General features: G+C 48.6%; 5 protein-coding genes across 8 annotated transcripts in view; all 5 read right to left on the bottom strand.

Annotated features, from left to right (window-relative positions):
• Positions 1–21,887: 21,887 nt before the first annotated feature.
• On the bottom strand, positions 21,888–43,422 carry UNC119 (unc-119 lipid binding chaperone). Its single transcript, XM_070742967.1, has 5 exons — positions 43,161–43,422; positions 26,354–26,467; positions 24,065–24,167; positions 22,800–22,972; positions 21,888–22,703 (listed from the first exon to the last, which is right to left on the bottom strand). The coding sequence occupies exons 1-5, from the start codon at positions 43,306–43,308 to the stop codon at positions 22,591–22,593; spliced, it is 651 nt and encodes a 216-aa protein (XP_070599068.1). The 5' UTR covers positions 43,309–43,422; the 3' UTR covers positions 21,888–22,590.
• Positions 43,423–48,003: 4,581 nt separating this feature from the next.
• Positions 48,004–69,646, bottom strand: PIGS (phosphatidylinositol glycan anchor biosynthesis class S). Its single transcript, XM_070735497.1, has 12 exons — positions 69,434–69,646; positions 69,097–69,236; positions 67,739–67,850; positions 65,809–65,898; positions 64,965–65,056; positions 62,908–63,118; positions 61,266–61,408; positions 61,048–61,162; positions 53,503–53,648; positions 52,211–52,311; positions 48,804–49,014; positions 48,004–48,711 (listed from the first exon to the last, which is right to left on the bottom strand). Exons 1-12 carry the CDS (start codon positions 69,474–69,476, stop codon positions 48,436–48,438), a joined length of 1,680 nt encoding a protein of 559 aa, XP_070591598.1. The 5' UTR covers positions 69,477–69,646; the 3' UTR covers positions 48,004–48,435.
• Positions 69,647–78,598: 8,952 nt separating this feature from the next.
• ALDOC (aldolase, fructose-bisphosphate C) lies at positions 78,599–96,719 on the bottom strand. 3 transcript variants are annotated; one of them, XM_070735496.1, is made up of 9 exons: positions 96,658–96,719; positions 90,275–90,402; positions 88,306–88,517; positions 85,617–85,671; positions 84,925–85,085; positions 84,744–84,827; positions 83,185–83,359; positions 81,578–81,777; positions 78,599–79,455 (listed from the first exon to the last, which is right to left on the bottom strand). In XM_070735496.1, exons 2-9 carry the CDS (start codon positions 90,384–90,386, stop codon positions 79,360–79,362), a joined length of 1,095 nt encoding a protein of 364 aa, XP_070591597.1. In that variant the 5' UTR covers positions 90,387–90,402; positions 96,658–96,719; the 3' UTR covers positions 78,599–79,359. The 3 variants fall into 3 exon arrangements, with proteins under 3 accessions (XP_070591597.1, XP_070591595.1, XP_070591596.1); XM_070735494.1 differs by lacking the exon at positions 96,658–96,719 and adding an exon at positions 96,356–96,605; XM_070735495.1 differs by lacking the exon at positions 96,658–96,719 and adding an exon at positions 96,395–96,418.
• A 7,770-nt stretch (positions 96,720–104,489) lies between these two features.
• Positions 104,490–130,160, bottom strand: SPAG5 (sperm associated antigen 5). Of its 2 annotated transcripts, none has more exons than XM_070735493.1 (23): positions 130,036–130,160; positions 129,010–129,674; positions 125,804–125,996; positions 124,740–124,862; positions 123,248–123,340; positions 123,049–123,162; positions 121,326–121,445; positions 121,135–121,227; positions 120,932–121,033; positions 119,248–119,341; positions 115,680–115,815; positions 113,249–113,330; positions 113,026–113,159; positions 112,766–112,931; positions 112,570–112,678; positions 109,124–109,201; positions 107,450–107,561; positions 107,263–107,374; positions 106,385–106,465; positions 106,163–106,294; positions 105,022–105,096; positions 104,845–104,925; positions 104,490–104,663 (listed from the first exon to the last, which is right to left on the bottom strand). In XM_070735493.1, exons 1-23 carry the CDS (start codon positions 130,069–130,071, stop codon positions 104,583–104,585), a joined length of 3,012 nt encoding a protein of 1,003 aa, XP_070591594.1. In that variant the 5' UTR covers positions 130,072–130,160; the 3' UTR covers positions 104,490–104,582. The 2 variants fall into 2 exon arrangements, with proteins under 2 accessions (XP_070591594.1, XP_070591593.1); XM_070735492.1 differs by having other exon boundaries at positions 123,049–123,159; positions 130,036–130,159.
• A 7,651-nt stretch (positions 130,161–137,811) lies between these two features.
• Positions 137,812–141,380, bottom strand: part of RSKR (ribosomal protein S6 kinase related) — a 10,722-nt gene continuing 7,153 nt past the window's right edge. Inside the window, exons 9-12 of the mRNA XM_070735491.1 lie at positions 140,561–140,650; positions 140,390–140,478; positions 139,715–139,825; positions 137,812–139,250 (exon numbers count right to left, since the gene is read on the bottom strand). Coding sequence (XP_070591592.1) covers positions 139,047–139,250; positions 139,715–139,825; positions 140,390–140,478; positions 140,561–140,650 — 494 coding nt within the window. The 3' untranslated portion in view covers positions 137,812–139,046. The remainder of the gene's footprint in view (positions 139,251–139,714; positions 139,826–140,389; positions 140,479–140,560; positions 140,651–141,380) is intronic.

Here is a 141,380-nt window from a genome sequence, read left to right as displayed (position 1 = left end):
ACCCTGCGTGGAAAAAGAAATCCCTGGCCGCCCCTCCCTCCCCAGGGGTGGAACGCCCAGTTACCCGGCTGAGCCGTAGCCCTGCTCTGAGCCGCCCTGGAATAGACTCCACTGCCCTGGCCGGGGCTCCTCAATGGGCATGGGAAGGGTCAGGAAGGGGCCGGCTGAAGACGCCGCCTCTGGTTCACCCTGGCACAGGACAGAGCCCCCTCCCCCCCGCCAGAGGTTGGGAGCTCTAGCACAGCGGTCTGCAGCCTTGGCCACTTTCAGACTTGTGGACTTCGACTCCCAGGATTCTGCAGTTCACGTGGCTGAGGAATTCTGGGAGTTGAAGTTGAGAAGTCTTAAAAGTTGCCGAGGTTGGAAATGAGGCAAAACACAGCGGTCTCACTTAAAAATAGAAAATTGGGTTTTAATTGTGGTTGTAAATCGAGGACTACTTGTACAATATGATACTGTCAGAAATCACTACCCCTAAATCCTTCTCTTCTGAGGTTTTTGCTAACACAGAACTGCCAATACAAGACTCAGATGGAGGATTCCGTTTCCCCAAGTGCATTATTTGACATTTGGAAACATTAAACTGCAGTTTCCATTGCTTTGACCATTTATCTAGTAAAGCTAAATCGTTTGCCATATTCTGTGACCACTATTTGCAATCTTCCCAGCAGGCTTCCACTTAATGACTGCATGTTTCACATAATGACTGTATGTTTCACTTAATGACTGCATGATTCGCTTAACCACCTCAACGGGCATAAAAGGCCCTCGATTGACTCACTTAAAATGCCCGGCTCCGTTGCGGTTGCAAAGTCAAGGACTTCCTGTTCCTTATCCTAAGGATCAGGCCTCCTTCATCTTCCTAGCACCTTTTTCTGCAGACGAGGTTGTCTCTGCTGTGACTAATGGCCTGTGGGGTTGTGTCTAATCGTCCCGGTTCTGGAGGGGAGGGAGGGGGAGCCTTTCACCGGGAAGAAAACGGACTTTCAGCGGGAACGGCCACGGCAGCAGAGGTATAATTAGCACACCTTTTCTAGCCAGAAAACACCACCTCCTCTTCTCTGCCCTGGAGGTGAGCACAGGGCGGGCGGGCGGGCCCTCCACTCCCGGGACGATCCCTTGCCAGCCTTGGAGAGCCCTTGGCAGGCGGCAGGCGGAGGCCCCGAGCACATCTGGGCCTGGAAAAACTACTTGCTTAGCTCACCAAGCAGCAGCCTCTGGGTGGAGAAGCAGAGAGAAGCCCCATCCCCCGTTGGAAGGGCACAGGGCCTGGGCATCTCAGGGGCTGCAGGGGAGGGCACCAGCCCCCCCCACCTGCTCTGGAAGGAGCCAACATTCAGGCTCCCTGGGAAACACGCAAGCAGTTGTTGTTGTTGTTGTTGTTTTGAAATAAAATATAATCTTTATTGAAGATAAACGGGGAGGGGATACAGAAAGCAAAAGGACAATGCAAATATTGGTACAAATCTATATGAATTTAGAGCATGCAGTTGTAAGACAAAATACACACTTACACAAGGGAAGAAGATAAAGAGGAAAGAGAGAGAAAGGAAAAGAGAGAAAAGGAAAGAAAGAATAAATAAATTCATCTATGAGTTTATCAAATGTCGCAAATCGTGTCAACTTATCTGTTGACCCAATCACTCTACAGCATTTAAGATCTTTACTATCAGTATAGATGAAAGTTTTAAGTTTCTAAACTTGGGTTAAAGTTTAAGTTTTATGCTTTTGGATTTGTTCATCCGTTTATCAATGATTCCTAATGTTATTTTATAAGTTTGTGGGATGACGGTTTGGGTGGAGGGTAAAAAGATCGTGGTGGAATTTTGTTAATACCACTTTACAAGGCCTTGGTAAGGCCACACGTGGAATATTTGCATCCAGTTTTGGTCACCACGATGCAAAAAGGATGTGGAGACTCTAGAAAGAGGGCAGAGAAGAGCCACAAAGAGGATCAGGGGATAAATGGAGGCTAAAACATACGAAGAACGGTTGCAGGAACTGGACACGGCTGGTTTAATGAGAAAAAGGCCTCCCCGGTCCTTCTTTTCATCAAACTAGCCATGCCCAGTTCCTGCAACCAATATCTAAGAGGGATCGCCCCAAAGAAGAGTTGGGAGTCAAGCTATTCTCCAAAGAAAAAACAAAGGCAAAAGCAAAAGCAAGAAGGAAGAAAGGAAGGAGGGAAGGAAGGAAAGAAAGAAAGAAAGAAAGAAAGAAAGAAAGAAAGAGAAGGACCAGGGGAGACACAATAGCAGTGTTCCCACATCTCAAGGGTGGGCACAAACAAGAAGGAGTCAACCTATTCTCCAAAGCCCCTGAACAAGAAGCAATGGGTGGAAACTAGAACAGAAGATAGAATTCTTTCTTGGCCACGTGTGATTGGACACACAAGGAATTTGTCTTGGTGCAGATGCTCTAGAGGGTACATAATATACATTTGTCAAGAATCAGGAGGTACAACACTTAATGATTGTCATAGGGGTCAAATAAACAAGGAGAGAAGCAACTTAGAACTAAGGAGAAATTTCCAGACAGTCAGAACAATTAACCAGTGGAACTGCTTGCCTCCAGAAGTTGTGAATGCTCCAACACTGGAAGTTTTTAAGCAGATGTTGGACAACCACCTGTCTGAAGTAGTGTAGGGTTTCCTGCCTAAGCAGGACTAGAAGACCTCCAAGGTCCCTTCCAACTCTGTTGTTATTATATTATTATTATTATTATTATTATTATTATTATTATTATTATTATTTTCCCTGTTGGTGGGAGTATTGTTGGCGGTTTGTGGAGTGTGCTGTTGTGTATGTTTAACTTCTGAGTTGGCAGTTCCTTGATGGGGATTTTCTTCTTTGTTTCCATCTCTGCTTATCTGGGTGTCGATCGGAGGCGAGGGGGCGTTTTGGTTCTCTGGTTTCCTTCCTGTGTCTTTGGAATGACATGTAAATGTTGTTTATCTCTGCGTCCCCTTCGATGGCCAATTTGTCTGAGGGCTTCCAGGAATTCTCCAGTTGATCTGAGATGGTCACAATTCCCCGCCTGGAACTAGGGCTAAATCTGCTCGTGTGTTGTGAAATCAAGGAGTTTTTATCATGTCTTCAGAGCCCTAGTTTGTCTTCGTGGGTGTGATTTATAAAAGAATAAAAGAGTGGGAAGGGACCTTGGAGGTCTTCTAGTCTAACCCCTTGTTCAAGCAGGAGGTCCTATATCAGTGGTTCTCAAGCTGGGGGTCAGGACCCCTTTGGGGTTCGAAGGACTGCCTCACAGGGGTCGCCTAAGACCCTGGGGGGAAAAGACAAATTTCTCCTGGTATTTGGAACTAAAACTTCTATCCTGGCACCTTGGGACATGTTTTTACAATCCGACCAATCAGGCACTTACAGTGGGTGTGTCCCTCTGACCTTCCTGCAAATCAGCTTCAAGTTCTGTGGGGAGAATCAGTGCTAGGATTATTATTATTATTATTATTATTATTATTATTATTATTATTATTATTTAGATTTGTATGCTGCCCCTCTCCGCAGACTCGGGGTGGCTTATGGTTGGGGGTCACCACAACAGGAGGAACTGTATTCAATAAAGTTCAAGAGGGAAGTGTTTTTCATAGGAAAGTGAACCCAAGAACAAGGGGGCACAACCTGATCAGAAGCAACGTGAGAAAATATTATTTGAGGAGTAAATGCTTGGAACAAATTTCCAGCAGACGTGGTTGGTAAATCCACAGACACTGAATATAAACCTGCCTGGGATAAACATATATCCATTGTAAGATAAAACACAGGAAATAGTATCAGGGCAGACTAGATGGACCGTGGGGTCTTTTTCTGCCGCCAGTCTTCTATGTTTCTATGTTTCTAAGGGTTGAGAACCACTGATGCCATTTCAGAGAAAATGGCTCTCCAACCTCTTCTTCAAAAATCTTCATTGTTGTATAGTGTAGGTTGTAGATGTCTTACGTTTTTTTCCTTCTGGAATTACTGTTTTGGGTTATGGTGAGACCCAAAAATTATCACTACCAGTTCTGTGGTCATGGCTTGGTGGACATGGCAGGGGAAGGGGACTGCACCATCCCTACTCCCACCCCACTCGGGGAGCAGCCGGGGGGTGTATCTGCCGCTTCTCCGAACCACTCAAAATTTCTGCCCCCGGTTCTCCAGAACCTGTGAGACCCTGCTGGATTCCACCCCTGCTTAGGGTGTCATGGAGGGCTTCTCTTACTCCATGGTTGGTCCCTTGGTTGTTTCTGAGATAGTTGTGATGTATTTCAGTTTGTGTTGATTGGATGAGTAGCCAGGCACTTTCTGATCAAGCTTCAAGGGATCTCCACTTTGTTTTAGAGAATCAGAGTTGGAGCTGACCCTAGAGGTCATCTCGTCCATCTCCCCCATCTCAGATTGGACCATCTGTTCTAGGTTGTCGTCTTGTCCACCCAGGAGTCTTTGCTCGCTCGGTTTAAGAGTTGCGATTTCAGCCTCTGTGGCTCTTAAGGCACCAGTTGTTAACATCAAAAACAACAACAACAGAGTTGGAAGGGACCTTGGAGGTCTTCTAGTCCAACCCCCTGCTTAGGCAGGAACCCCTACACTATTTCAGACAGAAGGTGATCCAACATCTGCTTAAAAACTTCCCCTGTTGGAGCATCCACAACTTCTGGAGGCAACTTCTGTTCCACTGATCAACTGTTCTGACTGTTAGGAAATGTCTCCTTAGTCCTAAATTGCTTCTCTCCTTGTTTAGTTTCCACCCATTGCTTCTTGTTCTTTGATTCATCAGCAGGTGCTGCCGTGCCAGCTTCTATCTTGTCATCTGATGATGTTCTGTCTCAGAGTTCTTCAAATTATGACTCAGTTATTCCTTGTTATTGTGAGATAAAAGGAAGCCACAGTGATAATCTGTATTGACAACAATAACAACCTCGCCATCCTGAGTTCGACCTGGGCGAACATCTTCATGTCCCAAATGGTGCAGGCAGGTGTCTCCTTGGGAGGAGCAGAGGGTGCACCTGCTGGTTTTTAAAGAAGGAAGGAAAGAAGGGGAGGAAGGGAGGAAGGGGGGGAGGGGAGGGAGGAAAGGAAGGAAGGGGAGGAAGGAAGGAAGGAAAGAAGGGGAGGAAGGGAGGAAGGGAGGAAGGAAAGAAGGGGAGGAAGGGAGGAAGGAAAGAAGGGGAGGAAGGGAGGAAGGAAGGAGGAGGAGGAGGAGGATGAAGACTGTGGGGTCTTTAATGCTCTCAGACTTTGGTAGCTTCCTTGCAATCATTTCACAACCCAACTTGGAACATCTTCCCAATACCGAGTAGTGAAAAGTTTGCAAGAAAACCATCCCGTTGTACTGAATAGTAGGCACGTGTGTTGATTGGATCGTTTGAGTTGTGGGTTTTTTAATCTGGAGTTCATAGTTTTAAATATTTATATTTGACTTCTTTTATTGTACAGTGGTCCCTCTACCTACAAACGCTTCTACTTATGAACTTTTCTAGATAAGAACTTGGTGTTCAAGATTCTTTTGTCTCTTCTCAAGAACCATTTTCCAGTTACAAACCCGAGCCTCCAAAACTGTAACCGGAAAAGGTGGAGAGAAGCCTCCGTGGGGCCTCTCTAGGAATCTCCTGGGAGGAAACAGGCCCAGAAAAGGCAGGGAGAAGCCTCCGTGGGGCCTCTCTAGGAATCTCCTGGGAGGAAACAGGCCCAGAAAAGGCAGGGAGAAGCCTCCGTGGGGCCTCTCTAGGAATCTCCTGGGAGGAAACAGGGCCTCCACCCTCCCCGTGGTTTCCCCAATCTGACGCCTTATTTGCTTTTACACTGATTCCTATGAGAAAAATGGCTTCTTCTTACAAACTTTTCTACTTAGGAACCTGGTCATGGAATGAATTAAGTTCGTAAGTGGAGGTGCCCCTGTATTTGTATCTTTTTATATTGTTGTAAGCCGCCCTGAGTCCTTTGGGATTGAGCGGCATAGAAGTTGAATAAAAATAAATCAATAAAAATAAATCAATCAGTTCAGAAAGCACCAGGAACTCCACAGCCCCTCCTCCTCTTCCTCTCTGCAATCCCCTTCTAAGATCTTTTTAAATTATTTATTTATTATTAGAGTCAGAAGGGACCTTGTAGGTCATCTAATCCAACCCCCCGATGTCCAGCCCGGTGCCTTCACTCCAAGACCACTCGAGACCCCCTCCCCCTCCAATTGCAGCCGGCTGACCGCTGTGTTGCTCTCTGCTCTCTTGCTCCAGACGGCTCCGGACGGCTGGAAGAACTCGGTGCGCCACAACCTCTCTCTGAACAAATGCTTCGAGAAAGTGGAGCACAAGGCGGGGGGCAGCTCCTCCCGCAAGGGCTGCTTGTGGGCCCTCAACCCCGCCAAGGTGGACAAGATGCAGGAAGAGCTGCAGAAGTGGAGGAGGAAGGACCCCGGGGCCGTCCGGAAGAGCATGGCCAAGCCAGGTAGGGGCCCACAGGCAGAGCCGCCCCCCAAGGGCACCAGGCAATGAGGCAGGAGGGGAGGGGTGGGGGTCTTGGGAGGGGTCCATGTCAGTTCGGCCTGACGGGCCGACAAATTGGCTGAGAGCCACAATGACGGGTGGAAGAATGTCTGTTTGTGATCCAAAGGTCGGGGTCACCTGCCAAGCTGATAACGAATGTCTCAACCCCCCCAAGCTTTGCAAAGAAGCCCTCTAAACTGGGCTGCAGCCCCCCATCTCTATCATTCTGCAACAGTCTCCTGCATGAGAAGGGGGTCAGACTAGAACTGGTGTGTGTGTGTGTGTGTGTGTGTGTGTGTGTGTGTGTGTGTGTGTGTGAAAGAGCGAACTCTCCCATTCTTTCCTTCCCAAAGTAGCATTTTGTTAGGACCTTTCTGATTGGATGGTGGCGAAGTGTCCCTTGTGGCCAAGAGGCTGTGGCTGAATGTGGATTTTGGTGATGGCTGGGGCCAATAGCTAGGGGCCTTTTGGCCAGGGAGAGAAGGCAGCGGCCGGCCAGCTGCTGCGGAAGAAAGAGCTTCATCCAACTGGCGGAGGCAAAAAGTCCCATCCCCCGCCCTGTGGGCGGGGCTTATGCATTTTGTTTCAACATTTTTCAGTGCAAATTGAGTGCTCTGGGGTGGAGCTCCATGGAGACTGGGATAGATCTATTTCGGCCTTATTTTGGCCTCATCAGCTAGCCATACCCACTGGGACTTGAACCTGCAACCTTTGCCTTGTAAGGCAGAGAATTATCCTCTAGGTATCAGTATCCAATCCCTTCAGCTCTACACCAGGGAAGGGTTACATGTTTTTTTGTGTCGAATCACCCTGGTGTATTGAAGGAACATCACAGCTCCTTATTTGCCTCTTGGCCCAACCCAGGGCCATTTCCAAGGCAGTTAATTTTATTGATAGCTGACAATTCTATCTGTGATAGGAGCTGTGATGTTCCTTCAATACACCAGGGTGATTCGATACAAAAATATGTAACCCTTCCCTGGTGCAGAGCTGAAGGGATTGGATACTGTAGCCTAGAGGATAATTCTCTGCCTTACAAGGCAAAGGTTGCAGGTTCAAGTCCCAGTGGGTATGGCTAGCTGATGAGGCCAAAATAAAGCCGAAATAGATCTATCCTAGTCTCCCTTAATTTTAAAAATTCAGCAAAACATGTGACACATATATATGTCATATGTCGCATAGACATGCAAAATATTACACGGGGCAAAACCCGAACTCAGAACAATCTACATACATACATACATACATACATACATACATACATACATACATATATACTGTATATATATATCCCCTGGGCACCCCGAGGGGTCTCGGCCACTGGAGCAGGGGGCTTTGAGGGGGCAGAAGGGGAGAGATCCACCCTGAAAAGTCTCCCTGTGGTGACGTTTCCTTTCTGTCTTTTAGAAGAACTGGAGGTGCTGATCGGGGGCAAGTCAGAGAAACGCCTGTCCTGCAGTCCAGCCGCTCCATCCATCTCTGGCCAGATGCCCCTCCAGCCGCTGCCTCTCTGTGAGCCTCCGTCCCCCGGCCCTTCTGTCCATCACAGGGAATCCCACCCATCGTCTGGGGGAGTGGGAGAGCCAGGCGCAAAACAGGGGGCCCACCCCTCTTTCAGGGCAGCAGGGAGCCAGGGAGGGGGCCCAGACCCTAACCATTGCTGGACGCTGATGGTGCCCCCCTCTCCCTCCCCTCACTGCAGATGCCCAGAATGGGCAGGGGGCTCTTCCCTCCCCTCTGCCAGCCCAGAGCCCCCTGGCCTGCGGGATGAAGATGCCGGCGCCCTCCCAGCCAGAGCTGGTGCTGCTGGACAGCGACCTCAACATGGATGTGGACGCCTTGAACCCCTCCATCACCGGCTTCGACCTACAAGGTAGCCCTGGGCTCTCCCTGCCCCTAAGCCTGCCCCTCGGCCCCACATTACAGCCGTGGTAGCATAGTGGTTAGAGTGCAGCCCTGCAGGCTCCTTCGGCTGACTGCTAGCCGTAGTTCAGCGGTTCAAATCTCCCCACCGGCTCCAAGTTGACTCAGCCTTCCGTCCTTCCCAGGGGGTCAAATGAGGACCCAGATTATTGGGAGCAAATAGGCCAATTCTGTCAACCGCTTAGAGAGGCTGGAAAAACACTGTGAAACAGTAGACAAGTCTAAAGGCTATTGCTCCTTCCTTCCTTCCTTCCTTCCTTCCTTCCTTCCTTCCTTCCTTCCTTCCTTCCTTCCCTTTCTTTCTTGAGCAGGGGTGGCACAGTGGTTAGAGTTTAGGACTGGAAGCTGCTTCTGCTGGCTGCTATCTGTAGTTCAGCAGTTCAAATCTCACCACCGGCTCCAGGTTCACTCAGCCTTCCGTCCTTCCCAGTGGGTCAAATGGGGACCCAGATGGTTGGGGGCAAGTGGTTGATTCTATAAACCACGGAGAGAACTGGAAAAGCCCTGTGAAGCCGTATATGTCTAGGTGCTATAATGCTATTGCTAGATAGGTAGGTAGGTAGATAGAGAGGATAGATAATGATTTGATGAATAGGGAGGGAGGGAAAGAAAGAGAGAGAAAAAGAGAGAGAGAGGGAGGGAGAGAAAGAGAGGGGGGAGGGAGGGAGATCTATTTCAGACCCTTGGTGGCTCAGTGGTTAGAGTGCAGCCCTGCAGGCTCCTTCCGCTAACTGCTACCTGTACTTCAGCCGTTCAAATCTCACCACCGGCTCCAGGTGGACTCAGCCTTCCCTCCTTCCCAGGGGGGTCAAAGAAGGACCCAGATGGTTGGGGGCAAGAGGCTGACTCTGTAAACTGCTTAGAGGGGGCTGTGAAAGCACCAGGAAGTGGGATATAAGTCTATAAGACTATTGCTCTCTGCTCTCTTGTATCCCCCCCCTTTGCAGGGACCCTCTGGGAGGCGCTGAAGGATGACAGCCTGGCGGTGGAGCCACTGGGGCTCATCTCGGCCTCCCCAGCAGCTGCCCAGCCGGGCTTCCTGGCCCCCTGCCCGGCGGATGCCCACCCCAGCAGTGACAAGCTCCCCCAGCAGCACCACCACTTAGCTGATGTTCACCTGACCACGCTGTACTCTGCCTTCCTGGAGCTGGACACCGGACCAGCCCCCGCCTACCTGGACCCTCCGGCCTCCAAGCCCCTGGCTCTGGTTTAGACCCCCGGCCAGACCGAGTAAGGGAGGCTGCATGGCGTTCTCTGGCTGGAATCTTTCACCGGGTTTTGCAACACAAAAACCAGGCTTCCCAGCCCCCGGATCCTGCGATCGTAGCTGAGTCCCCTTGAAATGCCGCCTGCATCAGCCGACGGTTGCTGGGACCACGAAAGAGCTCAGCACGAGCCAGGGTCATCCGAAAGCCCTTTGGCCGAGACTCCAGACCAGGCCAGGCATGGGAAAAGCTCTCTGGCCCTTCGGCTGCCCCAGTCCGGCCGTGCACATTGCTTTTATGTTCAAAGGCAACTGCTATTTCCCCCCCCCAATTTACAGGTGTTCAGGCCTACACACTTTCCCAGCCCCCCAGAAGAGCCCCAGAGGCTCATGTGGCACCCTGGGAAAATTACCGTATTTTTCAGAGTATAAGAGGGAAGGAAAACAGGGAAAAGAATCTGCTTATCAGGTATTCATCTGGCCAGCGTCCTTAGTCTGCTCAGATTCAGCACATTATTTTATCCCCTGGTTAGGGCTTAAAAAAAAATATTCAAAGAAAGTAACAGTGAAAGAGCTTTCAAGCTGATAAGAGCTGGGAACATTGTTGGCACCTGGTTAGGGCTGGAAAGAAAGTTATTCAGAGCAAGTTAGAGCAATGGAAAAAGCCCTGCAAAGACTTAGGGCTTGGAAAACACTCTTTGCAGAGAGAAACCATGAAAGAGCCTGCAAGGTCAGAGCTGGGAACATCGTTGGCACCTGGTTAGGGCTGCGAAAAAAAGCTACATTCAGAATATAAGATACACCCAAATTATCAGCCTCTTTTAGGGAAGAAAAAGTATGTCCTATAATCTGAAAAATACGGTAATTCCCCCCCCCCTGGCCCAACACAGGACCGAGACCACCAGTGACTTTGGACCAAAGTATTCACCTCCTGGGCCATTTTAATCTTGCAAAGACCAAAGTAGGTTGAAAGGGGGCAAAGAAATGGGGCAGAAGCTTTGGGAAGAGCTCAAATGAATTGTATTTATGCAAGTTGCATCTCCAAGTGCCTTTAAGCCAGGGGTGGCAAACCTGGGCCACTGGAAGACCTGTGGACTTCAATTCTGGCTGGGGAATTCTGGGAGTCGAAGTCCACAAGCCTTAAAGTTGCCAGCATTGCACAACTTTGGTGTATTTCACTCGAGAATTCTGGGAGTTGAAGTCTTCAAGTGGCCCTTATTGGAGCCCCCCCCCCCCTTGTTTCCCACCCAAGTGATGCTTGATTAATGTTCAACAATCTCGGTGAAACCCTGCAAAGGTTTCATTCATTCTCACAGCTTGTTTTTCTTCCACTTTGGAGCATTCTGGATTTTATCCAAAAAACGCAGCACAATAAATTCTCTATTTGCCACCGTTCATTTTAAAGGGAAGTCTGCCCTCTGGTGGAGGTACTGACTGGTTATGTTGCTGTGTGTGTGTTCCTTTGGCGCCACCTAGTGGGCTCTGGAGGAAGCGCAACAGAGGACAGGATGGAGCTGAAATGGACCTTGGAGGTCATCTAGTCCAGAGGTCCCCAACCGCCGGTCCGCGGACCAGGACCGGGCCGTTGGGGGTTTTCAGCCGGTCCGCGGCGGCGCTGCCCTCCTGGCAGAGAACATTATGCAGGACGGGTGGGGCGTCGGGCGGTGACGCAGCCCTCCACACTTCTCCACAGGGCGGGGAGAATCAGGAGGCTCCTTTGGCGGCTGGGGGCTGCCTGGCTTTGTGATTTTGGCTGGTGGGGGAGTTAGGAAGGTCCTACTTCTCCCCCCCCAGCCAAAAATTCAAAGCCTATCTGCTGGATACGGGCGATGAGTGGGACAGAGCGGCGCGGAAGCCTCTTGCAGCAGCTGCCACAGCCACCGGCTTCAGCGCCGTTCGTCCCGCCCATCGCCCGTATCCAGCAGAAGCTGCTGCCCGAGTGCTCTTGGCCGGTGGGATTCAAAGTGCTGGGGTGGGGGTGTCCTGACAGCCCCCCCACCCCAGTGCTTCGCCTCCCGCTGGGACACCCCCCCACCCCAGCACTTTAAATCCCGCCGGCCAAGAGCACTCGGGCAGCAGCTTCTGCTGGATACGGGCGATGGGCGGGACGAACGGCGCCGAAGCCGGTGGCTGTGGCAGCTGCTGCAAGAGGCTTCCGCGCCGCTCTGTCCCACTCATCGCCCGTATCCAGCAGATAGGCTTTGAATTTTTGGCTGGGGGGGGAGAAGTAGGACCTTCCTAACTCCCCCCCCCAGCCAAAATCACAAAGCCAGGCAGCCCCCAGCCGCCAAAGGAGCCTCCTGATTCTCCCCGCCCTGTGGAGAAGTGTGGAGGGCTGCGTCACTAAGCTCCACCCCTCCATAACCTCACCCCCATATGACCAAAGCCCCCCCCCCACCGGGCCGTGGAAAACTCGTCTAACTTAAAGCCGGTCCCTGGTGCTAAAAAGGTTGGGGACCTCTGATCTAGTCCAACCCTCTGCTCAAGCAGGCCGCCCTGTACCATTTCAGAAAAATGGCTGTCCGATCTCATCCTGGACACCTCGAGTGCTGGAGAAGCCACAACTTCTGGAGGCAAGCAGTTCCACTGGTTATTTCATCTGTCATTACAGAATGACCAGAATTAGAGGTTTTCTAGCCCACCCCCTATGCAAGCAGGAGACCCTAGGCCACTCCAGACAAAGGCTCAATCTCATCTTCAAAGCTTCCAGTGATGGAGCAGACACAACTCCTGTAGTTCCACTGGCTAATTGTTCTCACTGTTAGGAAATTTTATCCTTCATTGCACGTTGCTTCACTCCTTGGTTACTTTTCATCCATTGCTTCTTGTCCTGCTCTCTGGAAACGGAGTTGACCACTTCTTCTTTGGGCAGCCCCCATTATTATTATTATTATTATTATTATTATTATTATTATTATTATTTTCACAGAAAACAGTAATACACAATAAATGGGATTGAAATGCTGGATTTTGTATCACAATATCCCAACTTCAACACTTCCCAAGCATCTAGGCCTGTGTGAGGTATTTTCGTAGGATGCACACAGATCCTAGTACAGTGAGTGGCCTTTTGCAACTGACAGGTCGTGATTGGGTCAAGGTTTATTGTTTCCAAATGCCGGCTGAGGTCTTGGGGCACAGCACCCAGAGTGCCGATGACCACTGGGACCCCCTGTGCTGGTTTATGACGGAGTCGTGGTGGTTCAATTTTAAGATCCTGATGTCGGCTAAGTTTTCTTGCTGTTTCTCACCAATTCGAATGTTACGTGGTTTTAGCCGCTGCTGGACATTGCTGGCTCCTATTGAGTTGGTTGTCCACCAATTAAATCCCCATATCTCAGTTTTAGTTTCCACATTTGCTTTTCTTGGGAGGAAGCAGAGGGGGAGGGGGCTTTTCCTCTGCAAGGAGCAAAGGCCCCGCCCAGATGTCCCCCCTCCTTTGACCAGGTCAGGACCTGCCTGGGACCCCTGCAGCCGCTACCCGAAAGAATCACGGCCAGACACACACAGGGCCAAGGCGCCAGGTTGTCTCGGTCAGCCCAGCACAGAGGAGCTTCTGGCTCAAGCCGAGAGAGCTGAGAGGGGGGACTCGGGGGGGGGGGGCTCAATCAGTGAAGGGCTGCAATTTTTTTTCTACCACAATGTGGGCGTGGCTTACTTTGTGGGTGTGACTTACTGACCATGTGACCATGTGGGAGTGGCTTAACGGTCATGTGACTAGGGTGGCTTAAAGGTCATGTGACTGGCTTAAAAGTGGCCAACTTGAGGTCACTCTGGTCAAGGGTTTGGATTAGGGTGCTTGGCTTCCCCTCGCCTCTATGACTGAACATTCAAAATATACAATTTAATTCTATGTATATAATATGTGTACATACGTATTACACACAGACACACACAAATATGCATTGCCTGCTATATAAACTGTAGGTGTATGTACACACACATAGAAACATAGAAACATAGAAGACTGACGGCAGAAAAAGACCTCCTGGTCCGTCTAGTCTGCCCTTATACTATTTTCTGTATTTTATCTTACAATGGATATATGTTTATCCCAGGCATGTTTACATTCAGTGACTGGATTTATCAACAACGTCTGCTGGAAGTTTGTTCCAAGCACCTACTACTCTTTCAGTCAAATCATATTTTTTCCTGTTGCTTCTGATCTTTCCCCCAACTCACCTCAGATTGTGCCCCCGTGTTCTTGTGTTCACTTTCCTATTAAAAACACTTCCCTCCTGAACCTTATTTAACCCTTTCACACATTTAAATGTTTCAATCGTGTCCCCCCTTTCCCTTCTGTCCTCCAGACTCTACAGATTGAGTTCATGAAGTCTTTCCTGGTCAGTTTGATGCTTAAGACCTTCCACTATTCTTGTAGCCCCTCTTTGGACCCGTTCAATTTCATCCATCTCTTTTTGTAGATGGGGTCTCCAGAACTGGACACAGTATTATTCCCAACTGGTGCTCTATACAGCGGGGTCACAATCTCCCTCTTCCTGCTTGTGATACCTCACACGCACGCACAGCTCTTCTGAAATTATATACATTCAACTCCATTTACTGCAATAGGAAAACACACCCAGAGCCCAGAAGGGAAAAAAGAGAAAAATATTCAAAAATTTTGAACTGGTTCTGTGTACCTGACTGTACCTGTATGGGCTCATCACTGGATCCACCCTGTGCTTTGCCCAGACAGTGAAGACAATTGACCGCACGAATCCCAGCGACTTAGGTCCCACAGAGTTGGCCTTCTCCGGGTCCTGTCGACAAAACAATGTTGTCTGGCAGGACCCAGGGGAAGAGCCTTCTTTGTGGCGGCCCCGACCCTCTGGAATCAACCCCCCACCAGAGATTAGGACTGCCCCCACCCTCCTTGCCTTTCGCAAACTCCTTAAGACACATCTCTGTCGTCAGGCTTGGGGAAATTGATTCCCTGGGCCGTTTTCGTTTTATGTATGGTTTGTATGAGACGTATGATTGTTTTTTATATTAAGGGTTTTAAACTGTTTTAATTATTGGATTTGTACTGTTTTGTTGTTGTGAGCCGCCCTGAGTCTTCAGAGAGGGGAGGCATGCAAATCTAATAAATAATAATAATAATAATAATAATAATAATAACAACAACAACAACAACAACAACAACAACAACAACAACTAGAGGAACTACTTGCCACCAGAAATCATGGGCGCTCTCCATCACTGGAAGTTTTTAAGAAGAGACCGGACAGTCCCTTGTCTGAAACGGTAGATGAATTCTCCTGCTTGAGCAGGGGGCTGGACTAGAAGACCTCCCAGGTCCCTCCCAGATCTATCTTATTTTATGCTAAGATTGGCTAACTCAGTGGCGCAGTGGTCAGAGTGCAGCCCTGCAAGCTCCTTCTGCTGCTCACCGGCTGCCTGCAGTTTGGCAGATGGAATCTCAGGAGGCTCCAGGTGGACTCAGCCCTCCGTCCTTCCCAGGGGGGTCGAATGAGGACCCAGACTGTAAAAGAGCCGGATTCTGTAGACTGCTTAGAGGGGGCTGGAAAAGCTCTGTGAAGCGCTATGTAAATCTAAAAAGGCTAAAGTGCTAACTGCCCCCCTCCAGAGCCCTCCCATCGTCCTGGCATCGAGACCCCTCAAGTGTCAGCCCAGCAGGCACCCCGATATCCCCCTTGGACTGCAGGCGTCCATCAAAGGCTCTGCAAGTCACACAGGGACAAGCAGGTCAGAGCTAGACACAAACACACACACACACACAATGTTAATCCTGTTAACTGGATTTACGCAATGCGTGAGGTCATTGCGGCACTGACCCACAAACTGGCCAGTCCCTAAGCAGCAGCAGCTTCTCCCCCCTGCCTGGACAGCTGCCCCACAGCACTCGGGGGGGGCATCCTGGTTGATTCCCAAACAAACCAGCACACACACACAGGGAAGGAAGGAAGGAAGGAGAGGAAAGAAAGAAGGAAGGAAGGAAGGAAAGAAGGGAAGGGAAGAAGGAAGGAAGAGAAGGAAGGGAGGGAGGAAGAAAAGAAGGAAGGAAGGAAGGAAAGAAGGGAAGGAAAGAAGGAAGGAAGAGAAGGAAGGGAGGGAGGAAAAAGGGAGTAGGAGGAGAGGAAGAACAGAAGGAAGGGAGGGAGGGAGGAAGAAATGAAAGAAGGAAGGAAAGAAGGACAGAAGAAAGAAAAGGAAAGAAAGAAGAGAAAGGAAGGAAGGAAGGAAGAAAGGAAGGAAGAAAAAGAAAGAAAGAAAGATAGATCCTTCTGTCAAGGATTCTTAAACTTTTGCTATTTGCCTTGAAATCCATGATGCTCTTCTCAAGGCGAGATGCCACCAGGGGGTCTCATGGCCCAAGCAAGCGTGTCCCACCCCAGACCCATAAGCCACAGCCAGCCCAGAGGTTGTGGGGGGTGGGGAGGAGAGCAGCTGATGGGGGTCACTTTGGGGGCACCCACCTGTTTCCTTCCTTAAAACCAAACTCCACGCACAGGCTACCTGGTTGACATACAGTACTGTACTTCTTTTTATTACAGCTTTAAACATATATTAATATTTTCCATAAGAAAAAGGTCTTTGCCCAAGTAACAGCCGCCTCGTTCCTGATCCGAAACACGATCCGTGGATGATCCCGGTTGTGCTTTTAAATACCTCTGCGGAGGGGCCGACTTTAAATCACCACCAGGGGTATTTGGGGGAGTGGGGTGTCCTAGGATGAAGAGGGGGCTCAGATTCCCATGCAGGTGTCAACCTCTGAGAGGTTTTAGATGTTGGACAACTGTGGGACCCCTGAATCCAGAGGCAAAAGTCCCAGGAAGGTGGCTGTTTTTGAGGAAAATGGTTTTTAAAAAAAAAAAATTAAATGATTTTTAACTTAATTTAGATCTGTTTACAAGATGTGTGGGAGACTTTCACGGATGCCTGTGCTGTGAATAATAATAACAATATCAACAGAGTTGGAAGGGACCTTAGAGGTCTTGTAGTCCAAGCCCCTCAACCCAAGCAGGGGACCCTGTGCCAGGAGTGTCCAACTTTGGGAGTTGAAGTCCACCAATCATAAAGTTAATAATAACTGTTATTGGAAGGGACCTTGGAGGTCTTCTAGTCCAACCCCCTGCTCAGGCAGGAAACCCTACACTACTTCAGACAGAGGGCTGTCCAACTTCTCCTTAAAAACTTTCAGTGTTGGAGCATTCACAACTTCTGGAGGCAGGCTGTTCCACTGGTTCTAACTGTCAGTAAATTCCTCCTTAGTTCTAAGTTGCTTCTCTCCTTGTTTACTTTCCACCCATTGCTTCTTGTTCTACCCCCAGGTGCTTGGGAAAATAGCCCGACTCCTTCTTTGTGGCGACCCCTGAGATATTGGAAGGCTGCTATCGTGTCTCCCCTGGTCCTTCTTTCCATTAAACCAGCCAGGCCCAGTTCCTGCAACCGTTCTTCATATAATTCTTGCTCCCAGTCCCTGAATCCTCTCTGTGGCTCTTCTCTGCGCTCTTTCCTGAGTCTCCACATCCTTTTTGCATCGTGGCGACCAATGCGGGATGCAGGGTCCAGTTTCGAATGCACAGCAACATGTTTTATAGTCGTGCTCTTAAACCTTGGGACCTTGGAGATGGGTGGACTGCAACTCCCAGAATCCCCCAGCCAGCGCCACCTTCCCAAGGTTCAAGAGCCCTGCTAGGCCTCTTTCCCATGACCTTCAGGCTACGGACGACCAAGACTGAGAGACCCCTGCAGAACAGCCGCCGTTGCTCCAAGAGCGAGGTCTGGGTTTGAAAGAGGTGGAATCTCTCTTTCATCTTTCCAAACGAAGCTTCCTCCTCCCATCCAGCTGGTGCTGCTGCTGTGGCCCCTTGAACCACACGACCAGGAGCAATAAAGCCCAGCGTGCACAGCCAGACCATGGGGGGGTTTCTCCCTGGCAGAATATTTACAATTCGGGGTCCTCTCTCTTGCAGGTGTTTTGTGACCCAACTCGGTAACATCATCAGTGCAAATGTTTGCCACAGCCTGGAGGGGCTGCTTCCTTATCTTGACCGTTTGAGGCTCTAAAGTGATGCTCTGTTCATGCAGGACACATTTGGGGAGGGGTGAAAAGCCCCCCCCCCATTACCCAAGAGTGGGAGGGCAGCCAGGGGTATTTTTAATAGGAGAGTGAACCCAAGAACAAGGGGCCACAATCTGAGGTGAGTTGGGGGAAAGATCAGAAGCAACAAGTGAGAAAATATTATTTTACTGAAAGAGTAGTAGATGCTTGGAACAAACTCCCAGCAGATGTGGTTGGTCAATCCACAGGGACTGAATTTAAACCTGCCTGGGATAAACATCGATCCATCCTAAGATAAAAGACAGGAAATAATAGAAGGGCAGACTAGATGGACCACGAGGTCTCTTTCTGCTGTCAATCTTCTATGTTTCTGTGTTTCTATGTTGCCTTGCACGCCTGGCAACCTTCTTGTATTTTTGGCTCTCTCACACCTTGCACAAACACACACACACACACACACCCTGCGAGGGAGGGGGCTGCCCATCATCAACGTTAATCCCAACTGAATTATCCTCCTGCGCTGGATTATCCGTGTGTCCAGCTGGCGGAGGTTGTCTGCTTTAGAGGGAGGTCAAGACAGGGCTGCCCTTGAAGCCAGCGGGGGCCAACTGACCAGCAGAGCTGAGGGTGGGGGGGCGTGGGCACCTCCTAAATCCAGGGCATCTCAGGGCCCCTCTGCTCAGAGGCCCCCTCCTCAGCCTCCCACTGGACGGTCCAAAACCCTCTGCAACCAACACATAGCAAATTCCCACCTCAGATAAATCACCCAGAGTGCAATTGGTCTTCTCTCACTGGAGGAGGATTTCCAAGAAGAGACCGGACAGCCATTGGTCCAGCATGGTAGAGGGCCTCCTGCTTGAGTATGGGGTTGGACTAGAAGACCTCCAAGGTCCCTTCCATTATTCTGCTGTCTTTCTTTCTTTCTTTCCTTCTTTCTTTCTTTCCCTCCCTTCTCCCCTTCCTTCCTTTCTCCCTTCCCTCTCCTCTTTGTCCTTCTGTTCCTTCCTTCCTTCATTTTCTCCTCCCTCCCTTCCACCCCTTCCCTCCTTCCTGCCTGCCTTCCTGCCTTCCCTCTGTCCTTTCCTTCCTTCCTTCCTTCCTCTTGCCCTCCCCTTCCTTCATCTGTGGAGGTTTTCAAGAAGAGCCACTTGTCTGGAATGGCATATAGGGTCTCCTGCTTGAGTATGGGGTTGGACTAGAAGACCTCCAAGGTCCCTTCCAACTCCAGTATTCTGTACTTTCTGCTGACGCAAAGTCTGATGGAGGTGGATGGGTGGTGGTGGTGTAGGAACATCCTCCAACAGCATCAAGGAGGACCTCAACCCCTCCCATGTCTACTGGCTTCCTCGTCCAAGGATCCGGAGACCCCTGAGCCCATCCCAGCTCTTAAGCAATGCCCAGGAACCCCCCCCCCGTGCCCTCCACACCTCCATGCCAGGCAGCCCATCTCTCAAGTAGGGAAACCTTGGACCAGGAGGGAGGCAGCTGGCTCCCCACCCTTGGGACATCAGCACCATCCCATGGCCAACTGGGCAGGGCGGACAACCAAAGACCAGGCGCCCCCTTTGCCCTTCAGTGCCACCCAGATGGAGGCTCCTTGTTCTCCTACCAAGGACTTTCTATTCCATCGGGGTTCCTTTGCAAGGCCTCTCTGGGTACCAAATAAGGCAGAGGTCTTCTAGGGGAGGGGGCCTCAAACTTGGCAACTTTAAGACTTGTGGACTTCAATGCTCAGAATTCTCCAGCCAGCTATTGATCAAATTGAATGGGTCCAAAGATGGGCTACAAGAATGGTGGAAGGTCTTAAGCATAAAACGTATCAGGAAAGACTCAATGAACTCAATCTGTAGAGTCTGGAGGACAGAAGGAAAAGGGGGGACATGATCAAAACATTTAAATATGTTAAAGGGTTAAATAGGGTCCAGGAGGGAAGTGTTTTTAATAGGAAAGTGAACCCAAGAACAAGGGGGCACAATCTGAGGTGAGTTGGGGGAAAGATCAGAAGCAACGGGAGAAAATATTATTTTACTGAAAGAGTAGTAGATCCTTGGAACAAACTTCCAGCAGATGGTGGTTGGTAAATCCACAGTAACTGAATGTAAACCTGCCTGGGATAAACATAGATCCATCCTAAGATAAAATACGGGAAGTAGTATAAGGGCAGACTAGATGGACCATGAGGTCTTTTTCTGCTGTCTAGATTTCTAAGTCTTAAAGTTGCCAAGTTTGGGGACCCCTGTTCTAGGGCTTTGCACTTCCCTTTCTGTCTCTGTCTCTCTCTCTTCCCCCCTGCAAAGGTTACTTCTAAGAAGCAGGGGGCAAGTGAGCCTCTCGGACTGTCTAGAGAGAGCCGACAAGCTGGGATCTGCAAGGCTGCACCTGGCACCTGCCTGGGTGACCACAACTGAGAGAGGGCTATTTTTAGTCCCTGCCTGCCTGAGCCTCTTAGCTGCCCCACAGAAGGGGATGGAATGTGCCAGGCGTAAATTCCTCCCAGCTCAGCCGGGGACAAAGAACTGGGCTACCTGCTCAGCCAACCTTCCAGGACACAAGCATTGCAGTTTAGCAGATCGAATCTCACCAGAGGCTCCAGGTGGACTCGGCCTTCCATCCTTCCTTCCGTCCTTCCCAGGGGGATCAAATGAGGACCCGGATTGTGGGGGCAAATATGTCAATTCTGTAAACCGCTCAGAGAGGGCTGGAAAAACAGTGTGAAGCGGCAGATAAGCCTAAGTGCTATTTCTGGTAACAAGCTTCTTCCACTGGTCAATTGTCCTCCTCACCATTAGGAAGTTTCTGTTTAATTCCCGGTTGCTTCTCTCATTAATTAGTTTCCCCCCACCGCCCTTCTTTGTCTTCTCAGAGAATCCTCGAGTTGGAAGGGACCCTGGAGGTCTTCTAGTCCAGCGCCCCCCCCCCCGTGCCCAAGCAGGAGACCCTAGACCAGGGGCATCAAACTCCCAGTCCTCAGGCCGGACGAATCACATGCTGATGGTGCCTGGTTTAGCGAAGGGGGGGGAGGTGTCACAATAGGTCAGGTGGTGTGAGTTCCTACAGCCATTCTTCTTCGCAGGGTTTGGCCATCTCTGCCCAGATGATTGAGAGCCTCCGTGGACTTAAGAGTTCCAACTGACCGACAGACAGGCTGTAACTTTAACCCCACAGAAGCCGAACACAGCACCCCCCAAATATTGACACAGGCCTGTGGGGGATGGGCTTCCTTGGCCCAACCAAGGGTCTCTTAGTTCCCCCTGCTACAGAAGCAAATAGCAGCTTCTCAGCTTCTGCCCCTTCTCACAGCCCCCTCCCCAATTTACAGGTTTGCCTCTGTCTAAGAACAAAGCTTAGATTTTATGGGTGATGGAAACCAGTACAGAAGTTGGTGATGAATCCATGGCTTCCCACACTACCTGTAGGAGGCCAGATGTGGATGGGGACTTGGGAGGGGGGATTTGCATGAGGGAGCAGATGCAGCCACAAAGCATCCTTTTGAGGGGTTCAAGGCCATCCTGTGCCCACCCACCTGGGCGGAAGTGGAAGGACAGGCCACACTGGCACAATCTGAGTGGGCAATGTGACAAGTTTGTGGTGGGGGACAAGGGATGTGAACTTTCAAGTGGATGGCAAACTCAGATTCTCCTTTAAACTCCATCCCCAGGTGTGCCTTGGGTGGGAAACTCAGATTCTCCTTTAAACTCTATCCCCAGGTGTGCCTTGGGTGGGAAACTCAGATTCTCCTTTAAACTCCATCCCCAGGTGTGCCTTGGGTGGGAAACTCAAGATTCAGGTTTCCTGGTGTAGGTGCCAGGATGGCTCAGCAATAAATTGGAACTTTGAGAACTTTGACTCGGACTCTGATTTGGATGCGACCTAGAACCATGACACAGATTGTGTTGGATGTAACACAACCACAGGGGTTGATCACGGGGTGTCTGCAGGGGAGGGAGAAATTCAAAGTTGGGTGTGGGTTTTGTGCCTATTGTGTTTGACTGCATTGTGGTGCCCACCAAATGGGACTTTTTAAATCACACCCAGAAAAAACCCAACCAGCACACACAGGAACACAATTACACTCCGAATGCAACAACCACAGCAGGGCACAAACTAAAGCAGCTGCAATTGCAAAGCTGCCCCTGGAAGACCCTTCCTCAAATGCAGGGCAAGAGAGGCTTAGGGAGGTGACCCAGGCCTTTCTCTAAAAGAAGACAGCCCCCCCCCAACCCTCCCCAGGAATGAGAGGAAGCAGAGCCAGATCCTTTCCGAAGGAGATGAAGGTCAGTTATTTGAGTGGGGGCCCCGAGGGGATTCGGGGCAGGAAAAGTCCAATGACACAAGGTTGGAGAAAGTCTTCTATTCACCCACCACATCATCCAACAGCCCTTTTGCATCAGCAGCAGAAGCCCCCTCCCCTTTATCCACCCAGAGGGCAAAGGGGGCCCACCAGGAGAGACCCTCCCAAGAGAGTCTTCAGCTGCCCCCCCACCCTCCCCTCGGTCACCCCTGCAGAAGGACGGAGCCAAAAAGGGCAAGCAGAAGAAATGGGTCTGGGGTCTTTTGCCCATGGAGCTGGGGATGGGGCGGGGGTCCTTCCCACAATTCCTGATGTTCAGCACCCCATTCCTGGGTGGGGGAGGGGGGAAATGACCCCCCAGGCATGAGGGGGCTTCGAGGAAGACCCTCCCCACCCATAGGGAGAGAAGGAGCTACTGGGAGGGCCTCCAGGCCCGGCAGCTACGGAGGGTGGGCTCATGGTGCCCCCCCCAAGGCAGGGGAGGAGGGGTGCTGCCTCCAATGTCCAGGTGGGGGGCTTCGGGGTGGGTGGGAGGGGAAGCTTCAGCTACTCAGTCTCAGAGGCCGGTCCCACGCAGAGTCCAGCCCGGCTGCCCCTCTTGCAGCCGGCTGATGAGTCGAGGCTCCCGGACCCCCATCGGGAGGGGAAGAGGGGGGGTCTGCGCCGGATCAGGCCCCCCCGCTGTAGGAGTAGTCGGCCTTGTTGTGCATCACCAGCTTGTTGTCCACAAAGTAGAAGCTGTCCGACTGCGTCTCGTACGGGTGGAGGATCATCTCCTGGACTGGGGGGGGGGGGAGCCAACAGGGGAGGGGGGGTGTCAGTCGTGGGTGGAGCGTTGAGGCCACAGCCCCACCCCCTCCCACCCGCGTCCACTCACTGAGGTCCTCGGAGAGCTGGGGGAACTCGTAGATGTGTTCGCAGCTGTTCTTGCTGGTGGGGATGCAGAAGCCAAACTGGAAGTCGAAGCTCTTGAGCAGCCGGTCGCGGAAGTAGTGGCGCTCGATCATGCGGAAGTTGGCGATGGGCTTCTCCCCCACCGTGAACTCCACCCTGCAGAGGGAGAGGGAGGAGGGAGGGGGAAAGACCAGTGGAAAAAGGGAGGGAGGGAGGAGGGGTGGGAAAGAAAAAGACCAGGAGAAAGGAAGGGAGGGAGGGAGGGAGGGAGGGAGGGAGGGAGGGAGGGAGGAAGGAAGGAAGGAAGGAAGGAAGGAAGGAAGGAAGGAAGGAAGGAAGGAAGGAAAAAATAGAGAGGGAGAGAGAGAGAAAGGAAAGAAGAAAGAAAAAGAAAAAAGAAAGAAAAAAGAGGGAGGGGGCAGGAAGGAAAAAGGGAAAAACACAAGAAAGAAAGAAAAAGGAAGGGCAGATGGATGGAAGGAAGGAAGGAAGGAAGGAAGGAAGGAAGGAAGTGGGTGGGAGGGAGGAATGGAAGGAGGGGCAGGAAAGAAAAAGACCAGTTGAAAAGAAGGAAGGAAGGAAGGAAGGAAGGAAGGAGGGAGGTGGAAGGAAAAAGAAAAAGGGAGAGATGGAGAGAGAGAGAGAAAGAAAGAAAAAGAGGAAAAACTAAGAGGCTGGAATTCCTCCCCACATTTGCCCCACTTTGCACCCCCCAATCCCAAGAGCTCAGAGCAGATCGTCCAGCCTGCAAGTGGGCCCAATCCCTGGGAGAGCTTTGCTGCGCGACCCTCGCACTCAGAGCTGGAGTGGCCCTCCTGCTGTCATGAACAGGGCGGGTGGGGGGAGGTCTCTACGTGACTCGGGCAAATTCCCAGCGATTCTTCTGAAATGTTGCCAGCCGGCCAAACAACATTGGCCCAGAATCCTTGGAGCAGACAACGGGGCCAACACATGGAGGGTGCTCACAGAGATCCTGTCTGGGAATGATGGGAACTGTAGTCCAGTACTCTCGGAAGGAGCTCAAAGTGGCGGGTGCCCCCTCCGTGGAGGTTTCCAAGAAGAAACTGGACAGCCACTTGTCCAGGCTTTCCTGCTGGAGCAGGGGGTTGGGCTAGATGACCTCCGAGGTCCCTTCCCAGTGTGCAGTTGTGAAAGGCCGGCCTGGGGGTGGGTGGGGGGAACAAGAGCAAGGCCACCCCCCCCTCCCATGCCCAAAATGCTTCTCCGCACTCTCGGCCTGGCACTTACGTGGCTCCCACCTGCCGCAGCCGTAGGAATGCCGGGGTGAACTGGTAGCGCACAAATCGCCCGGCGTTGGGGTCGCCCTCCTTCTTTTCGCTGCGCTCGCGTTCTGTGGGAGACACCAAGAGAGAAGCCTGGTTGCCCCCGTGGATGGATGGGGCCTAGAACCCTGCAGTCCCCACCTGGGTCCTCCCTTGGAAAGCCCTCCTGGCCCTTGAAGCCCTTGTGGATCTCCCCCAACTGATCTGCAATGGATCCCGGGCTGCAAAATGGGATGCCCGGGGATGATGGGACTGGCGTGGCTTCTTCGTGGCACCAGAGATGGAGTCCAGCAGGGTGGAACAAGGGCCTAGATTTATAGGTTTTAATCTTTGTTGTGAGCCGCCCAGAGACCCTAGGGAGATGGATGGCATTCAAATTCAAAAATTGAAAAATTGAAAAATTCAAAAATTCAAAAAAATTTAAAAATTCAAAAAAAATCAAAAATTCAAAAATTCAAAAATAGTATAGAATATTTAATATTTAATATTATTACGGCAGCAAGAATTGCTTTTGCTCAATTTTGGAAAGATGATAAAGTTCCATTGGAAAATGTGTTAAGAGATAAAATATCCAGGTGTGCTGAAATGGCCACGTTGACAGTAGAACTAAAAGGACAAAACAACTCAGAATATTATGACGTGACGTGTGGACCAAGTGGTACAGCTGGACTTTAAAAACAAAAGGAAAAGCTGTGAGACAATGTGAGAAGATGATGTGTGATAATAATGTAGGAAGTTTGGGTGTAGATCTGTACTGAAATAATACGATGTTGAAAGACAAAAAACAATAAAGTTTAAAAACAAACAGACAAGACAAGGCTGTCTAACTTTGGGCACTTGGGAGTCTGCGGAGAGGGGCGGCATACAAATCTAATAAATGATGATGATGATGATTATTATTATTATTATTATCATTAACATTATTATCATTATTATTACTTTAAGACTTGTGGACTTTAACTCTGCAAGTCGATTACAGCCGGCTGGGGAATTCTGGGAGTTGTAGTCCACAGGTTTTAAAGGGCCGAAGGTCGGAGAGCCCTGGCCTGAGAGAAGCTACCGGCAGCTAAGGGTGGCACAGCTTTGCCAACCCTGGGCCCTGAGGGGGCACGGAAGACCCCCCCCAGTAACCAGGAACAGTCGCTCCCGCTACCAATGTCAGGTCCCAAATGCGAGGCTATTTCTCCCATCTACCGTATTGGACCCACTCTCTTTTATTTTGCAAAGGGTGTTTATAGGTTTCTAAAAAGAAAATCAGCCAGAAAAATAATGCTCACTTTATTATTAAATGAATAAAATTCAATGTTATTAAATAAATAAATAAATAAATAATAAAAACAAATATTGGTTGGTGGTTGGCAACGAGTCTTCGGAGAGGGGCGGCATACAAATCTAAGTAATAAAATAAAATAAATAAATAAATAAACTGGCATGTCCTGATGACTGTGGCTGACGTGATGGCTGTTTGCATCCTTCATAGAAACACAGAAAAGTCTTCGGAGAGGGGGGGCATACAAACCTAATAAACTATAAACTATAAGATTGACGGCAGAAAAAGACCTCCTGCTCCACCTATTCTACCATTACACTATTTCCTGTATTTTATCTTAGGATGGATCTATGTTTATCCCAGGCATGTTTAAATTCAGTTACTGTGGATTTATCTATCACGTCTGCTGGAAGTTAGTTCCAAGGATCTACTACTCTTTCAGTAAAATAATATTTTCTCATGTTGCTTTTGATCTTTCCCCCAACTCACCTCAGATTGTGCCCCCTTGTTCTTGTGTTCACTTTCCTATTAAAAACACTTCCCTCCTGGACCTCATTTAACCCTTGAACCCTTTAACACATTTAAATGTTTCCATCATGTCCCCCCTTTCCCTTCTGTCCTCCAGACTAGACAGATGGAGTTCACGAAACATCAGTTTGATGCTTAAGACCTTCCACCATTCTTGTCGCCCGTCTTTGGACCCGTTCAATTTGATCCATATCTCTTTTTGTGGGTGAGGTCTCAGAACTGGACACAGAATTATTCAAAATGTGGTCTCACCAGCGCTCTACACAGCGGGATCACAATCTCCCTCTTCCTGCTTGTGATACCTCTAGCTATGCACCCAAGCATCCTACTTGCTTTCCCTACCGCCTGACTGCACTGTCCACCCATTTTGAGACTGTCAGAAATCACGACCCCTAAATCCTTCTCTCCTGAAGTTCTTGCTAGCACAGAGCTGCCGTTTGCCCGCTGCCATCTCACCTGAAGCCGGAGGCTTGGTGATCTCGAAAAGCACCGTGCCGGATTCCATATCCCGGATCTTAAACCGGGTGAAGTCGATCTTGTAGACGTTCTCCTCCGGGGTGCAGAGGTAATCTGCAAGAGGGACGGAAAGAGATGCAGCTTTATGGCTGGTCCTCGCACTTAGGACAGTCCGAGCACCCTCATGACCACCACTGGGGCATCTACAAGGCTGCAGCGTTTGACTCCTGGTCAGGGAAACCCAAAATCCGAACCCAGATTAGTCGAGACATGGCTCAGAAGCAGCCACAGGGAGTGGGACGTTGGTCTCCTAGTCCAGTGTTTCCCAACCTTGGCCACTTGAAGAGATCTGGACTTCAACTCCCAGAATTCCCCAGCCAGCAAATGGGGAAACACTGCCCTAGTGGACAATCCCTCGAATAGGAGCCAGCTGTGTACATCAGCCACTGGCAAAAAAGCTAAGACAGACAGACGGACAAGATAAAAGAAGTGGTGGCCGTCACGATTTCTGGAATGTTTAAAATTTTATTTAAAACCTACTAAGCTTGGAAGAGATGTTTGCATTTATGCAATCAATGGGGATTTTATACTCTGACAAAGTCAGTAGGGACTGACGAAAGCTTAGTAGTTTTTAAATAAATTTTTAAATGTTCTGGAGATTATAAGCAAAATATGTTACATTTATAGATTATAGTTGTCAGTAGTGATGGGGGAACCGAACTCGCACAATTCGGGTCTGTGCCGAATTTTGCGGTGTTCGGTATGCCGAACACGAACCTGAAATGTTTTGAAACTTCAGACAAAGTTCAGGGTCACGTTCGGCATTCAGAGCTTTGATGTCACCAGCAGGTTGCTAATCACTTCCATGGAATCCAGGAAGTGATCACCTTGGCGTCCTTAGCAACCTGCCGATGACGTCAAAACTCCACCCTCGGAATCTCTTTGTGGGAGGGATTCCCCAGCTCCTTCAAAGGGAGGTCTTCACGTAAAAATAAACATTGTTATGTTTACGAAAAAGGAGGCCGCAGCAGCACTGCAAGCAAAGGGAGGTCCTTTCACGTAAAAATAAACACCTCCCTTTGCTTGCAGTGCCGCTGCGGCCTCCTTTTTCGTAAACATAAAAATAAATAAAAATTTAAAATCTGTAAAATTAAAAAACGATGGGATTCCGGGACCGGAGCTTTGATGTCATGCAGTGTTTGGAGTTCGAATTCGGGTTCGGTTCTGGTTCAGCTGAATTTTGCATAAAGTTCGTCCGAACTTGTCGAACCCAAACACCGTTGGTCAGCTATAAAAAGTTTATCTGCCTTGCTTGGCTGAGAGGCAAAAAGGAAGCTGTGATGCTCCTCCAATATACCAAGGTGACTCGACAAAAAATAATCTCTCCTATTATATATATAAAACAAAGGTGAAAATATTTAAACATAAAACAATAGCCATAATTAAGAAAACTAAGAAATAAATTCTGATGCTTGTAAAGCTATATTAGTGGAACTATATTTTATGTACGTGTGATTTATAAGTTTGTTTTTTCATGTTGTTTTGTTTTTAATTTGGAAAATTTCAATAATAATAATTATTATTTTAAAAAGAAAGAGGTATCAACATCAGATGAAGAATTAGTACTGCTTTATAAAATCCTAGCAAGGGGATACCTGGAATCATGCAACCAATTTTGGTCCCCACATTACAAAAAAGATGCTGAGACTTTGGAAAAAGTGCAGAGAGGAGCAACTAAGAGGATTAAAGGCCTGGAGGCTAAAACATACGAAGAACGGTTGCAGGAACTGGGGTTATGTCTAGTTGAATGGAAAGAAGGACCAGGGGAGACATGAGAGCAGCCTTCCAGTATCTCAGGGGTTGCCACAAAGAAGAAAGAGTCAGGCTATTCTCCAAAGCACCTGAGGGTGGAAACTAAACAAGGAGAGAAGCAACTAAAGAGAAATTTCCTGACAGTCAGAACAATTAATCCATGGAACTAATATTGTTATTATTATTATTATTATTATTATTACTACTACTATTATTATCATCATCATCATCATCATCATCATCATCATTAGATTTGCATGCCGCCTCTCCCCGGAGACTTGGAGTGGAGGGTCTCCTGCCTAAGTGGGGGGCTGGACTTGAAGACCTCCAGCTTTAGGATTCTATGTGCTGAGAGATTGGCTTGGCTAAGAGCAGCGGTGAAGTCCAGCAGGTTCTGGAGAACCGGTAGTAGTGGAAATTTTGAGTAGTTGGGAGAACTGGCAGTGACCACCGCTGTCTGGCCTCAGAGTGGGGAGTGAATGGAGATTTGTCCTGCCACACCCACAGAACCGGGAGGGGGAAAGAAATTTGAATTTCACCTTCTAGCGTTTGGAGAAGACAAAGGGAGCGTGGGAGAGTTGGGCTTCGGAGTGGAATAACCTCTCGAGACCTGTATTCCGACCCCCCCAGACTCTTCCGGGGGTCGCTTTGGGGGGGCTGCTTGAGAGCCCCCACCCCACAAGCGAGTGGAGTCAAGACAGACAAGCCTTGGGGGGGTGAGCCGGCTGAAAGGGCCCCGTGGGCAAAGCGGCAGAAGTCGGGCCCTCACACGCAGAGAGCCCACGTCTGCAGAGGGGCTGGGGCTGCCTGTCCTGGATGCCCGCTCTGGAGGGAGGGAGGGGCTGGGAGAACCCCCAAATCCCAGCCCAGTTTACACACACACCCACACCTGGTGGCCACAGCTGCCCCTCTCTGCTGCCCATCCCCCCCCCTCTCTGGCTGGGCAGGGCTGCCAACCGGCTGCTGGTGCCACCGCCTGCCCCTCCTCGCCCACTGCCATGGCAACGGTCCTCCCCTCTCTTGGCAGCAGCATTGCCATAGCAACCACGCGGAGCAGTGCCCAGGGGTGTCGGAGGGGAGGGGGGCTCAGGTGCCAGGGCAGGTTAGCCTCTCCCTGGCCCCCCAGGAGACCCTCGGCTCTTCCCCCAGGGACAGCCAGCAGCTACCCACCCCCCGGACTGAGGCCAGGGCAGGAGCCCCTTGGGCTGTGGAGGGGGGCTTCCATGGGGCAGGTGTGGACCCTCGCCCAGGTCCCCAGAGGCCATTGGGACCTTCCATGGGTCACGGCTGGCAGTGTGCAGGCTGGAGAATGAGGAGGGGGAGCCCCCAGGCCCCACACCTGGCAGGCACAGGGGACCCCAAGGCCGGGTCTGGGTCTCCCTGTCAGTTGGGCAGAAGGATGGAAGAGGAGCAGCAGGGAAGGGGGGAGGGACTGGAGGAAGGAAGGAAGGAGAAGGGGAAATAAGGAAAGATGGGAGGAATTTGGGAGGGGGTAAGCAGGACAGAAGGGGAGGGGAGGAAGAGAAGTCTGGAGGGAGGAATTATGGGAGGGAGGGAGGAATGGAGGAGAGAGGAGGGATTGTTAGGGTTACAACCCTCCCCTCTTCACTCCCCACCCAAGATTTCAAATGCCCCCCCATGTAAACCAAACTCTCCCAGGCTCCAGCCAATGGGGTGACTTCCTTATAAAGGGGGAATCTGTCCCTCAGCCCCCTCCTCCCTACACCCAGAATGCCCTGCAAGCAGCCCACCAGGCTGCCCAACCAACTGACCGCCAGCATTGGAGACAGCAGAGAGGCTCAGCCCCACCCTTCAGGGCAGAGACACGGGGGGGGGGGGGGTATCCAAGGGAGGCCTCATTGCCCAGGATGGAGCCCCCTGCCAGCCCTGAACAGCTGCAACCGCCTGGGAGGAAGACAGCTGCCCAGGGGTCTGGGTGCCTGGGGGGGGGTGCACTGCCCAGGTGAGCAGCTGAGCCCCACACACACACACTCATCCAGCCAGTCTGATGCAACCGAGAGCCCCTCCTACCCCAGAACTGCCCAACCCAGCCCTGACCCAGACTGCAGAGTGTCCAGTCAAAGCGCAGGGCAAAGACCCCCCCTCAACCCCAGGAATCCTCAAGACCACCCACAAGAGGCCTTTGAGGGCACCGACGAGTCCACCTTCAGGTTGAAGCAGCTTAAGGTTTTACCACCGTGGTCACTAAGGATGTGGACACATTAATTCCCAGAACCCCCTGACTGGGCAACTCTGGGAATTGAAGTCCCCAAGTCTTAAAGTGTCCCAGGATTGGGAACGTTGGATACATGGTTCAGCCAAAGGGAGCCGCCTGCCCTCACACACACACACACACAGAGAGAGAGAGAGAGAGCAGATCCTGAGCTCTTGAGACACCTCCTCTTGGCCCCCTTTCCTCAAGCTCCCCTCACCCAGTTCAGGACTTTGTCCCTGGTTATCCTGGATCCTTCTGACCGTGCAGAATGCGAGCCCACCCATGAATCCCAGCAGCCGATTAGGTCCCAGAGAGTCAGCCTTCTCGGTCCTGTCGACTAAACAATGTCGTCTGGCGGGGCCTAGGGGAAGAGCCTTCTCTGTGGTGGCCCCAGCCCTTTGGAACCAGTTCCCTCCGGAGATTCAAAGTGCCCCCACCCTTCTCACCTTCCACAAGACCCTGAAGACCTATCTATATCGCCAGGCCTGGCACAATTAATGTATCCCCTTCTCTGACCATTAAGAGTTATGTGTACACTTGGCTGGATACAAGAAATACTCAATGAATTTAATGATTATATTGTATATTATTTTGAAATTATACAGAACAGAAATATGAAATATGTTACTTTTCCTTTGACAGGATCTAATCAACAAATAGGTTTTTACTACAGACTCTGATCAAGAGCGGAGCGATTGAAGCTCTTCCTTTGGTGTTACAGGTCTTGTTTTGTCTTTGAAAATAATAATGGAAAAATTAAATGGAAAAAGCATTAAGTTATGTGTGGTTACGACTGTAAATAGTGTTCATTGTTTTTTAAGATAGTGGGTTTTTAGTTATAGTTTTAACCATTAGATTTGCATTGTACTGTTTTATGGCTGTTGTGAGCCGCCCTGAGTCTTCGGAGAGGGTTGGCATACAAGTCTAATAAATTATTATTATTATTATTATTATTATTATTATTATTATTATGATGATGATGATTATCCTTCCATTCTGCTCCGGATGCTCCTCCAGGGACACGATTTGGGGAGGGAGCAGGGTCTGTCCAAGGAAAAACCACAATTTTGATGTGTAAACACTGGAGGAGGGGTATTAGTGTATGGCTGGGCTCTCCAGATACGGCCCCTTTAATACGTGAGAACTTCAACTCCCAGAATTCCCCAGTCAGCACTGAAGTCCACAAGTCTTAAAGTGACCATGTCTGGGTGTACAGGAAGAAAAACCCCCATCTTTTCTAGAGAATGAATTTTATTAAAAGTATTTATTAATGTAATAACATTCATTAGCCCGGATCCTTTCTAAATTATGGCTGCTTCATCTCTGGAGGTTTTTAAGAAGAGGTTGGACGGCCATTTCTCGGGAATCGTCTGCTTGAGCAAGGGGCTGGAGTAGATGACCTCCAAGGTCCCAAGTCAGTTATTCTTAATGGACAATTCTTGGGTGGGCCTGGTGCCAATCCACACCGCCTGCCACAACCCTCATCGCCTCCCTGACACCCGCCAACCGCCCCTCCGACAGCTAGTTGCAAAACCTCCTCCTCCTCCGGGCAGCCCCCCCCCAGCCGCCTCCCTCTTCTCAGGCTGCCAGTCACTTCCTCCGCCCGAAGCCACAACCTCCAGGGCCTTGCAAGGGTGGGCGAGGGCCTGGCACCCAGGAAACGGGGAGGGGCAGGCCAAAGGAAATCCCAATGCAATTCAGAAGACAGACAGACAGAATTGGAAAGGAGGTTGTGAGGGTCTTCGTGTCTAATTGCTTTTCCCCCCTGCCTGCCTTTGCTGTTGGGGGGGGAGAAATTTATTTATTTACTTATTGGATTTGTATGCCGCCCTTCTCCGAGAACTCGGGCGACTCACGGCATATAGCAATATAGTACGATGGCAAATCTAATTACATTTAAAATTACAATCTAAAATTCCAATATTTCAAAACAATCATACCAGTTCAGTCATACAACATATATCTCATTTCGTTGGCCAGAGGCTGAGACCTAATTGCCCCAAGCCTGGCTACATAGGTTGAGTCTTAAGACCCTTGTGCAAGGTGAGGAGGGTGGGGGCAGAACGAATCTCCGGGGGGAGCTGATTCCAGAGGGCTGGGGCCCCCACGGAGAAGGCTCTTCCCCTAGGTCCTGCCAGGTGACATTGTCTAGTTGATGGGACCTGGAGAAGGCCGACTCTGGGAGAGCTGACCAGCCACTGGGGCTCATGCGGCATAATTCCCCCCTCGGAGAGGGCTCGCAACCTGGGGGTCCTCCTAGATCCACAGCTGAGGCTGGAGCAACATCGCTCAGCTGTGGCTCCGGGGGCTTTTGCCCAAGTCCGTCTTGTCCACCAGATGTAGCCATACCTTGACCAGGAGGCGCTCCACGCAGTCACTCAGGCCCTCATCACCTCTCGCCTTGACTATTGCAATGCGCTCTACATGGGGCGACCCTTGAAGAGTGTTCGGAGGCTTTAGCTGGTGCAAAATACAGCGGCACATACAATTACGGGTGTATCTAGGTAGGCCCGTATTACTCCAACTTTACGCGCGCTGCATTGGTTGCTAGTCAGTCTCCGAACACAATTCAAGGGGTTGGTTATCACCTTTAAAGCCCTAAATGGCTCAGGGCCAGGCTATTTACAAGACCCCCGCCTCCCTCCTCCCTCGCTGCGTGCAGTAAGGGCCCACAGAGTCGGCCTTATCCAGGTCCCCTCTGCCAAATAATATTAGATTTGTTTAATATTAGATTTGTTTACGTTGTCTTTTTACTGTTGTTAGCCGCGCCAAGTCTACGGAGAGGGGCAGCATACAAATCTAATAAATACATACAAATCTAATAAATACAGTTGGTGGGACCTTGGGGAAGGGCCTTCTCTGTGGTGGCTCCGACCCCTTGGAATCAAGTTCCCCCAGAGATCCACACTATCTCCTCCCAGAATCAATCTTCCAGAAAGCCATTAAATCCTGGTTTCCTGGCAGGCCTGGGATTTGGATTGACTGCAATGTATATATGGGGTGGTTTTTTATAAAAAGGATATTATTATTTTTATTGCATTGTTGATTTTATTGCTATATTTTTATTGTCATGGTGTTTACAATTACTGTTAGCTACTCAGTCCTTTTGAGTGGATGGCATATAAATAAAAAATAAATAAAATAAAATAAAATAAAATAAAATAAAATAAAATAAAATAAAATAAATAAAGTAAAGTAAAGTAAAGTAAAGTAAAATAAAATAAAAAAATAAAATAAAATAAAATAAAATAAAATAAATAAAATAAATAAAATAAATAAAATAAATAAAATAAATAAAATAAAATAATAAAATAAAATAAAGTAAAGTAAAATAAAATAAAATAAAATAAAATAAAATAAAATAAAATAAAATAAATAACCCCTCGCTCAAGCAGCAGAGAAGGAGTGTCAAACTTTGGAAGTTCCACTGACTTGTCGTCGTCAACAGTTGAAGTCCCCCAGTCACAAAGTTCCCACGGCTGGACCGTCCTCACTCTACTGCGCTCCAGAGAAATGGCGGCCTGAGAAGTTTCAGATTCAGTCGTGTGAATGAGATCACGACCGCGAGGGGCAGCTCTGCATCCCAGGCCAGAATTTTAACCATTCCGTTTTAATCTGGCCACAGTTTCCGCCGTTTGCACCTCTCCCTTTGCTCAGCTCCAACCAGCGACCGAGAGATTGTGCAAAACCCAGGAAGTGGCTCAGGGTTATTTCTGCTTCGAGACACAGGCGTCGTTTCCGGACAGAGGCGACCAAAAGTGGCTTCCTTCTGAAGAAATAAATTTCATCGTTTTGAAAAAAATTTAAATGGAGTAACAAATGGAAAATCATTGGAGAGAGATACAACCTAGAACTAAGGAGAAACTTCCTGACAGTGAGAACAATTAACCAGTGGAACTGCCTGCCTCCAGAAGTTGTGGGTGAACCAATACTGGAAGTTTTAAAGAAAAGACTGGACAAGCTGAAATGGAATAGAGTCTCCTGCCCGAGAAGGGGGATGGACTAGCAGACCTCCAAGGTCCCCTCCAACTCTGTTTCCTGTTCTGTTTTCCTTCAGTCCCAGATCAATTCACCAGTGGAACAGCCTGCCACCAGAGGTCGTGGGTGCTCCAACACTGGAAGTTTTTAAGAAGGGACTGGACAGTCCCTTGTCTGAGATGGCAAAAGACAGGTTCTCCTGCTGGAGTAGGGGGTTGGACTAGAAGACCTCCAGAGCCCCTCCCAGGAACGTTATTCGGTTATCAGAGTGCAGAATAGAATCATCTCACAACCACCACAAAGGCCTCTAGGTTTGTGCTCCTCAGAAAGCTGGACATACAATAAGGAGACAGAGAACTTAGAGGTGAATTCTTTGTCCTCCACCGGCTCCAGAAGATGCCCCCCTCCCAGGCCCTGGCCGTTGACCCCCACCTCACCAAGACAGGATTACGTCCTACCTCAAAGGGATTTGGGCAAGATAAGTTCATTAGCCCGGCTCAGGGAGCTTCAAATAGACAGCTGACCTGCCAAGGGAAAACAGCCGGGGGGGGGGGGGCACAGGAGCAGCCTCAGTGCCACCAGCCCAGCAATTCAGGGGGGCTGCAGCTTTGGTTGCCCACCTGCCCACCCAGGAACCAGGCCAAGCAGGCTGGAAAATGTGCAACCCCAACAAGCATTTTTTTAGTTCACACATTCTGGCTGGCTTTGATAGCAGATCTGGGCCACTTTACACTTCCAGGGCTACATAGCATTATAGCACTTAGACTTATCTACCACTTCACGGTGCTTTCCCAGCCTCTCTAAGTGGTTTACAGACTCAGCCTCTTGCCCCCCACCATCTGGGTCCTCATTTGACCCACCTGGGAAGGACGGAAGGCTGAGTCCACCTGGAGCTGGTGGTCAGATTTGAACTGCTCAAATACAGCTAGCAGTTAACTGAAGGAGCCTGCAGTGCTGCACTCTAACCACTGCACCACACTGGATAAATGATAGATGGATGGATGGATAAATGATAGATGATTGATAGATAGAAACATAGAAACATAGAAGACTGACGGCAGAAAAAGACCTCTTGGTCCATCTAGTCTGCCCTTTTACTATTTCCTGTATTTTATCTTAGGATGGATATATGTTTATCCCAGGCATGTTTAAATTCAGTTACTGTGGATTTCCCAACCACGTCTGCTGGAAGTTTGTTCCAAGGATCTACTACTCTTTCAGTAAAATAATATTTTCTCATGTTGCCTTTGATCTTTCCCCCAACTAACTTCAGATTGTGTCCCCTTGTTCTTGTGTTCACTTTCCTGTTAAAAACACTTCCCTCCTGAACCCTATTTAACCCTTTAACATATTTAAATGTTTCGATCATGTCCCCCCTTTTCCTTCTGTCTTCCAGACTATACAGATTGAGTTCATTCAGTCTTTCCTGATACGTTTTATACTTAAGACCTTCCACCATTCTTGTAGCCCGTCTTTGGACCCGTTCAATTTTGTCAATATCTTTTTGTAGGTGAGGTCTCCAGAACTGAACACAGTACTCCAAATGTGGTCTCACCAGCGCTCTATATAAGGGGATCACAATCTCCCTCTTCCTGCTTGTTATACCCCTAGCTATGCAGCCAAGCATCCTACTTGCCTTTCCTACCGCCCGACCACACTGTTCACCCATTTTGAGACTGTCAGAAATCACTACCCCTAAATCCTTCTCTTCTGAAGTTTTTGCTAACACAGAACTGCCAATGCAATACTCAGATTTAGGATTCCTTTTCCCCAAGTGCATTATTTTACATTTGGAAACATTAAACTGCAGTTTCCATTGCTTTGACCATTTATCTAGTAACGCTAAATCATTTACCATATTACAGACCCCTCCAGGAATATCAACCCTATTGCACACTTTAGAGTCATCGGCAAATAGGCAAACCTTTCCTACCAAACCTTCCCCTATGTCACTCACAAACATATTAAAAAGAATAGGACCCAGAACAGACCCTTGTGGCACACCGCTTGTAACCTGACTCTGCTCAGAATACTCGCCATTAACAATAACTCTCTGATGTCTATGCTTCAGCCAGCTTGAAATCCACTGAACTATCCAGGGATTAAGTCCAATCTTCACTAATTTATCTATCAGCTCTTTATGTGGAACCGTATCAAAGGCTTTGCTGAAGTCCAGATAGGCAATATCCATGGCACCACCTTGATCCAACACCTTTGTGACATAGTCAAAGAACTCAATGAGATTAGTCTGACACGATTTGCCTTCAGTAAAGCCATGCTGATTTGGGTCCAATAAGTTATTGTTTTTTAGATGCTGATTTATCCTCTTTTTGAGTAGAGTCTCCATCATTTTAACTACAACTGATGTCAAGCTAACTGGCCTGTAGTTACCAGCTTCTTCTCTACTGCCCTTCTTGTGGATAGGCACAACACTGGCCATTCTCCAATCCTCAGGAACATCTCCTGTTAACAGGGATTTGTTAAACAAATCAGTCAGGGGGGTAGCAATGACAGATCTGAGTTCTTTAAGAACTCTGGGGTGGATGCCATCTGGACCCATTGCCTTATTTATCTTTAATCTTTCAAGTTCTTCTAAGACATCGGCTTCTAAGATCACTGGAGCTGAATCCGTACAGCTGGAAGCAATGCTATATCCCTGTATAGTATTATTATTATTTTGTAAGGTGTCTTTTGAGAAAACTGAACAGAAGTAGCTATTGAAATGGTCAGCGATCTCCTTATTCCCATCAATGTATGTATTATTCCTGGTACTAAGCTTTGTGATGCTGCAGTTTTTCTTCTTCCTATCACTAATATATCTGAAGAAGGTTTTATCCCCCTTCTTTACAGATTTTGCTATTTCTTCCTCTTTTGAGGCTTTAGCAGCATATATTATCTGTTTCGCCTCCTTCTGTCTCATTTTATACACCTCTCTATCAGCTATACTTCCAGACTCTTTATACCTCCTATAGGCAGCCTTTTTTTCATTGACTATAGCCCTTACATCATTGCTAAACCATAGCGGTTTCTTCTTCCTTTTACCTTTAGTTACTTGCTTTACATAAAGTCTTGTGGCTTTTAAGATGGCCTTTTTTAATACAGTCCACTGGGTGCTTGCTCCTGCCATTTTATCCCTCCCCTTTAATTCATTATTTAAATATTCCCCCATTGCATTAAAATTTGTTTTTCTGAAATCCAATACTTTGGTTGCAGTATAGGATTGCTCACCATCAGTTTTTACATCAAACCACAAACATAGATGGTCACTGCAACCTAAATTTTCTCCCACCTTGACCTCTGAAACCCGATTCCCATTGGTAAAAACTAAATCTAGAATATTCTCCCCTCTAGTTGGTGTCTTAACTAGCTGTGCCATAGCTGCTCCTGTAAAGGCCTCTACTATATTCTTACTTTTGCATGTAAGGGCACTGGGGATATTCCAGTCAACATCAGGCATGTTGAAATCACCCATAACCACAATATCTCCCTTTACTGCCATTAGGGTAATCTCATCCACCATCTTGTTGTCATGTTCCTCAGATTGCCCTGGAGGCCTATAGATCACCCCAATTCTAATGACAGAACCGTCTTTATTTTGCATGCAAATCCAGAGGGTCTCCAGATCTTTACATGTATTTTGAATTAGTATTGTTTTTAGACTTTCTTTAACATAAATGGCTACTCCACCTCCCCTTCTCTCTATTCTATCCTTCCTATACAGTGTATATCCTGGTATGGATATTTCCCATTCATTAGAATCCCTAAACCATGTCTCAGTTATGGCAACCAGATCCAAATTATCTCTAGATATTATGGCCATTAACTCACAGAGTTTGTTGCTCAAGCTTCGAGCATTTGTGTACATTACCCGAAGAACATTATTTTCATTATTAGTTTGCCCTTTATCATCAGCAACTACATCTATTTTATTTACAGCTCCCTTTTCATAAGCTTCCAGAAACTGATTTATCCTCATTGGTCGGGGACAGAAATCCTCCACATCTGGTACATCTCTGTCCCCTTTACCTAGTTTAAATGCCTGTCCAAAAAAGTTCTGAATTCCTCACCGAGCACCTGGGCACCTCTGTATGATGGATGCAAACCATCCCTCTTAAACAACTCCCTATTGGACCACCTATTGACATCATGACTTACATAACCAAAACCTTCAGCTTTACACCACTGCCTTAACCACACATTAAACTGTCTGATACAACTTGTTTTACTCTCCTGGCCACAAACCGGTAACACCTCTGAGAAAGTCACTGAATCAGTTATTTTACCCAGCTCCACACTTAGACATTGAAAATCTCTATAGATACAGACAGACAGACAGTCAAAGATAGATAGAATGATAGAATGATAGAATGATAGAATGATAGAATGATAGAATGATAGAATGATAGAATGATAGAATGATAGATAGATAGATAGATAGATAGATAGATAGATAGATAGATAGATAGATAGATAGATAGATAGAAAGAAGATAGCAATAGCACTTAGACTTATGTACCACTTTGTGGTGTTTTGACTGCCCTCTCTAAGCGGTTTATAAAGAATCAGCCTCTTGCCCCAACAATCTAGGTGGGTGGGATCATCCAAGGACATGGGGTGAGGTATCATCAATATGCAGATGATACCCAGTTGTACATCTCCACCCCTTGTCCACTCAACGAAGCGGTGGAAGTGATGTGCCGGTGCCTGGAGGCTGTTGGGGCCTGGATGGGTGTCAACAAACTCAAACTCAACCCAGACAAGACGGAGTGGCTGTGGGTTTTGCCTCCCAAGAAGGACAATTCCATCTGTCTGTCCATTACCCTGGGGGTGGGGAATTACTGACACCCTCAGAGAGGGTCCACAACTTGGGCGTCCTCCTCAAGCCACAGCTAACATTGGAACACCATCTCTTGGCTGTGGCGAGGGGGGCGTTTGCCCAGGTTCGCCTGGTGCACCAGTTGCGGCCCTATCTGGACCAGGAGTCACTACTCACAGTCACTCATGCCCTCATCACCTTGAGGCTCAACTACTGTAACGCTCTCTACATGGGGCTGCCTTTGAAGAGTGGTCGGAAACTTCAGATCGTGCAGAATGCAGCTGGGAGAGCAATCATGGGCTTTCCCAAATATGCCCATGTTACTCCAACACTCCGCAGTCTGCATTGGTTGCCGATCAGTGTCCGGTCACAATTCAAAGTGTTGGTTATGACCTATAAAGCCCTTCATGGCATCGGACCATACTATCTCAGGGACCGCCTTCTGCTGCACGAATCCCAGCGACCAGTTAGGTCCCACAGAGTGGGTCTTCTCCGGGTCCCGTCAACCAAACAATGTCGCTTGGCGGGACCCAGAGGAAGAGCCTTCTCTGTGGCGGCCCCGACCCTCTGGAACCAACTCCCCCCAGAGATCAGAATTGCCCCACCCTCCTTGCCTTTCATAAACTGCTTAAAACCCACCTCTGCCGCCAGGCATGGGGGAATTGAAGTATCTTCCCCCCTAGGCCTTACAATTTTATGCATGGTATGTTTGTATGTATGTTTGGTTTTTATATAATAGGTTTTTAACTGTTTTTATTATTGGATTTCGTTATATACTGTTTTACTGCTGTTGTTAGCCGCCCCGAGTCTGCGGAGAGGGGCGGCATACAAATCCAATAAATAAATAAATAAATAATCTAGGTCCTCATTTGACCCCCTTCGGACGGACGGAAGGCTGAGTCAACCTTTCAGAAGTAAGGAAAGAAAGAAGGAAAGAAAGAGCAATATCCATACCATTCAGACATATATCCCACTTCCTGGTGCTTTTCCAGCCCTCACTAAGTGGTTGACAGAGTCAGCCTCTTGCCCCCAACCATCTGGGTCCTCCTTTGACCCCTCTCGGAAGGAAGACTGAGTCAACCTGGAGCTGGTGGGGAGATTTGAACTGCTGAACTACTAGCAGTCAGCTGAAGGAGCCTGCAGTGATGCACTCTAACCACTGCACCACCCTGGCTCTAAGTAAGTAAGTAAGTAAGTAAGTAAGTAAGTAAGTAGGTAGGTAGGTAGGTAGGTAGGTAGGTAGGGAGGGAAGGAAGGAAGGAAGGAAGGAAGGAAGGAAGGAAGGAAGGAAGGAAGGAAGGGCAATAGCATTTAGACTTATCTACCGCTTCACAAAGCTTCTCCAGCCCCCTCTAAGCAGTTGACAGAATCAGCCTCTTTTGCCCCCAACCAACTGGGTCCTCATTTGACCCACCTGGGAAGGACGGAAGGCTGAGTCCACCTTGGGATTTGAACTGCTGAAGGAGCCTGCAGTGCTGCCCTCTAACCACTGCACCATCCCGGCTCCAAAATATCCAGAAAGCTTTGGGCTCTTTTGTGGCCTTAAGTCCCGGACGGCCTCAATTGCTTTTATTTTGAAGGTGGCTGCTAGTATTGTTCCCCCTCCAATTGACGTAAGTGTGACTGTGTGTGCCTAGACACCTTCACAACCCTCCACAACAATCCCAGCGGTTTCTCAAGGGACCCTGTGTGGAAATCAGTGGCAGAGCCAGGCCACGGGGCCCAGCCACGCAGGCCACCAGCCACGGGGCCTTCGAGCAAGCGACCCCCTTTCTCCTCTGTGTCAAAGCGGAAGAAGCGACGCCACTTCCTCCCCCCAGGGAAGAGGAAGCCATGGACAGGGAGCTTTGCGCAGGAGGAAGCAATTAGAAAAAAAGGGAATATTCTGATTTAGGTGAAAATTGACTGTCAGGGTGCATCACACAGGCCTCCGACGGAGCCTCTGAGCTTCTCCCCACAATTATTGCAACCTTCCCCAACTTTGGCAGCTGTAAAAGAGAGGCGGGCTTCCAGAATTCTCCAGCCAGTAGGATTTAAGATGGGATGGGCTTTCAACTCAGCCTGCAGGCAGGGGGATTCTGGGAGATGAAGTTCCATCCCTCTTAAAGCTGTTGAAGTTGAAAAAACACCGTCCTGGAATAAAATAAGCAGCCAAAGACGCAGGGACCCTCCCTCGTGAACAGGGGTCTCCAACCTTGGCCGCTTTAAGACTTGTGGACTACAACTCGGCAAAGGAACTCTGGGAATTATAGTCCACAAGTCTTAAAGTGGCCATGGGTGGACACCCCTGTTCATGAAATATAATAACAACAACAGAGTTGGGAGGGACCTTGGAGGTCTTCTAGTCCAACCCCCTGCTTAGGCAGAAAACCTGACACTACTTCAGACAGATGGTCATCCAACAGCTGCTTAAAAACTTCCCATGTTGGGGCTTTCACAACTTCTGGAGACACTGTGGAAGCTGTTCCACTGATTCATTGTTCTAACTGTCAGGAAATTTCCCTTTAGTTCTAAGTTGCTTCTCTCCTTGTTTAGTTTCCACCCATTGCTTCTTGTTCTACCCTCAGGTGCTTTGGAAAATAGATTGACCCCCCAAATCTTCATTGTGGCAACCCCTGAGATCCTGGAAGACTGCTCTCCTGTCTCCCCTGGTCCTTCTTTTCATTCAACTAGGCATAAACCCAGTTCCTGCAAATGTTTTTCATATGTTTTAGCCTCCATTTATCCCCTGATCCCCTTTGTTGCTCTTCTCTGCACTCTTTCCAGAGTCTCCACATCCTTCTTGCATTGTGGTGACCAAAACTAGATGTAAATATTCCAAGTGTGGCCTCTACCAAGGCCTGATAAAGTGCTATTAACCCTTTCTGGGATTTTGATTCTCTCCCTCTGCTGATGCAGCCAAGAACCCTGTTGGCCCAAGCCTGGATAGCAACTGGCTTAATTTGGGGGGCCAAGTGGTGCCCGCTGGGTCTCCGTTGAGGCTGTCCAGCATCTCAAGGAAAGGCCTTTGCAACCAGGCGTTTGGGATTAAGGATTTGCTGAGATCTGCCAGGATGATTCTGAAGACACGGAAGAAGGTCTTTGGCTCCCTAACCTTCTCCTTGTGATTCAACACCCCCCCCCCCCCAGTAATCCTGGCTGATCCGACTGACCTCAAGGCCCAGAAAAGCTGCCCAGAGAGGGGGGCCTTCTGCGTCAAGGGCTGCAGCAAGGGGCAGGGGGCCATGCCGGGGCTTGGAGGGCAGAGGTGCCGGGCTCAGAGAAGCTCTCAATACATAGCAGGGGGGGGGGCAGCCACAGCTCCCCTCTGGCCCCCAAAGCTCATCTCTTGGGGCTTCCAGGGGGTGGGAGGGAGATGGGGTGGATGCTGTGGATTCTCCTTGTTGGTAACTGGGTCAATCTTTGCACCTGGGGGGGACAGAGGGGGCTCCCACCTTGACCCAACGCAAGAGTTCTTCTCCGGTTCACCCCAAGCCCAAACCGCGGCTTATTCCTGGCTAAGACTAAAGCGCTTAGCAAGGGGTCAAGGCGGCCTGAGAGCTCTGGGGAAGGGGAGGCCTGGGAGAATTGGGTGGGGGGGCTGCAGGGAGGGTCCGGCCTGGGAAGGGGAACCGACCCGGCCCCTCCAAAGACCCTGAAACGCCCCGCATTCCCCCTCCGGAGAGCAACCCGGGGGAGCCGCTTCCACGAGGCCCGGCTAGCAAGGTGCCCCCCTCGCCCTCCGGCCGAACCGCACCGCACCGCCCTTCCCCGGGCAGCCGAGCCCCTCCACTCCCCGGGAGCAACGTCGGGCTCCGGGCGAGGGCCGGCGGGGCCAAGCCCACCGCGGACGCCCCCTTGGGACCGGAGGGCTCGGGGTGGCGGGCGGCGGGCAGAGCATCCCCGGAGGCGTCGGGTCCCGGCGGGGCTCCAGCCTCCCCAGCCCCGCGCGCCCTCCCGCAGCCTGGGGGGTCCCGGTGCCTCCTCGCGCCGCCCCGCCGCCTCACCTGCCGTGATCTTGCCCAGCGCCAGCACGTCCTCGGGGCTGATGGCCGCCTTGCGCAGGAGCTCGTCCTCGCTGCCCAGGCCGGCGGGGGCGGCGGCCGCTCCTCCTGCCCCGTTGGCCGCGGCGGCGCTGCCTTTCTTCACCTTCATGGCCCCGGCGGTGGCGCTGCGGGTGGCGGTGGCGGTGCTGCTGCGGCCGCCGCGACTGGAGCCCCGGGAGCTGCGCGCACCCCGCCGCCGCTGCTGCTGCTGCTCCTCCTCCTCCGCCCCGCCGGTCCGTCCGGCCGCGCGCCCGAAGCCCTGGGCGGCTGCAAATCCCCAACCCGGCCCGGCCCCGCCCCGGAGGGAGGACCAGGGCGCCCCGGAGCACGTGCAGAGCGCCGCCCACCGGCTGAGACCAGGGAGGGGGAGCACGCCCACCGCCTCCGCTGCCCCGGGATGGAGGGCTAAGGCGGCCCCTGGGCAGGTGCAGAGAGCTCGGCTTCGGCCGGCCAGGGGCAGCAAGGGTGCTCTCTGGGGAGGTCGCAGGTGGACTGTCCCACGGGCTGGAGGCAGCACAAGCGCCGGCCTGGGATGGGACCTAGAGCCTAAGAAGAGCCCTGCTGAATGGGGCCCAAGCCCATCGAGTCCAACATTGTGTATCACACAGTGCCCTCCCCCAATTGTCTACGGGGATCTTGAGCAGAAGGCAAGACCCTCCCTTTCCCTGGACCCCCAACAAATACATAAGTGCACCAGAGTGCCTCTCGTCCCGTCCTATAGTCTCCCCTCTATCTTCTCTTCTATCCCTCTATCTTTTCCTGCTATTCTCTCATAGTTCTATTTCACTCCTTTATTTTCTCCTCACTTCCCCCTTTAATACATTCTACCTGATTATATTCTCTATAACCCTCATTATGTATTATTGTAATGTGGTGACCAAAACTGAATGCTGGACTCTAGGTTTGTTCTAACTAAGGCTTGATAGCCTGGTATGAAGAGCTCCCTACTCCGACATTGTCTCCTTCGGTTGATGCAACTCAGGGTCGTATCGGCCTTTTTGGCTGCCGCTGCCCATTGCTGGCTCCTGCTTAGCTGGTTGTCCACCAAGACTCCAAGACCCCTCTCGCAGTTGCTGTTATTGAGGGTGATTTTGCCGTTTATATGTATGTCCTTGGTTTCTCTTACCCAGGTGTAGGGTTTCGCTTTTCTCTGAATTGAATTATACTTGTTTGGAGCTGTGTTCAAGTCTGTCAAGATCCACCTGGACCCTGAGCCTGATCCTCTAGGGAATTATTGGCTGTGGGGTTGGGCGCCTCATTTCTCCATTGTTGGGGCCCAGAATCGCTGCTAGATTGTTTTTGTCATGAATGATGGCATTTACAGGACCACGAAATCTCTGGCTGGGATGGATCCATTGTTTCCCCCAAGGGAACCGTCTTGTGAGAGAGCCAGTTGGGTCCAGGGGGGGAGGCCCCAGGGTGGAGAGCAGGTGGTGGCGAGTTCTAGTCCTTCTTTAGCCAGGAAAGCCGGCTGAGTGACTCACTCTCTCAATGTTGCACTCAATGTGGTTATTTGTTGTGTCATTTGTCCCTGTGTGAAGGAAAAGAGCAGCAATCTCGGGGCCTAATTATTTCGGTGAGGTTCTCAGCCACATCCTTCAAGAGCCGGGGTGGCACAGTGGTTAGAGCGCAGCACTGCAGGCTCCTTCAGCTGACTGCTAGCTGTAGTTCAGCGGTTCAAATCTCACCACCGGCTCAAGGTGGACTCGGACTTCCGTCCTTCCCAGGTGGGTCAAATGGGGAGCCAGATGGTTGGGAGCAAATAGGCTAATTCTGTAAATTCTGCCGCACGAATCCCAGCAACCGATTAGGTCCCACAGAGTTGGTCTTCTCTGGATCCCGTCAACTAAACAATGTCATTTGGCAGGTCCCAGGGGAAGAGCCTTCTTTGTGGTGGCCCCGACTCTCTGGAACCAGCTCCCCCCGGAGATTAGAACTGCCCCCACCCGCCTTGCCTTCCATAAACTCCTTTAAACCCACCTTTGCCGCCAGGCATGGGGGAATTGAGATATCTCCCCCAGGCCTATACAATTTATGTATGGTATGTTTGTATATATGTCTGATTAATAATGGGGGTTTTAAAATGTTTTTAAATTATTAGATTTGTTATGAATTGTTCTATTGCTGTTGTTAGCTGCCCCGAATCTATGGAGAGCAGCGGCATACAAATCTAATAAATAAATAAAGAAACCGCTTACAGAGGTCTGGGAAAGCATGCTGAAGTGATAGATAAGGCTAAGTGCTATTCCAAAAGAGAGAGAGAGAGAGAGAGAGAAAGAAAGATGGAGATGGGGGAGAGGGGGAGGGAGGGAGGCGCAGTGGTTAGAGGGCAGCCCTGCAGGCTCCTTCAGCTAACTGCTACCTGTAGTGCAGCAGTTCAAATCTCACCACTGGCTCCAGGTGGACTCAGCCTTCCCTCCTTTGGGGGGGGGGCAAATGAGGACCCAGATTTTCAGGGGCAAAAGAGGCCGATTCTGTCAAGCGCTCAGAGAGGGCTGGGGAAGCGGTAGATAAGTCTACGTGCTGTTGCTACTACTATTGACTTTTGCTCTGGGTAGAGAACCTTAGATTGCACGTCCAGTCTGCAGATGGCTGTTCTGTCCCCCCCCCCTGAGAATAGAATAGATCCTCCTATCCCCCCCCTCACCTGGGGAGCTCTTCTGTGTCTGCCAGGTGTGCTTGAGGATGTGACCTTGCCCAGGCGTGAGCATGTTTTCTCGCAGGGGGGGGCGCCAGTCTGCGGGTTTTCATCGGGGGGGGGGGAGAGAAATTGATTGCTGGTCTGTAAAGTTGCTGTGTCAGGGTTGGGCCAAAGGGCTTCGCTGGATGGACGCGGCTTCTCTCTTGGACTGTCCCGCCTCCTTCGATGTGTGGCTGGCCTCCTCCCCTGGCCTCCCTCCACGTCCTCCTCTGGCGGCTCTTGGTCCTTTACCTGGTCCGATTTGGGTGGAGGCTCCTTGCGTCGGTCGGGGTCAGCAATAGCAGCAGCATTTAGAGTTCTCTCCGGCCTCCTTGGGCTTTTGCAGCCCCCACTAAGCGGTTGACAGAATCATCATCTTAGCCCCAAATAATCTGGGTCCTCATTTGACCCCCCCTCAGAAGGACGGAAGGCTGAGTCCACCTTGAACCCGTCAGGGTCAAACTGCTGGCAGTGAGCAGAGTCAGCCTGCAACTCTGCATTCCAAGCCGAAGGAAAAAAGGGAGGGAGGGAGCAAGAGCACTTCCTGTATCATATACCACTCAACAAAGCTTTGACAGCCCTCCCCAAGCAGTTGCAGTATCAGCCTCTTTCCCCCAACAATCTGGGTCCATAGTTGACCCACCTGGGAAGGAGGGAAGCAAGGGAGGAACAGCAACAGCATTTAGACTTTGCTCTGAGTGCTCAGAGAGGGGCGGCATACAAATCTAATAAATTATTATTGTTGTTGTTGTTGTTGTTGTTGTTCCTAGTGCTTTTCCATCCCTCTCTAAGCAATTTCCAGAATCAGCCTATTTGCCCCCCACAATCTGGGTCCACATTTGACCCACCTGGGAAGGATGGAAAGCTGAGTCCACCTGGAGCCTGGTGCAAGTCTAAGTGCTATTAGATAGATAGATAGATAGATAGATAGATAGATAGATAGATAGATAGATAGATAGATAGATAGATAGATAGATAGATAGATGATAAATAGATAGATAGATAGATAGATAGATAGATAGATAGATGATAAATAGATAGATAGATAGATAGATAGATAGATAGATGATAAATAGATAGATAGATAGATAGATAGATAGATAGATAGATAGATAGATAGATAGATAGATAGATGATAAATAGATAGATAGATGATAAATAGATAGATAGATAGATAGATAGATAGATGATAAATAGATAGATAGATATAGATAGATGATAGATAGATAGATAGATAGATAGATAGATAGATAGATAGATAGATAGATAGATAGATAGATAGAGAGAGAGAGAGAGACAGACAGACAGACATGGATGGATGGACTGACCAATGGATGAATGGGTAGTAGGAAGATACAGTAGATAAATGAATAAGATAATAGATGGATGAATAAAGAGATAGAATGGATGGAGGGATGGATAGATAATAGAGATGAGAGATAGAAGAAGAGAATTTTTATTGGCCAAGTGTGATTGGACACACAAGGAATTTGTCTTGGTGCATATGCTCTCAGCGTACATAGAGATGATAAATTGATGAATATTATTATTTTTATTATTATTATTTATTAGATTTGTATGCCGCCCCTCTCCGAAGACTCGGATAGATAGATAACAGATGGATGAATAGATAGATAGATAGATAGATAGATAGATAGATAGATAGATAGATAGATAGATAGATACTTACATACATACATACATACATACATACATACATACATACATACATACATACATACATACATACATAATAAACTGGCTCCAAGTGGACTCAGCCTTCCGTCCTTCCCAGGGGGGTCAAATGAGGACCCAGACTGTTGGGGGCAAATAGGCTGAAATATGCTAAACCGCTCAGAGAGGGCTGGTAAAGCCCCGTGAAGCGATAGGTAAGTCGAAGGTCGATGGCTATTCCATCCGTTGTCCTGCCTTCAGGGCCTTCTTTGGGACAGCCCCCCAGATATCAGAGCCCTGCTGTCACGTCTCCCCTGGTCCTTCTTTTCATTAAACTAGACATATTGTAGCTTTCCTTCTTTCCAGGCAGCCTCTTCACCCCCTCCCCACTGGCTGCACCCCCACCCACTCCGAAAAAAGCCCAGGGGAGCCGCCGAAACAGGCTCCGTGTTTCCACCGGTCAGCCAAACCACCTTTAATGGGAGATCGAACCAACACTTGCTCAGGAGACAAAGGGGAGGCCTCCCCGTTCTGCTTTTGGGGAGGGGGGAGGATTGGGCCCCCCAAGAGGCCTCACATGCATCAGCTGAGTGGGGAACCCCCCACCCCACCCCCCACCCCACCCTTGCAGCTGATTCTTCCCCTGGAGTTCCCTCCCCATCCGGCCTGGGTCCTCTGTCCATAGGGAGAGTTTCCAAAGTCCTTTGGGCTCGTCCGCAGCGGAAGGGACGGTCCTCTTTCAAAAGAGTAGCCAAGGGGAAACACCAGCTCTACTCCTCCACAGGGAGTCCACCACGCTGGCCGGACCTTCCACCGTTAGGGCAGGGGCCCAGCCAAGAGTCCGCCACCCGCCTGAGCGTCCAGAGACAACCCACCCCCCTCTCAGTCCACCTTGGTGGGCTCCTTGTGCCGTCGCTTCCCCTCCCAAACCATCTTGGCCAGAGAGAGGAGGATGGGCACGGCCATGGGCAGGAAGAGCGGGATGTAGATGGCAAACTTCTGGTCATCAGGGAAGTACAGCAGGTGCAGGAGGGAGGGATCGAAGAAGGCCCGCTCGGACGAAGTGGCCGCCGCCTTGCTGGCCTGGAACGCCGAGTCCAGACGGCCCAGGCTCAGCTCCGCCATCGCCTGCCGGGCAGACTCCACCGCACGGTAGACCTGCAGGGGGGGGGCAAAGGCACCGAGGTGGCATCCCGAGGGCGGCTGGGACCCCGGAGCCCCCACCCCGCCCCTCCTGCCCAGCCCTATACCTCCGAGGCCACGTCGTCCTTGATGACGATGTTGCTGATCTTGTCCAGCAGCTGGGCCAGCGAGGTCAGCGTGGTGGAGACGGTGGCCACGTTCTCCACCGTCCGGCTCCACAGCAGCCGGTCCAGCTCCCAGTCGGTCAGGCCCTCATTCCCAGGGGTCTCCAGCAGAGCCCCTTCCGGGGGAGGGCCGGAGGAGAGGCCAAACAGCAACCTGGGGGAGGGGTAAGAAGAACATAATAATAATAATAATAATAATAATAATAATAATAATAATAATAATAATAAAAAAAAAAATAGATTTGTATGCCGCCCCTCTCCCAGGACTCGGAGCAGCTCACAACAACAATAGCAATACAATACAAATCTAATGTAAAAAAAAACAAAGTGAAGAAACCCTCTCATTAAAAAACAGACAAGCTAAGCTACGTAATTGCCCCACACTCAAGTCCTACTAGCTAGAAGGGGGGGGCATCAATCTCCCCATACCTGGTGACATAAATGGGTCTCCAACATCTTGCAGGAGGAGGGGGGGGGCAGTTTGAATCTCTGGGGCGGAGAAGGCTCTTCCCCTGGGCCAACTGACATTGCTTAGTCGACGGGACCCAGAGAAGGCCGACTCTGTGGGTCCTGACCGGTCGCTGGGATTCGTGCGGCAGAAGACGGTCCCAGAGATATTCCGGTCCGATGCCATGAAGGGCTTTATAGGTCATAAGCAACACTTTGAATTGTGACCGGAAACTGATGGGCAGCCATGTAGCACACCTAGGAAAGCCCACGATGGCTCTCGCGGCCGCATTCTGCACGATATGAAGTTTACGAACACTCTTCAAAGGTCACCCCTTGTAGAGAGCGTTGCAGTAGTCGGACCTCGAGGTGATGAGGTCAGCTCCAACGTGTAGGTCTGTGCCGGCCAGGTGGTTTTTGGTTTGCACAGAGGCTCTGGGGGGATGGGGGAGGGCGTTTTTACCGTCTTCCGGCTCCAGAGAAGCCTTGGGAGCTTAGGGAGGGCAAAGCACAAGGCTACTGGGGCCACCCGGAGTTGGGGAACAGGCCCCTTCCGGGCTCCAGGAGGTCACCGGGGGAAGAAGCTGCCTTCACCCTCCTCCTCAGGCACTGAATCATGGCTGGGGGCATTGGCATATGTGCGATGCACTCACACAGGTTCTTTCAGCCCCCGGAGCCAGGATGAGGCTTTGACCGATGGCAGCTCCAGCGTGGATGTGCCTGCGGGAAAGGCCGTTTCGTCCCTGGAGCCTCGGAGGCAAAAAAATTCCCCCAATGGACAAACGGGAAGTTCGGAAGAGGCTACAGCCGGTTCGCCTGTTGTGCTGGTTCTCTTGCGCTCTGGAGGTTTGGACGAGGCCTCCCTGAACCCTCCGGGGGGCAAGGAACGGCGCGAGGGGCAAACCAGAGGGGCGTTTTCCCACCACGAGTTTCAGGCAGGGTTTTTTAAATTAGACCGGGGGTTTTTTTCTTGACTCCTTTCTATTGCTGTTTTTCAATATTGTCATTTTATATTGTGGTAAAATGCCCTGATTGTGCGGCATAGAAGTCCAATGAAATGAAATAAATGAAAAATAAAATAAATAAACCTCCGGTTCGACCATTTGGGTGTTTTATTCACCTACCAGTCTTCCGTACGCAAGGGCGGGGTGGGGGGTGGCAGTGGGGGCAGGGGAGGGGGCTGGGCACCTGCATCCGAGCACACACACACAAACACACACACATCCCTTTTGACCCCTACTGCATCTCAGACATTAGCACCCTCGAAAATGTCCAGAGATACTTCACCAGAAGAGCCCTTCACTCCTCCACTCGAAACAGAAGATCCTACAAGACTAGACTTTCAATCCTGGGCCTAGAAAGCTTAGAACTACGATGCCTTAAACACGATCTAAGTATTGCCCACAAGATCATATGCTGCAATGTCCTGCCTGTCGGCGACTACTTCAACTTCAACCACAACAACACAAGAGCACACAACAGATTCAAGCTCAATATTAACCGCTCCAAACTTGACTGTAAAAAATACGACTTTAGTAATAGAGTTGTTGAAGCGTGGAACTCATTGCCGGACTCCATAGTGTCATCCCCTAACCCCCAACATTTTACCCTAAGACTGTCCACAGTTGACCTCTCCAGATTCCTAAGAGGTCACTACGGGGCGTGCATAAGTGCACCAGCGTGCCTTCCAACCCTTGTCCTATTGTCTCTCCTATATCCCCTATATCTTCTCTTCTATCCCTATATCTTTCTTCTATTCTCTCTTTGATTATTTTATCCTATATTCTCTCTTCTATGCTTTCTCTAATTCTATTTCCTCGAAGGTGTCCTCTATTACCTTCATGGTGTATGATTGTGTATTGGACTAAGTAAGTAAGTAAGTAAATAAATAAAATAAATAAAATAAATAAAATAAATAAAATAAATAAAATAAATAAAATAAAATAAAATAAATAAAATAAAATAAATAAAATAAATAAAATAAATAAAATAAATAAAATAAATAAAATAACTAACTAACTAACTAACTAACTAACTAACTAACTAACTAACTAACTAACTAAATAAATAAATAAATAAAACCCAAAGGCTTGGCCATCCCTGTCCCAGGGGGAGTTAGCAATCATATTGGGGGAGGGGGGGGAGGGATGGGAGAAAATCTTGATGCACCCAACCAACCTACTGCAGGGACTCAACCTACGACCGCAACAGAGCCAAAACCTCTGTTGCTAAACAAGACGAGTCAACTGGATCTTTTGCCCCATTTTACGACATTTCCTGCGAAGGTTGTTAAACCTGGTTTCCCCAAGGCCTGTGCTTGTCAGAAGATTGGGCAAAGGGGGTGACACTTAACCCCGGGACACGTTTGGTCACGTGGCCACAGGGAGGCGGCACAACAGTCGTGACCTGTGAAAAAAGGGCCCTGAGTAACTTTTCCCCCCGTCCTGTTGTAACTTCAAACGGCCACTAAGTGAACAGTTGTAAGTTGAGGACTACTGCACTGGCCTCTATCCCCCAGTGGAAGCACAGGACTGGAGGGGGCAGGGAGCAGAGAGCCCCCCCAAGCCAGAATGAGTCTTCGGAGAGGGGGGGCACACAAATCTAATAATAAACAAACTACAGATGAAGAGTGATTTCCTCAGCCTTGAACCAGGCCCCCTGCATTCATCAGGGTTGGACTACATGCCCTCTAAGGCCCCACCCTCCAAGTGCCTTCAGTCCAACGGGAGAGGGCTGTGGTTTCAGGAATGGAATGGAATAAATAACTTCATTGTCACTTTGAACTCACCCAAATGAAGTGTCCTTGCAGAGAGACCTCAGAGGACCCCCCCCTTCTCCGCCCTGAACAGAGAGTTAACCCAGGCAGCACCCCCAGACTCACAACCCCCCCATGCCATGCTCACCGTAGCTGGGCCAGGAAGACCTCCATCGTGCGCACCATGTCCACCTCAACCCTCCTGGGCAGGGAGGTCTCGTTGGCGCCTTCGGGCTCAACATTGTAGACCTGGCAAAGAGGGGCAGGGGCTCAGAATGGAAGCAGAGTCTGTATCTCCCCCCCCCACACCCACCCCGGTGCCACCGAAGGACCAGTTAGTACTATGCATAAAACTGGTTGGGTTTGGCAATATATAAACAAGCTAACAATGAATGCTTGTATATATCGAAGCACTACAGCTTTAAGAGTCAGTGTTGCAGGTGGCCACAAGAGGGAGCCAGAGGCGTGGTTCCTTCTCTGCTATTTCTGTTTGGTATTGCCCATTCATTGTCAATGCCGTGTGTTCGATGATAGTTTACGTATTTGTAAGCAGCACAAATAAGGCTTATAGTATTGTTAATGTAGTTATTGACTGATTTGACTGTGTGTGACTGGTGTGTTTAACTCAGCTACATTTGCTAAAGTAAATATTATTTTATACACTTCAATGTATCTGGTTTTGTATGACTGAACCATTACTCAAATTTCCTGGCTATCTGCTGGACATCTACTAGCAGGGGGTCCAGGGGGGAAGCGTTTTGAAATTCCCTGATATTCCTCTGTAACTGGCAGTCTAGTTAAGATGCAGTCGTGGACGACGTGGAGAAATATCGGTCGCTGAGGAAGCAAGTTGTTGCCACAGTGATGCTCATTTTTGCTTGACTCCGCCAGGCAGCACGATCCATTTTTTACAAAAACATGATTTTCCCCTGATTTTTAAACATTTAATAGTTTGTTTTTTTCATGAATTGCCTGATATTTCCTGAACCGCCAATTTCCCTGATAATTCCCTGTTTTCCAGCTTTGCTGATTCATGGTGACTTGTGTAGTAAGAACTGTATGTTTGATGATGGTTTATGTATTTGTAAGCTATACAAGTAAGGCTTCTAGTACTGTTAATGTATTTAAAGATATTGACTGATTTGACTGTGTATCACTGGACTGTTTAACTCAACTACGACATTTGCTAAAGTAAATATTATTTTATACGCTCCAATGTATGAATGAACCATTATTCACATCTCCTGACTATCTGGCTGAACATCTGCTAGGGTTCCACATTTTCCTTTGCGCATCATGTGCCTCTTCCATAACTCAGAGGTCGCTCTGCACATTACTCCTTAACAGGGGCCCCTCGCTGCTGCCCTTTGCTGGGGCAGAAACCTGGTTCAACCCAGATCCCTCAATTCTGACGGGCCACACGCCCTGTTCTCTCCTCACCATGATGCCCCCCCAGCGGGGACTGTGGAAGGCATTGGTGGGCACCGGGGCACCGTCCTTCCCGCGGATGTAGAGGGGCGAGTGCAGCCGCTCGGGGACGTAAAGCAGGAAGTTGAGGACGGGATACAGCGAAGCAGCACTGGAACCTGTGAAAGAATAACAACAACAACAATAATAATAATAATAACAACAACAACAACTTATTAGATTTGTAAAATGGTGGGTTTGCGCATGCGTCGCTTCAGATAGACGCACCGAGAGAAAGCTCCCTCATGTGAAGGAGGAAAAGTAAAAGTTAACCCTCGACAACCCTCTCTAGCTTGGTGAAAAGTGGACCGAGAGGAAGCGAATTGAACAGAGCTGTTGAAAACTTTATAAGAAGGAGTTAAAAGAAGAAGCAAGTAACAGTTTTAAACGTGCGTAAGTGGAGAAGTGAGAACAAAGGAAAAGATGGCGTCTACTTCGGAGTTGGAAGGAAAGATGGATTCGTTGCTTAAGGCATTTGCCGACATGGGACAGCTGCTCCAAGATATGAAAAAGGAATTATCGGCTGTTGGTGCTGGAATGGCAGACTTGAAAGAACAATCCAAAACACAAGATCAAAGAATTGGGAAACTGGAGGTGAGGAAGTCTCGCCAGGAACTCCGCATAATTAACTTGGAGGACAGACAACGGAGGTCTAATCTTCGCCTGAGGGGTTTTCCTAAAGACTTTGCGGAGAGTAAACATCTTATTCAAGCAATTCATCAGCGGTTTAATGAAAACAAGGTTAAATGTGACTTAGAAGAATTTGAAAGAGCGCACTGGGCTTTTGGATCTCGGAATTGAGGTGATTCAAAAGATATTATTGTAAGGTTTGCCTCGGAAAGGAGAGCGGCAGAAATATTCAAAGATTGGAAGCAGATTCCAAACTTACGTTACAAGGCTATTCCAATACGCGTTTTAAAAGATTTGTCTGCTGAAACCCTCAAGATGAGAAATCAGATGAGAGAAGTGACCTCCCAACTTTATGAAAATGGAATTAGGTTTTCATGGCGTTATCCAGCTACAATATTTGTTTTTAAAGATTCCAAGGCTTTCCAGGCGAGATCGTTGGAGGAGGGAAGAAATTTGCTTCATCAGCTGGGGTTAAATCCGGAGGGAGCGTCCCAGGCACAGACATCGAAAAGCCGGCCAGAAGCAGGAGAGGATGAGTTGTTTATGCTCCGACCGACCCGTGTAGCAGAACAAAGCCAGGCCGAGAAAATCGCAGCTCTCCAGAAGGAACTGGATTTTCTCCAGGAGAAAGAGAAAAGAGACGAGCCAAGAGTTACGCGCCAGAAGAAGAAATAATAAACTGAACTGAGCTGACTTGCTAACATGGTACCATGATTTTCAACTAACTAATTTCTTTTTTGCGTACTTTCTTAGTTTTTTTCGCTAATTAATAAGGGGAGAAGAGGGAAGGAGGGGGGAATCTTTTGATATGCTATTAAATGGGGAGAAAGGGGGGAGCTTTCTGGTGGAACGCAAATCCAGGGGTGCCTCTCGATAACGAAAGGTTTTTTCGTTGCCTCCCCTTGGGGTGGGGGGTCAGGGAAGAGGCACTAGGGTGGGGATTCATGGTAATTAAAAAGCATTTTTCCGGTAGGCTCTGTTTTGCAGGAGGGGGAAATGTAATTAAAATTATGTAAATGGGTGATATAGGGTTATTGTCGCTGAATGTAAATGGTCTTTCATCACAGAAAAAACGTTTTAGAATCATGAAGCTGGCTAGGGACAGTAAAGCTGATGTTTTACTTTTATCAGAAACTCATAAAGGAAGGGAATAAACAGATAGATTAGTTTCAAATAGCGAGTGGCAACAAGTTTATGAGTCGAGAGGGACGACCAAATCAAGAGGAGTAGCCATCTTGTTTAACCGAAGAGTGTACTTTCAATGAATTAATATTAAAAGGGACAAAGATGGCAGAATGTTATTTATTAAGGGGAAAATAAAAAATAAGTTAGTAACCTTAGCGGTAATTTATGCTCCTAATGTAAATGCAAAACAATTTATAATACTGTAAATGTAAAACGGAAACTAGACAATTTTGCGGAAGGTATAGTGATTTTAGCAGGCGACTTCAACTTGGAATTAACAGCAGGGAGGGGGGGAAAGAAAAAGTTACACTTAAATAAAATCAATATGACGGATTTACATGAAAACATAGTAAACAGGGACACCTTTTATTCTGCAAGACATAATAAATTTAGTTGTGTTGATTACATGTTAATTAATAAGACAGATGAGGCAAAGCTTAAGAAAGTGGAAGTGAAAAGTATTTGGTTATCAGATCACGCCCCTCTCTTAGCAGTGATTGAGTTAGAGGCCCGTAGGAAACAAAGAATCTGGAGATATAACCCTCTGGTTTCAGCTAATTTGGAAAATAGAATTAAATTACAAAAGGAACTGAATGGATTCTTTTGTATTAATGCAACAGGTGAGATTAAGCAAACAATAGTGTGGGATACACATAAGGCTGTTATGAGGGGTAACTGTATCAGTACTGAAGCTTTTATTAGGAAATCCTGGGAAGCTAAAAGGAATAATTTATTAAGAGAAATAGATTTAATCCAAGAAACTTTAAAAATTACAAGAAATAGAGATTGGAATTCACTACTATTACTTAAGAAAAAGAAATTACAATTACTTGATGAAGAAAGATGGAATAAAATGAAGATGATTATAAAACATAGAATTAGGGGATGGGGGAACAAATCAATGAAGCAAATGGTACATTATCTGAAAAAAAGAAAAGAGAAATCCCATATCTCTGCTTTAAAGGATAAGGAAGGTGTAATTAAACGTAGTAATGCAGAAATGGAAAAAATAATGAGTGATTTTTATGGGAACTTATACAAAAAAGAGCACATTATTTCGCAAACTATAGAGGTCAAAAAGAAATTAACGGAAGAGGATAGACAAATGCTAAATGCAAAAATTACAAATGATGAGATATCTAGAGTTATTAAAGGGTTGAAACCTGCTAAAGCCCCAGGTCCAGACGGTTTTACTGCTGCATATTATAAAATGTATATGAATGAATTATTACCGCATATGGAAAAATTGTTTAACAATGTAATTAAGACTTTTGAAACTCCACAGACGTGGAAAAAGTCAGAAATTATAACTATCCCAAAACCAGATCGTGATTTAACCGATCCAAGTTCTTATCGCCCTATCAGCTTATTAAATCAGGATTATAAAATATTTATGAAAATATTGGCAAACAGGGTGGAGAATATTTTACCAAAAGTAATTGGAGAAGACCAATATGGATTTGTTAAAGGAAGGAAGATTTATGAACCAATAAGGAATGTGGTCAATGTTTTACACCATGCTACCAATACCAAAATAAAACTAAGTATTCTAAAATTAGATGTCTACAAAGCCTTTGATAAAGTTAACCATGATTACCTATTTCAACTATGTAAAGATTTAAATATGGGAGACTCATTCTGTAGAATTATAGAAACAATATATAAGGATAATATAGCTCAAATCAGAGTAAATGGTAACAGAACAGAAACGATTAAAATTCAGATTGGAACTAAGCAGGGTTGCCCACTGAATAATGATATTGCTCCAGGAATTTAAAGATCAATCTGGACTAATGGTTAATATAGAGAAATCAGAGATAATATGTTTAAATACTGGCCCTAAAGAGCAAATCGAGATACAAAAAATATCAGGATTGAAGTTAGGTTGTAAAAAAATGAAATATCTGGGAATTTGGTTGTTCAAGAATCCAATAAAAATAGTAATGGCCAACTATAATCTAATATGGAAAAAAATCCAGAAGCAGATAAAAAACTGGAAGGGTAAAAAGTTAGGAAGAATTGCCAAGATCAGGGCCCTTAAAATGATGATAATACCAAAAATGATGTATCTGTTTCAGGTTCTACCGGGTAGTTTTCCTGAGGCAAAACTAAGAGAATGGGACAGTAAATTAAATTTTTGGATTGAAGGAGACAAAAAACCCAGAATAAGGAAGCATTGGCAGTTTGCACAAGAGAAAGAGGGGGGTTGGGGCAGCCCGTGCCTAGTATTATATAGAAATGCATTTCAAATAGAAAGGTTAATGGAACTACAGTTATGGGGGGGAAAGAAATGGGTAGAGTTAGAAAAGGAAATTAATAACATAAATAATAAAGAGTTATTATTTAAAAATTGGAGTAGAACAGAAATTAGCAACTTAAGTGACCCTTTTAAAGCATGTTTAGAAATATGGTCTAAATGGCAGAGGAAAAGTGGAATAAGGGTATCCAGGCTATCAACGTTATATGTATTGAATATAGGGGATGATGATAACTTAAGTAGAATTATCAAAGTACAGTATTAAATAGTAAAGGGATAACGAGAATTGAACAATTATATGAGAAACATGGAAGAGTCAGTAGAACTCGATTGGAATGGTGGATTGGTAAACAGAAATGGTTGCAGATTAATGCAATAAGCACATATTTAAATAAAAGTGAGAATAAAGAAGCTTTCTTACGAGAAGAAAATTGCTTAGAAAAAATAATAAGAGAAAAGATAAATGAGAGTAAAGCACAAGCCAGTAGTATATATAGAATGCTATTGCAGATGGAAGAGGAAGTAACAAAAAGTTTGACAAGATGCTGGCAAGATGATTTACAAATAGATGAAAGGGAAATGAAAGAAATAATAGAAAATATATATAAGATTAAAAACACGAGAGTTAGAGAGATGAGAAGGAAAATTTTACATAAATGGTACTATACACCAGTACAAATTGCACACTTCCAGGGGAAAGAGAAGGGTAAATGTTGGCACGGGTGCCAAGAAAAGGGAATTTTTATGCATATGCTCTGGGAGTGTGCAGAAATTCAGAAATTTTGGAATGTAGTGCAGAATGAAATTAATAAAATGTTAAACATTAACTGGATAATTACAAAAGAAATAGCAATTTTAATTAAATATAGGGAACTAGGAGAATTCAAGGAAATTAAAGCCGCAGCATTGGAAAGTGCCCAAGCGGTGATGGTATTAGGTTGGAAAGACTCTACAAAATGGACATTACAAAATTGGTACTGGTACATGGTGGACCACATACATTTCGAAATCATGGAAATAAGATTAAACAATTTTGATGAGAACAAATTGGAGAAGCTGATGGTGCGATGGAATAAGGTAAAATATTATATGTTGAGTAGAATCTGTGATGTAAATATGAAAAATAAACTGCAATCACTCTTTTAGTAACACTCGATGCAAGATAGAGCCAAGGAATAATAGATAAACAAATTAATTTTTTTTTAATCCTTTTGTATGGGTGGTGGGGGTGATGGGGTGTGTGCTGTTGTTAGGTGATGGGCACATGCACCGTGCACCGTTATATGTTTGTTTTATGTAACCATTTATAAAATCAATAAAAAATTTATTAAAAAACCAAAACACAACTTATTAGATTTGTATGCCACCGCTCTCCGCAGACTCGGGGCGGCTCACAACAACAATAAAACAATACAGAAACAAATCCAATAATTAAAAGTGTAGCTAAAACCCATTTTCTTAAAACCAGTCGATGCTATACAACCACACCCACTCATAACTTTAATGGTCAGAAAGGAGGATACATTCGTTGCCCCATGCCTGGCGACATAGTCTTCGGAGAGGGGCGGCATACAAGTCCAAATAATAAAATAAATAAATAAATAAATAAATAAATAAATAAATAGTTAGGTCTTCAAGCTCTTGCGAAAGGCAAGGAGGGTGGGAGCAGTTCGAATCTCCGGGGGGGTTGATTCCAGAGGGCCGGGGCCGCCACAGAGAAGGCTCTTCCCCTAGGCCCCACCAGACAACATTGTTTGGTCAATGGGACCTGGAGAAGGTCAACTCTGTGGGACCTGATTGGCCGCTGGGATTTATGCGGAATAGCATTTAGACTTATATACCGCTTCATTGTGCTTGTACAGCCTTCTCTAAGCGTTGCCATTCAGACATCAGGGTGACCCATGTTTAAAACAAGTATGGGACACAGCAGTGTTTCTCAACCAGGGCTGGATTAAGACGGGTGGACGTCAGTGTCCAGAGACCCCACTGGCGGAAGCTTCACTGGCTGGGGGCATCCGGGCATTGAAGTCCACTTGTCTTAAACTTCCCCACATTGAGAAATAGTGGTTTATAAAATCAACCCAGGTTTATGGGTTCTCACAACCCACTCGAAGAACTGGAAAAGGTGCAAAAAAAAGGCAACAGGAATGACCAAGGGAATGGAGCCCCTCCCTTATGAAACCAGGTTGCAAGGCCTTGGTCTATTCAGCCTTGAAAGACGGCATTGAAGGGGGGGCTTGACCAAAGGGTATAAAATCCTGCACGGATAGAAAAGGTGGATGGAGAACGAGGGGCCCCTCCCTCAAGCTCACAGGTGAGAAAGTGGGGACAAATCAAGGGAAATATTTCTTCTTCCCCCAGAGGGTCCTTGGTTGATGGGATTCCCTTCCAGAAGAGGTCGTGACAGCTGTCAGCCTTAATAGCTTCAAGGCAGGATGAGGCAGATTCATGGATGCCGAGTGTATCACAGGTGGTGATTGAAATGGAGGTCCAAGTGCCGCCTCTATGTGGATTGAGGCAGGCAGGGTCCCCTTGGGTCCCATTGGTTGGGGGTCAAGAGAAAGGGACAATTGGGGTGGCCACTGTGGATACAGGATGCTGGACTCCAGGGGCTTTGGCCTGATTCAGCAGGGCTCTTCTTAGGTTCTTAAGAAGAATATAAGCCTGGGCTGAGTTTGAAGCAAAACTCATTCTACAGCAAAATTTCTTTTTAAAATAAATGTTTTTAACCGTTTATAGTTTCAGAATTGTAACCCAGCCAAAATAAACGTGGCTGGCATAGAGGGTTATAGAAACCAGGTGGATGGACAGCAATGGCAATTCCAGCCTCCTCTAAGCGGTTTATAGAGAATCCGCCTCTTGCCCCCCAACGGTCTGGGTCCTCCCTTGACCCCCCTCGGAAGGACGGAAGGCAGAGTCCCCCTTTAGCTGGTGGTGAGATTTGAACTGGTGAACTACAGCCAGCAGTGCTGCACTTTAACCTCTTTGCCCCCAGGGTTCATTACAATGATGGATGGAGGGATGGACGGACGGACCGACAGGCCCACCTCTGAAATCTTCTTGCAACTGTAGGCAAGAGGCCTTTCGTTCCTTCACTCCAGCTCTCCTGGTGGCCTCCTTTCCACGTGTCCTTGCTATTTTAAATTAAACTACGCTGCTCAAAAAAACCAAGGGAACCCTCAAAGGACACAGCCTGGATCCGAAGAAATGAAATATTCTCCTTGGACCCTTTGTTCTGCTTAAAGTTGAATGTGCTGACAACACGTGGGATGGACTGTCCATCAGTGTCGCTTCCTAAGTGGAGACTTTGATTTCGCAGACGTTGGATTGACTGGGAGTCGTATTGTGTTGTTTCTTTGAGCCGTGTAGAAGGACTCAATTCCTTGGGTGACCCAGCCGTGCCCTTCCCTCCCCAGGGCCGGCCCTCTGCCACGGCCTTTGCTCACCCAGCCTGGCCTCCACGGGGTTAATGACGTGCGGGAGGTTGTGCACGCTCAGGGTGTAGCTGGCGGAAGGCGGGTCAAAGCGGGGCGTGACTCCGAGGGCTGCGTAGTAGAGGATCTAGGGCAAAGGAGAAACAGGGCGTCCCATCAGCCTGGCCCCGGCCGAGGGTCCAGCTCCCTCCGCCCACCCACCCCCAGGGCCTCTCTCCGGCCTCACCCACCTGAGAGTCCACCGAGAATTCGGCCAGCGGACTGAGTTTCTGGAGCAGGGGCTTCACGAAGCGCTGGAGGGCCCCCTCGATGTCCCAGTGCACGTCGTGGGCTTTCGGGTCCGGGTTCAGCAGACTGAAGGTGATCTCGTATCCTGCGGAGGAAGCGAGAGGAGTCTCCCTGGGGCCACTCCGAAGGAGCCCCTGCTGCCTCTTTAGCCAGTCCCACTGCCCAGCAGCTGAGAAGGACCCACATCGCCTGGGAGGACTGGACCATGGCAGCACTGGTTTCCGGACGCAATTCAAAGTGTTGGTCATGGCAACTTGACATGTTCATGAAAATCACTTTTTATAGCCACAGCATTGTCTTTACTTTTGTCATGAGTTCCACCCGCAGTTCACATTTTGGAAATGTTCATTTAATGTTTCGTGATGTCTTATGTGTTACGTTTATTTGTTTTCTTTCTTTCTTATAATCAATAGAAATTATTAAAAAACAAAACGAAAGCAAAGTGTTGGTCATGACCTACAAAGCCCTACGTGGCATCGGGGCAGATTATTTATTTATTTGTTTGTTTGTTTATTATTTATTTATTTATTAGATTTGTATGCTGCCCCTTTCCTTAGACTCCTTGAGGGACAAGTCCCAGCGACTGGTTCAATCCCACAGTCGCCCTTCTCCAGGTCAACCAGACAATGTCGCTTGGCGGGGCCTAGGGGAAGAGCCTTACCTGTGGTGGCCCCGGCCCTTTGGAATCAGCTCCCTGCAGAGATTCACACTGCCCCCACCCTTCTCGCCTTCCACAAGAGTTTTAAGACTCACTTATGTCACCAGGCCTGGGCCCCTGGCCAATAAATGTGATCTATGGCTGTGATCTGAATTTGTTTGGTTGATCTTTAATATATGAGGTTTTTAGCTGATGTATTTTTTTAATTAATTAGATTTGTCTTGGTATTTTCTGTTTTATATTATATGCTGTGAGCTGCCCCGAGTCTTCGGAGAGGAGCGGCATACAAATCTAATAAGTCATCATCATCCACAGGTGCCCCCCTTCCAAAGCGCCTGTCCCCTCCTGCTCTAACCTCTGTGCCAGCCCAGCTCCCTCCCTCCCTCCCTTCTCATCTTCTTTCCTTCTGTCCTTCCTTCCTTCCATCCTGTCTCTTTCTTTCTTCCTTCCCTTCTTTCCTTCCTTTCTAGCATAGAACTCATCTACCGCTTCCTGGTGCTTTTCCAGCCCTCTCTAAGCAGTTGACAGAATCCGCCTCTTGCCCCCAACAATCTGGGTCCCCATTTGACCCCCCTCGGAAGGAGGGAAGGCTGAGTCCACCTGGAACCGGTGGTGAGATTTGAACTGCTGACCTACATCTAGCAGTCAGCAGAAGGAGCCTGCTGTGCTGTACTCTAACCACTGCGCCACCCCACCCCACAGTTTGGAAGGGCAGCACATGTGAATTCACTTAACAGGAAGAGAAGTGTTGGCCTCTGTTATGGTTGTTATCAATGGATGACTGCCTGTATTTTTATTTTTTATTTTATTTAACCCCCGGCATCTGCAAAGGTTGGGAGGGGGGAGAGGGAGGAGGAGGAGGACAGGGCAGTGGGGGCCGGCCTCCTCACTTCAGCTGCACCCCCCACCACAGGGTCTGGCCATACCGAAGCTGGACTTGAAGGGACGCTTCCACTCGGCTCCCAGCTGGCTCGGCGGGACCCGGTCGGCCAGGGCGTCCACGAGGGTCTCGGTGGTGAAGGACATGGCCTGGATCAGCTGCTGCAGCCGGTCACTCAGGGCCTCCAGGACACCCTTTGCCCCCGGGGGGGCCCTGAGGATGGCGCTCCGGTGCTTCCCGATGTACATGTCCGAGCCCTGTCGGAAGACGGCAGACGAACTCGCAAGCGGACTCTTCGGGCCCTCAGCTGGCCAGAGGGGGCCGAATGACCACCCGCCCCTCACCCAATCTGCACCAGCCCAACCCCAGCACGGAGGGCCGAGGGCTCCTAAGGCTCCGTTCCCACAAGGGCCCAGTGGCCCCTTCAGCAAGAGCTGGCTGGAGAATTCTGGGAGTTGAAGTCCACAAGTCTTCAAGTGGCCACGTTTGGGGACCCCTGCCCTACAGGCTTCTTTCAAAAGACCCCACCCCCAGGCAGTAAGACATGTCTATCTGTCATCTACCTTATCCATCTACCTATTTGTTATCTATCATCTATCAATATCTTTATCTATCTATCCAACTGTCATCTATCCCATCATCGATCGATTGATTGATTGATTTTATTTGACTTCTAAGTTCACCCAATCCCAAAGGACTCAGGGTGGCTGACAACAATATAAAAATACAAATACCATAAAAAAGAAGTCAAATATGGAAAATCTAAAACTGTAAATCCCAATTTTTTAGGAAAAAACATAACTCAATCAATCCATACAACACACATACTGGCCATAACAGACGTCAGTTTCATGGCCCCCAGGCCTGCTGGGGTTAGTTGGTCCCATATGCCTGCCTGCCTGTCCATCCGTCCAGCCTCCCGCAATTTAATTGGGTTCCCTCTTAAGCCACAAGGGGCCTCCTGTGGCTTAACAGGGGAATCCTACTAACCAGAGTATACAAAACATTCGCCAGGCCAATCCTTGAATACAGTTCATCTGTCTGGACCCCCCAACGCATTTTGGACATAGAAAACATCCAGAGATGCTTTACGAGAAGAGCCCCCCACTCCTCCACTCGCAACAGAATCCCCTACGCAACTGGACTCACAATCCTGGGTTTAAAAAGCTTAGAGCTACATCGCCTTAAACACGACCTAAGCATAGACCATAAAACCATCTGCTACGACGTCCTTCCTGTCAACTTCAGCTTCAACTTCAACCACAACAACACACGAGCACACAACAGATACAGACTCAAAGTGAACCGCTCCAAACTTGACTGTAGGAAATATGACTGAGTAATTAATGCCTGGAACTCACTACCTGACTCTGTAGTGTCATCACCAAAGCCCCTAAACGTGACCCTTAGACTCTCCACTGTTGACCTCTCCCGATTCCTAAGAGGTCAGTAAGGGGCCTGCATAAGTGAACCAGTGTGCCTTCTGTCCCCTGTCCTCAGGTTTCTCTCTTATTAGTATTATGTATATAAACATTGTTATATCTCTGTATACCACCAATATAGAAACATGGAAACATAGAAGACTGACAGCAGAAAAAGACCTCCTGGTCCATCTTGTCTGCCCTGACACTATTTCCTGTATTTTATCTTAGGATGGATCTATGTTTATCCCAGGCATGTTTACATTCAGTAACTATGGATTGACCAACCACGTCTGCTCGAAGTTTGTTCCAAGCATCTACGACTCTTTCAGTAAAATATGTACTTGATAAATAAACAAATAAATAAATAAATCTTTCTAAACTTTTTCTAGACACCCCCCCCCCCCCAGAAGCTGCAACTGAGCCAAAAGTGCCAGCCAAAGCAGGGGGTAGTGTCCAACCTTTGGCCAATATAAGACCTGTGAACATCAACTGCCAGAATTCTGGGAATGGAAGCCCCCCGGTCTTAAAGCCACCAAGGCTGCAGACCCCCCACTTCACTCTTCCGTCCCTTTGATGGCTGTGGGGGGAGTGTCCAGCTACATCCCCCCCCTCACCCCACCCCTCAGAAACAGGCTGCCCACCACCAGCGCTGGAGCCAGAAGGGCGCTGGACATCCTACCTGGGGCAGGAGAAGAGAGCCGGGGGGGATCACGTAGATGGTGAGGGAGCCCACCGGCAGCCCTTCCACCGGCTGCAACCCCTTGTCTGCCTCTGGAAGGAAAAGGAGAGGCCGTGACAGCTGTCAGTCTGGAGAGCTTCAAGTCATGGAAGAGGCCAAGGGTATCATAGGTGGTGATTGGAACGCATGTCCATGTGCCACCTCCATGTTGGTGGAGGCAGGCAGGGTTCCCTCGGGTCCCATTTGTTGGGGGTCAGGGGAAAGGGTGGGTTTGGCCTTCTCTTTCTGCTCAAGATCCCCATGGACAATTGGGGAGCCACTGTGGGACACAGAAGGATGGACTCGATTGCTTTGGCCCCATTCAGCAGGGCTCTTCTTAGGTTCTTAGGTTTTCTTTGTTTCTATCACTTTCCTCCCTCCCTTTCTCTCTCTGGATGTCCAAGTGCCGCCTCTATGTGGGTTGAGGCAGGCAGGGTTCTCTTGGGTCCCATTTGTTGGGTGTCAGGGGAAAGGGTGGGTTTGGCCTTCTCTCTCTGCTCAAGATCCCCATGGACAATTGGGGGCCACTGTGGGACACAGAAGGCTGGACTTGATGGGCTTTGGCCTGATTCAGCAGGGCCCTTCTTAGGTTCTTACCAGGAGGGGTGAGACCCAGCTACACAGGGGGGCCCAGCCCTGATGGGCCCCTTGCCTGGGCTCTGGGGAAGGCGGCCAGAGGGCCAAGAGGCTGCTCCGGTCCCTCGATGTGGCCACGCACGAGCCAGCCAGCCTCCCCCCACCCCCACCTGCCGCCCTCTGAATCAGAGCCATAACTGGACTCTGTCCCACCAACTTTGGCCTTTACCTTGGACCGAGGCCTGCGAGAGGAGGGCCTGCTCCTGGGAAGTGGCGTGGCGGAAGGAAAAGTCATAGCGAGAGATCACCCCTGTCTTGGCTGGAAGAGAAGGTGGACAAAAGGAGATGCCATCCGGACTTTCATGTCACAAATCCACCAAATATAATGACTTAAGATGGCTAAATTTTGCAATAGAACAGACCATAATACTTGGACAGAAGCTTTTGCTTAGAATGTTGAAACCAAGGAGAGGCCATTTAATAGACTATAACGCTGTGATAGATTTAGAATTTTAAATTCAAATTAAATAAGGCGATTACTATTTAAAACTTTAGTAAGCAGTAGAAATGTAACACGATCACACAGGCTGCAGGATCGGAGGGTCAACAGAGAAGCTGACAGGTCTTTGAAATAGATGTACACACGTATAGTTTTTTCTCCTTTATTTTTCCTTTTGTCTCAACATGTTCTTTCCCCCCATTTAAATTAGCTACCTACTATTTATCATGTAAGAGGTTTAATGCAGAAGACTTGTACTTGTTCTCATGTTTTTCTTCTTCAAACTATTTTTTGTTGTCTTTTTATGTTTATACATATATATGTGTGTGTCACATGTTTTTGCTGAATTTGAAAATTAAAATTGAAAATTTTCAATACATTGAAAAATAATGTGTGTAGATTGTTCTGAGTTCGGGTTTTGCCCCGTGTAATATTTTGAGTGTCTATGCGACGTTTCGGTGAAATCACATTCACCATCATCCGGCTGAAGTTGTTAGCTTCATGCTGCTGTAGATATAGATAGAAATAGATGTTTATATAAAATATATTTACAGCAGCAGGAAGCTTACAACTTCAGCCGGATGATGGTGAATGTGATTTCACCGAAACGTCGCATCAAAATATTACACGGGGCAAAACCCGAACTCAGAACAATCTACACACATATACCCGTGAAAATCTACGAAAACATATACATATATATACAGAGTTTGTTTTTTCCGCCCTAATGAAGATTTATATTTAAAGGAAAAAAGAGAAGGGTGGAAAGACTACGAACACCTGGCGAAGGAAGAGGACAGGGGCTGTGGAGTCCAAGTGAGGGGGGGGCTGCTCCATGTCAAAGGACCCTGTGTACATCTCCAGGTGAGACGAGGGCAACGGAAGGCAGAGGCCAGGGGGGGCTTCTCTGGGCTGCAATGGCCTAATAATCCATTCAAGGGGTGGGGGGTTTCACTGTCACAAAAACCGATGTTTTCTCTGCCCTCTGGCATCCCGGATGTCTGTGCCCGCATGGACTGATGCTGCCGTACCTGTTGGCAGGGAAAGCTCCACATGGCACAGGTGAGATGGAGGCAGCTAATCTAATCTGGGTCTTCTCTCTCTCTCTTTCCCCCTTATTTCTCTCTTTATTTCTCTCCTTTTTTTAGTCTGGCCTCTTTCTCTTTTTTCTTTCTTTTCATTTTCCTCCTTTTTTCCCTCTTTTCTCTTTGTGTCTTAATTTTTTTCTTCCTTTTCCTTCTCTTTTCTCTTCCTTCCTTCCTTCCTCTCATTTTCTCTCTTCCTTTTCTTTGTTTCTCTTCTCTCTCTCTTTTCCTGGATGGTTGACCCCAAATGTGAATGATGGTATTAGGGTTTTTAGGATTTTATTAATTTTACACAATTCTTTTTAAAGATAATTAGATTTCTCCATGCATACTGTTTGCATTTATAATGCTGTATGCTGCCCTCAGTCATTCCGAGAAGGGCAACATAGAAGTCTAAATAAATAAATGAATAAAATCTAAATCTCATGTGGCCCAGCCATTTCGTTCGTGCAGCAGAGTGGGGCAGGGGGGGCCTGGCCTCAAGGTATCGCTCAGCCCTGCAGCCCTGGCTGCTTGTGGGCCACACCAGCCCCAGCCCAGAAGCAGCGCCCCCTCCCCCACCCAGACCCCCTTACCATTCAAGGGGACCTCTGCCTCCTGCACCTGCTTGAAGGGGACCTTGTGCTCCTGGTCTTTCGGGAGGACCCCTTGGGCAAACACCACCGAGACCGGCACCGTCAGCTGGAACTGAATCAGCCAGAGAGAAGCGGTCAAGGTTCCAGGAAACAGCCAAGTTTAAATCAGAGTCCGAGTCCACCTGCTCCTCAAAGTTCCAATTTATTGCCAGAGCCATCCTGGCCCCTACCCTCTGAGTTTCCCACCCAGTTGAAAGTTCACATCCCTTGTCCCCCACCCCCAAACATGTCAGTGCCAGTGTGGCCAGTCCTCCTTCCGCTTCCCCCAGGTGGGTGGGCAGGGGATGTCCTTGAACCCCTCGAAAGAAGGTTTTGTGGCTGCATCGTGGAAATCCCCCCTCCCAAGTCCCCATCAACATCAGGCCTTCCTTGGATAGTGTGGCATGCCGTTGATTTATCACCAAGCTCTGCACCAGCTTGACAGAGGCACAGACCCATGCGAAAGGCCCCTGGGGTCCCTTCTCCTTAAACCAGGACCCTCCTCGGAGCTGCTGGCCAAGACAGTGTAGAGGAAACTAGGTTTAAACCCCAGCTCAGTCCTTCGTGGTCCAAGAGCAGGTTGTTCAGGGAGCAGAGTTCAAAAGCTGCACAGCCAGCAGCCCCAGGGGTTCCTGGACTACAACTCCCATCACAAAGGGTATGTGTGTCCCTTCTCAGGGTGGCAGGGCCGGGGTGGCGCAGGGGTTAGAGTGCAGCCCTGCAGGCTCCTTCAGCTGACTGCTAGCTATAGTTCAGCGGTTCAAATCTCACCACCAGCTCAAGGTTGACTCATCCTTCCTTCCTTCCCAGGTGGGTCAAATGAGAAACCAGATTGTTGGGGGCAAAAGAGGCTGATTCTGTCAACCGCTTAGAGGGGGCTGGAAAAGCACTAGGAAGCGGTATATGTCTAAATGCGATAGATAGATAGATAGATAGATAGATAGATAGATAGATAGATAGATAGATAGATAGATAGATTTATTTATTTTGTCCAATACACAATACATAGAAGAGAATAGACATGAGGTAATATATATAAAGAAAAATATAAAATAGAGGAGAAGATATATGAAAGGAAGAAAATATATATGATATATGAGATAAAGGAAAGACAATTGGACAGGGGATGAAAGGCACACTAGTGCACTTACGTACGCCCCTTAGTAGAGTAGTAGATAGTAGACATGATAGCTAATAAATTGATAGATCGATAGATAGATAATAAATCGATGAATAGATAGAGAGACAGAGAGAGACAATCAATTTACAGAAGCGGCCGAGGGGGCTGTGAAGCGGCTCAAGGCTGCGGCCACTCTCACCAGAAGCGCGTCCAGCTGGGCGATCTCGGGGTCCGGCAGCGCCGCCCGGTAGGTCTCGGTCGTCTTCCACCAGAGCGGCAGCCCCACCAGGACGGCGATGGCGGCGAAGGAGAGCGCGGCCTGCTTGCCCCGGGCCTTCTCTGCAGGGAGGAGAGCGGAGGCCTCCCTTCAGCCCCAGCCCGTCGCCGGCCGCTCCCGTGGCGGGCAGTTCCGCAGGGCGCCCAAGGGGAGGGGGGGCAAGGGGGGGAAAGAGCCCCCCCCTGAAAAAGGACCCCCAGCGCGAGGGGAGGGGTCAGCGGAGCCCCCTCGCCCGACTCCCGCCCGCCCCCGCCCGCACCTGCAGCATCCCGGGCCGCCGCGTCTCTCGCCTCGGCCGCCATCGCTCCGCGCCGAAGTCCCCTTCGAACCCGGCCGCCGCGGGGTCGAAGTTACCACCCTTGGAAGGCGTGTCAACCAATGGAAACGCGGTCCGCTTGATCGGCAGAGGGAGCGTCGAATGGAAAGCTCGTAAAGACAGGCACCGCGTGAAGGAGCGCTTGCCCGTCTTAAGATAGGGCACGGGACAGTAGCGCCGACCAATGAGCAAAAGAGGCCCCGCCTTCCGTACGGCAAGGGAGAAGGGATAAACCAAGCAGCCTCAAAAGTTGCGCGCTTTCTTTATTTAACCCTCTCCTGTCCGTGAGCGAGCGAAGACCAGTGTTTTCCCACGGGGGGGGAATTTACCGAGCGTCGCGTTAGTTTCTTCCTCGACTTTGCCAGATATTGTTCCCAGGTTGAAAAAACTTATGGCCCCAAGTTTTAGGGGTCTTCGAGTCTTCGGAGAGGGGCGGCATACTAATCTAACAAATTATTATTATTATTAAATTATTTTATGTTGCTACACGAGACAGTTAAGTGAGTTTTGCCCCATTTCCCCACGGCTGTTAAGTGAATCTCTGCCCGGGTTGAAGTGAGTCACAGGGTTGATAAGCGAATTGGGGCCGGGGTCTTTTCGTGGGGCAGCTCCTTCCTCTGGCCAGCAGCCCCCAAGTTGGGAAAGTCTTGCTCGTTGGTTCTTGCATTACCTGACCCCCCAAATCTTCCACCTTACATGATCTACTATCGACCTCTCCCCTTTTCTAAGAGGTCTGTAAGGGGCGCGCATAAGCACACTTATGTGCCTAATGTCCCTGTCCTACTGTCTTATTATCCTTTCTATTACTACGTTCTACTTATGTTAGGTTAGGTTAATATTGTACTACAATACTATACAGTACTTGTCTGATAAACAAACAAATAAATAAATAAATAGTGTCCAGCCTGAACTGCCCTGCCTTTGGTGCCCCTCCGTCCACCACACGCCCACGGGTTCTGCTCACACTTTCTGAGGCCACAAGAGAACAGATCTCTGAATCTTCCAGCTCACAACAGCTATCTCCCTTCTTTCAGGAATAGAAAGTATTTCATAACGCAGTTTAAAAATACACCTGGAAAATCAGATTTAAAGACATTCTTCCTAAAGAGTCCTATGGGATTGGCTGGCATACAAGTCAAACAAACACATCAATCAATCAATCAATCAATCAATCAATCAATCAATAAGTCATAAGAGATAGATAGATGGAGGGAGGGAGGGAGGGAGGGATAGAAAAATAGAAACATAGAAGACTGACGGCAGAAAAAGACCTCATGGTCCATCTAGTCTGCCCTTATACTATTTTCTGTATTTTATCTTAGAATGGATATATGTTTATCCCAGACATGTTTACATTCAGTTACTGTGGATTGACCAACCACGTCTGCTGGAAGTTTGTTCCAAGGATCTACTACTCTTTCAGTCAAATCATATTTTCTCATGTTCCTTTTGATCTTTCCCCCAACTAATTTCAGATGGTGCCCCCTTGTTCTTGTGTTCACTTTCCTATTAAAAACACTTCCCTCCTGAACCTTATTTAGCCCTTTAACATATTTAAACGTTTCGATCATGTCCCCCCTTTTCCTTCTGTCCTCCAGACCAGTGTTTTTCAACCAGTGTGCCGTGGCACACTAGTGTGCCGCGAGACATGGTCAGGTGTGCCGCGAAGCTCAGAGAGAGAAAGAAAACAAGAGAAAGAAAGAAAGAGAAAGAGAGAAAGAAAACAAGAGAGAAAGCATAGAAACATAGAAACATAGAAGACTGACGGCAGAAAAAGACCCCATGGTCCATCTAGTCTGCCCTTTTACTATTTCCTGTATTTTATCTTACAATGGATATATGTTTATCCCAGGCATGTTTAAATTCGGTTACTGTGGATTTACCAACCACGTCTGCTGGAAGTTTGTTCCAAGGATCTACTACTCTTTCAGTAAAATAATACTTTCTCATGTTGCCTTTGATCTTTCCCCCAACTAACTTCAGATTGTGTCCCCTTGTTCTTGTGTTCACTTTCCTGTTAAAAACACTTCCCTCCTGAACCCTATTTAACCCTTTAACATATTTAAATGTTTCGATCATGTCCCCCCTTTTCCTTCTGTCTTCCAGACTATACAGATTGAGTTCATTAAGTCTTTCCTGATACGTTTTATACTTCAGACCTTCCACCATTCTTGTAGCCCGTCTTTGGACCCGTTCAATTTTGTCAATATCTTTTTGTAGGTGAGGTCTCCAGAACTGAACACAGTACTCCAAATGTGGTCTCACCAGCGCTCTATATAAGGGGATCACAATCTCCCTCTTCCTGCTTGTTATACCTCTAGCTATGCAGCCAAGCATCCTACTTGCCTTTCCTACCGCCCGACCACACTGCTCACCCATTTTGAGACTGTCAGAAATCACTACCCCTAAATCCTTCTCTTCTGAAGTTTTTGATAACACAGAACTGCCAATGCAATACTCAGATTTAGGATTCCTTTTCCCCAAGTGCATTATTTTACATTTGGAAACATTAAACTGCAGTTTCCATTGCTTTGACCATTTATCTAGTAACGCTAAATCATTTACCATATTACAGACCCCTCCAGGAATATCAACCCTATTGCACACTTTAGAGTCATCGGCAAATAGGCAAACCTTCCCTACCAAACCTTCCCCTATGTCACTCACAAACATATTAAAAAGAATAGGACCCAGAACAGACCCTTGTGGCACACCGCTTGTAACCTGTCTCTGCTCAGAATACTCGCCATTAACAATAACTCTCTGATGTCTATGCTTCAGCCAGCTTGAAATCCACTGAACTATCCAGGGATTAAGTCCAATCTTCACTAATTTATCTATCAGCTCTTTATGTGGAACCGTATCAAAGGCTTTGCTGAAGTCCAGATAGGCAATATCCACGGCACCACCTTGATCCAACACCTTTGTGACATAGTCAAAGAACTCAATGAGATTAGTCTGACATGATTTGCCTTCAGTAAAGCCATGCTGATTTGGGTCCAATAAGTTATTGTTTTTTAGATGCTGATTTATCCTCTTTTTGAGTAGAGTCTCCATCATTTTAACTACAACTGATGTCAAGCTAACTGGCCTGTAGTTTCCAGCTTCTTCTCTACTGCCCTTCTTGTGGATAGGCACAACACTGGCCATTCTCCAATCCTCAGGAACATCTCCTGTTAACAGGGATTGGTTAAACAAATCAGTCAGGGGGGTAGCAATGACAGATCTGAGTTCTTTAAGAACTCTGGGATGGATGCCATCTGGACCCATTGCCTTATTTATCTTTAATCTTTCAAGTTCTTCGAAGACATCGGCTTCTAAGATCACTGGAGCTGAATCCGTACAGCTGGAAGCAATGCTATATCCCTCTATAGTATTATTTTGTAAGGTGTCTTTTGAGAAAACTGAACAGAAGTAGCTATTGAAATGGTCAGCGATCTCCTTATTCCCATCAATGCATGTATTATTCCCGGTACTAAGCTTTGTGATGCTGCAGTTTTTCTTCTTCCTATCACTAATATATCTGAAGAAGGTTTTATCCCCCTTCTTTACAGATTTTGCTATTTCTTCCTCTTTTGAGGCTTTAGCAGCATATATTATCTGTTTCGCCTCCTTCTGTCTCATTTTATACACCTCTCTATCAGCTATACTTCCAGACTCTCTATACCTCCTATAGGCAGCCTTTTTTTCATTGACTATAGCCCTTACATCATTGCTAAACCATAGCGGTTTCTTCTTCCTTTTACCTTTAGTTACTTGCTTTACATAAAGTCTTGTGGCTTTTAAGATGGCCTTTTTTAATACAGTCCACTGGGTGCTCGCTCCTGCCATTTTATCCCTCCCCTTTAATTCATTATTTAAATATTCCCCCATTGCATTAAAATTTGTTTTTCTGAAATCCAATACTTTGGTTGCAGTATAGGATTGCTCACAATCAGTTTTTACATCAAACCACAAACATAGATGGTCGCTGCAACCTAAATTTTCTCCCACCTTGACCTCTGAAACCCGATTCCCATTGGTAAAAACTAAATCTAGAATATTCTCCCCTCTAGTTGGTGTCTTAACTAGCTGTGCCATAGCTGCTCCTGTAAAGGCCTCTACTATATTCTTACTTTTGCATGTAAGGGCACTGGGGATATTCCAGTCAACATCAGGCATGTTGAAATCACCCATAACCACAATATCTCCCTTTACTGCCATTAGGGTAATCTCATCCACCATCTTGTTGTCATGTTCCTCAGATTGCCCTGGAGGCCTATAGATCACCCCAATTCTAATGACAGAACCGTCTTTATTTTGCATGCAAATCCAGAGAGTCTCTAGATCTTGACATGTATTTTGAATTAGTGTTGTTTTTAGACTTTCTTTAACATAAATGGCTACTCCACCTCCCCTTCTCTCTATTCTATCCTTCCTATACAGTGTATATCCTGGTAATGGATATTTCCCATTCATTGGAATCCTTAAACCATGTCTCAGTTATGGCAACCAGATCCAAATTATCTCTAGATATTATGGCCATTAACTCACAGAGCTTGTTGCTCAAGCTTCGAGCATTCGTGCACATTACCCGAAGAACATTATTTTCATTATTAGTTTGCCCCTTATCATCAACAACTACATCTATTTTATTTTCAGCTCCCTTTTCATAAGCTTCCAGAAACTGATGTATCCTCATTGGTCGGGGACAGAAATCCTCCACATCTGGTACATCTCTGTCCCCTTTACCTAGTTTAAATGCCTGTCCAAAAAAGCTCTGAATTCCTCACCGAGCACCTGGGTACCTCTGTATGATGGATGCAAACCATCCCTCTTAAACAACTCCCTATTAGACCATCTACTGACATCATGACTTACATAACCAAAACCTTCAGCTTTACACCACTGCCTTAACCACACATTAAACTCTCTGATACAACTTGTTTTACCCTCCTGGCCACAAACCGGTAACACCTCTGAGAAAGTCACTGAATCAGTTATTTTACCCAGATCCACACTTAGACTTTGAAAATCTCTTTTTACTACATTAACATTTCTCTGGGACAGATCGTTTGTGCCAAGATGCACCACCACATCAACTTTATTACCTTTACTCACAGCCCTGACAATGTTTGTAATCCGCCTCCTGTCCCTGTGGGCAGTGGCTCCTGGAAGACACCTCATCACCTTCACCACATCCTTCCTCTGTCCCAAATCAACACCTCTGACAATCGAGTCACCCACAAGAACATGTGTCCTCTCTTTATTTCTACAAACTGGACTTGGTTTGGTGACACTATGTTCCTCATTTACAACAACTTCTCCTTTGAACATCCCCTCATTCTCCGCCTGAGGGGCCTTGCTAATATCTACAACATCCTTACTATTTAAATCCGCAAGAACATTATAGGAATTGGATATAGAGAGACCAAAATTGTTATGTTTTTGTTCAACTGCACGTAATCTTCCTGAACCAACAGTTGTCCAAACAGCCCTCCTCCTCGGGGGGCGCTGTGGAAGTGGAGGCTGCACACATGGCTGCATTACAGCACGTGGCTGGGACAATCTTTCCACTTCTGCCTGCAAGCTACAAACTAAGGACTGCAATCTAGAGATCTCGCCATCTAACCTAGATGTCCTAATGCAAAGAGGGCAGTACCCCAAGTTCCACAAGGTACTACGGAACACAACAGCCAAACAAGTGTTACACTGCACCAAGCCAATCATCTTAACAATGTATTGAAATACAGGTACTTAGCAAGAAAATGAACCCCTATTGCTACCAAACTTTGCTGATTTTGGTTTATAGTTATATAATTTGCGCGCCGCCAGGCACGCGGGCCACTATTTTCCTCTCCTCTTCCTCTGTGTTCTGAAAGTGCAGTTTAAAATGGCTTTTCTGACCCTTTTATACTTCCCAATCTAGTCCCCTCCTCCCTGAATTCAATAACACAATCAGTCAATGAAATTTCCCCTTACAGCCAGCTATATCCCCTCCTCCTTGAATTCAATAACACTCAATAATAAGCAAGCAAGAGAGAGAGCAAGAAAGAAAGAAAGAAAGAGAAAGAAAGAAAGCAAGAGAGAAAGAGAACAAGAGAGAAAGAAAACAAGAGAAAGAAAGAAAGAGCAAGAGAGAAAGAGAACAAGAGAGAAAGAAAGCAAGAGAGAGAAAGAAAGCAAGAGAGAAAGAACAAGAGAGAAAGAAAGAGAGAGAGAGAGCAAGAAAGAAAGAGAGAGAGGGAGGGAGGGAGGTAAGATGGGAGAGAGAAAGACATAGAGGGAGGTAGGGAGGGAAAGAGAGCAAAAAAGAGGAAAGAAGGAAAAGAGAAAAAAGAGGAAGGGAGAGAAAGAGGGAGAGAGAAATAGAGCGAAAGGGAGGAAGAGAGAGAATTTTTTTGTCCAAGCTTTTTTTAGCCCCCCCCCTAACTGTGCCCCATGGTTTTGTAAATGTAAAAAATGTGCCGCAGCTCAAAAAAGGTTGAAAATCACTGCTCCAGACTATACAGATGGAGTTCATGCTTTCCTGATACGTTTTATGCTTAAGACCTTCCGCCATTCTTGTAGCCCGTCTTTGGACCCCTTCAATTCAATCCATCTCTTTTTGTAGGTGAGGTCTCCAGAACTGAACACAGTATTCCAAATGGGGTCTCATCAGCGCTCTATATAGCGGGATCACAATCTCCCTCATCTTGCTTGTTATACCTCTAGCTATGCAGCCAAGCATCCTACTTGCTTTTCCTACCGCCCAACCACACTGCTCACCCATTTTGAGACTGTCAGAAATCACGACCCCTAAATCCTTCTCTTCTGAAGTTTTTGCTACACAGAACTGCCAATGCAATACTCAGATTGAGGATTCCTTTTCCCCAAGTGCATTATTTTACATTTGGAAACATTAAACTGCAGTTTCCATTGCTTTGATCATTTATCTAGTAAAGCTAAATCATTTACCATATTACAGACGCCTCCAGGAATATCAACCCTATTGCACACTTTAGAGTCATCGGCAAATAGGCTGGCTGGATAGATGATAGATACATAGATAGATAAGTCAAATAAATAAATACATAAATAAAAAAGAAAGAGAGAGGAAGGAAGGAGGAAGGAAAGAAAGAAAGAAAGAAAGAAAGAAAGAAAGAAAGAAAGAAAGAAAGAAAAGATCACGGCCTCTTGGCTTGAATATTGGGTTTGGGACTGAGCTACCTGTGGTTTGTTCATTCATTCATTATCCCAAAAGTGCTTTTTTCAGCAGCCAACTGGATTTTTTTGTTTTTTCCTTGAAGACGTTTCACTTCTCATCCAAAAGCTTCCTCAGCTCTGACATTATGGTGGGGAAGGGAAGGATTTATATTCTTTGCTGACCGTTGGTCATTTATGTCCTTTTTAGAGACCCATTGAGGCCGTTTGGAGGTTTGTCAGTGTCCTCAGGGTCACTTGAGTGGTTCAAATGAGTGTGGAGCCTTTTGGGAACTGCTGAAAGTTGTTGGAACTATGGGCAACCAAAGACCAAGGTTTGGGAGAAGAGGAACACCAGGGACCATCCAAAGGGTGTCTCATCACTCCAACCTCCCTGAGCTTGATTGGAGGGGTCCCCATACCCCGGCAGCACCCCAAAACCCAGCCATGTTGCCCTGTGTAGAGGTCACCCCCTTCGCTGAGCTTGTTGGTGCTAGTTGGGTTTGGCAATATAAAACACAAACCAACAATGTATGCTTACATGTATTAGACCACTGTTGCTTTAAGGGCTAGTGTCACAGATGGCCACAAGAGGGAGCCAGAAGCCTGATTTTCTCTCTCAGCCATTCTCTGCCCCTTTGTCTTTGTGGCTATGCTGTAGTAAGAACTGTGTGCTCAAATGATGGTTTAATGTATTTGCAAGCTGAACAAGTAAGCTTGTAGTATTGTATATCTGTTGAGTGTTATTGACTGGTGTAATTGTGTATGACTAGGACTGTTCTTGACTAAGATATTTGCCAAAGTAAATAATAAACTGCTCAAAAAAATAAAAGGAACACTCAAAGAACCCATCCTAGGTCTGAAGGAATGAAATACGTATTCTCATTGAATATTTCATTTGCACAACTACTCCATTTGCACAACAGAAATTGTCAATCAGTGTTGCTTCCTAAGTGAACAGTTTAATTTCACAGAAGTTTACTTGGAGTTATATTGCGTTGTTTAAGTGTTCCCTTTGTTTTTTTGAGCAGTATATTTTATACACATAATATATGTGGATTGTATTACTGAATTATTACTCGTACCTCTGGTCTGTCAGCTGCATATCTGCACAACCTTCCAGGTTTCCTCTGTGTACGTGTATCTTTGACTACCCAGAGATCACTCTGCATACTCCTTAACACTAGTCCTCATGAAGACCTGGAAGGTTTTGCAGATATCCAGCTGACAGCCCAGAGATACGAGTAATAATTCCGTAATACAATCCAGATACATTAAGTGTATGAAATATACTGCTCAAAAAATAAAGGGAACAGAGCTATTTTGTGCCAGGAGAAGGAAAACCCAACATATCTAACATGTTACACCAACACTCCGCAGTCTGCATTGGTTGCCGATCAGTTTCTGGTCACAATTCAAAGTGTTGGTCATCACCTATAAAGCCCTTCATGGCATCGGGCCAGAATACCTCTGGGACCACCTTCTGCCGCACGAATCCCAGCGACCGATTAGGTCCCACAGAGTCGGCCTTCTCCGGGTCCCGTTGACTAAACAATGTTGTTTGGTGGGACCCAGGGGAAGAGCCTTCTCTGTGGCAGCCCCGGCCCTCTGGAACCAACTCCCCCCAGAGATCAGAATTGCCCCCACCCTCCTCGCCTTTCATAAGCTCCTTAAAACCCACCTCTCTCCTCAGGCATGTGGGAACTGAGATATTCCCTTCCTCCTAAGCCTATACAATTTATGCATGGTATGTCTGTATGTATCATTGGTTTCTTAAATTAGGGTTTTTAAATTAATTTCAATCTTAGATTTGTTATATGTTGTTTTACTACTGTTGTTAGCCGCCCCGAGTCTACAGAGAGGGGCGGCATACAAATCTAATAAATAATAATAATAATAATAATAATAATAATAATAATAATAATAAATAAAAACCCAGAGACCCAATTGTTGATGGCATCTCTATGGTTTATTAGTGACGAGGCTATTGGTACATCAAGTGCAGAGAGGTCTCGCCCCCTCCCCCCCCACGGGCCAGGCTGCTGCGGGGGAGGGGCATAAATGCTGCACCACAAAGCCACAATTCACAGTGTGCAGCCAAACAGGGTTGGTTATTGGTCCTCAGAGAAACGGAAGGCAAGGCAGTCGGAGGGGATGGATGGACGGACGGAGGGGGAGAGATAACCCCGCAGCAGGGGCCACCCTCTGCAATGGACTCATCCCCAGGTCTCCCTGCGTGGTGACCCCAAACCTTTCCCAGGGTCCCATCCTGAGAAACCTTTAAGACACGTGAACATCCCAGAAGTCCACAAGTCTTTAAGTTGACTATTTATTTATTAAATCTAATTTATTTATCTAATAAATTTATCTAATTTATTTCTGTGTGGAATTCTGGGAGCTGATGTCCCCGAGTCTTTAAAGCAGCCAAATTGGGAGACTTTTGTTCCATCCTTCAGCTTTGGATCTGTGCTGGGGCTTTCACGCTCACACCCCTGCGAGGCAGGCCTGGGCTCCCCCCACTCCCTCCGCTTGAAGGACTCGTGTGTCGTTCCCCCCACCAACACCACAGCACACAACTCTCTTCTGCCTACTTTGCGGCTGTTGCAGCTACGCTAGAAAAAGCTGGGAGTGACGGGGGCGGGGGCGGGATGGAAAGCAGTGGAGGAGCCGGGGGGCCGGTCATCGGGGCCCGAGACGTCCAGCTGGGGTTAGTAGGCATGGTTGGCCACATAGAGAGACTGTCCGGCTGCCCCTGAGCCACTGTCGGAGGCTTCATACTGGCCGAGAGCTGCTTGACCATTGACCTGCAAGACAGAGAAGGATGTTGGGGGATCACGCCTTTCCTTTGGGGCCCTCCCCACAAGGCCCCGCATTCGAGCTGGGCAAAACCAGAGGGGCCTTTTTGCAATTTGAAACCAGCCTGGTTTGTGCCTTGATGTTCCTCCCCAGCAATCCACTGGGCACCCCAGAATAATAATAATAATAATAATAATAATAATAATAATAATAATAATAATAATAATTTATTAGATTTGTATGCTGCCCCTCTCCAAGGACTTGGGGCGGCTCACAACAATAGAGAGGGGATAGAGAGGGACCCCATTTAGAGCCATCTATTTAGGACCACCCCAATTAGGACCACCTCACAAGAATAGAGAGGGACCCCAATTACGACCACCACCACCGTTCCTGGGGCAGTGGGGTGCACCCAGTGATGGGCAGCCAAAATGTTTACTGCCATTATTATTATAATATAATAATTATAATATGATATAGAGTGGGCCTTCTCCGGGTCCCGTCAACTAAACAATGTCGGTTGGCGGGCCCCAGGGGAAGAGCCTTCTCTGTGGCGGCCCCGACCCTCTGGAACCAACTCCCCCCGGAGATTAGAACTGCCCCTACTCTCCTTGCCTTTCGTAAGCTCCTTAAGACCCACCTGTGTCGTCAGGCATGGGGGAACTGAGACATCTCCCCCGGGCATATACAATTTATGAATGGTATGTGTGTATGTATGTGTGTTTAGAAAATGGGGTTTTTAAAATGTTTTTAGTAGAAATTTAGATTTGTTATAAATTGTTTTTCACTTTGTTGTGAGCCGCCCCGAGTCTGCGGAGAGGGGCGGCATACAAATACAAATAAATAAATAAATGAATGAATGAATGAATGAATGAATGAATGAATAAATAAATAAATAAACAAACAAACAAACAAACAAACAAACAAACAAATAAATAAAATAATAATAACCTTCTTTTCCCCTGTATTGGTATTGTTATAATTAGATTTAACACATGATATGAACCAATATTTTTTTCTTGTATGAAGAGAAGTAAATTTGGAATTTTTCTCGTAAAGGACAGTTATATTAAAACGAGGGTTTAAAAAACATGAATGAGATAAGTAAGGGCACAGTTTCAGTGGAATAAAGCAAAGAGCCCAGAGAAATTGTGAGAGCTGAGAACATTTTGAACCTGAATGAGAACAGAAAACAATCTTTGAAATCTGGATGACAAAATTAGAAAAGGAGATAGCACCAGATAAATGATGTAAACCAAAACAAAACAGATAAACAATTAAGAATTTTGATGAAGAATTCGGCAGTTGATATTATATTGTATTGTATTCCAGTTTGAAGGTATGTGAATTTGTATTTCTGTAAGGTGTGGAGGAAAAATTATAATTTTTTTTTACTCCCATGCTGTGGGCGTAGCTTATTTTGTGGGTGTTGCTTGATGGTCATGTGACCAGGTGGGAGTGGCTTGCCAGCCATGTGACCAGGTGGGAGTGGCTTGACAATCATGTGACCGGGGGGTGGCTTGAAGGTCATGTGACTGGGTGGGAATGGCTTGCTGGCCGAGTCTTCGGAGAAGGGCAGCATACAAATCTAATAAATAATAACATAAGTGTTCAAATAGGTGCTTGGACTCTTTTTAAGTTGATTAAGTCCCATTATTTGAATAGCCACAGAAAGGACCAATGATAAGACGGCATAATTGGTTGAGGAGCACAGCAACATTTATATAGTTAGAACAGATACAGATTTGCTTCACATTTGTCCAATTTTTTTAATGTCTTTGTTTTGTATTGTATGTTGCGTGTATGTGTAACTAAATAAAATTTATTTTAAAAAATTTTTTTTTTAAAGGAACATTTTAAGGTTTTGTCCTGAACACACAAGGTTCAGTAGGATAACAGATTAGGCAAGTAACTCAATTTTCTTTCATTGCTATAAAAGTTCAGTCCTGGAGAATGATGAAAGTAATTGAAGTGTTGATGGGTAAAAAAAGGCTATTTGATTATTTCCCATTTTAAAGGTAGTGAAGGATCATTCTAAGGTACTAGAGAAGCACAATAAAAAACCTATTAAGTATTCAATTAATAGCACACAAATTTACTGCCCCCACTTTGCCCCCCCCGGTCACCCACCTGGGCTCGCTTGAGGAACTCCTCCGTGGCCCTCTCCTCGTTCTCTCGCTGGCCCCGCCAGGCGTTGAGGGCCGAGGCTTGCAGGGCCCGACCATAGGAGAAGGTCAGGGCCCACGGCCGAGGCAGCGGGCAGTTGTTGATGGCGTTGAGGTTGAGGGAGGCCTCCTCTTCACTCTGGCCGCCGGACAGGAAGGTGACACCTGCAGGGGGAGGAGGAGGGGGGGCTGAAGCACCAGGGGTTCCGGAGGAGCAGCGGTGGAGTGCCTCTAGCGGTGTCCTGTGCGCACAGCTTTGGACGTCTTGCAGGCCTGCACGCACACACCCAGCATGGTTTTGATTCTGCGCATGGGCAGGAACCAAAAATACGCTGACATCTTGTGAGGGGACATGCGCGCGAGAGAGATTCTGGTGATTTTTTTGTTTCTGGGCAGGCGCAGAAGCAAGATACGAAAAAATGAAGAAAAAAGATGGCGGCGGCACCACCAACAACAACAGAGTTGGAAGGGACCTTGGAGGTCTTCTAGTTCAACCCCCTGCTTAGGAAACCCAGTCAGACAATGGTGATCCAACATCTTCTTAAAAACCTCCAGTGTTGGGGCATTCACAACTTCTGGTGGCAAGCTGTTCCACTGGTTAATTGTTCTGACTGTCAGGAAATTTCTCCTTAGTTCTAAGTTGCTTCTCTCTTTGTTTAGTTTCCACCCATTGCTTCTTGTTCTGCCCTCAGGTGCTTTGGAGAATAGGTTGACTCCCAACTCTTCTTTGTGGCAACCCCTGAGATACTGGAACACTACTCTCATGTCCCCACTGGTCCTTCTTTTCCTTAAAATAGACATAAACTCAGTTCCTGCAACCGTTCCTCATAGGTTTTAACCTCCATTCCCCTAATCATCTTTGTTGCTCTTCTCCCAGAGTCTCAACCTCCTTTTTTCCACCATGGTGACCAAAACTGAATGCAAATATCCAAGTGAGGCCTTATAAAGTGGTATTAACCCTTCGTGTGATCTTGATTCTCTCCCTCTGTTGATGCAGCCTGGAACTGTCAACAAACAGCCTGGCCCCCATTTCAATGGTCGTCCACCCGGACTCCACGTCCCTCTCACAGTTACTCCTGTTGAGCAAGGTACCACCTGTTTTCACCCTTGAATTTCATTTGCCCACCCCGCAACCAGGCAGAGAACCTGTTGCTAAAATTTTTCAAGGCCACCCCTGGTCATAAAATTGAGTCTATTGCCAAGAGCGTGAATTTTGCCGAAGGTCGTTAAATGTGGAAAATGGTCGTAAGTTACTTTTTTCTGTGTCGTTGTAACTTTGGACAGTCCCCAAGTGTGAGGACCACCTGATTTCTCTGACCCTGAGCTTGGGCTGCTCATGATTCTCAAGGAGAGGCCGAAGCGAAACCGAGTTTTAGTTTCAGTTTTGTTTAATTGACTCATGTGCCACCCAATCCCGTAGGACTCAGGGCGGCTTATAACAATAAATAAAAAACGAGAATTGTTCTGGAATAATTGCTGGCCATGACCCAGAAGGGTCAGTAATGCAGACCCAGCCTAAGATGGGCGACATCCTCTGGGCAGGGGAGTGGGCTTCCCAGGTGGTCCCCTTACCTGGCACGGCAGGCGGCACAGTCCGGCGCAGGGCAGTGACGGTGGCCATGGCGATCTCTTCTGGGCTGTACTTGGTGGGGCAGGCATGTCCGGGGGTCACCATGTTGGGTTTCAGCAGAGTCCCTTCCAGGTAGATGTGGTGGTCACTCAGGGCCTTGTAGACGGCAGCCAGGACCTGGGAAGAAGGCCAGAGCCAGGCCGGTCGACCTCAAAGGGACCGGCCCTCAAGGGAGCAGGGTCCACCAACAGCCCCCAAGTAATTAAAGGAAATCACAGAAAGGGAACGGTCACTCGAGGACTCTTTAAGAAGTTTGCAGACAATACAACATTCAAGACAATGATGAATCCACATACAGACGGGAGGTTGAACAACTATCCTTGTGGTGTGACCGGAACAACCTAGACCTGGAGTTTGTCTCAGATTGGTCTAGCACCTGGCAACTTCAAATATCAACCAACAAATGCTCCACCCTCCACATCGGCAAAAAGAACCCAAACCTCATATATGAACTGAATAAACAAAATCTCACAGCCAACCCCCACTCAGTAAAAGACCTTGGGATACTAATATCAAACGACCTAAGTGCTAAAGCCCACTGCAACAATATCGCCAAAAAAGCCTCTAGAGTTGTCAACCTGATCCTACGCAGCTTCTGCTCCGGCAACCTCACACTACTCACCAGAGCCTACAAAACTTTCGCCAGACCCATCCTCGAATACAGCTCATCTGTCTGGAATCCCTACTGCATCTCGGACATCAACCCCCTCGAAAATGTCCAAAGATACTTCACCAGAAGAGCCCTTCACTCCTCCACTCGAAAAAGAATACCCTACGAAAATAGACTATCAATCCTGGGTCTAGAAAGCTTAGAACTACGAAGCCTAAAACATGATCTAAGTATTGCCCACAAGATCATATGCTGCAACATCCTGCCTGTCAATGATTATTTCAGCTTCAACCGCAACAACACAACAGCACGCAACAAATTCAAACTTAATATTAATCGCTCCAAGCTTGACTTAAAAAATATGACTTTAGCAATCGAGTTGTCGAAGCGTGGAACTCATTACCGGACTCAGTAGTGTCAACCCCTAGCCCCCAACATTTCTCCCTTAGACTATCCACGATTGACCTCTCCAGGTTCCTAAGTGGTCAGTAAGGGGCGTACATAAGTGCACTAGCCTGCCTTTCGTCCCCTGTCCAATTGTCTCTCCTTTATCTCATATCTCATATATCTTTTCTTCCTTCATATATCTTCTCCTCTATTTTTATATCTTCTCTTTATATATAATACTTCATGTGTATCCTCTTCAATATGTATTGTGTATTGGACTAACTAACTAACTAACTAACTAACTAAATAAATACATAAATGAATAAATAAATAAATATACAAACATTGATAGTTAGCTTGTGTATATATTGCCAAACCCAAACAGAGTCCTAACCCCTTGGATTGGGACCCGGATCGCCCCAATCTGGCTTCCTGGCTCCTCCCTCCTTCAAGCCCGCCAATTCCACACCAAGCCCCATCATCCACCAACCCAGGCAGCCCCACCTTCTCAGTCACGTATTGGCAGCGCTTCAGATCGTGTTCCCCGTCCGGCAGGATCTCTGGCTCCACGATGGGCACGATGCCGTTCTGCAGAGGGAAGCCAAGCACAGCCCTGAGACCCCGGAAGGCGCCAAGGGGGGAGCCCCAAAACACCCAGCACAGAGGGCCAAGGGAGGTGCCCCACCTGCTGGCAGATGCTGGCATAGCGGGCAAGCACGTTGGCGTTCTCCAGGATGGCCAGGGCGGAGGGGGTGTTCTCGCTGATCTTCAGCACACAGCGCCACTTGGCAAAGTCTGCGCCGTCCTTCTTGTACTGGGCACAACGCTCGGCCAGGCCATCCAGCCCTGAAGGGAGGGAGGGAGGAAGGTGAGAAGGAAGGAAATGGGGAGGGAGGGAGGGAGATGATAATAATAATAATAATAATAATAATAATAATAATAATAATAATAATAATTTATTAGAGTTGTATGCCGCCCCTCTCCAAAGACAGAGGAAATGGAAAGGGAGGGAGAGAAGGAAGAAAGAAAGAGAAAGAAAGAAAGAAAGAGAAGGAAGGAAAAGAAAGGCGGGAAGCAAAGGGGGATTGTGGGAGGGATCAAAAAGGAAGGAAGGAATAGAGGGAGGGAGGAGGGGGAAGTTGGGGAAATGGAGGAAGGGATGGTGGAAGGAAGGAGGGAGAAGAAAGAATGAAGGGAGGGAGGCAAGAAGAAGGAGGGAGGAGAAAAGGAAGGAGCGAGGGAAGGGGGAGAGAGACAGAAGGAAGGAGATGGCAGCCTGGCCCCCCGCCCTGGCCCTTCTGCCCCACCAAGGCCCCATCTGGCCACAGACCCCATCCACGGAAGGGTCTCCCCCCTCCTTCCACCCTCTGCTCTTACCTTGGGTGGTGGTCTCTCCATCCGTGCCCGCCAGGGGCACCACCCCTTTATCCACCTAGGAAGGAAGCAGAGGTCGGGTTAGGGCTGCAGCCTCCCCAGGAGATAAATTAGTGAAGATTGGACTTAATCCCTGGATAGTTCAGTGGATTTCAAGCTGGCTGAAGCATAGACATCAGAGAGTTATTGTGAATGGCGAGTATTCTGAGCAGAGTCAGGTTACAAGCGGTGTGCCACAAGGGTCTGTTCTGGGTCCTATTCTTTTTAATATGTTTGTGAGTGACATAGGGGAAGGTTTGGTAGGGAAGGTTTGCCTATTTGCCGATGACTCTAAAGTGTGCAATAGGGTTGATATTCCTGGAGGCGTCTGTAATATGGTAAATGATTTAGCTTTACTAGATAAATGGTCAAAGCAATGGAAACTGCAGTTTAATGTTTCCAAATGTAAAATAATGCACTTGGGGAAAAGGAATCCTCAATCTGAGTATTGTATTGGCAGTTCTCTGTTAGCAAATACTTCAGAAGACAAGGATTTAGGGGTAGTGATTTCTGACAGTCTCAAAATGGGTGAACAGCGCAGTCAGGCGGTAGGGAAAGCAAGTAAGATGCTTGGCTGCATAGCTAGAGGTATAACAAGCAGGAAGAGGGAGATTATGATCCCGCTATATAGAGTACTGGTGAGACCCCATTTGGAATAATACTGTGTTCAGTTCTGCAGACCTCACCTACGAAAAGATATTGACAAAATTGAACGGGTCCAAAGACAGGCTACAAGAATGGTGGAAGGTCTTAAGCATAAAACGTATCAGGAAAGACTTAATGAACTCCATCTGTATAGTCTGGAGGACAGAAGGAAAAGGGGGGACATGATCGAAACATTTAAATATGTTGAAGGGTTAAATAAGGTCCAGGAGGGAAGTTTTTTTAATAGGAAAGTGAACACAAGAACAAGGGGACACAATCTGAAGTTAGTTGGGGGAAAGATCAAAAGCAACATGAGAAAATATGATTTGACTGAAAGAGTAGTAGATCCTTGGAACAAACTTCCAGCAGACGTGGTAGATAAATCCACAGTCACTGAATGTAAACATGCCTGGGATAAACATAGATCCATCCTAAGATAAAATACAGGAAATAGTATAAGGGCAGACTAGATGGACCAGGAGGTCTTTTTCTGCCGTCAGACTTCTATGTTTCTATGAGACCCCCCACCCATCCAGGAGGATTGCAGGGGGATGCCTGCCCGGGGTGGGGGGGCAGGGGAAGCCGGCCTGGACTCCTCCCTTGGACAGCTCCTGCTGCACCCGAGGGCAGTTTTGTCAGATGCCGAGAGCCTTCAGGGAAAGAAAGCGGGGGGGGGGGGGGCTTCTGCCTCTGTTGCCCCCCCCACCCCCCACCCCAGGCCCTCCTCCCCAAATGGGACCCAACTCTTCTCTAGTGCAGGAGACTCCTTAGAGCTCAGGGTGGAGCAGGAGGGGTCCTGGGGGGTCTTTGGAGCTTGGCTGCTTTCTTGCAGGTCATCAGTGCCAGGGGGGTGGGGTTCAATCCCTGTTTATGCAGGGGAAACTAGTAGTGTTTTTATAAAAATTTATTACTATTATATTCATTATTATTGCTATTATATTTATTATATACTGCCCCCCAAAATAAAGGGGACCCTCAAAGAACCCATCCTAGATCTGAATGAATGAAATATTATCCTGGAATCCTTTGTTCTGTACAAAGTGGAATGTGCCCAACAGCAGGGGAAATGGATGGTCAATCAGTGTCGCTTCCTAAGTGGATGGTTTGATTGCACAGAAGTTTGATTGACTTGGAGTTATATTGTGCTGGTTAAGGGTCCCCTTTATTTTTTTGTGCAGTTAATTTACTATTATATTTATTATGTTTACTATTATATTTATTATATTTACTATTATATTTATTATATTTACTATTATATTTATTATATTTACTATTATATTTATTACACTGTTACTATTGTATTTTTTATTATTGCTATTACATTTATATTTATTACTAATACATTTTTATTGCTAATACTTTTTCACCCCTTCCTTATTCAAGGGAGCAAACCCCATTCCGTTCCAGCCTTGATGATGTTCACGAAAGGCCAGAGAGCCCCAGGACCCCTTAGCTCCTCTCATCCAGGGCCGGTGGGGTTTTGGTCTCCCCCTCCCCTCCTGGGCCACAGAGCAGCAGGGGGTCCCCAATTTAATGACAGAGCTCAGGCAGGGGGCTGATTTCCCGGAGGACTCAGAGGAACTAGAAGCGGACAAGAACAGGGCTCTCCAACCTCAGCAACCTTTAAGACCTGTGGACTTCAACTCCCAGAATTCCCCAGCCAGCCATGAATGATAGAGTTGGAAGAGGCCAGAAGGGTCATCTAAGTCAGGGCTCTCCAACCTTGGCAACCTTTAAGACTTGTGGACTTTAACTCCCAGAATTCCCCAAGTCTTAAAGTTGCCAGGGTTGGATTAGAAGACCTCCAAGGTTCCCTTCCAACCCTTATTCTTATTCCATTTTGGCGGAGTGTGGAAGCTGCTTCCTAGCCACCAACCACCCCCGTCTTCAGGATCTGAACCCAGAACTGGCGCCCTCGCTCTCCAACATCCCTCATTCTGCAAAGGGGGGGGCGACACTCCCCATCTTTTCAGGAGGGGGCAGAGATGGCAAGGGGGGTGTGAGGCACCTTAATGCCGACCACGATGCCCTTGTCCTTGATGAGGTCCACGAAGGGCGTCCCATCATCCGCCTTCTGGTACAAGGTCTCGTGGAAGAAGATGACCCCTCCGATGCACTTCTTCACCCGGCTGTCGGCGCTGAAGAGGATCTGACGGTAGAGACGCCGGTTCTCCTCCGTGTTCTCCACCCCGATCTGGTTCAGCCGCTTGGCCATGCTGCCTGCGCGAGAGGAGGAGAAGCCAGCACGAGTTTGAGTCCCCCTGCACGCCGTCCGTCCGTCCGTCCGTCCCTCCAGCCTTGACTCCCCCCCCATCAACAGGCAAGTCCTGATGATGAGAATCAGGACCCACCCACCCACCCAACTTCGTAGAGAATGAAAGTTCTGGTCACTGCACCTCAAGGAGGATAGAATGGAACTGGAAAAGGTGCAAAAAAGGGGCCACAAGAATGACCAAGGGAATGGAGCCCCTCCCTTAGGAAACCAGGTTGCAAGGCCTCGGTCTCTTCAGCCTTGGAAGACGGGGACTTGATCAGAGTGTATAAAATCCTGCACGGGATTGAAAAGGTGGATGGAGAAAATTATCTTCTCCATCACACAATACTAGGACGAGGGCCCCCTCCCTAAATAGGTAAGAAAGTGAGGACAAATCAAGGGGGATATTTCTTCTTCACCCAGAGGGTCGTTGGTTGATGGGATTCCCTTCCAGAAGAGGTCGTGACAGCTGTCAGCCTTGATAGCTTCAAGGCAGGATTAGACAGATTCATGGAGGCCAAGTGTATCATAGGTGGTGATTGAAATGGATGTCCAAGTGCTGCCTCTATGTTGCTTGAGGCAGGCAGGGTTCCCTTGGGTCCCATTTGTTGGGGGTCAGGGGAAAGGGAGGGTCTTGCCATCTCTTTCTGCTCAAGATCCCCATGGACAATTGGGAGGCCACTGTGGGTCACAGAATGCTGGACTCAGTGGGCTTTGGCCCCATTCAGCAGGGCTCTTCTTGGGTTCTTAAATATTTTGGAGAATATTTAAAAAAGGAGGGATAGAATATTTCCACTAAAGGAGGAATTTCAAAATGAAAAAGATCTTTCTGCCTAAGACTGAAAATCAGGCTTGTGGGATGCGGAGTCTTTTCTGTCCTGCTCTACTTTGGAAAGTTGGTCTCTGCTAGAAAGAGACTCAAGGAATCAGAAATGTGGATTGACAGGCGGCTGCTACTAAGCTGGGTCCACAGAATCAGGAACAAGGAGGGGCTCAGCCGCCTGGGAAAGTCCAGGGAAATCATCAAATTCCAAAGAAAAGTGAAAGTTAGAATGTTTTGGACACCCAGAGAAATACAGCACAGTTTCATTCAATCCTCCTGGGAAAGATTGAAGTCCGAAAGGAATCGGGCGGCTCACAAATCTAATAAATTAAATGAAAGGCAAATGAGGTCGAGGCAGGAGAAGAAGCTTGTGACTTTAAAATCTAAGGGACCCGTTTGGAGAAAACTCAGCAGCATTTTTTGTGTAGAAGTTGACAGAAGCAGGAGGAGGAAGAAGAGGAGGAGGAAGAAGAGGAGAAGAAGAAAGAAGAAGAAGAAGAAGAAGAAGAAGAAGAAGAAGAAGAAGGAAGAAAGAAGAAAGAAGAAAGAAGAAGAAGAATTGTGACAGAAGCCAGCCCCCATCTTCTTGCCCCCAAAGCAGAAACCGAGTAGTCCAGCTTTTGAGAAATGCGGATTTGGAAATCCATTCAGAGAGGCTGGGTCAGATGGAAACTCCAGATAAGCAACACAATAAGGCAAACCAAAGGCTGACAAGATTAGCTCAGACAAACACCTAGGATTTGCATTTCCCCTTTGGCCTATAGAGCCAGCCATGACCCCTACTTGACCCCATAGGAATGCAGAGATCTGGAACCCCTGCCTTTCCCAGGACACCCCCTCCCTTACATCTAGACCCCCCCCAAATGCCTCCAGCAGAGGCTGCCCACAATCCAGACCCACCTACGGATTCATCGGCTGCCAGGATGCCCTTGCCAGGGGTCACGATCCGCTGGGCGATGTCAGACAGGGCCTTCTTCTGCTCGGCAGTGAGCGCAGGGTACTGGTGGGTCATCTTGGCAGGCGGGTTCCTGGAAGGGCATCCAAACATGTCACTCAGCCAGGGCTATCGTGCCTTTATCGTCCGGATCAGGGCTGGCCCCTTTACCACCTGTGGACTTCAACTCCACAGCCACCCATGCATGGGAATGGCTACTCTATGTCCATTGTTATGTCCAAGGAAAACGTTGAAGTTGTATGTTACGACCTCATTCTGTGCCACCAAAATGAATTGGCAGCCAATGTTTCTCTTTCTCTTTCCCCATTATTCTAATTTCATTTTCTGTATTTTTATATTTGGATAAAGTAAGAAAAAAATGAAACTCCAGATGTTTCCTTTTCCCATAGTTTATGAGTACAAAATACTCTCAAGGGTCAGAAGAGAAGACAGAAGAACAGAATAACTGAGCTGGAAGGGATCTTGGAGGTCTTCTAGTCCAGCCCCCTGTTCAAGAGCTGGACTAGAGGTGCAGAGGTTAGAGTGCAGCATTGCAGGCTCCTTCATCTAACTGCTAGCTGTAGTTCAGCAGTTCAAATCTCACCACCGGCTCAAGGTCGACTCAGCCTTCCCTCCTTCCAATGTGGATTCAGTGAGGACCCAGATTGTTGGGAGCAAGAGGCTGAGTCTCAATAATAATAATCAATAATATTATTATTATTATTATTATTATTATTATTATTATTATTTAGATTTGTATGCTGCCCGTCTTTGCAGACTCGGGGTGGCTCACAACAGTAATAAAACAATGTACAATGTGACAAATCTAATGTTTAAAAGAAAACACATTAAAAACCCAACGTTTAAAAACCATTCAACACGCATACCATGCATAAAACTATATAAGCCTGGGGGAGATGTCTCAATTCCCCCATGCCTAGCGATATAGGTGGGTCTTAAGCAATTTACAAAAGACAAGGAGGGTGGGGGCAGTTCTAATCTCTGGGGGGAGTTGATTCCAGAGGGCCGGGGCCGCCACAGAGAAGGCTCTTCCCCTGGGTCCCGCCAGACGACATTGTTTAGTCGACAGGACCCGGAGAAGGCCAATTCTGTGGGACCTTATCGGCCGCTGGGATTCGTGTGGCAGAAGATGGTCCCGGAGGTATTCTGGTCCGATGCCATGTAGGGCATAAACCGCTTAGAGAGGGCTGGAGAAGCACCATGAAGCGGTATGTAAGTCTCGATGCTATTGCTATTGCTAAGATGGAGACTCTACCAATCCAGACAAGCTGTTTAAATGTTTAAATGAATTATGGCACTATAGCTTTAAGAGTTAATGTTGCAGTTAGCCACAAGAGGGAGCCAGCAGCTTCCCTCTCTCTCTCTCTCTCTTTACTCTTTGCCATTCGTTGCTATTTCTGTATTGTCTCAGTGACTGCTATTGTAGAACTCTGTGTTCAAATGATGGTTTAATGTATTTTGTAAGTAGGGCTTATACTATTATACGTGTATTGACAGTTATTGACTGTCATTGTGTATGACTAGGATTGTTCTTGACTAAGATATCAGCCAAAGTAAATAATATTTATACACTTAAATGTATCTGGTTGGTTATCTGAATTATTACTCATATCTCTGGGCTGGACATCTGCCCATATACTTCCATCTTTCCTCTGGGCATCCTGGGTGACTCGAGGGTCACTCCGCACACTCCTCAACACTGGAAAACTCTGCACTTTTTCCAAAGTCTCAGCGTCCTTTTTTATACCACGGTGACCAAAACTGGACGCAGTATTCCAGGTGTGGCCTAACACTTCATGCCACCTTGTTCCTATCCCTCTGATAATGCAGCTGAAGGTCAAGTAAATAAATAGCGCTCTGCACATACTCAGAGTCACAACTGCTGCATTTTTCTCTGCCCTGCACACTGTAGGAGAGGGGGGGATTTCCACTCGGCAGCATCCTTAGGAGCTGTCCCTGTTGCCATGGCATCGGGGCCACAATCGGCCTCTTTCTGCCCTTCATAGAACATCCGTTGCGTAAATGGGGCAGGGTGGCCTATTTCGGGCAGCGCCACAGTCAGACACGTGCCCGGCCTCGTGGCCCAGCCTGGCAGATGGGAGCCCGGCCGCTGACCCCTCCCTCCCCCATTAAGGCCGGCTACTGTTAATTAGGAGGCCCCTGGATTAGCTCCATCCCTCCCCTGGGCAAGCGGCCTCTTCTCTGCAGCCCAGGCGGGGGGAAGCTGCGCACAAAAGGCCCTTTCGATTCCACCGGCTGCTGAGTCAGGCCGCAGCCTCCGGGGCTCCCTACGTCTGCTCCATCGGCTCCTCTGGATTGGGCCCTTTTAAACTCTCTAGGTTTTAATTTCATTGAGATATTTAAATATTTTTATCATTTTTTTAAAACAATGATAAACGATACAAACACATGAAAGACATTAACAAACCATTCCCTTGCATTCCTGCAGCATCAGCACCACCATTTAAATGCGTTGTTCTCCCACTATCTTATCACTAGTTTACACATGTATTGATCTTTACGTAATATTGACACAAAACTCTTATAACTACTAATTTCTAGCTATTTATATACATATCTATTTATCATTATTCTTGTTTCCAAGCCAGGTATAAAATTCTTCCCTTTCCTCGTCCTTCTCCTTTCTGCACAATCCAACATTTGCTTTGAAACTATTGTCTCTGGGGGGGGGGGGGGGGGTGTCATTCTTCCATGTTTGTGCCAGAGCTAACCTGGGGGCCGTTAATATATGTTTTATACAGTAGTAGTTCATAATTTCATTTCATTTCATTTAATCTAATTTAATTGTTTTATATGCCACCCAATCCCATAAGACTCGGGGCAGTTTACAATAACAAAATAATACAATGATGTAGTAGAAGTCAAACATAAACAGTAAAAAACAATAAAACCCCAATTATCTAATCAATAAAACCACCTATACAGTCATACATACTAGGTATCACTCTCAGGACCCCCCAGGCCTGCTCTTCAAGGCCTTTTGGAAGGACACGGGGGGGGGGAGCAGTATGGACATGGGGGTGGGAGGGGGCTAGTTGGTTCCAAAGAATGAAAAGGGTTTGCCCTCTAATTCAGGGGTCTGCAGACTGGGAAACCTCAAGGCTTGTGGACCTCAGCTCCCAGATTTTGGGAATCGAACCCCCAAGAGTTCCAGGTGCCCAGTTTGGAGCCCCCTGCTCTAATCGAGGGTCTTACAGGAATGGCCATCAAGAAGAGGGATGGGGTCCACTTATTTTCCCAAACACCCGAAGGCAGAACAAGAAGCAACAGATGGAAACAAACCCAGGAGAGAAGCAACCTGGAATTAAGGAGAAACTTCCTACCAGTGAGCACAATTAATCAGTGGAACTGCTTGCCACCAGAAATTTGTAGCTGCTTCATCACTGGAGGGTTTTAAAGAAGAGATTGGACAGCCATTTATCTGGAATGGCACAGTCTCCAAATTGAGAAAGGGGTTGGACTAGAAGACCTCCAAGGTCCCTCCCACTCTGTTGTTTATTGTTTATTAATTATTATTATTGCTATTATTATTATTTCTCAAAATTGGTTGGACTGTTACTCATGCCACAGCTGGGCAGTTGAAGAAAGAGCTCAGACCACCTCTTTGGACATCTGGACATAGCCAGCTGGGCACAGAAAACCCGTGCCACCCATTTCTCCCTCACTTTTCAGAGCTCCTGCCCAGCCACTGCTCTTAAGGCCAAGTGACTCTCTGTCCGCTTAGCCAAAGGCTGCAGCCATCCGAGCCCCCTCCTGCCACTGCTGGCATCAAGGGGAGGGGCTCCTTGACGGCTTTGGTTTCCTGACTGCTCTGGTGCCTGTATCTCCCCTTCCCCCCCCCCCCAGCCAGACATCACTCGTAGCAGCCAGACACCGCCCGTCCTTCTCCCTTAGCCTGAAGGACATTTGCTGCAGCCAGGCAGGAAGCTGGGAATCAGCCAAAGGATCTGCTCTGTCCACACACACACCCCTTGATTGCAAAACAAGCCCCCATCCTCAGGAGGGAAGGAGGCGCCCCCTCCTCCCACAGACCCCTGACCCAAGGGAGCAGCAGAGAAAAACTTAATTAATTTTATTTTATTTTATTGGACTTCTGTGCCACGACAATAAAAAATAACACAATAGTACAGTACAATAATAAAATTGAATTTATCTTTTCTTTCTTCTTCTTTCATTTTTAAATTTTCCTCTTCACTTACCCTTTTTCCTTCCTTCTCTTTCTCTCTTTAGCTTCATTTATTATTATTTTATTTATTTATTATTTGGATTTGTATGCCGCCCCTCTCCGAAGACTCGGGGCGGCTCACAACAAGTGAAAAAAAACAATCCAGTACATAATCCAATTAATTAAAATATGAAAAGGTGTAAAAAACCCCATACTAACATACACACACACAAGCATACCATGCATAAATTCAGCGGGCCCAGGGGGAGATGTTCAGTTTCCCCATGCCTGACGGCAAAGGTGGGTTTTGAGAAGTTTACGGAAGGCAGGAAGAGTAGGGGCAGTTCTGATCTCCGGGGGGAGTTGGTTCCAGAGAGTCGGTGCCGCCACAGAGAAGGCTCTCCCCCTGGGAGTATTTTGATTTATAACTGTACACTCTAAATTCATATACATTTATACCAATATTCGCATAGTCCTTTGGCTTTATGTATCCCCTCCCCTATTTATCTTCAATCAAGATTATGTTTCCTTAAAATAAAAAAATTAAATAAAAAGAAGTCGCGCATCAGCAGTAGATTAAAACCCCATTATAACCGTAGCAAACCCATTATAAAAACCCAAACAAAATCAATCTAACAAAATCTCATCACCGGCTCAAGGTTGACTCAGCCTTCAATCCCTTCCCAGGTGGGTAAAATGAGGACCCGAATTGCGGGGGACATAGGCTGGTGGCTCTGTTCAAAAGTGCTATTGCTAACAGGTTGTGAGCCTCCCTGAGTCTAAGGAGAAGGGCGGCATAAAAATTGAATAAATAAATGAATAAATAAATAAATATACAAATCAGCCAAACACTATTCGGGCAGGTCTGATGTTAGAGTCCATAATCTCCCAATGAAGGAGAATATTTGCAGACAGGGTTGAAATGGGGGGGGGGGCCTTCGGTGCCGTCTGTTGGTTTTCTGGCAGATGTTTCATGACCCCAAACGAGCACTGACGGTGTTACCAAGTAGGGGCCGTGAAACGTCTTCAAGAAAACAACGAAACTCAAGAGAGCCCCCCCCTTCTTCCTCCTCCTGCTCTTTGCAACCCCCCCTCCCCCGCCGTCTGCCACTGATGGGGTTCCCTGGTTGGGTCCTGCTCAGAGACCCCCAGGGACCCCCGACCTTAATTTCACAGAGAATTCATATCCCGGCTTGCCTTCTGCCCCCCCCCCTGCAAGCTCTCCTCCTGCTCTTTGCAACCCCCCCCCCTCCCGCCACTGAGGAAGTTCCCTGAAACCAACCACCGGCTCGGAGACCCCCAGGGACCCCCGACCTTAATTTCCCCGCTGCCTTCTCCCGCTTGCAAGCTCTCCTCCTGCGGTGCGCACAGCTGCTCCAGAACCAGCCGGATTTGACTTAAGACACGCGGGGGGTGGGGGGAGAAGCAGGGGCGCCTTTAAGGATGCTTGAGACCCCCCCCTCCTCCCGCAGCCTAAACGGAGGCAGGAGGAAGAAGGGTCGCTCCAAAGATGCGGGGCGCTAAGAAGGGAAGTCGCAAGAACTGAACCCCCGCGGAGGAGGACCCCCCCCCCCACGCCCTCCTTTGCAAGGGTCCCGGAGTGGGGCGTGGGGGGGGGAGGACGCCAAGCGAGGCAGTTGCCACCGCTCTCTCCGCCCGGCGCTCCCGGGGATGCGACGGCTCCAGCCTGGGCGACCGAAGGCAAGCCGGTTCGGCTCAGCTAGGCGCCACGGACCCTCGGGAGGGGGGGGGGGGAACGATGGGGACACAGGGGGACCTCCCGCCTGGCGACCCCCTGCAGCCCGGAGAGCGCTCCGCTTAGCGTCCCCGGGCGCCTTACCGGACGGCGGCTGCCTTCTCGGTGCGCAGTCGGGGCTACCTGGGCGGCTTGTGCGGCGCCGCTTCTGCAAAGGCGCTGCCGGTGCCGCAGAGCTACGTGACCGGGGGGGCGGAGGCGAGGCGGGAGGGGCGGGGCCAGAGGGCGGACAGACCTCCCCCCCTCCCGGCCAGGAAAGGGCGGCGGCGGCGGCTCCTCCCCGAGGACAGGGCGCCTCTGAGCGTGGGCAGAGCGCACCGCCTTCCCCTCCCCAGGAGTCGCCCCTTCCCCACTTTGGACCAAATGAAATCCGCCCCCACTCGCACCTGTCCTGGCTGGGGATCCCCGGGGTCGTCCCGAGATCTGTAGCCCCTCAGAGACCGGGGAAGGGGGTTCGGGGCTGGCGGTGGCCGCGGGGCGCCTCTTCCCCTGCACGGGGAGGTTTCAACGGGGCTGGAACGGGGGCATTCTTGGTCTGGGTTGTGGGGTGGGCTAGATGATAATGATGATGATGATGATGATGATAAACAGCTGGGAAGCACCTTGGAGGTCCTCTAGTCCAGTGTTTCCCAACCGTGGCCACTTGAAGATATCTGGACTTCAACTCCCAGAATTCCCCAGCCAGTTGAAGTCCAGCAACCGCCCTTCCTATGTTTCAGCCTCCATTTGTCCCCTCATCCTCTTGGTTGCTCTTCTCCGCACTCTTTCTAGAGTCCCAACGTCCTTTTGCATCGTGGAGACCCAAAATGCCAGACTCCAAGTGTGGCCTTTCCAAGGCCTCATAAAGTGGGATTAACACTTCACCTGATTGTAGGAAATACTGTATTGTCGGAAATATTAAAAAGGGTAGATTATTATTTGTTCTTTACAAAGTTGAATGTGCACAACAGCAGGTGAAGTGGATGGTCCATCAGTGTTGCTTCCTAAGTGGACAATTTGACTTCACAGAAGTTTGATTGACTTGGGAGTTATACTGTGTTTTTTAAGCGTTCCCTTTATTTTTTTGAGCAGTGTATTTTCCTTAAAAGGAGAAATGGAAAAATGTGGCCTCGGAAATCAGCCCCTACCTTTCTTAATAGCCCTCAGCCAATGTCAGCCCTTAAAGAGATGAAGAGCTAGACAGCTCTATTCATAAGCAAATGCATTGCAGCAAGGTCTGAAGAAAAGTAGGGTGTCAGGCCAAAGCCAAGATGCTTGGAGGTTTTGGCCTCCCACATCCCGCTATGTTCTTTTGCAATGTTTCCTGCTGTGGGAACTTGGGGGAGATTGGCTGCATGCCATGACACATTCCTTTTAGGTTCTCAAGGTCAGCCTCTGTTCTGCACCTGGGAGGAAGCTGCTGGGAGTTGCAGGACATGCTGGCAGAAGATGGCTGGTTCATGTGCTGGGCTTGTGGGAGGAGATGCAAGGAAATGACCTCTGACCCGGGTGGAGAGACCCTCGTGACTTTGGATTCGGGGTTCTCCAGTGTTGCTAACATGGCCCTGTTAGTATTTAGTATTTATTAGATTTGTATGCCGCCCCTCTCGGAAGACTGTTAAAAAATTGGGACTTTGAATATGGCCAAGTCTTGGACTCTTGATTAGATTAGCCCTCGGCCGCAATAGGAAATGCCCAACAAGCCCCTTCACTGCATCAGCCGCCCAAACTTCAACCAAACGTAGCTCAAACACGACCCCTACATGGGCCCATGGGAGTCTAACAAGGGCCAATAGAATACACGTTCTTGCACAGGAACAGCAAGCTCAAGGGCAAAGCCCAAGAGAAGGTACATCAGCCCCTCCCTCTCAACTCCAGCCACCCAGAGTCCATGTGGTCCTGCTTCACCATTCAACCATCGTTCCCATCAGCCTCCACGTTTCTCCCAGCGTGGAACTGAACCAGATGAATATTCCTTCCAGCAACACTTTTAGGCCAGAGGTGGGGGGGGGGGGGAATGCTGGGGCCATTTTTATGACCGGTGGACTTCAACTCCCAGAATTCCTCAGTCAGCTATGCTGGCCTCCTTTATTGGAGTTGAAGCCCACCGGTCATTAAAGGGCCAGCGTCCCCAAACGGTTTTAGGCAAACCAGGGGTCGGCCACGTTGGCTCTTCTATGACATGTGGACTTCAACTCCCAGAATTCCTGAGCTAGCATGATTGGCCCAGGAATTCTGGGAGCTGAAGTCCACAAGTGATAGAAGAGCCCACTTTGCCTGCCCCTGGGCAAACCCAGGAGTACCTCTGCTTAGTGTTTACAAGCAGTTGTATGCCAACCCAGCAGAGGAAAACAGCAAACGCAGGCGGGTGGTGGTGGAAGATTAGATGCCCCCACCTGGAGACAGTGGGAGCAGGGGGCGTCTCCCCACGTGGGCTTGAAGGTGGTCTACAATTGGCCCAAATGGGTGGTGAGAGGAAGGAGGTGGGGGGGAGGGAAAGGGGGAATAAATTTTATTTTGACTCCCAACTGCCACCTTGAAGGCCTTCCAGAGCTGCTTCCTCTCCCGCTGGGGGACACAAGGCGCTTTTATCACTTGTGCCAAAGCAAGGGAGGGAGGAGGGGAGGGGGCTTCCTCTGGTCAGCCAGGCCCAGCAGACAAACTGCCATGGGCCCTCCCCAAGGTAGCTGCCGCAGCCCCTCTACAAAAGGGACTCCCACTCAGGGACAGAAAGTGGCACCTGGCAGCTGAAATCTGGGCTGGGGGCGAGGAGGAGGGGTCCCAAGTAAAGCCAGGCCACTCACACACACCCTCGCATGGAGACAAAGGGGGGCAGCAGCATCCATTGAGCCTCGGTGAGGGTGCAGTGGTTAGTGTGCAGCCCTGCAGGCTCCTTCTGCTGATCACTGTTTGGCAGTTCAAATCTCACCATGATTCAAGGTCCACTCAGCCTTCTGTCCTTCCCAGGGGGGTCAAATGGGGACCCAGAGTGTTGGGGGCAAATAGGCTGATCCTGTAAACCGCTTAGAGAGGGCGGGGAAAGCACCGTGAAGCGGCAAATAAGTCTAAAGGCTATTGATCTCCGGGTATCAGAGCAGGCAGGGGAGAGATTTTTAACCCCCGCCTTTGAAAGATGGAAGCTGGACAATGTCCTAAGGGGGAGAGACCCCTTGCCCACCCAGGACTTAAATGCCAGCCAGTTAAAGGGCAACCTGGCTCTGAAGGGGGCTGCGGGTGGTGGGTTTCTTATGCTGGGGCCAGCAGTCTGGAGAGGGAACGGGGGGGGGGGGGGGCTGTGCTATTTTTCCCAAATAGCAAACTACACTCCTGAGCCAATCCCCCCCCCCGCATCCACTTGCCCCAGAAATCTCTTTACTGCTCCCACCCAAACTGCTTTCTCTTTCTCTCTCCCTCCATCTATCAATCTGTAGTATCTATCCATCTGTAGTATCTATCTGTAGATCTGTCCGTCCGTCCATCCATCCATCCATCTGTTGTGGTTAGCTCTGGCCCATCCTGACTGTGGACGTGGGGGAGACATCCACATGCTGCAGGCCTGTTTCCCCCCCACCCCCCGTGGAATCTGCTGATGAAGGCTCCTCTGACCCAGAAGACATGAGTGACAGGGAGGAGGAGAGTGGGGCAGACAGCTCAGAGGGAGATCAATTATATCTCTCCTCTTTGGATTCGGAACAAGAGTTAATGATACAGCCACGCATGCGGAGAGCGATGCATAGGCAGCAACAACTGAGAGATTATTATCAAAGAAAATGAGGCCACCTGTGGTTGGGTGGGGCTGTGGTCATTAGTGGGGCTGCTATAAAGAGCAGCCTGTGGGTTTGGCCATTGTGGAGGATTATCTGATTGTTGTGTTTCGTGCCTGCTTTGCTGACTTTGACCTTTTGTGTGCTGATTTCCCCCCGCTTGGGAACTAACCCAGAGCGAAGTGTTTTTCACTTTGTGAAAGAAGAAGGACTGTGAATTGCCTCACAGCTGCAAGCTAAGTATCACAGAACTGAGAAGGGACTTGTACAAATTACCAGTTTGTTTGGAGACCAGTGCTCTTTGCTATACCAAAAGAGGGCTTAGGTTAATTGAATTTTCATTATAAAGAATATTGTTTTGTGTGTGTCTGAAATTTGTACCTATCTATCTATCTATCTATCTATCTATCTATCTATCTATCTATCTATCTATCTATCTATCTATCTATCTATCATCTATCTATCTATCTATCTATCTATCTATCATCTATCTATCTATCTATCTATCTATCTATCTATCTATCTATCTATCTATCTATCTATCTATCTATCTATCTATCAGGAGTGACTTTGCATTTCCTGTGCTGAGTGATTCAGGAAGAAAAGGAGCCGCTTCTGGATGCCAGGGTTCCTAGGGCATCTAGAAGGCAGGAATGGTTGGCTAAGAGGAGAGTCACTCGGGAGTAGTGCTGGGAGTATTTAAGAGTGAGCAATGCCATGTTCCAGTGCAGGGAGCAACGGATTATTCTGGCTTCTAGTTTCATGATCATTGTCTTGCGCATGAAAGAACATTTTTGGCTTTAAGAACTCTGAGCTTCAACGTTATGCCTGTTCATCTTTGCTTTGGATTATTTCCACCTGGGTCATTATTATTTGTGCTTTATCTCTTTTTCTGGGACACTTGCCAGCTGATAGAACTCTCCCCACTAATTTCAGCAAAAGACTTTTAGATACTTTTACTTTATTTGAAAAACTTTCTTTGTAAATATACATATTCCTTGTACAAAGTAAACCCTTTATTATCAATACCCAGTGGTCTACATTTGATTCTTGGGGGGCTCGGTGCTAGAACATAACAGCTGCCAAAGGTTCCAGAGGAGTAGGACTACTCAGGAGTAAGGCTTGGGGATAGGTGGCCCCTCCCATAGACTATTTAAGTGAAGAACAGGAATGGGTGAGTTGCAGGGAAGCAACTCCATTCATTCCCAGATTTTGCCTTTGCAGTTCAAGCCTCTGTTTCTATGCTCCTGTTTGAAGTAGGCAGTTTCCTGCAGACTGTTCCTTGGCATCTTGCCAAAGAAGAGCAAGATTTGTGTGGGTTATCTGCCGTTTTCCTGAAAGACTTAATAGAAACATACAAACATAGAAGTCTGACGGCAGAAAAAGACCTCCTGGTCCATCTAGTCTGCCCTTATACTATTTACGGTATTTTATCTTAGGATGGATATATGTTTATCCCAGGCATGTTTAAATTCAGTTACTGTGGATTTATCTACAACGTCTGCTGGAAGTTTGTTCCAAGGATCTACTACTCTTTCAGTAAAATAATATTTTCTCATGTTGCTTTTGATCTTTCCCCCAACTAACTTCAGATTGTGTCCCCTTGTTCTTGTGTTCACTTTCCTATTAAAAACACTTCCCTCCTGGACCTTGTTTAACCCTTTAATATATTTAAATGTTTCGATCATGTCCCCCCTTTTCCTTCTGTCCTCCAGACTATACAGATTGAGTTCATTAAGTCTTTCCTGATACGTTTTATGCTTAAGACCTTCCACCATTCTTGTAGCCCGTCTTTGGACCCCTTCAATTTTGTCAATATCTTTTTGTAGGTGAGGTCTCCAGAACTGAACACAGTATTCAAAATGTGGTCTCACCAGCATTCTATATAGCGGGATCATAATCTCCCTCTTCCTGCTTGTTATACCTCTAGCTATGCAGCCAAGCATCCTACTTGCTTTCCCTACCGCCTGACTGCACTGTTCACCCATTTTGAGACTGTCAGAAAGCACTACCCCTAAATCCTTTTCTTTTGAAGTATTTGCTAACACAGAACTGCCAATACAATACTCAGATTGAGGATTCCTTTTCCCCAAGTGCATTATTTTACATTTGGAAACATTAAACTGCAGTTTCCATTGCTTTGACCATTTATCTAGTAAAGCTAAATCATTTACCATATTACAGACGCCTCCACGAATATCAACCCTATTGCACATTTTAGAGTCATCGGCAAATAGGCAAACCTTCCCTACCAAACCTTCCCCTATGTCACTCACAAACATATTAAAAAGAATAGGACCCAGAACAGACCCTTGTGGCACACCGCTTGTAACCTGACTCTGCTCAGAATACTCGCCATTCACAACAACCCTCTGGTGTCTATGCTTCAGCCAGCTGCAAATCCATTGAACTATCCAGGGATTAAGTCCAATCTTCACTAATTTATCTATCAGCTCTTTATGTGGAACCGTATCAAAGGCTTTGCTGAAGTCCAGGTAGGCAATATCCACGGCACCACCTTCATCCAACACCTTTGTGACATAGTCAAAGAAATCAATGAGATTAGTCTGACATGATTTGCCTTCAGTAAAGCCATGCTGATTTGGGTCCAATAAGTTATTGTTTTTTAGGTGCTGATTTATCCTCTTTTTGAGTAGAGTCTCCATCATTTTAACTACCACTGATGTCAAGCTAACTGCCCTGTAGTTACCAGCTTCTTCTCTACTGCCCTTCTTGTGGATAGGTACAACACTGGCCATTCTCCAATCCTCAGGAACATCTCCTGTTAACAGGGATTGGTTAAACAAATCAGTCAGGGGGGTAGCAATGACAGATCTGAGTTCTTTAAGAACTCTGGGGTGGATGCCATCTGGACCCATTGCCTTATTTATCTTTAATTGTTCAAGTTCTTCTAAGACATCGGCTTCTAAGATCACTGGAGCTGAATCCGTACAGCTGGAAGCAATGCCGCCCCGAGTCTTCGGAGAGGGGCGGCATACAAATCCAAGTAATAAATAAAATAAATAAATAAATAAATCCCTCTACAGTATTATTTTGTAAGGTGTCTTTTGAGAAAACTGAACAGAAGTAGCTATTGAAATGGTCAGCGATCTCCTTATTCCCATTAATGCATGTATTATTCCCGGTACTAAGCTTCGTGATGCTGCAGTTTTTCTTCTTCTTATCACTAATATGTCTGAAGAAGGTTTTATCCCCCTTCTTTACAGATTTGGCAATTTCTTCCTCTTTTGAGGCTTTAGCAGCATATATTATCTGTTTCGCCTCCTTCTGTCTCATTTTATACACCTCCCTATCAGCTATACTTCCAGACTCTTTATACCTCCTATAGGCAGCCTTTTTTTCATTGACTATAGCCCTTACATCATTGCTAAACCTTTTAAGTCAGGTTTCTTTGATTTTGCTTGGATTCATGTGGAATGCTAATGACATTAGAAACATAGAAGTTTGACGGCAGAAAAAGACCTCCTGGTCCATCTAGTCTGCCCTTATACTATTTTCCTGTATTTTATTTTAGGATGGATCTATGTTTATCCCAGGCGTGTTTCAATTCAGTTCCTGTGGATTGACCGATCACGTTTGCTGGAACTTTGTTCCAAGCATCTACTACTCTTTCAGTCAAATAATATTTTCTCATGTTGCTTTGGATCTTTCCCCCAACTAACTTCAGATTGTGCCCCCTTGTTCTTGTGTTCACTTTCCTATTAAAAACACTTCCCTCCTGGACCTTATTTAAGCCTTTAAATGACATTTAAATGTTTAAAATGACAATAATTAGCCGCACTTACAAAGAAACGTTTTACCATATGTGGTGGACCTGCCTCAAAGTAAAAACTTTATGGAAAACAACACACAAATGGTTGTTAGAAATAACACAAACAGAAACGGAATTCTCCCTGAAAGCTTTCCTATTGGGAATAAGGGAGAAGAAATACCCAAAACCAACACTTCATTTGATGACCCTTAGAATCGCTGCAATGAGATTAACATCTGCCCAGAACTGGAAAAATCAAGACATTCGGTCAGAAAAGCAAATAATAGAGAAGATATACAGGTGTGCGGAGATGGACCAAGTGACAAGAGACCTGAGGGCAATGTTTCCCAACCTTGGCAACTTGAAGATAACTGGACTTCAACATTCAGCATTCACTGGCTGGGGAATTCTGGGAGTTAAGTCCAGTTATCTTCAAGTGGCCAAGGTTGGGAAACACTGCATCAGGGGCCCGAGCGTTGATGAAACACACAAACCGTGGGGGATAAATGGTACGACTGGACGCAGAGTAGAGAAACCCAAAGAAATGTTAAAAGGCCTCTACAAACTCAGATAACAACAAAATAATATTTACGTTTAGTAAGATCGTAGTTATCTATTTATCTATTCATCTTTTTAACGATGAATCTAATCAATTAGAAATGGAACATTTGCATACTGAAATGGAATCGGGCAACGACCTGTGTGTGGATATAATGAGGTTTCTTTCCTTTTTATTGTATTTTAAAAACTAAATAAACCTTTAAAAAAACAAACCAAATGAAACTCTTGCTTTCCGCTATGTGGCCTCTTCAGAAATGGCCACAAGGCGCTGAACCTCAGTGAGGCTGGACACTTCAACTGGCAAGGTGGAGAGGGCCTGGAGGGGGAAAGAGGACAGTAGCACTCAGGCCACAGGGCCGCAGCAGTGGCGGAGGGAGGTCTCGAACCCAGGGCTGAGAGGGGGACTAATCTCTGGCCAATTCTGGTATTTCACAGAAGGAGACCAGCTGCTGCCCTGGTGAACCTCCACCTGCCTTCAGGATGCTGGACCACCTCACCTGCCTCAGGTGTGTCTTCACCCTCTCCTGGTGCCTCAGCTGTTGCTGGGCCTGGCACAGCCGCTCCTCCAGGGACCTCACCTGTGGGCACAACCCCGGGGGGTGGGGGGGAGTCAGGACGGCCAGTGGGGGTGGGCCAAGGGGGGGGCAGACCCAGGCCACCCGCTGGACACTCACCTGCGTCAGGTGGCTGGTCAGGGCCTTGGTGCGCTCCGTGTCCCTCTGCAGGAGCAGCTCCTTCAACTTCCCCACCTGTGGGGGGACGAGAGGCGGCCATAAGCCCGGAGGGGGGGGCACCTGGGCCGGCAATTGCCCCATTATATTCTGGCATCTTATCTAGCCCCCTGCCTTGCTCTGCATATATATAAGCAACGGCCGTAAGTCACTTTTTTCCAGCCCAGGAAGCTCAAACTGCCCCAGTAGCTGCTGACCCAGTTCTACAGAGGAATCACTGAGTCTGTCATCTGGACCTCTATCACGGTCTGGTTCGGTTCTGCAACCCAACAGGACCGACACAGACTCCAGAGTAGAATCAGAACTGCAGAAAAAACAATGGCTGCCCACCTGCCTTCCATTGAGGACCTGTAGACTGCATGGGTCAAAAAGAGGGCGGGGGAAATATTGACTGACCCCTCGCATCCTGGACACAAACTGTTTCTACCCTCAAAACGTCGCTACATAGCCCTGCATACCAAAACAACTAGACACAAGAAGAGTTTTTCCCCAAACGCCATCACTCTGCTAAACCAATAATCCCCTCAACACTGTCAGACTTTTTACTAAATCTGCACTTCTATTTCTACTAGTTTTTCTCATCGTTCCTATCATCCTTTTCCTCCCACTTATGACTGTAGGACTGTAACTTGTTGCTTGTATCCTAAGATTTTTATTAATATTGATTGTTTCTTCGTTGCTTATTTGACCCCTATGACAATCCTTAAGTGTTGTACTTCATGGTTCTTGACCAATGTCTCTTTTCTTTTTATGCACAGTGAGAGCATCTGCACCAAAGACAAATTCCTTGCGCGTCCAATCACACTTGGCCAAGAAGGAATTCTGTTCTGTTCTATTCACTATCAGAGTTGGAAGGGACCTTGCAGGTCATCTAGTCCAACCCCCTGCTGGTGCCGGAGACCCTACGTCACGCCTGTCCAACCAGCAGTCCAGTCTTTTTTAGAGAGCTATTGGCAAAGCCATCTTGGGAAGCGGCTGGACCTCTTGATTCCCCCGTGTTCCAGATGGAACTAAAGCATGGCCCCGGCAAAGGCCCTGTGGGGGGCCAAGGACCGGTGCGACCTCCCCCCACCGTTCTTGGCACCTCCTGCCGCAGCCAGATCTTCTCCTGGAGGTTGGGCAGCCGCGTCCCGTTCAATTCATCCCAGAGGGCGGTGGCTTCTGTCTTGGACTTTTGCAACTCCGCCTTCAGCTGGGCCACCTCCTCTCGCAGGGTCTGGGGAAGACAGGCCGGTCATGTGGCCAGTGGGGCAGGGAGACACCCCCCCCACCGCCGAGGCTGCCCCCCTCCCACAAAGTCACCTACCGCCCCTTCCCTCTTCTGGTCCCTCAGCTGCCCTTCTTTCTCTTCCTGCTGGCGCAGCAGCTGCTGAAGCTCCTTCTCGCTCTGGGGGGAGGATTTAATTATTATTAGAATGGGGGGTGGGGGTGGGGGATTCCTGGGGTAGCCAGGGGAGGAAGCCTGGCGAAGCAGTTGCCCTGCTGAAGACGGAGGGCACCAGGTTGCAGAAAGGTGTGTTAGTACTACGTACATAATAGGTTGGGTTTAGCAATATATAAACAAGCCAACAACGAATGCTTGTATGTATCGAAGCACTGTGGCTTTAAGCGTTAGTGTTGCAGGTGGCCACAAGAGGGAGCCAGAAGCAGGATTCTTTCTCTCATCTATTGCTGCTCATTTTTGTGCTGATTCACTGTGTTTTCAATGATAGTTTATTTATTTATTTATTTATTTAATTTATTTATTTGCTTGTGTGGAGAGTTATTGATTGATTCAACTGTGCATGACTGGATTGTTTAACTTGATTGCAATATCTGGTGAAGTAAATACTATTCTATACACTGTAATGCGTCTGTTTTTGTATGGCTGAACCCTCCTCCTACCTCCTGGCTACCTGTTGCTGGACATCTCTGCTGGAATTCCGTGTTTCCCTGGGCGCATCATGAGCATCCTTGATAACTCAGGGGCCACTCTGCACAGTCCACGCTCCACACCAGGCACGCTAGAGGAGTTGTGTCCTAATATGGCAACTTGAAGACTTGGGGACTTCCACTCCCAGAATCCCCCAGGCTGCTGTGCTGTAGGGGGGAATTCTGGGAGTTGAAGTCCCCAAGTCTTCAAGGCTGGAGAGCTGCAGTGGGCTAGGAGTGTCCCAAGGCCGGGCAGCCCCACCCCCAGCACACCTGGATCTTCAGCTGCAGAGCCTTGCTGAGCTGGCCCTGGGCGGCGTGGCAAGCGTCCATCTCGGCCTGGTGCTGGGTTCGAGATGCCGTCAGCTGTTGCTCCAGCTGCAAACTGCCCGGAGGAGAAAGGGAGGTCAGAGCAGAGAAAGGCTAGGAAGACCCCCCCCAGCCCCCCCCCAATGCTCACATCTGCCCCTGCAGCCCCCCAAGGTCTTCTTGGCAACTCCGGGCCAGGAGGTGCAGCTGCTCCACGGCTCCACGCAGGTCCCGTGTGTGGCTGGCCAGGGAGGTTTGGATCTCTGCAGGGGAGTCACAGAATCCCTGAGCTGGAAGGGGCCCTGGAGGTCCACTAGCCCACCCCTCTGCGCAAAGCAGGAGACCCCCTTCCATTTCAGACAAATCACGGTCTAGTCTGTTTTTTAAATCCTCAAATGACGGAGCTGCTACAACTTCTGGAGGCAACTTCTGTTTTAATTAATTAATGGTTAATTAAATAACAGAAGTTTAATTAATGAATTAATCATTCTCACTCTCAGGTAATTCCACATAACAACAACAACAACAACAACCAAGTTGGAAGGGACCTTGGAGGTCTTCTAGTCCAACCCCCTGCTTGGGTAGGAAACCCTACACTACTTCGGACAGATGGTTATCCAACATTTTCTTTAAAACTTCCAGTGTTGGGGCATTCACAACCTCTGGTGGCAACCTCTGGTGTTCCACTGGTTAATTGTTCTCTCAGGAAATTTCTCCTTAGTTCTAAGCTGCTTCTCTCCTTGTTTAGTTTCCACCCATTGCTTCTTGTTCTACCCTCAGGTGCTTTGGAGAATAGATTGACCCCCAAATCTTCATTGTGGTGACCCCTGAGATATTGGAAGGCTGCTGTCATGTCTCCCCTGGTCCTTCTTTTCATCAAACTAGACATAAACCCAGTTCCTGCAACCGTTCTTCATGTGTTTTAGCCTCCAGTCCCCTAATCCTCTTTGTTGCTCTTCTCTGCACTTTTTCTAGAGTCTCCACATCTTTTTTTATATTATGATTTTATATTATTTTTGCCTTATGCATTATAACCTCTCAATTATAACAACAACAGAGTTGGAAGGGACCTTGGAGGTCTTCTAGTCCAACCCCCTGCTTAGGCAGGAAACCCTACACTACTTCAGACAGGTGGTTCTCCAACATCTTCTTAAAAACTTCCAGTGTTGGGGCATTGACAACTTCTGGAGGCAGGCAGTTCCACTGGTTAATTGTTCTAACTGTCAGGAAATTTCACCCGAGTTCTAAGTTGCTTCTCTCCTTGTTTAGTTTCCACCCATTGCTTCTACTCTCACGTAACCTAACCTAGCCTAGCCAGGCTTCAGGCTGTGGGGAATCCGGACTGTGATCCGTGGTCTTTCGAGACTGAAGGAGGCCAATAGAATATAAGCCCTCGGGTGCTTTGGAGCATAGATGGACTCTTCCTTCTTCTTTGGGGCAAACCCTGAGATATTGGGAGGCTGGTTGAGTACAGGCCTCAGAATACAGAATCGCAAAGTTGGAAGGGACCCTGGAGGTCTTCTAGTCCAACCCCCTGTTCGAGCAGGAGACGACCCTTGACCATTCAGGACAACTGGCTGTCCGGTCCCCTCTTTAAAACCTCCATTTATCTGTCACATTTATATGTCGCCCAATTCCACTAGGATTTAGGACAGCTCACAATAATCACAATGTAATATAGAATAACAACAAAACAGCAAAAAACAAGATAAAATACATTAATAACCCCTTAAAAAATACTGCATAGTCAGCCATTACTAATCCATCTTTGGAGCCCCCTCCTAACTTCCAGTGGCCAGCTGTTCCACTGCTTAATTGTTCGTACCTGAGAGCTGGGCGGGGGGTGCTGGGTCCGCGTGCATAAATGCGGTGGTCTCGCTCCAGAGGCCTGGGGTCTTGCGGGCTGAAGGAGACACAGATTTCCTCCTTTGAGAAACTGCCCCAAATAGCAGAGGTTGAATTTCAACGGGTTCTCGACTTACAACCAGAGAAACGTTTGACGTCCCGTCACTGGAAGAAGGGGCCACGTTGCAGTCTGCCAGCGTTCCCCTGGTGTGATTCGGGCGTGTGGCAACTGGCATGGACGTACGACGGTTGGGGTATCCTAGGGTCCTACAACACCCCCCCCTTTGGCGACCTTCCCCCGAGATTCATACTGCCCCCCCTCGCCTTCCGCAAGAATTTGAAAACCTATTTCTGCCGTCAGCCTTGGGGTCACTAGACCCTAGACAAGGAGTGGGCAATTAATTATGCTGTGGGGCCGCATGAGAAATTGGGATGGCTTTAGAGGGCCGGACTATTTATTTATTTATTTATTGGATTTGTATGCCGCCCCTCTCCACAGACTCCGGGCGGCTAACAACAGCAATAAAACAGCGTACAATAATAATCCAATACTATAAACGATTAAAAACCCATTAATATAAAAACCAAACATACATACATACATAACATGCATAAAATTGTAAAGGCCTAGGGGGAAAGAGGGTCTCAGTTCCCCCATGCCTGGAGACAGAGGTGGGTTTTGAGTAGCTTACGGAAAGCAAGGAGGGTGGGGGCAATTCTAATATCTGGGGGGGGAGTTGGTTTATTTATTTTATTTTATTTATTTATTTATTATTTAGATTTGTATGCCTCCCCTCTCCGCAGAGGGCCGGGGCCGCCACAGAGAAGGCTCTTCCCCTGGGTCCCGCCAAGCAGCATTGTTTAGTTGACGGGACACGGAGAAGACCCACTCTGTGGGACCTAACTGGTCACTGGGATTAACTCCGTTCTACCCAATACTGTAAAGACCCAGACCCTGGCCTGACCTAAACCCCCAGACCCACTCTACAGACCCCTCATGGTTTGCTTTATGGCAACACGGTGCACCACAGTCACTGCGTGGAGTGTTCGCGTGGCTTCTGTGCTCAGCCGCTCTCGGCAGGAGGTGGGGGTCCGGTCCAGTGCCAGGGGGAAAGAGCTCACCACCTCTGCCGGGACTCACGATTCATCAGGAATTCAGGAACCGGAGGAGTCCCGGTAGACGCGGTGAGCTCTTTCCCCCTCACACTGGAGCGGACCTCGACCTCCGCAAGCCGGTCACAGATAGTGGGTCACCTTGCCGTTGCCCAGGTCAGCCCTAGACCCTCTGGCCAACGAGTATACGGTATGTTGGTTGTCTGAATTTGAACAAATGATTTTTAATGTTTTAAGAGGTTTTTTTTTAAATGGTTTTAGATTATTATTTATATTAATTGGATTTCAGATATTTCATTGTATACTGGGTTTTTTTATATGCTGTGAGTCGCCCCGAGGCCTCAGAGAAGGGCGGCATACAAGTCCAATCAATCAATCAATCAAATCAATCAAGGGGGAAACCCAGATTCACTTAACAACTATGTAATTAACTTGCAGCAATTCACTTGTTGTAAAACAGTACAAAGCTATTGGATGTGGGTCTCACTTAACAGAAAAATTACAGGCTCAATTGTGGTTGAAGGGCAACTTCAAAAAAGACTCCGTGGTGCAGTGGTTAGAGGGCAGCCCTGCAGGCTCCTTCAGCTACTGCAATATAGCAGTCCAGATCTCATCATCAGCTCCGGGTTGACTCAGCCTTCCCTCCTTCCGAGGTGGGTCAAATGAGGACCCAGATTGTGGGGGGCAAGAGGCTGGTTCTCTGTAAACTGCTACAAGAACGGTGGAAGGTCTGAAGCATAAAACCTATCAGGAAAGACTTCGTGAACTCCATCTGTAGAGTCTGGAGGACAGAAGGAAAAGGGGGGACACGATCGAGGCATTTAAATATGTTAAATAAGGTTAAATAAGGTCCAGGAGGGAAGTGTTTTTAATAGGAAAGTGAACACAAGAACAAGGGGACACAATCTGAAGTTAGTTGGGGGAAAGATCAAAAGCCATGTGAGAAAATATTATTTCACGGAAAGAGTAGTAGATGCTTGGAACAAACTTCCAGCAGACGTGGTAGATAAATCCACAGTCACTGAATTTAAACATGCCTGGGATAAACATAGATCCATCCTAAGATAAAACACAGGAAATAGTATAAGGGCAGACTAGATGGACCAGGGGGTCTTTTTCTGCTTTAATCTTCTGTGTTTCTATGCTTATAGGGGGCTGTTAAAGGACTAGGAAGCGATAGATAAGTGCTATTCCTTCCTTCCTTCCTTCTGGGGGGGGGGGGGGAGGGGTCAAATGAGGACCCAGAGAAAGGGCTGTAAAAGGGGTATATAAGTCTAAGGGCTACTGCTATTGCTAAAAAAAGAAGTCCTATGAAAAATGGCTAAAACCAAATAATTGACTGGTAGTTCAATGGGAAGGAATGATAAGAGAAGGTGGTTTATTGGGCTGATAAGTTTCCCCCTTTGGTAACATCAGAATTTTGCTGCCCGGGGTGGGGGTGGGGGGAGATGGACAGACTTTTATTCTTTTCTTCCTTTATTTATTACATTTATTGGCCACCCACCTTTCCAGAGGCATCTTGGGCATCTTACAATATTAAAAACTATGCCAAACTAGTAAATAATACAAATAAAATACTGTAAAATACAGAGTAGTCCTCGACTCATGTCAGTTCATTTAGTGACCGTTCAAAGATCCCTGCAAAACGACCATTTGCAGCATTCCCAGGGTCACACAGGGTGGCATACAAATCTAATAATAATAATAATAATAATAATAATAATAATAATAATAATAATAATAATTATTATTATTATTATTATTAGTCCTTCGGGATTGGGTGGCATAGAAGTCGAATTAAATAAATAAATAAAATGTATGCTTAAATGTATTGAAACACGATTGCTTTAAGAGTTAGTGTTACTGATGGCCACAAGAGGGAGCCAGAGGCGTGATTCTCTCTCTCTGCTATTTCTATTATGTTCTCTGTGACTGCTGTAGTAGAAACTGTGTGTTAACTACTGGTTTATGTATTTGTAAGCTGAACAAGTAAGACTTATAGTATTGTATGTGTATTGACTGATTTAACTGTGTTTGACTAGGACTGTTCTTGACTGAGATGTTTGCTGAAGTAAATAATATTTTATACACTTAGTGTATCTGGATTGTGTGAGTGAGCCATGACTTGTATCTCTGGATCTGCTAGAACTCCGCGTTTCCCCTGTGTGTGTGTCTCTTCCACAACTCAGAGGTCACTCTGCACACACCCCTTCACAAATTGTGACCGCAAGTGGAGGGCTCCCCGTTCAAAGGCAAAGTCACGTGGCAGACACTCTAGGAATCGAGAGCCGGCCTCCTTCCGTGGTCACTCACCTCCCACGGACGCAGCTCGAAGGACGCTGTCCACCAAGGAGAGCCCCAGGCGGTGGGGGGTGCGCCGGGCCGGGGTGCGGGTGCTGCTCTGGGGGGCCACGTGGGCTGCCTGGGAAACAAGTCAGAATTGAGCCCCCCTCCCCAAACGAGGAAAGCAGGGGCCACCCAGACGGCCAGGAAAAGGGCTCTGTCCTACCTCGCCTGTCTGGCCTGTCTGCAGAATGTGGGCAGCCTCCAGGACCTGGACGTGGACACCCCCCAACTCCAGCATGGCCCCAGAAAGCCCCTCCAGGCCCAGTTTGGTCTCCTCGATCTCGGCCCTGGCCCCGTCCAGCTCAGCGCGCAGCGACTCCTGCTCCTGCCTGGGAGAAGTGGGGGAGGGGAGGAAGAGGTCAGAGGTCGGGCCGGGCTGCCCACCCCGAGGGGGTCTGAAGAGGGGGAGAGCCCGGCCCTTACTGGAGCGTCTGCTGGGCGTCCTTGAGGTCCTCCAGCTGGGAGCTGCGTTCACGCAGAGCAGCAAGGCTGACCATCAGCTCTTCCTCCGTCTCGCTCAGCTGGCGCCGGGCAACCTGGTTCTCCTGCTCGAGAAACTGCAGAGGGGGTGGTGGGGCTGGTGAGAAGGGCAGCCCCCTCCCTCCCTCCCACCACTGCCGGCTCCGTCTCTCGGCTGCCAACCCACCTCACGGCAATCCATGGCCTCCCAGAGGTCCCGCTGGCTACTGTCCCGTTCCTGCAGCGCCTGATCCTTCTCCTGTGCCAACCTGCGCAAAAGGAGACTGTTAGTACCATGTACATAACTGGTTGGGTTTGGCAATATATAAACAAACTATCAGTGTATGTTTAAATGAATTCTAAGACTATAGCTTTAAGCGTTAGTGTTGCAGTTTGCCACAAGAGGGCGCCAGAAGCATCCTTCTCTCTTTACTCTCTGTTATTTCTGGTTTGTCTGTGTGACTAACTGTAGAACTGTGTTCAAATGATGGTTTAATGTATTTTGTAAGTAAGGCTTATAGTATTGCTTAATGTATTGAGAGGGGCTTATAATATTGTATAGGTATGGTGAGTATTGACTGATGTAATTGTACAGGTATATGACTAGGCTTGTTCTTGACTAAGATACAGTGGTATCTCTACTTACGAACTTCATTCGTTCTGTGACCAGGTTCTTATGTAGAACGGTTTGTAAGAAGAAGCCATTTTTCCCATAGGAATCCATGTCAAAGCAAATAAGGCATGCGAGTGGGGAAACCACAGGGAGAGTGGAGGCCGTTTCCTCCCAAGAGATTCCTAGAGAGGCCCCACAGAGGCTTCTCTCCACCTTTTCTGGCCCTGTTTCCTCCCAGGAGATTCCTAGAGAGGCCCCACAGAGGCTTATCCCCACCTTTTCCGGCCCTGTTTCCTCCCAAGAGATTCCCAGAGAGGCCCCACGGAGACTTCTCTCCACCTTTTCCGGCCCTGTTTCCTCCCAGGAGATTCCTAGAGAGGCTCCACGGAGGCTTCTCTCCACCTTTTCCAGCCCTGTTTCCTCCCAGGAGATTCCTAGAGAGGCTCCACGGAGGCTTCTCTCCACCTTTTCCGGCCCTGTTTCCTCCCAGGAGATTCCTAGAGAGGCTCCACGGAGGCTTCTCCCCGCCTTTTCCGCCTACAGTTTCGGAGGCTCGGGTTTGTGTAAGTGGAAAATAGTTCTTGAAAAGAGGCAAAAGAATCTTGAACACCCGGTTCTTATCTAGAAAAGTTCGTAAGTAGAGGCGTTTGTAGGTAGAGGTTCCACTGTGTTTGCTAAAGTAAATGTTTTGCACACAATGTGTCTGGATTGTATTACTGAGCTGCTACTCATATCTCTGGGCGATCAGCGGGATATCTGCTAAACCTCCACGTTTCGTCTATGCATGCGCATCTTTGGCTAAACTCAGAGATTACTCTGCACACTCTGTAACTCTTAGCATTGGTTATGAGCCCAGTGTGAGGTTTTTTAGTGTGGATGTTTCCTGTGTGATACAGGGTGCGTTCCAAAAGTAATGCAATTTTTTAAAAAAGTAATTTATTGAACAGATTCACACAAACACTTAAAATTCTGCAAAGTACCGTCCTTGGGTCTCGACACATTTTTTCCAGTGACTCTGCTATGACCAGTAGACACCCTGGGAGGTGTCTTTGGGGACTTCTCGCAAGGTCTTCATCACGGCTGATTGGATCTCTTCTATGGACAAAAAATGCGCCTGGCCACAACACGCTACGAGTCCGCGAGTTCCTGGCCAAACACCAGGTGCCAATGCTGCCCCACCCTTATAGTCCTGACGTCACCCCCGCAGACTTCTTTTCGTTCCCAGCCCTGAAAGGAACCTGTTTTTTGTCCATAGAAGAGATCCAATTGCGAGAGGTCCCTGACGCTGCCTTGCAGGGCCCGTACCGGTCATAGCAGAGTCGCTGGAAAAAATGTGGAGAGGCCCAAGGACAGGACTTTGAAGAATTTTAAGTGTTTGTGCAAATCTGTTCAATAAATTACTGCAACGGTTGTTAAGTGTGAAAAATGGTCCTTAAAGTCACATTTTTTTCAGTGAAGTTGTACGTTTGGACGGTCACTAAATGGACCGTCGTAAGATGAAGACTACTTTCCATCCAACAGGTGAACCCACCAACGTTGAAAGGGAAAGGGTGTTCAGGGTTTCACCCTCCCAAGCGACAGGGGTCTTCCTGAAAGTCTGTCCATAGATCACTCGACTCCTGGGGGGCTCACATCCACCCTCAGGGAAGAAACCAAGGGGAGAAGCCCTTACAAAAAGGGGGCACTGATTCAAGACTGGGGTGTCCAACTGTGGCCCCTTTAAGACCTGCAGACTTCAACTCCCAGAATTCCCCAGGCAGCTGGGATTCTGGGAGTTGAAGTCCACAGGTTGCCTTTTCTGGATGGACCATGAGGTCTTTTTCTGCCGTCAATCTTCTATGTTTCTATGTCTTAAAGGGGCCACAATCAATCATTCCCAAGTGAAATTCAATCAGAGACCCAGACCGAGGCCAGAGCTGGTGCAACAGCTGGAATCCTGGCCAGGTGGGGTGAGAGCAGCCAAGCAGGACCCCCTCCCTCCCTGGCCGAGAACCTCAAGACCCACCTGGTGGCCTCTTCCTGCAGCTTCTGGATGGCCGCCGTCTTCTCCTGCAGCTGCTGAGCAAGCGCCAGCTGTTCCTCCTGCAGCTGCTCCAACTCCTTTTCTGACTCTGTCACTTTTCCCAGAGCGGCCTGGAGATCTGTGGACGAGGCAGAGGTCAAGCTCATCCCACCCTTGGGGCATAGACACCCTCCCACCCACCCACCCACCTGTGGGGAAGGGAACCCACCAAGCAGCCACCGTTAATTAACCACGACACCTAAATGAAGTCTTCAATGAAAAACACTGCAGGAGGCTTTCTTGTAATATAGACATATATATATGTCTTACTTTTCTTCTTAGCAAAGCAACTATCACCTTTACCTTTAACCACTATGATGAACTATCCACAATACTAGTAGTGATACCTCGTCTTACGAACGCCTCTTCATATGAACTTTTCCAGATACGGACCCAGTGTTTAAGATTTGTTTGCCTCTTCTTAAGAACCGTTTTCCCCTGACGTAGCTGAGCCTGGGTGCCTGCGCTCTCTTACTGCCCCAGGGATTCCCCTGCCTCCTTTTGCTTGCACCTGCAGCCCCAAACGCTGGAGCGGCCCCATTTCCCTGCCCCTTTCCCCTCTAGCCCTCCGCCACGGAGAGGGGCGGCATGCAAATCTGATTAATAAAATAAATAAATAAATAAATAAATAAATAAAAAATCCCCCAAACCCCTTCCAAAGTCCTCCGAGCTCACCCCTCTCCTTCCAAAATGCCTCCTTTCTCCTGGCGGCCTTTCTTCACCCCACTTGCCTTCGGTAGGACCTCGATTTGGGCTGGAGGCGCCATTTTTGGAGCAATTTTTGGAGCAACGAGTCAGTCGAGGTGACTGGGGCTAAACGTCTTTGTCCATCTGTCTGGGAGGAGTTTGACTTGGTGACACCTGATGAAGTGGACAAGGCCATTGGAGCTGTGAGTTCTGCCACCTGTTCACTGGATCCGTGTCCCTCTTGGTTGGTTTCGGCCAGCAGGGAGGTGACACGGAGCTGGGCCCAGGAGATTACCAACGCTTCCTTGGGGAGGGGAGTTTTTCCATCACTCTATAAAGAAGCGCTTGTGCGCCCCCTCCTCAAGAGGCCCTCCCTGGACCCAGCCGTACTTAACAACTATCGTCCAGTCTCCAACCTTCCCTTTATGGGGAAGGTTGTCGAGAAGGTGGTGGCACTCCAGCTCCAGCGGTCCTTGGAAGAAGCCGATTATCTAGGTTCCCAGCAGTCGGGTTTCAGGCCCGGCTACAGCACGGAAACTGCTTTGGTCGCGTTGATGGATGATCTCTGGCGGGCCCGGGACAGGGGCTTGTCCTCTGTCCTGGTGCTTCTTGACCTCTCAGCGGCTTTCGATACCATCGACCATGGTATCCTTCTGCACCGGCTGGAGGGGTTGGGAGTGGGAGGCACTGTTCTCCAGTGGTTCTCCTCCTACCTCTCCGGTCGGTCGCAGTCGGTGTTAGTGGGGGGTCAGAGGTCGACCTCTAGGTTTCTCCCTTGTGGGGTGCCTCAGGGGTCGGTCCTCTCCCCCCTGCTATTTAACATCTACATGAAACCGCTGGGCGAGATCATCCAAGGGCATGGGGTGAGGTATCATCAGTATGCAGATGATACCCAGCTTTACATCTCCACCCCATGTCCAGTCAACGAAGCAGCGGAAGTGATGTGCCAGTGCCTGGAGGCTGTTGGGGCCTGGATGGGTGTCAACAAACTCAAACTCAATCCAGACAAGACGGAGTGGCTGTGGGTCTTGCCTCCCAAGGACAATTCCATCTGTCCGTCCATTACCCTGGGGGGAGAAACACTGACCCCCTCAGAGAGGGTTCGCAACTTGGGCGTCCTCCTCGATCCACAGCTCACATTAGAGAAACATCTTTCAGCTGTGGCGAGGGGGGCGTTTGCCCAGGTTCGCCTGGTGCATCAGTTGCGACCCTATTTGGACCGGGAGTCACTGCTCACAGTCACTCATGCCCTCATCACCTCGAGGCTCGACTACTGTAACGCTCTCTACATGGGGCTACCTTTGAAAAGTGTTCGGAGACTTCAGATCGTGCAGAATGCAGCTGCGAGAGCAATCATGGGCTTCCCCAAATATGCCCATGTCACACCAACACTCCACAGTCTGCATTGGTTGCCGATCAGTTTCCGGTCACAATTCAAAGTGTTGGTTATGACCTACAAAGCCCTTCATGGCACCGGACCAGATTATCTCAGGAACCGCCTTCTGCCGCACGAATCCCAGCGGCCAGTTAGGTCCCACAGAGTGGGTCTTCTCCGGGTCCCGTCAACGAAACAATGCCACTTGGCGGGACCCAGGAGAAGAGCCTTCTCTGTGGCGGCCCCGGCCCTCTGGAACCAACTCCCCCCAGAGATTAGAACTGCCCCTACCCTCCTTGCCTTTCGTAAGCTACTCAAAACCCACCTCTGCCGCCAGGCATGGGGGAATTAAGACTTCTTCTCCCCCTAGGCTGATACAACTGTATGTATGGTATGTTTGTACGTATGCTGGTTTTATACATTAGGGGGTTTTAAGTTAGTTTTTAGTATTGGATTTTTTACTGTACATTGTTCAGGGGTGTTAGCCGCCCCGAGTTTTCGGAGAGGGGCGGCATATAAATCCAATAAATCCAAATCCAATCCAATTTGGGGCAAGATAGGAAGCTTTTGGAGTGGCGATTTTTGGAGGCGATTCGGGGCAACGTAGAAAGGTTTTGGAGAGGTGATTTTGGGAGAGATTTGGGACGGCGTAGGAAGTGTCTGGAGGGGTGATTTTTGGAAGAATTTGGGGCAAGATAGGAAGCTTTTGGAGTGGCAATTTTGGGAGAGATTTGGGGCAGCGTAGCCTTCCTTAGGACCTCCATTCCTCGCTTCTCCTCGCTGTCTGTCTCCACTCCGTTAGCCTTCACTTTGCCGCCCGCCACTTTTTTTTAAGCCTTAAAGTTTGGATTTTCCTACTGGGTTTGCAGGAATTATTTGCTTTTACATTGATTCCTATGGGAAACATTCTTTCATCTTACGAACCTTTTTACTTACAAACCTCGTCACGGACCGAATTAAGTTAATAAGACGAGGTACCACTGTATATAACTCTTATTCCATCCACCACTGCAACCACTAAGCACCCAGCACAAAACCACTCTGTAACAAAACCTCACTATAAACAAACCACACCCATGAAACGGTGCTACTCCTATTATATAGGTCACAGCCAATCAGGTTGCAGCACATTTAGCAAACCCACGATTACATGCTGATTACGATTTGCGTCAGCCTTTCCCATGGTTACAGACCATGTACTGGCATCGTAAATATTACCTCCAGAAATAAACTTATTTCTGACACCCCCCACCCCCGAACCGGAGCCAACCTCTTGTCCTGTGCCCCCCCCACTAAGAATCGGCTTTGGCCTGTGGTCAACCAGGAGGAGCCAAACGTTCGTGACTTCTCTGTCCCAGGCCCAGCATCGCTGGCCACACCCCCACCACTCCCGGCCCTTGCCTTGAACCAGGGGGGGGGGAGGGCTGGTCCCCCATTCTGGCGTCTCACCTTGCTCCAGCCGGGCGTTGGTCTCCTCCAGCCCCTCCACCCGGCCCTGCGCTTCCTCCAGTTCCACCGTCCTCTCCTCCAACTTCTCACAGACCTACAGACGTCATGAAGAGCATGGGCATTGTAGTCCCTCTGTCTGTCTGCCACAGCAGTGGGACCCTCCGGTGGGTGAGTCCAGAAACGCTCATCCCTGGATATGGGGTCAGCTCAGCCCCATTTCCCCAAAGGACGATTTGGGGCAGGAATGTTGGGGAGGGGGCCCAGGAGACCCCACCCTCCGTGCGCCCTGCCCCTTCCCCGTGCCTGGGATTCTGAGAAGGTCCTCGCTGTGCAGCATGGGTGATGGGGAGGAATCAAGGGAGCAGCTCAAATGAAACAAGCAGTCCTCAACTTACGACCACAACTGAGCCTAACAACCTTTCTGTTGTTTAGACATTTGTGAAATGGTTTTTGCCCAATTTTGCGACCTTTCTTGCACAGTTGTTAAGTGAATCACTGCAATTGGTTGCTAGTAACACGGTCATTAAATGAATCCAGCTTTCCCCATTGACTTAACTTTATTTATTATTTTATTTATTATTTTTATTAATTAGATTTGTATGCCGCCCTTGTCCGAGGACTCGGGGCGACTATGCTTGTCGGAAGGTCGCGCCAGAGGGTCCCGTGACCCTGGGACACTGAGACCGTCGTAAATGTGACTTTGGTCATGTGACCAGGCGGAATCCTGCTAACGGTCATTGTGTGAAAAGAGTCAAGGGTCACTTTATTTATTTATTTAATTAATATGCTGCTCATTCCAAACGCTCGCTCTGAGCAGCTAACAAACGGAATAAATACAACAATAAAAACAGTTAAATCTAATAATAAAAATCAATAATAATAATAATAATAATAATAATATAACAAACATACATACTTACAATAGGCCTAATTCCAGGCCTGCCGGAAAAGCTTGGTCTTAACAGCTTTTAACGGAAGACCGGTAGGGTGGAGATAATGCAGATCACTGGTGGCAGTTGAGTCCACAGGGCGGAGCCACCACTGTGAAGGCCCTTCCCCAAGGTCCTCCCAACCGACATTGTTTGGTGGACAGGACCTGGAAAGGGCGGACTCTGATGGCCGTTAAGTGGCCACAGCCAGGTGTGAGGGAGGATGTGATCCTGTGAATAGTCTGGCCCTGAGCCATTTTAGGGCTTTAAAGGGGATGGCCCCAACACCTTGGATTGCGTTCGGAGACCGACTGGCAACCAATGAAGCACGTGTAAAGTTGGAGTGACACGGACGTCCCTTGGCAACACCCGTTATTGCAGGCGCTGCTGCACTCTGCACCAGCCGAGGTCTCCGAACGCTCTCCAAGGGCAGCCCCATGTGGAGCGCATTGCAAGGGTCACTTTCCCCCCAGTCCTGTTGTTGTAATGTTGAACGGTCAAAGTCAATGGAGAGTTGAGATCCAGTTCACCACCGTCTTACCAACTGTAGCAATTCATTTAACAACCGCAACAAGAAAGGGGGTAAAACCAGGCAAAAACTCAATTAGCGACGGTCTCGCTTAGTGATGGAAAAGTTGGGGGTACCTTTGTGGTCGTAAGCCGAGGTTTCCCTGCCCGCCTGGCCTTTGGCCCGGTCTCATAGGGTCTCATAAGGACTGAAGCAGCCCCCCATGCCCCGCAGGAAAGACCCTTGCCTCTTGGTAGCGGGCGTTTTCGGTCCGGGCAGCCTCCACCTCCTCCGCCATCTTCTGGTTGGCCGCAAGGCACTTCCTGACGATGCTGCGGAACCTCTGGTACTGTGGGTGGGGGGAGAGACCGAGAAGCCCCCCCATTCCCGTCAGCACAGGGAGGCTCTTGGAGGGGAGGGGGGCTGGGGTGGTCAGCGGGCAGCACTTACGTCCAGCCGCATCTGAGCCCAGTCGGCCTGCAGGCCTGCCGTGAGATCGTCCCCTTTGGCGATGTAGCAGCCGTGGCCGGAGAGGAGATCCCCCTGCAAAGGGAGAGAGGGGGGGGCAGACATTAGAGGGAACAAGCAGCCGCTCACCCTGTCCGGACCCCTCAACCCTCCAGTGTCCCCCCCCTCCATACCTGCAGTGCCTTCGCCTCCTGCAGCAGGACCCATAAGCGCTGCCGGGATTTGGCGCTCAGCTCCAGCGTCCGGATCTTGGTGGCGGCACTGGCCTGCACCGACTCCAGCACCAGGTTGGCCTGCAAGGGGGGAAAAGGGGGGGGAGAGCTGTGAGGTGGTCTGTCGGAGCCCCCCCCAGGCCACGTTGGGGCCCCCGGGGATGTGACCCCAGGCGGCCCTTGACTTCCAAGAACAAGGCAGCCCTAAGTTCCTGTTGTCACTATGTGATTATGCTGCATTGTGTGACTTTTCCTCGTCATCACGTGAATCAGTGCGGTTGTTAAGCTGCTAACCTGGTTGTTCTGTGAGAAAAGTAGAATGGAAGCCTGCTAATGCTGAGTCATAGGGTGTGAACTGCAACCTGATTGGGCCAGAGCATTATAAGACGCAAATCAACCACCCCATGCGCCCTTGTGGTCCTTGGCTGTTGATGGGGGTTGTTAGTTGGCTGGCTGGAGCAGTTTGAGGGGGAGTTAGATATTGAGTAGAACTGAGATAGTGGCACGAAGGAGCCTGGATTGGTTGAGCGTCTACTTGTAAGTAAGCTGAATAAAACTGGTGTAAACTCATGTAAAGGGGGTTGCTATAAATATAAGACAGATTACTTAAGAAATATGTAACTATGCAATTACGTATGTCGTTGAGCTATGCAAGGTCTATGCATTGATATTTGCATGAATAAGAAATGGAAAAGAATTTTGTTTTAAAGAAAGAAAGTCTTTAAAAAAAGGAGATGACCTGAACTCTGGACGCTGCAACCGTCATAAAGACCCCGAGGATGCTGGGACAGTTGCATGTGTGAAAAGAGCCCATGTTAACTTTGGTCACTAAACGAATTCTTGTAAGTCAAGGACTAGTTGTATAGGCAGAGTCCTGGGCAAGCAGATTGGAAGCCAGGGATGCGGCCCACCCTTCCCTACCCCCCAATCTCAGGCAGCTCCCCCATGCAAGGGGCCCTTGGGGAGAAGGGAGGGAGGTGTTAGGTAGTACTATGTACATAACTGTTTGGGTTTGGCCATATATAGAATAAGCCAACAATGTATGCTTACACGCATTAGAACGCTATTGCTTTAAGAGCCAGTGTTACGGATGGCCACAAGAGGGCGCCAGAAGCCTGATTCTCCCTCTCGACTGCTCTCGGCTATTTCTGTTTTGTCTATGTGATGATACTGTAGTAAGAACTATATGTTCAAATGATGGTTTATGTATTTGTAAGCTGAACCAGTAAGGCTTATAGTATTGTATATGTATAATGTATGTATGTATGTATGTATGTATGTATGTATGTATGTATGTATGTATGTATGTATTTATTTATTGTTAGAGTTGAAAGGGACCATGAAGGCCATCGAGTCCAACCCCCTGCCCAAGCAGGAACCCTATAGCACACCAGTCAAGTGGCAGTTCAATCTTCTCTTAAGAGTGTTGACTGATTTAACTGTGTACGACTAGGATCGTTCTTGACTAAGATATTTGCAAAAGTAAATAGTATTTCATACACTTAATGTATCTGTGTTGTATTACTGAACTTCCACGCTTCCTCCGTGTCCGTGTATCTTTGACCACTCCGAGACCTCTCTGCACCCGCCTTCACTGCCGGGCTGGAGGCCTCTGTCTGGCATCCTGGTCTCAGCCCTGGGGCTGTGCTAGGGGGTGGAAGAGACCCCTGCCCACCACTCTTACCGCGTCCTTCGCCTTCAGGGCCGCCTCCAGCTTCTGGACCATCTCTCGATGCTTCTGGCCCCACCGCTGGACCTGGGCCTTGGCCTGAGCCAGAAGCCCACCCGTCTGCTTCTGCTGCAGGAGGGGGAAGAGGCATTGAGGGAGGAAGAGGAGGGGAGGGGGGGAGGAAGGGCCCCTCCCCTGCCCTAGGGAGGCCCACCTGCTGGCAGAGAGACCTCCGGTCGTCCTGCAGGTGCTGGAAGGAGGCGTCCACCGTCATTCGGAGCTGCCTGGAATCGGACGACCAGGTTCTCTGCAGAAGGAGGAAGAGGAGGAGGAGGAGGAGGGGGTCAATCAGAGTCCGAGTTCAAGTGCTCCTCAAAGGTCCAGTTTATTGCTGGAGCCCTCCTGGCACCCACCCTGGGGGACCTGGATCTGAGCTCCCCACCCAGTTGAAAGTTCACCTCCCTTGTCCCCCCCACCCACAAAAAGTTATCACATCGCCCACTCAGATGGTGCCAGTCCTCCTTCCGCTTCCACCCAGGTGGGTGAGCATAGGATGGCCTTGAATCACTCAAAATAATGCTTTGTGAAAATCCCCCCTCCCAAGTTCCCACCAACATCAGCTCTTCTACAGAGAGTGTGGGTCAAGCCGTTAATTTCTCACCAACTTCTTCACTGGCTTGACAGGGGGACATGTTGGGCTGGGCAGGGGGAGGAAATGTACCCCCCCCCCAGGTATAATTCCCCAGTCCCCCCAGTTGGGGCCCCTCCATGGTTGGGATACTCTGGGCATCATGGCTGCAGCAAATCTATGGCTGACCAGCCAGGGGCTCCACCCAGGCCAGGGGACCCCTGGACCTTCGGACCCCTGGACCCCCTACACACAAGGATCCTGCCTGACCTGTCTCCCCCCCCCGGCAGCAGAGGGAGGGCCCTGCAGTGGCTGCTCCCAAACTGGCCTTGTGGGAGGGGTCTCCCAGGCCTTTCGTAGCAGCCCCCCAAAGCAAAAGCAACATTATCTGCCCAAAGTGGAGGCTCTAAAACTGAAGACAAGGCCACTTTTTCCTCCTTGTTTTGTTCTGTTTCCAAAAAGAAGAAGAAAAAAAAAGTGTTTTCCCACATTACGGAACTCTCGATTTAACAGGTCTAATGTTTCATTTTTCCTGTGATTCAATGGGTAAATAAATATTCCAGCGATGCGGTAAATATCCCTTCACAAATAACAAAATTCCATTCCCCCCAAGTGTGTTTTTTGGGGTCTCCCCCCTCCCTGACCTATGAAAGGGGCAGCCGTGGGAGCCAGGGGGACTTTGCAACCAGGTTGTAACTCCTGCCCAGAGTCCTAACAACGGTCCGTTTAGTGACCCTTCCAAAAAGAGCGACTTGCGACCGTTTTTCAGAGTTATAACCACTGCACGGTCACACGATCAAAATTGGGGTGCGCTAGAAACCGACTCATATTTATGACGGTTGCACAGTCCCTGTGGGGGTCATGTGACCTAGTGGGGAAGCAAGATTCACTTAACGACCTAACTGTAACTCACTTAACAGCTGCAGGGGCTCAGTCAGGGAAACAACAGCGCGACTTCAGTCGTAAACTGACCATCATAAGTCGGTTTCTGTGTGTAGCTGGGACCCCAAGCAGGGAAAATGAGGCCCCCTGTCCCCCCCCCCGCCTCCCCAAGATTGAGCCGGGCCGAGGTACTCGCCATCTCCTCATTCGCGCCCTCTAGCCGCTGGAGGAGGCAGTGCAGGTTCTTCTGGCTTTCCTGCAGGGGGCGCAAGCGCAGCCGCTGCTCCAGGTACAGATTGCAGTAGAGTCGCTCCTCCGCCTGCCAAAAAGAGACCGCGCACTGACAGATGTTGAAAGAAAACGCAGGGCATCCTGCATAAGCCCCGCCCACAATGTAGTAGTAAACATTTTGGTAGCCCTTCACTGGTTTAATGTATTTGTAAGCTGAACAAGTAAGGCTTATAGTATTGTTAATGCATCGGTCCAGAATACCTCTGGGACCGCCTTCTGCCGCACAAATCCCAATGTCCAATAAGGTCCCACAGAGTCAGCCTGCTCTGGATCCCGTCGACTAAACAATGTCGTCTGGCGGGACCCAGGGGAAGAGCCTTCTCTGTGGCGGCCCCGGCCCTCTGGAATCAACTCCCCCCCCCCGGAGATTAGAACCGCCCCCACCCTCCTTGCCTTTTGTAAGCTACTCAAAACCCACCTATGTCGCCAGGCATGGGGTAACTGAGTTGCACCTGGGCTATGCTAAGGCTATGGTAGAATTGGTCTGTCTGAGTTGTATGGTTTTTAGATAATGGTTTTTTAATGTGTTTTTAATATTTTGGATTTGTGATACTGTATTTTGTTGTGAGCCGCTCTGAGTCCTCCGAGAGGGGCGGCATACAAATCTAATAAATAATAATAATAATTATAATTGAGAGTTAGTGACATGTAATTGTGTATGACAAGGATTGTTTTTGACTAAGATATTTGCCAAAGTAAATAATATTTTATACACTTAGTGTATCTGAATTGTATTACTGAATTATTACTCGTATCTCTGGGCTGTCAGCTGGGTATCTGCTACACCTCCACCTTTCCTCTGTGTATCTTTGACTACTCAGAGATCACTCTGCACACTCCTTAACACTAGTCCTCATGAAGACCGAACATGGGAGAAGAGACGACGCCCCCCACAGGAGGAACTGCCCACCAAGGTCACATTCCCTGCAGGTCATCCTCCTGTCCCCACCCACTCCCGTCCACGCTTACCTCGCTGGACTCAGCGGTGGGGGTCTGGGTGGCTGCCTCTCTCTGGTCCGCCGGACCCAGCGGGGCTGCCGACTGCCGGAGGTCTTGGGCGGCCTGGATCTGGCGCGAGAGGGCTTCCAGGATGATGAGGGTGCTCTCCAGGCGCCCCTCCAGCTCCCCCCGCGAGAGGAGCCTCAGCTGGTCCCTGGAACAGCTGAGCAGACAAGACCCCCCCACACTCAGTCCCGGTAGTGGGAGGGGGGCTAAGAAGCGTCTCTGGATCTTATGACATAATTGGAAATGTAGAGGATTGATGAAAGTTAATAACAGTTAAATGCTAAGCGCCTGAATATTGAGTTTGGAAATATTGAATTAAATTATAGAAAAGTAAATATGGAAATACATTAACTGATGCCTTGAAGATCAAATAAATTTTTATAATACACTGCTCAAAAAAAAATAAAGGGAACCCTTAAACAACACAATATAACTCCCAGTACACCAAACTTCTGTGAAACAAAACTGCCCCATTAGGAAGCAACACTGAGTGACCGTCAATTTCACCTGCTCTTGTGCACATTCACCTTTGGACAGAACAAAGGATTCAAGGAGAATATGTCATTCATTCAGATTGAGGATGTGTCCTTTGTTTTTTTGAGTGGTGTATTATTAGATTATTATAGTATCAGTCTATTAGATTATTATAATATCAGTCTATTAGATTATCATAGTATCAATTAGATTATTATAGTATCAGTCTATTAGATTATTATGGTGTCAGTCTATTAGATTATTATGGTGTCAGTCTATTAGATTATTATGGTGTCAGTCTATTAGATTATTATGGTGTCAGTCTATCCTCCATGCTCACCTACCCAGGCTTCATGCTCTGTGGAAGAGTGAAGGATCCCAATGCAATTATAATATTATGATAAATACTTGAGAAATGAAGATTTAAAAATATGGATAGATTAATAATTGTGGTTTTTGTTTTGCTGATTTTTCTTTTAGTTTTAATAGCAATAGAGTTTGGCTTTTTTATTATTATAATATTTTTTTTAAAAAAATTATTAGTTAGGAAAAGGTTGTATAAGGGTTTTTAGGGTTTTTTTTAAAGACGAATGTATTTGAAGGAGGAGTAGGCATGACAGTGTCTGGATTTGTAAGAAGATAATATTAATTTTAGTAAGATCAAAAGGAAATCAATGTTGAATTCAATTAGAAGAAAGGTTTTGGAGGTTTGATGTATACTGAAAGTAATTAATTTGGAATCAGTAATTTTTTGGGGTGATTATATTTGTTTTACTAACATGACACTGTTTTTGCTGTAACGTGAATAGAAGGTGTTTGAAATGTATTGGAAGCGTTTGCATGGAGGAAAAAGATTTTTTAAAAATTATTCCCCAAAAAGAAATGTCTTTGGATCTTAAAATTTCAATTTCAGAACCCCTTTTTCCATCAGCCTTCCCTCTCGGACCAGGTTAGTCTAGACCAGGGTTTCCCAACTTGGAGATATAAATTGAAGATATTTGGACTCAAACTCCCAGAATTCTTCAAGCTGCCAAGGTTGGGAAACTCTGGCCTAGAGCAGCCATGGCGGACTTTCCTTGGTTCGGGTGCCAATACGGTGTATGTGTGGATGTGTCGGCATGCGTGCATGTGGCCACACCCCTTCCCTCTCCCCCCCACGCATGCGCTCACAGACACCCGCACTGCCCCCCCACGCGCATGCGCACAGGCCTTACTGAAGCCTGGTAGGTGAACAAAAGGCCTGAATGGAGAAACCGGAAGTTCGGGAAACGCACTTCCGGTTTGCCTGCTGTGCTGTTTTTTTGCACTCTGTGGCTTCCGGAAGCTTCCCCGAACCCTCCTGAGTGCCAAAAACAGCACAGCAGGAAAACAGGAAGTGCTTTTTTCTGAACTTCCGGTTTGTCCCTTGGGTGATTTTTTTCCCCTCTGAGGCTTCAGTTAAGCTTCCCGGAAGCCTCATCCACAGAGCGAAAGGGCCTTTCCCAAGGCATGGCAAAGTCTCACGTGCCTCCCACAGGGCTCCAGGTGCTACCTGTGACACGAGGGCCATAGGTTCACCATCACGTATGGCTTAGGGCCTGTTTTATGGCTATGTGATGCCTCTCCTGCCCCCTCCCCTTTCCCCCTAACCTTTTAAACTATTTAAACTCAATAAACTTTATTTAAAAAAAGAAAGAAAGTTGGCTGGGTGACTTTGATTACCAGGAGACGGTGAGGTCTAGTCCCACCTTAGGCAGGAAAACCAACCGGGTGACATTGGGACCTTGACACTCTCTTCCGTCCACGTCAACCCACCTTCCCTGAGTGGGGGTTGTGGAAAGAACAGGAAGAGGACTTTTAAAGTAATTTAATTTATTTGACTTTTAAGCCGCCCAACTCCTTGCAGATTCTGGGCTTTAACTTGGTTACTCTGGGCTTAATCTTGGCTTACTTTGAACCTAAGCCTGGCCCACTCTGGGCTAATAACGAACCAGACTCTGGGCCTCAGACTCTGGGCCCACAACTAGCCTGCAGCAAACCAGTCCAGCCAGCCCACCAATCCATGGGGTTTTATAATGGTTTTACAAGGGGTTTTTAAAAAAATAATTGACTTCTTATTATAGCTGTTGTATTTTATTTGTTGTAAGCCGCACTGAGTACAGAGGTATTGGGAGCCATAGAAGTCTAATGAAATAAAAATAAGTAAATAAATAAATATGTGGCTACGTGGAGGCCGGCCTGTAGCACAACGGTTAATCTCCTGCCTTGCATGCAACACCCTACAGGTTCAAATCCCTTCCATTTCACTTATACACAAAAATACATATAATATAAATACATATGAAATAAACACATAGCAAATGCACCTTTGCAAAAGGAAACATGCAATATTCAAATATACTATACAATATACAAATATATTATGGAAATAGTATAAGGGCAAACGAGATGGACCATGAGGTCTTTTTCTGCAATCACCCCCAGTAATAAAGGTGGGTGAAAAATCATAATAAATGAACAGAATTGTGCCAGGCTCCCTGGAATGGACGGGGCTTCCCCAGCACACCACCCCCAGCCCCTGTTTGGGTGCGTGTGGCCCCTCTTCACCCCCTGCCCACCCTTACCCCAAACTCTCAAGCAGGAGGGACAGAGATGAGAGAAAGGACCCTGCCTGCCTCAGTTTCCCTCTGGCTCCAGGCTCTCCCCGCAACACTTACTGCCAGAGGAGAGAGTCGGTTTCAGCTGTGCTGTCGGTGGTGGTGGCCTTCTCCGCAGGGCTGGTGTTCACTCCAGCCTCCCGAAGGCTCAGCTGGGAGGTCCAGGCGGCCACAGAGGCCACGGAGACGGGGGTGACGCTGGTGCCCCGGTTCTGCTGGGGGAGGCCGGCAAAGGGGGTGCGGGCAGTGGCACAGGTGAGGCAGGGGGGCATAGGGCTTTGCTGGGAGGGCTCTTTGCCCGCCAGAGAGACCCCGGGCCCATTGTCCAGGGGGCTCAGAGGGGAGTCCCAAAACCTCTGGAGGCTGGCCAGGGAGGCGTGGGCAGTGCCCGGGTCCTGGCCCACGGCAGGCAAGTCCTGGCCCTCCGGGGAGGCCGTGGGGGCAGCCTGCTCCAAGGGGCTCTTGGGCCCCACGTCCTGGAGGCCGGCGGGGGCTGCCCAGGCTCCTGCAGAGGCCCCCGAGATGGGCGTGCTGGTGGAGGGCTCCGGCACCGAGGCAGGGTCCAGGCAGGGGTCTAGCTGAGAGCCCGGAGAGGGCAGGGGGCTGCGGGTGGGCTTGGTCAAGAGGCTGCGCTGAGGGTCGCCCAAAAAGAGCTGCTCCAGCCAGTCCAGGGAGGCCGCCCAGGAGGGGACGCCCAGCGCAGTGGAGGAGCCCTCCGGTCCACTCTGCGAGCAAAGAGGGAGAGATTCAGTGGGGTACATGCAGAGGGGGGAGAGCCCAGAGGGGGGGGGGCTGGCAGACAGGACCCCCCCCTTTTCCCAGCGCAGGCGGCCTTGGGTCTGGCAGAAGGTCCCAAAAGAGTTTCAGCGGCCCCACCGCCCACCGGCTTTGCAGGCTTTCCCCGGGGAAGGAGAGGAGCCCCCGCCACGCCAGGCAGCCGCCCCCGCGCCCCCTCCCCACCGAAGCGCCCCTCCAGCCGTTGGGGCCTTCGGGAGGGGGAGACAGGCCGCCCGCACACACACACACCCGCCCCCCCTGCTGCCAGTCCAGCCCCCCCCGCCTTCCCCGCCCCTCCGCAGCGCCTACCTGGCCCCTCCCGCCCGGGGACCCCGACTCAGCCATGCCGGGTGTGTGTGTGTGTGTTTGTGTCCGTGTCTGTGAAGCAGGAAGACGCTCCCGGCCGCTGGCTCCTTTTTTGAATGAAACCGCCGCGGCCTCTGATTGGCCGTGGGCCGGGGGGAGGGGCCCGCCGCTCAGCCACGCCCAGCGACCCTCCTCCAGGACGCTGATTGGCGGGGACGTAAAGCTCTCGAAGGCACGTGGGCGCCTCGCTCTCTCCCTCTCCCTCCCTCCCCCGCCCTCCCTGCTGCTCGCTTCCCGAGTCACCGTGGGAATCCTCCGACACGCGTCTTGCGACTCCGAACGGCTGCGAGTCAGTGCTGTTTCTGCGCCGCGGGAGAGGTGTTTCCCCGGAGCGCGGAGGGTCGTGGGAATGCTCGACACGCGTCCTGCATCCCCGTTATTTGCCCGCCGCGGAAAGAAGCGACAGTCGAGCAGTTCAGACTTTGCGCATGAAAGGATTGGAGCAGCGTTTAGCTTGCACTCTGTTCTGAGAACGTGGGAATGAAACCAAGAGGCTGCCCAGCAAACCAGGTGTGTCAACCCTCGATGTTATGCACGTGCAAGACGAGGGTCATGATTGGGCTTTAATAGAAATGGGGATTTTAGTTGATGTGTGGCCCGCTTGGCTTGCATGGTCTTAATGAGGGGCTTTAGATGCTTTTGAGTATTAAGCCGCTCCCAGTCCTCCCAGAGGGGCCGCATACGAATCTAATCAATTAAATTAATTAATTAGATGTATTATATTGTTATTATTGTTGCTGTGAGCCGCCCCGAGTCTACGGAGAGGGAACGGCATACAAATGTAATAAATAATAATAATAATAATAATAATAATAATAATAATTATTATTATTATTATTATTATTATTGATTATATAATACATAAAGCTGTCCCACTTTATGTATGGTCTGTTGAGCTGTATGGTTGTTTTTTAATTAAGGGTTTCTTAATGTGTTCTGTTTTTTAATATTGGATTTGTAAACTGTATTGTTGGAAGTCGCTCTGAGTCCTCGGAGATGGGCAGCACACAAATCTAATAATTAAATAAATAAATAATTATTATTATAGACTAGTTTACTTAGTTTTAATTAATTGGATTTAGTTGTGAACTGCCCCAAGTCCTTGGCAAGAGGCAGCATATAAATCCAATCCCTAAATGAATGAATTAAGCCCAGCCTGGCCGGCTGTCCGAAGGGCCTGGCTTAGAAACATAGAAACATAGAAGTCTGACGGCAGAAAAAGACCTCATGGTCCATCTAGTCTGCCCTTATACTATTTTCTGTATTTTATCTTAGGATGGATATATGTTTATCCCAGGCAGTTTAAATTCAGTTACTGTGGATTTATCTACCACGTCTGCTGGAAGTTTGTTCCAAGGATCTACTACTCTTTCAGTAAAATAATATTTTCTCATGTTGCTTTTGATCTTTCCCCCAACTAACCTCAGATTGTGTCCCCTTGTTCTTGTGTTCACTTTCCTATTAAAAACACTTCCCTCCTGAAACTTATTTAACCCTTTAATATATTTAAATGTTTCGATCGTGTCCCCCCTTTTCCTTCTGTCCTCCAGACTATACAGATTGAGTCCATTAAGTCTTTCCTGATACGTTTTATGGTCCCCAGAGCCCCTGAAGGCTGGAGGGGAGGAAGCGATGGAAGACGAGGCAAGACAGACACCAACTATAACTAGAGAGACATTTCCTGATACTGAGAATGAACCAGTGGAACTGCTGGCCACCAGAGGTTGTGTTGTGGGTACTTGGAGGCTTTTGACAAGAGAGTGGCCACTGGGCAGCCTTTCGTCAGGAACGGGAGAAGGCAGGGCTGGGCAACCTTAAACTCCCCAGAAGAGCCATTGGGACCCATTTCCCTTAGAAAAGACCCACATAACTCTGAAGGAGTCTTAAGGCTCACTTAGATCACCAGGTTTGGGCGATTAGATCCTAGCCCCCCCCCCCCCCCCCAGTATGGTTGCCATTCAAATGAGCATGACTTGATTTTTTTAATATACAGTATCAAACAATTTTAGAGTAGTTTATTTAATTAGGACCACGCCCTGGAACTAGGACCACACCCAGGAAATAGGACGACGCCCAGGAATTGGGACCATGCCCAGGAATTAGGACCACAACCAGGAATTAAGACCACGCCCAGGAATTAGGACCACACCATGGAATTAGGACCACGCCCAGGAATTAGGACCACACCCTAAAATTAGGACCACGCCCAGGAATTAGGACCACACCCTAAAATTAGGACCACGCCCAGGAATTAGGACCACACCCTGGAATTAGGACCACGCCCAGGAATTAGGACCACACCCTAAAATTAGGACCACGCCCAGGAATTAGGACCACACCCTAAAATTAGGACGCCCAGGAATTAGGACCACACCCAGGAATTAGGAGACCACGCCCAGGAATTAGGAGACCACACCCAGGAATTAGGACCACGCCCAGGAATTAGGACCACGCCCAGGAAATAGGACCACGCCCAGGAATTGGGACCATGCCCAGGAATTAGGACCACGCCCAGGAATTAGGACCACGCCCTGGAATTAGGATGACGCCCAGGAATTAGGACCACGCCCTGGAATTAGGAGACCACACCCAAGAATTAGGAGACCACACCCAAGAATTAGGACCACGCATAGGAAATAGGACCACGCCCAGGAATTGGGACCACGACCAGGAATTAGGACCACGCCCAGGAATTAGGACCACGCCCAGGAATTAGGACCACGCCCAGGAATTAGGACCACGCCCAGGAATTAGGACCACGCCCTGGAATTAGGAGACCACACCCAGGAATTAGGAGACCACACCCAAGAATTAGGAGACCACACCCAGGAATTAGGACCACGCCCAGGAATTAGGACCATGCCCAGGAATTAGGACCACGCCCAGGAATTAGGACCACGCCCAGGAATTAGGACCAGGAATTAGGAGACCACACCCAAGAATTAGGAGACCACACCCAAGAATTAGGACCAGGAATTAGGAGCACGCCCAGGAATTAGGACCACGCCCTGGAATTAGGACCACGCCCAGGAATTAGGACCACGCCCAGGAATTAGGACCACGACCAGGAATTAGGACCACGACCAGGAATTAGGACCACGACCAGGAATTAGGACCAGGAATTAGGACCAGGCCCAGGAATTAGGAGACCACGCCCAAGAATTAGGAGACCACACCCAAGAATTAGGACCAGGAATTAGGACCACGCCCAGGAATTAGGAGACCACACCCAAGATAGGACCAGGAATTAGGACCATGCCCAGGAATTAGGAGACCACGCCCAAGAATTAGGAGACCACACCCAAGAATTAGGAGACCACACCCAAGAATTAGGAGACCACACCCAAGAATTAGGACCAGGAATTAGGACCACGCCCAGGAATTAGGAGACCACGCCCAAGAATTAGGAGACCACACCCAGGAATTAGGAGACCACACCCAAGAATTAGGAGACCACACCCAAGAATTAGGACCAGGAATTAGGACCAGGACCAGGAATTAGGAGACCACACCCAAGAATTAGGAGACCACACCCAAGAATTAGGACCAGGAATTAGCACCACGCCCAGGAATTAGGACCACGCCCAGGAATTAGGACCACGCCCTGGAATTAGGATAACGCCCAGGAATTAGGATAACGCCCAGGAATTAGGACCACGCCCTGGAATTAGGAGACCACACCCAGGAATTAGGAGACCACACCCAGGAATTAGGACCACGCCCAGGAAATAGGACCACGCCCAGGAATTAGGACCACGCCCAGGAATTAGGACCACGCCCTGGAATTAGGAGACCACACCCAGGAATTAGGAGACCACACCCAAGAATTAGGAGACCACACCCAGGAATTAGGACCACGACCAGGAATTAGGACCACGACCAGGAATTAGGACCACGACCAGGAATTAGGACCAGGAATTAGGAGACCACACCCAAGAATTAGGAGACCACACCCAAGAATTAGGACCAGGAATTAGGACCAGGACCAGGAATTAGGACCACGCCCAGGAATTAGGAGCACGCCCAGGAATTAGGACCACGCCCTGGAATTAGGACCCCGCCCAGGAATTAGGACCACGCCCAGGAATTAGGACCACGCCCAGGAATTAGGACCAGGCCCAGGAATTAGGAGACCACACCCAAGAATTAGGACCAGGAATTAGGACCACGCCCAGGAATTAGGAGACCACACCCAAGAATTAGGAGACCACACACAAGAATTAGGACCAGGAATTAGGACCATGCCCAGGAATTAGGAGACCACGCCCAAGAATTAGGAGACCACACCCAAGAATTAGGAGACCACACCCAAGAATTAGGACCAGGAATTAGGACCACGCCCAGGAATTAGGAGACCACGCCCAAGAATTAGGAGACCACACCCAGGAATTAGGAGACCACACCCAAGAATTAGGAGACCACACCCAAGAATTAGGACCAGGAATTAGGACCAGGACCAGGAATTAGGAGACCACGCCCAAGAATTAGGAGACCACACCCAAGAATTAGGACCAGGAATTAGGACCAGGACCAGGAATTAGGAGACCACGCCCAAGAATTTGGAGACCACACCCAGGAATTAGGAGACCACACCCAAGAATTAGGAGACCACACCCAAGAATTAGGACCAGGAATTAGGACCAGGAATTAGGAGACCACACCCAAGAATTAGGAGACCACACCCAGGAATTAGGACCACGCCCAGGAATTAGGAGACCACGCCCAAGAATTAGGAGACCACACCCAAGAATTAGGACCAGGAATTAGGACCAGGCCCAGGAATTAGGAGACCACGCCCAAGAATTAGGAGACCACACCCAAGAATTAGGACCAGGCATTAGGACCAGGACCAGGAATTAGGAGACCACGCCCAAGAATTAGGAGACCACACCCAGGAATTAGGACCAGGAATTAGGACCAGGACCAGGAATTAGGAGACCACACCCAAGAATTAGGAGACCACACCCAGGAATTAGGACCAGGAATTAGGACCAGGACCAGGAATTAGGAGACCACACCCAAGAATTAGGAGACCACACCCAGGAATTAGGACCAGGAATTAGGACCAGGCCCAGGAATTAGGACCACGACCAGGAATTAGGACCACGCCCAGGAATTAGGACCAGGAATTAGGAGACCACACCCAGGAATTAGGAGACCACACCCAAGAATTAGGAGACCACACCCAGGAATTAGGACCACGCCCAGGAATTAGGACCATGCCCAGGAATTAGGACCACGCCCAGGAATTAGGACCACGCCCAGGAATTAGGACCAGGAATTAGGAGACCACACCCAAGAATTAGGAGACCACACCCAAGAATTAGGACCAGGAATTAGGAGCACGCCCAGGAATTAGGACCACGCCCTGGAATTAGGACCACGCCCAGGAATTAGGACCACGCCCAGGAATTAGGACCACGCCCAGGAATTAGGACCACGCCCAGGAATTAGGACCACGACCAGGAATTAGGACCAGGAATTAGGACCAGGCCCAGGAATTAGGAGACCACGCCCAAGAATTAGGAGACCACACCCAAGAATTAGGACCAGGAATTAGGACCACGCCCAGGAATTAGGAGACCACACCCAAGATAGGACCAGGAATTAGGACCATGCCCAGGAATTAGGAGACCACGCCCAAGAATTAGGAGACCACACCCAAGAATTAGGAGACCACACCCAAGAATTAGGAGACCACACCCAGGAATTAGGACCACGCCCAGGAATTAGGAGACCACGCCCAAGAATTAGGAGACCACACCCAGGAATTAGGAGACCACACCCAAGAATTAGGAGACCACACCCAAGAATTAGGACCAGGAATTAGGACCAGGACCAGGAATTAGGAGACCACACCCAAGAATTAGGAGACCACACCCAAGAATTAGGACCAGGAATTAGCACCACGCCCAGGAATTAGGACCACGCCCAGGAATTAGGACCACGCCCTGGAATTAGGATAACGCCCAGGAATTAGGATAACGCCCAGGAATTAGGACCACGCCCTGGAATTAGGAGACCACACCCAGGAATTAGGAGACCACACCCAGGAATTAGGACCACGCCCAGGAAATAGGACCACGCCCAGGAATTAGGACCACGCCCAGGAATTAGGACCACGCCCTGGAATTAGGAGACCACACCCAGGAATTAGGAGACCACACCCAAGAATTAGGAGACCACACCCAGGAATTAGGACCACGACCAGGAATTAGGACCACGACCAGGAATTAGGACCACGACCAGGAATTAGGACCAGGAATTAGGAGACCACACCCAAGAATTAGGAGACCACACCCAAGAATTAGGACCAGGAATTAGGACCAGGACCAGGAATTAGGACCACGCCCAGGAATTAGGAGCACGCCCAGGAATTAGGACCACGCCCTGGAATTAGGACCCCGCCCAGGAATTAGGACCACGCCCAGGAATTAGGACCACGCCCAGGAATTAGGACCACGCCCAGGAATTAGGACCAGGCCCAGGAATTAGGAGACCACGCCCAAGAATTAGGAGACCACACCCAAGAATTAGGACCAGGAATTAGGACCACGCCCAGGAATTAGGAGACCACACCCAAGAATTAGGAGACCACACACAAGAATTAGGACCAGGAATTAGGACCATGCCCAGGAATTAGGAGACCACGCCCAAGAATTAGGAGACCACACCCAAGAATTAGGAGACCACACCCAAGAATTAGGACCAGGAATTAGGACCACGCCCAGGAATTAGGAGACCACGCCCAAGAATTAGGAGACCACACCCAGGAATTAGGAGACCACACCCAAGAATTAGGAGACCACACCCAAGAATTAGGACCAGGAATTAGGACCAGGACCAGGAATTAGGAGACCACGCCCAAGAATTAGGAGACCACACCCAAGAATTAGGACCAGGAATTAGGACCAGGACCAGGAATTAGGAGACCACGCCCAAGAATTTGGAGACCACACCCAGGAATTAGGAGACCACACCCAAGAATTAGGAGACCACACCCAAGAATTAGGACCAGGAATTAGGACCAGGAATTAGGAGACCACACCCAAGAATTAGGAGACCACACCCAGGAATTAGGACCACGCCCAGGAATTAGGAGACCACGCCCAAGAATTAGGAGACCACACCCAAGAATTAGGACCAGGAATTAGGACCAGGCCCAGGAATTAGGAGACCACGCCCAAGAATTAGGAGACCACACCCAAGAATTAGGACCAGGCATTAGGACCAGGACCAGGAATTAGGAGACCACGCCCAAGAATTAGGAGACCACACCCAGGAATTAGGACCAGGAATTAGGACCAGGACCAGGAATTAGGAGACCACACCCAAGAATTAGGAGACCACACCCAGGAATTAGGACCAGGAATTAGGACCAGGACCAGGAATTAGGAGACCACACCCAAGAATTAGGAGACCACACCCAGGAATTAGGACCAGGAATTAGGACCAGGCCCAGGAATTAGGAGACCACACCCAAGAATTAGGAGACCACACCCAGGAATTAGGACCAGGAATTAGGACCAGGACCAGGAATTAGGAGACCACACCCAAGAATTAGGAGACCACACCCAGGAATTAGGACCAGGAATTAGGACCAGGCCCAGGAATTGGGACACACACGCACACAGTCAAAACTAAGAGGAACTTGGATCTGGAAACATTTAGTGTGGAAGCGTCTCCTGCGCTGGTGAAAGACAAGACCACAAAGGCCACTTTTAGCAAAGTCTTTTATTGCTTTGAACTAAGGGAAACATATACGTGTGTGTGTGTGTTGTAACATAAAGTGTGATAACAACATGAACAAAAGTAGAGGGAAAAGAAGAAAGTGGGAAACCAAATCCTAAGCATGAAGGATCGCAAGGGATTCATTTTGCTGGTTTGTTTCTAAGCAACCTAATGAGACAAGGATGAGACCCGGGATGTTGAACCGTGGGGACGTTCAGACTTCTGGACTTCAACTCCCAGAATTCCCTGATCAGCTGGCAGGGGGATTCTGGGAGTTGAAGTCCATCAGTCTGAAAGCTGCTGAATTGGAGACCCCTGGATTAGAAGGAGCTCTTTATTCTGTAAACCCCTGAGTAGCAGCCCCAGACCCTCAATGGCCGCCCCCCACCGTGAAGACCCCACAAGGCGTGGACGGAGCCTGCAAACGGGTCAAAAGAGGACCGAAGCAGTACAGGATTCTCCTTGCCTCACGACCACAATTGAACCCAAACTTCCCGTTGCTGGGGGAGACTGTTGCTAAGTGAGTTTTGCCCCCTTTTCTTGCCCTGGTTGCTGAGGGGGTCCCTGCAATTGTTAGGAACCTGGCCGTTAAGTGAACCCGGCTGAAGTCCCTTAAGACCCAGGTCCATTTTATTCAGTACCGTTCAGTCACTAAGTGAACTGTTGTAAGTCGAGGATGGCGAACCTTTTTTTCCTCGGATGCCGAAAGGGCATGCACGCACACGCTCGCCCATGCGCAAGTGCCCCCACCCATAAGTCAACACCTGGGGAGGGCGGAAACAGCTTCACCTGCCCCCTGGAGGCCGGAAACAGCCTGTTCCCCAACTTCTACTGGGCCCGGGAGGCTTGGGTTCCGCCCTCTCCTGGCTCCTCCCCCCCGCCAGAAGCTCTCTGGAAGCCAAAAACAGGCCCCCCAGCCTCTGTGCAAGCCAAGACCCAGCTGGCCGGCACACACAGGCCCCTTGGAGCAGAGCTTAGGGCAACGGCTCGGGTGCCACCTGCACCATAGCTTCGCCATCACTGATCTAAAGTCTTCCCCAAAAAACACCGTGAGGGTAGAGAGAAGGACGTCGGCGACCACATCCTGCTGGTCTTAATGGGGGACCCGCCTCAGGGGTCCAGGGTGGGATTTCAGCCCGAGGATCCACACCAGGTGGGTGCCTGCCAGGGACATCGCGTGGCCACCGTTGGGGCGCTTGGGGCCCCCTGGGAAGGCCAATGGCTCAGGGCCCCCCCAGATCGCAGTCAAAGTCCACGAAGGCCGCGGGGTCGGCCACAGGGGGGCTCTGGAGCTGCTGCCAGCCCAGGGCGAAGTCTGCCGGCTGCTTCCTGAGGGTCTCGGCATCGAAGCTCATGCCACGGAAGAAGAGGTGGGTGCGGAAGTGGGGGAGGCGGCAGGGCCGGCATTGGGGGTCCTGGCACAGGAGCTGGGGGGGGGAGAGAGGAGGGGGTGTTACCTGGCAACCACCGGGATCAGGGGTCTCCAGCCTTGGCAACCTTTAAGACTTCAACTCCCAGAATTCCTCAGGTGGCTTTGCCGCCCTGAGTCTTCGGAGAGGGGCGGCATACAAGTCAAATAAATTATTATTAATTATTATTTTTTAAGCCTCGAGGACTTCAACTCCCAGAATTCCACAGTCAGGTTTGATTTACAAATCTTAAAGTTGCCAAGGTTGGAGACCCCTGCCCTTGGATGATGTTCAGCTGGCCCACTTGCTCCAGACCCCCTCCCCCCATTGCAGCCCTCCCCTGCACGCAGGCTCTTGCCCCAGAGGTTTATTTCTGAGGCTGGGTGTGGAGGGTGGGTGCAGGGGCTTCCGGGGGAGAGGAGGCCAGTGGGTCCAGGTTGGGGGGGGGGAGGGGGCTCGGAGAGGGCAGCCAGGAAACTCACCTCGCTGAGCAGGAGACGGAGGCCGCAGCTGAGCCCGGCCGGGATGGTGTAGGGGCTGCGTTTCACGCTCCGCAACATGGCCAGGTGGTCTCGCTCTGGTGGGACAGGGAACTGGGGGGGGGGGCAAAGACCCCCATTGACCCCCAGTCAGCAGGCCCCTCCAGAATCTATATCTATCTCTACCTACCTACCTCCCTCCCTCCCTATAGCATTTAGACTTAGACTGCTCCACAGTGCTTTTATAGCCCTCTCTAAGTGTCTTACAGCATCAACATATTTGCCCCCAACTATCTGGGTCCTCATTTGACCCCCCTGGGAAGGAGGGAAGGCTGGTGAGATTCAAACCGCTGAACTACAGCTAGCAGTTAGCTGAAGGAGCCTGCAGGGCTGCACTCTAACCACTGTGCCCCCCCACCCCCGTGCAAAAGAACAGAGTGGAGCCGTGATGGCTCAGCCCCTGCTGTATCCCGCTCTCTTTGGTGCTTATCATAGAATCCCAGGGACCCTGGAGGTCATGTAGCTCAACCCCCTGCCCAAGGTTGAAGGATCCTCACTCAAACCCCAAACAAATGATTGTCTGACCCTGAAAACCTCCAGCCATCTCCCCTGGCTGCCCTCCAAATGGTGGAGGCAGATTCTTGGGGTACCAAAAGACCCCCCCCCAAAATTCCTTACCTGTCCCGTGGCCATTGCAAACAGCAGCACCCCCAGGGACCACCAGTCGGCAGCATGGGCGTACGGACCACCATTCAGCACTTCTGGGGCTGCCCCAAAGGAAGAGCGGAGGGTCAGGGATCTCGGCTGCCCACTCCCGGCTGCCCCCTCCTCTCCTGCCGACTGCCTTACCCATATACTGCAGGGTCCCACAGATGGTGAAGGCTCGCCTGCCCCACGGCAGATGCCGCGAGAGGCCGAAGTCAGCCAGCTTCAGGTGACCTGGGCCAGGTGGGGCATAAAACAGAGAGAGGTCAATGACAGGTAGTGTTACGGTTCCAAGTAGCGTCCAAATTTAAATCAGAACCCGAGTCAAAGCCTCCTCAAAAAGTTCCAATGTATTGCCAGAGCCAATACAGCCTGGATCTGAGCTCCCCACCCAGTTGAAAGTTCACATCCGTTGTCCCCCCACCCACAAACTTGTCACGGTCCCTGCTCAGATTGTGCCAGCGTGGCCAGTCCTCCTTCTGCTTCCGCCCAGGTGGGTGGGCACGGGATGGCCTTGATCCCCTCAAAGAAAGGAGGCTTTGTGGCTGCGTCATGAACCCCCCCCCAAGTCCCCATCCACATCAGGCCTCCTACAGATAGTGTGGCAAACCGTTACATTTATCCCCAAGGTCTGCACCAGCTTGACAGGTAGTCCTCAACTTACAACCACACTGATTCCAAACTTTTTGTCACTAAGCGAGGCATTTGTTGAGTTTTCTCCACTTGTGATCTTTTTTGTCACCGTTGTTAAGCGAATCCCTGCAGCTCTTAAGTGAATCTGGCTCCACTACTGACTTTGCTTGTCGCCAAAGCAGATCACATGATCCCAGGATGCGCCAACCGTCATAAATGTGAGTCAGTTGCCAAGCATCCAAGTTTTGATCATGTGACCACAGGGATGCTTCAACTATGGTCCTGTGTTGGTTTTTTCCAGTGCTGTTGTAACTTCGAACGGCCACTAAAT

Source organism: Erythrolamprus reginae, chromosome 1 (genome assembly GCF_031021105.1).
Source record: "Erythrolamprus reginae isolate rEryReg1 chromosome 1, rEryReg1.hap1, whole genome shotgun sequence".
In the NCBI taxonomy this organism is placed as follows: Eukaryota; Metazoa; Chordata; class Lepidosauria; order Squamata; family Dipsadidae; genus Erythrolamprus; species Erythrolamprus reginae.
This window is presented reverse-complemented; position numbering and strand designations above follow the sequence as displayed.

What these genes read in the sequence shown, in the direction of transcription:
- ALDOC (XM_070735496.1), bottom strand. Translation starts at nt 90,386, where the DNA reads ATGACCCACCAGTACCCTGCGCTCACTGCCGAGCAGAAGAAGGCCCTG. An exon ending in TGGAGAGACCACCACCCAAG is followed by an intron (nt 85,086 to 85,616) that starts GTAAGAGCAGAG and finishes CCCTCCCTTCAG; the next exon opens with GGCTGGATGGCCTGGCCGAG. An exon ending in TGTGCCGCCTGCCGTGCCAG is followed by an intron (nt 81,778 to 83,184) that starts GTAAGGGGACCA and finishes CTCCCCCTGCAG; the next exon opens with GTGTCACCTTCCTGTCCGGC.
- PIGS (XM_070735497.1), bottom strand. Translation starts at nt 69,476, where the DNA reads ATGGCGGCCGAGGCGAGAGACGCGGCGGCCCGGGATGCTGCAG. An exon ending in GCTCTCTTCTCCTGCCCCAG is followed by an intron (nt 63,119 to 64,964) that starts GTAGGATGTCCA and finishes GTCTTCCGACAG; the next exon opens with GGCTCGGACATGTACATCGG. An exon ending in AATTCTCGGTGGACTCTCAG is followed by an intron (nt 61,163 to 61,265) that starts GTGGGTGAGGCC and finishes CCTTTGCCCTAG; the next exon opens with ATCCTCTACTACGCAGCCCT.
- SPAG5 (XM_070735493.1), bottom strand. Translation starts at nt 130,071, where the DNA reads ATGGCTGAGTCGGGGTCCCCGGGCGGGAGGGGCCAG. An exon ending in CCCCGGGCGGGAGGGGCCAG is followed by an intron (nt 129,675 to 130,035) that starts GTAGGCGCTGCG and finishes CTTTGCTCGCAG; the next exon opens with AGTGGACCGGAGGGCTCCTC. An exon ending in GGGCTCAGATGCGGCTGGAC is followed by an intron (nt 121,034 to 121,134) that starts GTAAGTGCTGCC and finishes CCCCACCCACAG; the next exon opens with TACCAGAGGTTCCGCAGCAT.
- UNC119 (XM_070742967.1), bottom strand. Translation starts at nt 43,308, where the DNA reads ATGAAGGTGAAGAAAGGCAGCGCCGCCGCGGCCAACGGGGCAGGAGGA. An exon ending in CACCAAGCCTCCGGCTTCAG is followed by an intron (nt 24,168 to 26,353) that starts GTGAGATGGCAG and finishes TGTCTCCCACAG; the next exon opens with AACGCGAGCGCAGCGAAAAG. An exon ending in CTGCGGCAGGTGGGAGCCAC is followed by an intron (nt 22,973 to 24,064) that starts GTAAGTGCCAGG and finishes CTCCCTCTGCAG; the next exon opens with GGTGGAGTTCACGGTGGGGG.